The sequence below is a fragment of the Rhinopithecus roxellana genome, chromosome 9 (assembly GCF_007565055.1).
Source record: "Rhinopithecus roxellana isolate Shanxi Qingling chromosome 9, ASM756505v1, whole genome shotgun sequence".
NCBI lineage: Eukaryota > Metazoa > Chordata > Mammalia > Primates > Cercopithecidae > Rhinopithecus > Rhinopithecus roxellana.
Window position 1 is genome coordinate 98,245,954 of NC_044557.1, and position 138,727 is coordinate 98,384,680.

Consider the following 138,727-nt stretch of genomic DNA (forward strand, 5'->3'; position numbering starts at 1 on the left):
CAAAAACACTGCCCAAAACAAACTCAGTTATTTTTATTTTACCTTTCAATACTCACACATTATACCAACAGTCAAAATGGCTGGCGGCTTTCCTTACACACTTACCTCGTACTGGCTGTGAGTTCCATTGAACTTCTGGGCTCTGTGGGTCCACCAGAATTCTTTCCTCATGGGGCATGGCAAGGACGATATGTGATAAACAAGAAATGTGATACAGTGCTTATCTCCTCTCATCACTTACATGTTGCATTACCCCATCAGACTTTACTTATAAAACTCAAATTCAAAGATAAAATCTGTGAGAGTTTCAAGCTAGAGAAAGCAGAGCATTAAACCAAGCCTGGGGCTCTTCTGAGCAAGGTGCCATGTGTGCCTGCCCTTGCCACACCCACATGAAACCTGCAAGTAGTAGGGGAAGTAATTCTGGGTAGTAATTCTGACTATATGTGCTTCGTGTTGCCAACTATGTTTTGACCCTCATAAACTGTTTCAGCTTTCTGAATCCAATTTCACCTTCCTAGAGGCTTTTGCCCTGTACATGCAGATATATTTTGTTCCGCAGATATATTTTGTTTTGGCAGATAAAGTAGGGTTTATGTGTATAGACTTGAGAACCAGAGGGAAGGTCTCTTAAAAGAGTCCACACTGGATTAAGTTCTTGGTGGACCTATATTCAAAGCCCAGCCTCCCCAGTGAGTAGCTTAGTAACATTTAGCAAGTGATTTAGCCATCTGAAGTTTCACTTTCCTATGTTGTAAAATGGGGATAATGGCTGCCCTATTAAAGAAGGGCTGCCAGAACTCAACAAAATCTAGATCAAGTCCCTGAATATAGGAAGCAGAAAATTAACAATTAGTACTATTTTTAAGTTCAGGTCTCTGAACTTCAGGTGTCCTGATCACTCTTAGTGCCCCCAGTCACTCCCCAGAACCCCCTCCTTGTTACCCATAGCCACATGCCTGGTCAAGGATGCAGATTTGTGCCATGGAGTGGAAGGTTAGGGGGGCTTCCAGGTCCACTTATTGGAACACAGTTTCCAATTTCAACACCATGTACTGTGTGACTCTGAGCAAGTGAAGTGACTTCACATCTTAGGGTCTCAGTTATTTGATAGATAACTGGCATAACAGAAACTTTATACCAGTTATCCTCTTACCAAGAAGTATTACATGGTACCTACTTTACAAAGCTGTTGGGAGAATTGCATGGGCTCTATGTGCCACTCAGTATTCTATTTGGCACAAATTAATGCTCACTAAATTACTCCCTGCCTCAATTGCCTATCTGCAAAATGAGGATACTGGTAGTCTCTATAACAGGAGGTTGTTTTCTGAAACAAATGACAATGTCCACGTCATGGGCTCAGCATGGTGCCTGGCATATAGTTTTACCATAATGAATGTGAGAAAATAACAATAATAATGATTGGCAGTTATCACATTCCTGGTGGTAACAGATAACCACCACAACTCTCACTTCTCCCCACTTCCCCTGCCTGGGGCACTCCTGACAGCGCCCAAGGACATCTGTTCATTCAGTATCCATTTTTCGGACTGCACTTCAAAACCCCCACCCTTACCCTGAGAATAGTTTACTCAAGGACTGAGTCTATTTTTGTTTTTGAAGAAGGAAAACAAACTCATGTGCTAAAGAACAAACTTCTTCAAAACAAGGCAAGTTCCAGACAAGGCCATGGCCCTGGCTTTTGGGAGTTGGGAGGAAGGTTTAATTTTGAGTAACCTCTTGACAGAAGATAATAACTGCATCTCTCCCACCTCTGTGGTTGTGAGTCAAGGTCTATTGTCCTCTGGTCTAGCACAAAGGGTCATGTGCTTCCCTATTTGAAGTTATGAAATTATCTCGCTTCAAACAACATCAGAACATCAGTCTTTGTCACTGTCCCCAGGCCCCTTTACCCCTTCTTCTGTAATAAAGAGTCATGTTCCATAAACTCTTAGAGTTTATTACCCTGGCCTTAAGGTGCCCCCATCAACGCACCTTTCTGATAAAACTCTCATTTTCCCCAACACAACTCAGATTCACCTTGTTTAGCTCATTTTTTTTTTTTTTTGCACCCAGTAGACACTTCTTGAACATTCATTATGTACCAAGCATAGTGCTAGATGCCAGGAACAGACCTGTTGAGTATGATACAATCTGTTTTCTGTGTGTAAGCAGACTACAAATATACACCTACATTTCAATATGATTTGTTAAATGCAATAAGAAAGGAAAAAAGACAGCACCATGGAAACCCAGAAGAATAGAAGAGGGGGCTTAGCCCTATGTGAGGGATTTAGTATAAGTTGAAGAAGAGGACGTCTTCAAGAAAGAAAGTCAAGAAAGAAAATGGCTATTTCTCACTCATAACTTCCCTAGTCATTCATCTCACAAACACGGATTAAGCAACGTTTCCCCAACCCACCCATATTCTCTGGCAGCTCCCCTCTCCCATCTCAGCTCTCAGCACACAGTTCTACAAATGCACATTTCATTATCTTACTCCCAGAATAGACTAGGCTCTCGATAAAGGAAGCAAGCAGGTTTGCCATGTTCTCTGCTATAGCCATAGCCCCTGACATTAGTGCCCAGCATATAAAAGGCACACAATCAATATGTATCACATTGAACAAAACAACAAAACATCTTTTGGCAACCTAATGTGAAGGCTCCATGCTAGATAATAGTAATCCTGCTTAGACAAATATGCATAAAGAAGTAATTAACAATAGGCCGGGCGCGGTGGCTCAAGCCTGTAATCCCAGCACTTTGGGAGGCCGAGACGGGTGGATCACGAGGTCAGGAGATCGAGACCATCCTGGCTAACACGGTGAAACCCTGTCTCTACTAAAAAAATACAAAAAACTAGCCGGGCGAGGTGGCGGGCGCCTGTAGTCTCAGCTACTCCGGAGGCTGAGGCAGGAGAATGGCGTAAACCCGGGAGGCGGAGCTTGCAGTGAGCTGAGAACTGGCCACTGCACTCCAGCCTGGGCGACAGAGCGAGACTCCATCTCAAAAAAAAAAAAAAAAAAAAAGAAGTAATTAACAATAGAGGTTGGCAAACATAAATGCTAAATGAATGATACAGACTGTAGATGTTAGGTAGACTGATATATTTAACTCTGTTTCATTAAATTCAGTCCAACGAATATTAATTGTGCCTTCCAGGAACAGTAAAGGAACAGGAGGAGATACAAAAATAAATCAGAAAAAAAAGAAGTCCTTACGCTCAACCTGTTAACGTAAAAGAGCCAATACAAATGCACTAAAAAAAAAAAAAAAAAAAAAAAAAAAAAAAAAAAAAAAAAAAAAAAAAAAAGACTATGAATATTCAAAGGAGGGGCACCAGAAAAGATTTCAGAAAGTGTTTAGAAAACACTGGAGTAAAGCACTTCTGTGTGGGTTCAGATGGAGACAGAGGAAGACATCATTCCAGGAAGAAAAAGCATTTGAAGCAAACAGAAAGAAAGACAGAAAATGGGAGGTGCATTTCAGAAAAGCTTGGTTAGACAGCCATCTAAAGACAGTGCTCAGGAGCAGAAAGAGTCTAACCTCAAGGATTCAGCAAACTCACCAGCTGTTCCAGAAACCTCCTACACCCACAGTGCTAGAGCATCATGGACCTGGCCACGACTTCCACACGGAGGCACTGGCCCTTTCTGCTTCCTTCAGCAAGGAAGTAACACAATCAAAAGTGCTAAGAACATTTATAGGTAACTATGCAGGAGACATGTGTTGCTACTGTCTTCCCAGTCCTTCTACTTCCTTGAAGGAACCACAGCCTTTTCCATTCCAAATGGGTCTAATAAGTCTTCAGTTAGGGTAGTCTCACAGTCTCAGGAGTGGATGCAAGAAGGTCCATCATAAAAACCCATCCAATCCATAATGACCAGTCCAGTGGTGAGCAGATTCCTCAACAAGAGCCACTCAGAATATTTATCTGGATCAATACACAGATATTGGGAAAGAGAAGTCTTTTCTCAGCTGATGTTGCTAAACTAGGAGGAAACAAGTTGGAAATATATACAGAAATGTTCTCTACCCCAGAGAGAAAGTCAGCCAGGTGGCATGAAGCCAGCACGCAGAGGAAGCCAGGCTGAAGGATGGAGAAGGGACCTGACAACATGCTCTGACAGATGATATGTTTTAAACCTTGAATGACTGAAAGGACAGCGGACCCATCAACAGAAACGCAGAAGTCAAGGGAATGATCTGATTTTCAGAGAGAGATAGTATCACCTCAAATCATCAAATCTTAGAATCAGACGTGTTGTAAAGGGATTTGGTTCAGTCACGTATCTGATGCTGGAATTGCTCTATCTTTTGTTTATGTTTTTCCCAGAATGAGTTTTATTCTGCTGGTGGCCTCATTCAGTCAACAAATGTTGATTAAGCAGTTGATTCATTTGGTGAATTAAACATGAAGAGCCCTCTTTTTGAGGGGCTTTCCAGTTAGTTGGGGAGAAGGCAATAAATAAATGAACATACACTGTATCGTCAGGTTTTGCATACAGGGTAGTAAATGGAAACAAGGCCCCATAACAGCTTTGGGGTTTGCTGTGTTTGATCACATAGCCAGGGACGGGATATTGAAGGGGATGACATTTAAATAGAGACCTGAATGGTGGAAGGAAGTGAGTTATACAACTATCAGGACAAAAAGAAGAGCATTCACTGAGGTGGGAGAGTGTTTCACATACAGCCACAAAGCCAGGTACATGTAGAGCTGGGTAAGTGGAGGTGAGGGGGTCTGGTCATAGGGGAGGCTATGGTCACCAGTGGACAGAGCACAGAGGACTTTGCAAGCCATGGTGAGTATGATGGAAAGGTGTTGGAGAGTTTTAGGTAGGCGAGTGTTGTACTAGAATACCTAGGAGAGTATCTAACCCAGATTCCATGGGTGGAATTCAACTTGTCTTGAAAGTAGAGAAAGACAGATTTAGGAACAGGGGGAGGTGTTCCTGGCAGGGAGGCCATGCAGTCCTTGGAACAGCAGTGAAAATGCACTTCAGCTGCCTGGAGGAGAGTGAGTGGGCAAATGGGGACAGGTACAGTGGAAGTTCTGGGGAAAGGCCCAGTGGACCAGAAACTTGAAAAAAGAGATTGGAACTCTGCTTTAGTGAGACTTAGATTCTAGGCTAAGGAAACAACTCCTTATTAAATGGGCAAAGAAAAGCCATTAAAATTGTTTGGAAAGGAAAAATGACTCCACTCTGCCTCAGCAAATACTTGTCTCCCTGGAGATGAAGTGTGACGAAGGAGGAATAAGCATGATCTGGGATTCAGGCAGACCTGGTTCAAATCTAGTCACACCTTTAACTGTGCAATCTTGGGCAACCACACCAAGAGGATAAAACCAAGTAAGAAAATCAGAAATACACTGAGTCACCTCATCATTCACAAGGAATGTTCTAGAACAGACACTGGCAAACTACTTTATCTTTACAAATAAAGTTTTATTGGAAACACAGACACATTGTGTGCTTGCACATTGCCTATGGCTGTTTTGCTCATTGCAATGGCAAAGGTCAGTAATTGCAACAGAGACCTATGTACGACCAACAAAGCCAAAAAGTAATTACTATCTGATCCTTTACAGAAAGAGTTTGCTGACCTTGCTCAGAATAAAACTTTATTTTACAGAATAAAACTTGATATAACCGGATGGCCCTTTTGCAGTAGGAGAGGAAATAAAAACTTGATGCACTTATCACAATTTAGGAGACAAGAAAAGCTAATGAGTTTAGCAATTACCTGTAGACTTGAAAGAAATATTATTTTCTTGCGACAAACAGTCAATGGAAGATGTGTTGTGAGACCTGAGACAGAAACAGAGAAATGCGGATGAGAGAAATTAGTATGGTGAAGAGGCAGAAAGACATCCATGGAGATGGTTGAAAAGAAATAGGGGGTTGGGTGTGGTGGCTCGCACCTGTAATCCCGGCACTTCGGGAGGTCAAGGTGGGTGGATCACCTGAGGTCAGGAGTTCGAGACCAGCCTGGCCAACATGGTGAAACCCTGTCTCTACTAAAAATACAAAAATTAGCAGGACATGGTGGTGCACACCTGTAATCCCAGCTACTCAGGAGGCTGAGCAGGAGAATCGCTCAAACCTTGGAGGTGGAGGTTGCAGTGAGCCGAGATTGTGCCACTGCACACCAGCCTGGGTGACAGAACAAAACTGCATCTCAAAAAAAAAAAAAAAAAAAAAAAAAAAAGGAAAAGAAATAGGGACAAAGAGGAAAGGTACAGGCAGAAAACAGAATAGGGAATCACAAAAAGTACCACACAATGAGGGGAATAGGAGACATTTAAAAATTTTTGTGTATCTTATGTATATGCTGGTATTACCTCTCTAGGGTTGTGACAGTGTTTATGTCCTCAATACACAAAAAATGTCTTGACTGGAAATGTCAAAAAGTTGTTTCTTCATTCCAGCCTGTGCTGGGATGGAAAATCAGGACATATTGACCCAAGGGATACCTGTGTTGACAGAGACCAAGACAAGATCAATACAACGCTTCGATAGCAAAGTTTGTAGAACACTGAAGAATATGTTTCCCACTTGCTTTTATCAGAAATATCTGTAAAAGTTTATGGGCCCGCCTTTCTAGTCTGTCTTTCTAAGCTTATAAAAGTTCTTTTAGGGGATGTCTTACTGATTGCAAATATGACAAATAGAAGTAATGAGTTTTTTAAAGTTTCCCTCCCCTCACCCCAAAAAACAAAGCTATTTCCTGATTTTAAAGACAGGAGGAGGAGTCTGTTACTGTAGCGAAGAAAACTCGGCAGGCCTTAAGTAAAGCTAACACTTCTGTTCAGAGTGTGGGCCATCCCCTGCAACCACAGTGTGATGACTGAACTTGGTCAAAAGCCCTGAAAGCTAGGGGAGAGGGCTCAGGATAAAGAATAGGATGGAGGGATGGAGAGAGGGGCCTTCCATGTCATTCACTATTTTTGCTCTGGAATAAGTCATTGTGCCTATTATGGATACAAGCAAACCAGAATTTGAATTCTAAATCTGACACATAGATGGGGAGGAGAACAGGGAAATAGGGAGAGGTTGGTCAACAGGCACAAAGGTACAGTTAGACCGACAGTAGGAATAATTTCTAGTGTTCCATTGCACAGTTGGGTGACTATAGTTAACATATTGTCTATTTCAAAATTGCTAGAAGAGAGGCTTTTGAATGTTCTCACCACAAAAAAATCATAAATATTTTTGGTGAGAGATATGGTAATTATCCTGATTTAATCATCACGCATTTTATACATGTGTTGAAACATCACCATGTACCCTACAAATATAAATAATTGTTATGTGTCAACTAAAGTTGAAAATTTTTTTAAATTTCAAAATAAAAGGTAAATTAAAAAGAAATAATATGACACATGGGAGCCAGTTGATCCTGAGCAAGAAGTTCTCTCAAGTTCCTTGGTCTAAGTTCTGTTTGAGGAACTACAAACAATTTACTATAGTTGGAGCAGGCAGCATTTGTGGGGCTCTGGCAGGAGAGAGTGAGGATGATAATGATAATAAGTGATAACAATAGCTATTTACTAAGTGTTTCACGTGTGCCAAAGCCTGTTTTAAGTGCTTTAACATATAAACTCATTTTGTTCTCACAACGACCTTATTAAGAAGTGAGTTATTACTCTTATTAACTCCATTAGGTAACTGAGACCCAGGACGTGATAGTTAATTTCATGTCTCCATTTGACTGGGACTTGGGGTACCTAGATGTTTGATTAAACATTATTCTGATTGTGTCTTGAGGATGTTTCTAGGTGAGATTATCATGAAATGGTAGACTGAGAAAAGCAGATTGCCTGCTCCAATGCAAGTGAACCCCATTCAGTTCATTGAAGGGCTGAAGAGAACGAGACTGAATGAGAGAGAATTCATTCTCTGCCTGACTGCTGCTGACCTGGGACATGGATCTTCTCCTCAGGCCTTTGTACCTGAACAGAACTATACTATCAGCTCTCCTGGGTCTTGCTGACTTTGGATCTTGGAATTTCTCAGCTTGCATACCCATGCAAACCAAATCCTTATAATGAATCTCTTTTTAATATATCTATCTCCTATAAATCCTGCTTCTCTGGAAAACCTGGACTACTACAGAGATTTAAGTAAAATGGTCAAAATTTGAATTCAGAGAGTCCAGTTCCATGGTCTGTACCATTATCCACTGTGCTCTCTGTTGCCTCTACAATGAGGCTGGAAAGATAAGTGGGAATTACAGTATTAGTCTCCTAGAGGTATCATAACAAACTACCACAAAGTGGGTGGCTTATAACAATAGAAATTTATTCTATCTCAGTCTGAAGTCTAGGATTCTGAAATCAAAGTGTGGGCAGAACCATGCTGTCTTTGAAGGCTACAGGAGAGAATCCTTCCTTGACTTTTCCAACCTCTGGTGACTCCTGGTAACCCTTCACATTCCTTGTCTTGTAGATGAATCACTCTAATCACTGCTTTCATCTTTGCACCACCTTCTTCTTTGTGTCTCTGTGTATTCTCTCCTCTTCTTACAACCACAACAGCCATTAGATTTAGGATCCGCATTCACCCTGTATGACAGCATCTCAATTTTCAACATCTGCAAAGACCCTATTTCAAAATAAGATTATATTCTGAAGCTCCATGAGGTCATGAACTCTGGGGAGATATTATTTAACCCGCTACAGTTATGTAGGGTCTTGTGTGATTCTAATGCATCTGTGAGGTCTGAAGAGACAATTAATTACTTTTTAGTCAGGATTCCTTGGGTTGCAAGTGACAGAAACCTAACTACCCCATACTGGCTTTGGCATAAAAGAAATTTATGAGCTCAGATTACTAAAAAATTTAAATGTAAACTTTAGGTATAAAAGTTTCAGAGATGGCTGCTTCCAGAAACACAAACAAATGCCATCTTTTAAGTATAATTTCTCCTGTTTTAATTTCAGCGAGGTAGACTCTTCCTAGGAGATGTCAAGGTGGCTTCCATCTCTCCAGAAATGGGACTAAAAGAACCAATGACCAAATCCACATTGCTTTTCTTTTTCTTTGAAGTTATTAATAGTGAGAAGTCAAAAAAGTTTCATTCTCTATCTTCTTAGCAATCTCAGGTGAAGGAGAATTTCTTTCTCTCCAAAGTTCAAAAAAAAAAAAAAAAAATCTCGGGAATAAATTCCAGTGGACCAACCTGGATCATATTACATCTTCAATTACATCTTCAATCCCCAGCCAAGGACAGAAACATTCTAATTAGCCTGGACATAGACCCATTGCACTTAGTCCCACTCATCTGGAAGAGTCAGGGATGGGTTCAGAAGAAGAAATTAAGACATTGGACCAAAAGGGAGAATGGCTGCAGGGCAGGCAAAACCAATACATGCCAACCTTAGATTCAAAAGAGGTGAATGACAAAGTTGAATAAACCTTGGGTGTTCAAGCTGGGCGTGGTGGCTCAAGCCTGTAATCCCAGCACTTTGGGAGGCTGAGACGGGCGGATCACGAGGTCAGGAGATCGAGACCATCCTGGCTAACACGGTGAAACCCCGTCTCTACTAAAAATACAAAAAACTAGCTGGGCAAGGTGGCGGGCGCCTGTAGTCCCAGCTACTCAGGAGGCTGAGGCAGGAGAATGGCGTAAACCCGGGAGGCGGAGCTTGCAGTGAGCTGAGATCCGGCCACTGCACTCCAGCCCGGGCGACAGAGCAAGACTCCGTCTCAAAAAAAAAAAAAAAAAAAACACCTTGGGTGTTCAGAAGAAAGCATCCAGGTGATTGCCATTACATTCAGTCTTCCATCTCTAAATCAATGTAGTGCAAAGCAAATACAGTGTAGAATCCATAGTAAGTGCTTATTCCTCTAGTAGGAATGCATCAAGAGGACCAATTGCTTTTATTTTCACCATAGTTATTGTTATTGATGAAGCTGTATAATTTACTGAAGATTTTCAGCATACCTAGTTCTTCTATTTCATGAAAAGCTCTAGTCTCAAGAGCTTACATTTTATTTGAAGACATAGCCTCTAGGAATTTCACAGGAGACAAAGAGGAATGAAAGGAGACCAAATGCCAAAAAATGGACTCAGTTTAATAAGGTCTCTGAAGTAGAAAAACCTTTCACCCCACCCTGCGTGTCTTAGAGTCTTTTCACAGGGTCAAATGTAATTAGGAGCAATGGCTCAGGAGTAGAGTGGTTACATAAGTCCTCCTGCAGATAACTATTATAAAAACTGGATTTAAGAAACTTTAAACAGTTTAAAAACACTGGAAAGCATCCCAAACCAGACAGTAGCCAGAGGAGAGTTTAATCCTGAAAAACCACAACTGTGAGAAGGATTGGTAATTTGCACCTTTCTGAATTGAGGGTGCTCTGTGATCCCCATGGCTGCAACTGTGAAAACCCACCATCTTACTGGCCTAAGGTGCCAGAATATAGGGATAGAAGACGAGGTAACATTTTAAAGGATGATTCCTGGCAATGAGAATCACAAACGTAGTGAGATATAAACACCAGTTATAAATTCTGCCAAATTCTTCAGCTGGCAACTAAACTGTACATGCACAGGAGCATCCCAAAGGGACCAGTAAAGGGCATAAGTAGACCAGCTGGACATTTACTCTATAAAGATAGAACTACGAAGGGTAAGATCTGTGAGATATATATATATATATTTAAATTATGTGTCTTTCCCGTTTTGCACACCTTGGGCAGCAGAAAAAGGAAGTCTTATAGGCCTGAAATGTCAGGATAGAAAACCTGAGGTAGGTATACAAACTAGAAATTAGGGGAAAAACCTAGAAGAAAACAAAACTGAGAGGGTGAACCTCACATCGCCCAAAATCTTGACAAATAACCAAGTTTTGTAGGCACCTAGGAGATCCCCAGAGAGTCAGGCTAAAAATGCAACACTGGAAGCCATAAGAAGAGAGTAAGGCTATCAGGTGCTACACAGTATAAGAGAGAGAACGTTTGAGCTTTGAATCCTATTAAGTTAACTACTCACTATAACAAAAATGCAATACTCCTCAAAAGTACACAACATAATCCAGAGTCACTATAATGTGTTATCTATAATGTCGACTTTTCAACCATAAATTACTGCACATGCAAAGAAACAGAAAAGAGTGACCCATACTCAGGAAAAAAAGGCAATAAAAAATAACGTGGCATGGCAAAGATACTGTAGTTAGCAGAAAAGTGTTTCAAAATGTGACATGAATGAATTATCTAATAAGGAATTCAAATGGGGAGTTAGAAATTATTAAAATGGAAATTATAGCTCTGAAAGAAAAGTTCAATTTTTAGAGATATCAGAAGAAAAAAAATCAGTGAGTATGAAGATAGAGCAATAGAAATGATTCAATTCAAATAACAGAAATTTAAAATATTCAAGGAAAATAGACAGAAGTTCAGAGACCTGTGAGACAATATCAAGCATGATCCAACATGTGTATAATAAGAATCAAAGAAGTAAAGTGGTAGAAAGGAATATAAATGTTGTTTGAATATATAATGGTCCAAACGTCCCCAAAGTGGGTGTGAATGATTAATTTAAAGGCCCCCAAAGCTTAACAAACCCATAGCATAATAAGCACAAAGATCTATATTCCTGAACACATCACAGTAAAACTATAACTGTCCTTGGTCAGAAGCCAAGCATAAAGCAACCTTGGAAGCAACCAGGAGAAATAACACATCCCAATAGGGAACTAACAATAAAATCTATGGCACACATCTCATCAGAAACCCTGTAGATTGGAAGATATTGAAACAGCAAAGAGCAGTTAAAACAAAACAAATTATTGGCCGGGCGCGGTGGCTCATGCCTGTAATCCCAGCACTTTGGGAGGCCGAGGCGGGCAGATCATGAGGTCAGGAGATCAAGACCATCCTGGCTAACATGGTGAAACCCCGTCTCTACTAAAAATACAAAAAACATTAGCCCGGTGTGGTGGCAGGTGCCTATAGTTCCAGGTACTCGGGAGGCTGAGGCAGGAGAATGGCATGAACCTGGGAGGCGGAGCTTGCAGTGAATGGAGATCGGGCCACTGCACTCCAGCCTGGGCGACACAGCCAGACTCCATCTCAAAACAAAACAAAACAAAACAAAACAAACAAACAAATTATCCGTCAAGAATTGTGTTTCCAATTATTTTGCTTAAAAAATGAAGGTGGAAGATACATTTTCAGATAAATCAGAATTAGTTTAATATTAACTCAAAGATCCATAGAGAAATCACGCACAAAAAAAATCAGAGTAATATAGATAGAAAACAAGGAATTAAAACAAAATATTTTAAAAATTGATAAGAAGGCAGGAAAAGAGAGAAAAATAAAAAACAAATGAGATAAATAATAAAGACAAAAATAGATGACCTCAATACAAATTTACCAATAATTATAATAACCTCAAATAAAAGGGAGAAAGTCCACAAGAATAACTTGAGCCCAGGAGGCAGAGGTTCCAGTGAGCTAAGACCATGTCACTGCACTCCGGCCTGGGCAACAGAGTGAGACTCTGTCTCCAAAAAAAAGAGACGGTCTCAAACTGAATAAAAAATTAAGAACCAACTATATGCTGCCAACAAGGGACATATTTTAAAATTAAGAACCAAACAGATTAAAGGTAAAATAATTAAAAAGATACCATGCAAACAATAAGCATAAGAAAGCTCGAGTGGCTATATTAATGCCAGACAAAATAAACTGCAGGATTACTAAAGACATTGAGAGATACTATAATAATAAAGAGGTCAATAATTGATTAGATATAGATAGATATAGATATAGACATAGATATAGAAATAGCAATAATAAATGGTATTTCATGTCTCTGATTCTGTAATGTGAGGATATCACATATACCACAGCAGCATATGTAAGCATATATATTTTACTAATATATTTTGTACTAAATTTTACTAGCACATTTTTTTCTCCCCCACCAGAACATAAGCTTACAGAATGTGATTTTATTTTTTTGTCTGATTGTTAATTTCTATATCCCCAGCACCTAAAATGGTGGCCAATGGATGATAGTTACCCCAAAATTTTGGTTGAAAATAGACCTACGTGACTAAATAAATGAATAAAATGCCATTGAAGAGCTTGGGATAGTGTAGGGCCTCAATGAATGTTATTTTCCTGCTCTGTTTTTCTTTCCTCCCCCATTCAAAGAAATACATCCGCAAGTTATTGTAAGACTAAGTTCACAGCTCAGGACTCATTCTCATCCCAGTCAAAATAATATGATTATTTGCTGAGTGAGACAGGAAATGACCAATAGCCACAACTAATGACACAGTCCCTAGCTGAGGAGATGAATGAACAACTTCTATGCAGAGTAAGCAATACGGAACCACAGGAATGTAAGGCAGAAACATTTGTTAATGATTTTTAAATGAAATGATACAGCTTGCCTTCCAGTTACGCTTTGATGACTCTGACACTCACCCTACAAAATTTAACTGCGATGTTTTTCAGACTAAATTCTTTTTGTCTGCACACCCAATTCTGAGGAAACTGATAAATCAATTCAACAAATCAGAGAATTAGAGTTCCTCATTTCTTCAAGTAACAGGCCCCTTCCAAGACCGGATGAATAGTATAGATCCTCCAATGGAAGGATTTTGAAAACAATGCAAAACAATGTTTTATATACACTTTTAGGAGATTGAAGGACTCTGTTGGCCAGATCCATACACTAAGTTTTCTGAGGCAAAGTTCTTCCCTTTACAGAGGAAAATACCAGGATACAGAGAGGAAAATCATCTAACTCAAGGTCACTGGACTTACTAGAAACAGCTGTGAACCAACTCCACATCTCCTAATATCAAGTCTAATGTTATTTTCATTATAATTATTTTGCTTTTCATAGCAGACAAAATCTTTGCAGCCGTCTCCGGCAAATGAGGTGTGTGACTCTGCTAGTTAATGTCCATTTTGGAGGGGGAAAATATGAGTAGAAAGTAATGAGATTAGGGCTTGCGCCTGAGAGGAATGCTGATTTCAATCTTGAGTCTCTACTTAGCTGTGTGATCTTGAATGCACTGCTGAATATTTCTGAGCTTCTGTTTTTCTTGTTTGGAAAATGAAAATTAAGAACACCTATCTCACATAGCTTTTGTGAAGATTAAATAAGAAAATCTTAAAAAGCATTGACTGTTAGCAGGAGTAGTAATGTTATCAGGAGTTTAGTACTTTTATAATGTAAAGCAGTTTTTTGAATAGAAGTGGAAAATATTTTGAGTAATGACAATATCATTGGGAGAACTGTCCAGCCATCCACAGAAACAAGTACAGCCAATTCACAGGGGGCTCGAATAATGTGTCTCTGCAATTTAGGAGAAAGGCCATCCTGTGAGAGCTAATCTCCTAATATTCTAATAGACAGTGAACGTTTTAGTCGGAATATGCTAGTTCGCGCTCCTGTAACAAATCATGAAGGCTTACAATTACAACAAATGTTTATGTCTTATTCACATGACTTGTTCATCACCAGTTGCCTTTGAAACTCCTGGACCCGCTGGGAAGCAGACTCCATCTGCAATATCGCCTATCATCAGAGTAGAAGAGTAAGACAACTATGATAAACCGCATGCTGCCTTCTGCCTGGTAATGACACGTCTCACTTCCGCACACCTTTCAGTGGCCAGAGCAAGCTTCATAACCATGCTGTACACCATGGGGCAGGACAATATTTTCCTCCCTCTATGAAGCCCAGCAAATATCTGTGAACAATAATTCAATCTACTTTGCTTGATTGGTGCTACCCTTATAGAACGGACCACTTTAAGTAATGAAACACAGAGCCAAAGTATTTAAGCCCAACCAAAATGACCAATTGAGAGGAAGGAGTCCTCAGATGACACAGAACAAAACCCAAGGCCAAATCAAAATTATCACAACTAGGCAATGTGAAAAAAAGAAGCCGATTAACGGAAAGGCCATAGTCTCCATAGGAGCTGGAAAAGGGAGACGGTGACACAAAATATGAATTCCCAATCATTTGGCAAGAGTGCCCTGGTGCAAGCATTTTTTGCCTTAGTAATATCTGTAAGATGGGGTCTTAATAATAAACAGATCTTACAGTGGTCATGGGAATCACTAAACGAAATGATTGATATGTGCACAAGCACAGCACAGTATGTGGTCCATATTAGATGATCATTAAATGCTAGCATGTGTGTGTGTTTACACAGATATACATATATATACATATGCACATACACACACGCTATATCATCCATATGTTATAATATATCCACATATTGTGGATCACATCCAGGGTCTGGACCTTGAGAGGAGGCTGAGTCTGCAGACCCCACCTGGCTCTGGTGCTGCCCTCCGTGGTCATATGGCATGTCTTGGAGCTCTCACATCTGTATTGTACGTTACCATTTGGAAAGCACATGTCCACCCACTTTTTCCCATGTAATCCCTGCAAGCCCACGAAGTGCAAGGTCCCACAGTTTGTAAGTGGCAAAGCCAAACTCCAAGCCGGACTTTACCTGAGGCCTTTGGTATCCAAATCCTGTGCTCTTTCTCCAACAAAATCCTGCCTGCGGCAAAGTTCTGGCCACCTTCTGTGATCCCTCCATTCTCCTCCCCACCTACTCCCCACCGTCATTTTCTTTCTCTCACCCTCCCTCTCTGCAATAGCTACTTCAAAGGAACAATATTTGAAGAATAATGGTGCTCAGTTACCCTAGTTTTCATTCAGGGTGTGTGCCTCCCCTTCAAGTCTCCCGGTGTGTCCAACCCAGTACGTGACTGACTTTGGGTTGGTTCAGTCCCTGTTCTGGGTTCCATCTGCCCTGGCACTGAACACTGGGCCTGCTTCTCATTGTAACAGGGTTGCACTAATTAGCTGTGTTGGATTTTGCATATGGAGAGAGAATGCAAATAAATGCAAAGCAGCATGCAAATTAGCATCATCCTGGCTCTCCCAAAGAACCAGTCTGCAATACTGATGTCAGCGACAAAGTGTATTAATAGCCCATCTCACTAAGGCATGCTATCTTTTCAAAGGAGGCAGCCATCAGGGTTTTTCTTTTTTTGTTTGTTTCTGGAATAATAGTGACTTTATATTGAATTCCAAGTTTATGATCCTTGACAAGAAGTTCATTGACCACAATGCTATGTTCTCTATAGAAGGTTCTTGTGGGCAATAGGGTTTGATGGAAAGAGAGCACAGACTCAGGAACTGAGCCACAGAGATCGTAGTTTAAAATCCTGCTCTTTGCTTGGACAGTTACTTAGTCTGAGCCTCAGTCTCCTCAACTGTAAAATGGGGTTAATCAATCTACTACAGAATTGCTGACGAGGACTAAATGAGATCATGTTTAAAGTAGGCTGAAATACAATGGGTGAGCGGTAAGTGTTCATATCCTCCTCTCCTATTCCTTCCCGCTTTGAGGAGCTAAGTTGGTAATCCATGGAGACCGGAGGGTGCTTATCTCCCCTTCCTTGTTTTCCCTGTATTGCTTGCCATTCCATTAAATGTGTTTAAATGTGTCTTTCTAGTACAAAGCTGTGACAGTAACACACAGGCCCAGTCATTTTTTGCAAGAAACTATAAGACCTCTTACATCTTCCAGAAATGAGACAATGACTCTCTCCTGCTCCCAACAGCCCACCCCTGTAACACAGCAGCTATTCTTGCAAAGCCTCTTCTATCATCCTCCCAACCCTAACACCTTTCTCGGGTTCCCTGGGAGGTTAGGGGCTCTCCTCTGCACTCCCAGAACACCTGCTCCGTGGTCTCTTCAGGACTGTACACTGTTGCCATAGCCTGGTTTATCTTCCCCCCAAACAGATTGGAAGTTTCTTACAGGCAGGAACTAGTTCTGAATCATCTGTGTGTGCTGAGCACACAAGGAAGACATCCCGGCACAGAAAAGGTGCTGGGTATATGTGGGAGTTAGAGAGATGAGGGAGGATAAAAGGAAAGAAGCATCACTATATATTTAGCAGGGGCCACATAAAAATCTGCATAATTATTCATAACAAAACACAGACAAAAGTGATACTTATATTCTGGAAACGTATGAAAACCTGAGCTTGGGTGCCTGACACCAAGCCCCACCTTGAGCAGAAAGAGGCCACATGGACACGGATCTTCTCTAACACAGAGACGGTGCCCTGAGGTGGGCATGTGGGGAGAGTGGGGCTCCTGGTTTGGGCTCAGGGTTTCCCAGGCCAGGCTCATCCACTCAGAGTTGAACATCCCAATGTTCTGTCCAGATGTCCAAGATTCACATTCTGTCACTGGAGTCTTGCATCTGATGCAAAATAAATGGCTGTTGTTCAAACTTTCTGTTCACACACTGGTGGGGAGAGCACACACACACATACACACTAAGGGGCACACATTTGGAGCTGCTCACAGCCAACAGACACACACTCTGAGATCAGCTTTATCTTCTTATGTGTTCCAAATACCCAGACCCTGCTCTCGGTGGTTACGGGCATTTCTGAATCTCCATAGATGCCAAGCATGAAGATAGCCCCAGAGTCCCCAGCTGCTCCGCATGCCCAGGGCCCCCGCAGGGCCTCAGCTCTGGATGAAGACGGCACTCCTAGGATCCCACTCAACCAGCAGTCTCCAGAGGATCCCTTGCCATTGGGCCTGAGGAGTGTCCTGGGTTCTCCTTTTTGGGCTGTTAACTTCAAGGCCAAAAGGCAGAGGTATCAGCTGAGTGAGCCAGAGGACCTACGGAAAGGAAACTCTCCAGCCCCTGGCCCCCAGCTCTTTCTCATGGCAGCTGCTGGGAGAGTTGTTCTCACTTTGCCGGTGAAGAAACTGAGAGATGAGGTGGCACAAACACCTGCACTTGGCCCCTGGACTGGATCCAAGACTACCATGCAGCCTCCCGGGGCCTGGCCTGGGGACCCAGGTAGATGGTTCCTGGGTCCTGCGTAGATGGTTCTCAAAGAGCTCTGAGCTCCTTGAGAAAACAAGTTGTTAAGAAGAAAACAGTCCAAAGAGTCAGGGTGAAAATTCTAAGTCCCCAGAAGGTCTCACCTCTCCATAGGGGCAGGAAGGAGGGACGGCATGGCCCTCCCTGGGGACAAAGCTGAAGGGTAGCATTTGGCCCTCCTGGGGTGGAAGCCTCCATGGGAGGAGGAAAAGGCTGGAGAGACAGGAGTAAAGCAGGAGAGAGAGAGAAAGGAGATAGGGAATAGGAAGGGAGAGAGGGAGGAGGAAGGAAAGGGGAGAGGGAGAGTAGGAACGAGGCGGGGAGGACCATCTACCTTAGAGGGAAGAGTGGGTTCTCCATGGAAACAAAAGTGCCTGTTTGCCTTAGGATGCCACCAAGGAGGAAAATTGTAAATCACTTTCCAGGCAGGAGGCAGGATGATTGCCCTGTCTTTGACAGCTGAATTTGAAAAACACTCCTATCAATCATCATAGATCCTGTGGCACCCACCTATGCCAGGTGCTATGGGGGCTATTAAAAAAAAAAAAAAAAAGACAGGCCTCACACACACGATTTTATCTTACACATTCCTTTTAGACAAATATTATGCAGGAATTATTTTTTCTCTTCCCCCATCCTCAACTGCAAAGAGAGCAAGGGAGAGAAAGAGGGAGGGAGGTAGGAACAAACGTATTTACCTGCCCACCACAACAAGAAGGATCTTTCATCCAGACACAGGTGCTGGAGGTGGAGAGACTTAAGTCTGAAACTCAGCAGCCCCTGTGCCATTTATTGAGCGCTTACTGTGTGCCAGGCCTGGTGCCGAGTCACCCACATTCTCCTATTCTCACTACTCCCATTTTTCTGAAGAAGAAGCTGGTTTTCAAGAGATGTCACACAAGTGGTCCAAGTCACAGCACTATCAGGAGGCAGGTGGCAGGACTTCAACAGACTGAAATAAAAGGTGCTTATTCTAAACCCCCATAAAATGGTGCTTTCTCTTTTTCACTGGAGACGAGTTTGGCTCTGTCACTCAGGCTGGAGTGCAGTGGTGTGATCTCAGCTCATTGCAACATCTGCCTCTCCAGTTCAAGCAATTCCCATGCCTCAGCCTCCCAATTAACTGGGATTACAAGTGTGTGCCACCACACCCGACTATTTTTTGTATTTTTAGTAGAAACAGGGTTTCACCATATTGGCTGGTCTCAAACTCCTGACCTCAAGTGATCCACCCGCCTCGGCCTACCAAAGTGCTGAGATTCCAGGCATGAGCCTACTTTCCTATTCGTATGTCCTAATTCCATGTCAGCAAATGCCATAGCACTGGGTTGGAGGAAGCCAGGCCTGCAGGAAAAATGACAAGCTGAAGGAAGGAGGTTGACTCCTGCTTGTCTTAACAGGCACTTTGGTGGGCGTTGAGATGGCTATGCATGTGTGCCTGCATGTGTCTGTGCGTATGTATGTGTTTATGTGTACGTGTTTAAATGCATACATGTGCAAGCATGAATGTGTATTTATGTGCCGCTCTGTGTACCTGCATGTGTGTTTGTGCATGTGTGTAAGTGTGAGTGTGTGTGCATAAGTGTGTGTGAGAGAGCGTTAGTGTGCATGTGTATGTGTAGTATGCGTGTGTGTAGTAGGTGTATGATGCTTGGTGGGGAGGAGAATTGGGCATGACAGGGTAGCAGGAAAGGCATTAAGAGTTCCCTTACTTTACATGCAGATAATGGTTTCCACCAAAGTGGAATATTCTCTCTCTCTTTCTATTTGTCTGCCTTTCTTTCTTTCTTTCTTTCTTTTCTTTCTTTTTTCTTAGGGCAGGGAGGGTGCGGGGGGGGGGAGGGGCGTGAGGGAGGGCTTGGTGCTGGCTGTGCGGTGGGGGGGGGGTCTGGGCGGGGGGTCGTTTAGGCGTATGTCTGGAGGGATGGTGAGTGAGGGGGTCGTGTATGGTCTTTCTTTCTTCTTTCTTTTGTCTTTTCGGCCTACTTCCTTCCGTCCTTCCTTCCTTCCTTCCTTCCTTCCTTCCTTCCTTCCTTCTCTCTCCTCTCTCTCTCTCTCTCTCTCTCTTCTCACACACACATCCTTGTATGTGATTTCTTCTTATGTGTGACAGAGCTAACTGCTTAAAAATTACCTGGCTGGCAGCCACTGTGCTTGTCCATTCACAAGTTTTACCCCATGTGGATTCCATGAGGGAAGTGTTGTTCCCCTCGTTCACAGAGAAAATGAGGCTTGCAGAAGTCAGGTGATGTTTCCAAGGCTGTGACTCCATGGTGGCTTAATTTCCCCTTAAATGTGACTGATTTCAGACATACCAAAAAAAAAAAAAAAAAAAAAAAAAAGTATATATGGGAGCATAATGCCTGCTGTTTTATTTAAGGTAAACATCCTTCTTTCCCAAAAGTAACTTTGAGGTTTCTCATTCCCTTAAATGTGTGTATAGTCTGCTGTTAGTGAACAACATACATCCTGGTTATTCTCTGTTTACCACTGTCCTGCCCAGATCTATCTCTGTGCCCCAGAGACTGCTCCCAGTAGAGGGCATCTCCCAGATGCCCTGGTTTTCTGGTTCTTATTGGGTTCAGCCAAAGAGCCTGGCAAGAGATTGCAGCTAGGGCAGGAGGAGGGAGAGACTGGGGTATTTCTTACCGCACTTCATCCTTACTATGGTGTGATCCTGGGGCCTGCCTGACAGCCTCTCCTCCGACCTTCAGGCCCCCACTGGGTTCCTATAACACTGCCTCCTATACTTGCCCCTTCTCTGGGTATAAGGAGTAGCAAATAGGGAATAAATAATGGAATGAGAGCCACAGCAAATAGGAATTTGCTATTCCTTATACCAAGAGAATAAATAAGCCCATTATTTATTCCCATGGGTTTCACCATGTTGCCCAGGCTGGTCTCAAACTCCTGACCTCAAGTGATCCACCTGCCTCAGCTTCCCAAGGTGCTGGGATTACAGGCATGAGACACCACGCCCGGCCATATACCGATTCTCCAGACTGCTTTTTATGCTTTACATCACGTGTTTGAGATTCACCTAGATTTACTATGTGTAGCTCTAGTTCTTTGATTTTCACTTCTCTGTGATACTCGTTGTATGAGTTTATTTGTCCATTTCCTGTTGAATGGACATTTAATTTAATGTTTTTTTTAAATTTTTTGTATGTTTTGGTGTTGCAAATACTACATTTCTGCTTTGCACATGACCCTTCTCTAGGGAGTATAATTAGGAGTAAAGTTGCTGTAGCGTAATACTGCCAAATTACTTTCCAAAGTCAATATAGTCTTTAATAAAACAAATAGAATTTGAGAGCTGAACAAAGCTGGAAAACCAGGTTCCCCTTACATTATGTAATGATCTGTTTTGAAGAACTATAGCAATATCTGGTTGGAATGAGCCACCCACCCAATGTAAGAATTCTTTCAACAGCATTCCCAGGGGATGGTCAAACAATCCTTTCTTGAACTCTTGGAAATCCACATGGGAAGCCTGATACTTTAACTGTGATCCATCTGCAGAGCAAGAATAATTTTGGGGAAAAAATAGTCCTCTTTTGTTGCTGTGCTGCTGAAGCCTGCACTGACCGCTGGAACGTGTGGCAAAAGGAAAAAGGAACAAAGGATGAAGGCAGCTGGGTAGGCTGGGTAGATGCAGAAGGACCATTCTTCCCTGCTAAGAAGTGTGTGCTTTATCCTGGAAGCAATAAAAAGTCACTGAAGGAAGCTGGGCAGGAAAGAAGCATGTTCAGATTGGTTTTCAAAAAGTCATTCAATCTGGAGTATCCACAGTGGTGGCAGAGGAACCAAAGAGGGAACAGTTACAGTGACCCTGAAGAAAGATGCTAATGCCTAAATGAAGAGATACTAAGGCTGGAGAAAGGAACCTGCTTCAGTGGTTGAGACTAGAACCTGGAAGAGAACTAACTGGCTTATGGCATTTACTTGCCCTATTAACCTCCTTGAGCATTTGTTTCTTTATCTGTAAAACGAGGATAATAATGGTACTGATTCCAAAGAGTCTGTATGAAGATAAAATAAAATCTCACATGTGAAAAGTTTTATGCCTGGTTCATGGTGTGTGCTCACAGTGTGTTAACTGTTGTTATTGTTGAAGAACTGTTAAGAACACTTAGGAAAAACAGTAGTCAGGGTAGACCAAAGTGCTATAGCTGAAACCCTCAAATTCGTAGTGGTTAAAACACAACAGGATTTGATTTTCTCATATACAAGGGAGTCCAAGGTGAGAGTCTCAGATTTACAGATAGTGTCCTCCACGTGGTGACTCAGGGCCCCTGGCGGAACCTGGAACTTTGTTGTTCTCTTCATCCAGCCTGAGGAAAGGAAAAGGCACACCCACCTTTTTTTTTTTTTTTAAGAGGGAGTCTCACTCTGTCACCAAGGCTGGAGTGCAGTGGCACAATCTCAGCTCACTGCCAGCTCTGCCTCCCAGGTTCACACCATTCTCCTGCCTCAGCCTCCCGAGTAGCTGGGACTACAGATGCCCACTACCATGCCCGGCTACTTTTTTGTATTTTCAGTAGAGACGGGGTTTCACAGTGTCAGCCAGGATGGCCTCAATCTCCTCACGTTGTGATCCAGCCGCCTAGGCCTCCCAAAGTGCTGGGATTACAGGTGTGAGCCACCGCGCCTGGCCTAGTACATCCACATCTTAAAAGCCCTCCTCCTGGATGTGGGCACAGTATTCCCACTCATGGTCCCTTGGTGAAAACCAGTCACGTGGCCACAGCTAGCTGCAAGGGAAGCTGGGAAATGTAGTCATGGACCAAGCAGCCACTTCTGTCTCCACCAGGGCTTCCCAACCTCAGCACTACTGGCATTGCAGGGTGGATAATTCTTTGTTGTCAGGCTGTCCTGTGCACATGGTAGGATGTTTGGTAGCCTCCCTGGCCTCCACTTACTAGATACTAGTAGTGTGAGCACAGGCACCAGTACACACACACACACACACACACACACAGAGGATATAACTCCTACTAAGCTGTGACAACCAAAAATGTCTGTAGACATGTCTTTGGGGGGGAAAAATTGCTCCTAGTTAAGAAATACTGCTTTACACTAAAGAAGCGGAGAAGAGATACTGTGAAGCACCTGGCAACCTCTTTTGGAGAGAGAAAATTCAAGCTACTAGCTCAGCTGAATTCCTAGTCCCTACTAGAATGCGAACTCCCTGAATGCATGGGTTTTGTATTCTTTGTTTCCTGCAGAATCTCCACCTCCATACCTGCAGTACCACCTGACTCCAAAAAGGTGCTCAATAAATAGTTGTTAACTAACCGAATGTGTTAGACTAGACCAACATGTACTAGTCAAACATACCTGGGGCGCTTGCCATAAACCGAGCACTGTGCTTATAAAAGATGCCCTCTCTCCTCGCCGCAGGTAATAATTAACAATAACAATAATAATAAAAGCCCAGATCCACTGGAAGAAGGAAATCACATGAGATCTGCCAACCCCACCCCTGGAGGCGATGAGCATTGGTACCTAAAGGACAAATACAAAATTCCGGTCCATCAGCTGCTTCCCACCACTGCTAAAAGACCTCATGATACTCGAATGCTGGAGATCCCTCTGCCATGCCTGACATCAAGCCATTACATTCTTTGAAAGAAGACCTGGCCGGGCGCGGTGGCTCAAGCCTGTAATCCCAGCACCTTGGGAGGCCGAGACGGGCGGATCACGAGGGCAGGAGATCGAGACCATCCTGGCTAACACGGTGAAACCCCGTCTCTACTAAAAAATACAAAAAAATTAGCCGGGCGAGGTGGTGGGCGCCTGTAGTCCCAGCTACTGGGGAGGCTGAGGCAGGAGAATGGCGTGAACCCGGGAGGCGGAGCTTGCAGTGAGCTGAGATCGGGCCACAGCACTCCAGCCTGGGTGGCAGAGCGAGACTCCGTCTCAAAAAAAAAAAAAAAAAAAAAAAAGAAAGAAGAAAGAAGACCTGATTATGCCGTAGGCAACAACCTACAATTTCTCATCTGCTAAGTGAGGTTCTGTGGGGTTTTAATTCTCCCCTTCAGTTTAAAGGCTTCCATCCCATCTTTTAAGTATTTCCCATCCTCCTGGCTCTGACACCTCTGTCAACATTACAAGGCAGGAGACGTTATGACATTATGGTTGCCATGGATGAATCTAATGGTTATATTGATTTCTTGGTTACATCTGCTCCAAAAGAGCCACAGAGAATCAGGCCCCGAGGGTCTGAAAGATAAAAGGAGAAAAAAATAAATGGACTTTTTTTTTCCTTCAGGGAAATAATTACTACAAACAAATTAACCTGTGAGCCCGTGTTTAGAAGCACTTATTACAAGAGACTGTGAAATACAAGCACAGCAGTACAGGGCACACATTGTGCAACACGGGAAGACTCAAACACCAAAATTGCCTGAAAAAGAACCTCAAAGTTAGCTTCGAGGCAGGATGATTAAAAAGCCAGACAGATTATACCTGTCATGAAAAAAAGATGTTTACTAGCTTTGTGAAATTAAAATCCCTAAGCTGCAATCTCCTCGCTTGTAACGTGGAACTAATAATATTAATACCTTCCTTGCAGAATGATCATGAAAAACACATGAAATAACAAGTGTGAAAATATCAAGCAAAGTCTCTGCCACACATTACAGTTTCAATTAATATTATTTTTGCTTCACAGGGAAAAGAAAAGTGGATAGTCAGAAAATATGCACGGCTTTAAGCGTGACAATTGATAAGAAGGAGTAAAAACTGGGACAACCTCAGAACAACCTCCTATAAATAGAAACAAAACCAAAATGTCCACAAAACCACACGCAGTTCCTCCATGACACGAGCAGGCAATAACCGAGAGGGTCCCTCTCAGGAGGCTGTATGACATGGAACCCAGACAATGACTTTCCAAACCTCAACATCTGCACATCTTCCCACAGTCAGACCAGCACCAGCACAGAAGGTTCTATCCTGGCCAGCCTTGGGGAGAGCAAACTTCCCACCTTGCTACCCTCAAGAGACAGACAAATCAGGCAATTAAGAAGGGTGAGAAAGAAAGGGGACAGATTAATTTCTAGAGCCAGTTTGCACATCAAAACCAGACCTCAGCGACCAAAGAAATCAGACAAATTCATGAAATAAGAGCCTGAGGGTCTGTTTTAGCCCAATGTTACCATCCACACCGTTAGGCTAGTAGGGCAAACATTTTGACTCCAAATCCACATATCTAAGACATTGGCCAGTGGGGGAAAGGCCCCTTCTTTCTTTTTGCCTTGGTTACTAGGCACCAATCTAGGTACCGTGGTATCAGAAGATGATGAGACACATACTCTGCAGTGTGTCTTCAAATGTGGCAACTATTGAGAAGTCTTGGATAATGTTAGGGATTGTCTAAGAAACAGATAAAATGGTGCCTCTTGCACTGTTCAGAGAGCCCCCCAACCCCCAGACATTTTAGACTTGGTCAGGCTAGACCACAGAGAGTCTTCTGGTTCTGAAGGTGGCAAAATCTAGATATGCTATTTATTTATTTATTTATTTATTTATTTTATTTTATTTTTTTGAGACAGAGTCTCTCTCTGTCACCCAGGCTGGAGTGCACTGGCATGATCTCAACTCACCACAAGCTTTGCCTCCCGGGTTCATGCCATTCTCCTGCCTCAGCCTCCCAAATAGCTGGTATTACAGGCGCCCACCACCAGGCCGGGCTAATTTTTTGTATTTTTAGTAGAGACAGGATTTCACCATGTTAGCCAGGATGGTCTCTATCTCCTGACCTCAGGATCCGCTCACCTCGGCCTCCCAAAGTGCTGGAGTTATAGGCATGAGCCACTGCACCAGGCCTGTAACGCTGATTAAAAGTAGCCCTCCCACAACTAGAGCCTTTAGATGATAAGCATCCAGAATCATCTGCTTTCCTGCAAGAAAAGAGTCCTGGGTAAGCATCTACAATGCACTAAGCATTGGGAACAGACTCAGAGGTGAGAAATGTTCATATATTCATTCAGCAAACGTTCATTAAGTTCCCACTATGCGACAATCATGATATTAGGAACTGGGTTCAGAGCAGTAAATCCAGTAGGAAATGAGCATCGTTTTTCCTGCTTTCAAGTTGTTCACGGAGATATGGAAAAGTAAACAGAAGTCAAAACAGGAGTGGTAAATCCAACAGGAAGGGCCAAGACGAGTCTACAGGATGAGCAGGAATGAGTTAAGCAAAAAGTTTGTTAAATAAATGAATGAATAAGTATGAATTAATTAATTAATAGGTGAGAAACAGGGACCTCTGTGCGGAAGAGATTAAGTGCAAAAGCAAAGGAGCATGCAAGAATATCTAAATTGTCAGCGAGTAAGTGATCTGGTGTGGCTGGTGTGTGCTAAAGTGGCAAGGTATTAACAAGAACAATGATAAGAACATGATGGCTGGCATTTCCTGAGTTTTTTCCATGCACTGTTCAAAGGGATTTAGGTGCATTATTTCATTGAATATACACAACATTACTAGCTCCATTTTACAGATGAGAAAACTGAGGCATTCATGAGACTAATGAGAATTTCCCCTTGGTCACACAGCCTACAAGTGGCTCAGCTGGGATTCAGACTAATGCCAGAGACTTCCTTCTTACCTGTGGATCTTGAGGAGGGATTTGCTGGTCACAGGAAGGCTTCTAGACTCAGTCTTGTCAGAAATTAAGAGGTCAAGAGAAGATGCTACACAGTTTTGGCTCATGAACATCTCACATTCTCTAAGGAAAGTCAGGCAAGGGCAAAGTCTACACAGGCCTTGAAAAGTCTAGACCACAGGTTGGACAAAGAGACATGCCTGTGCCTCTGACCCAGAATGAGGGTAAGTTGAATATTTCTTTGACAGATTGATGGCTTCGTAGGGCTGGTATCATCTGAGTCAAGTCTGGAGGGTAGAGAAAGATATCAGGCAGCTGTCACAGTATATGCAAAGGAAGGGAAGCTAGAAACTGTACCATGTGTTGGAGGCAGGTAGGTTTGGAGCAATCTGAAGCATACGGGAGGAGCAGCAAGAAGGACTCGTTTTTTACTCAGAGCTTGTCTGTGGCCAGGATTCCATAGTTCAGGTCCTGGAGAACCAGTAGCTTGAGGGTTCTTCAAATTCAGAGATGGTGGCCCTGAATCACTTAACATGGTACAGATGAAACTTATGCAAGAATGCCCTGCACACACATGGGGGGCTTTCAAGGTATTTATCAGCTGTCACCTGCACCTCTAAGAGGGTAAAGGCTGCTGGCAAGAGAGCGGGCTGAAGGACCCCAAAAATGTCTCTTTCCTCTTCTCTTTTTTCAATTTCACACACATACGTACAGAAGTTCCTTACCACTGACAAAGCTCACCAAAAACACCCGGACCCGGAAAAAGGCAAGAGAAGAAGGAGGGAAAGCACCTGAGCACCAATCCCAGCCCTGCACTGACAAGCTGTGCGCTCATCTTAACCATTTGCTCCTCCTGGGGAAGACCATATTTCCCAGCCTCTTTTGCAGTTAGTTTGAGGCCATGGGGCTGAGTCTTGGCTCATGGAGACTGAGCAAAAGGAACAAAAGCCTCCACTTCCAGGCCTAGCCTTTTTGAACATCCTAAGTGACCCTCTGCCCTCTCTTTTTCCTTCCATGGTGACTTTGGGGACCATATGCTCCAAATGATAGGGGTTATAGCATGAAGGAGGGCTGCCCTATCCCAATAAGACTGCAACTTAAGCAAGAAATGCATTCGATATGTTAATCCATTGAAACTTTAGGTTTGTTGCTGTAAAAGATATTGATTCTCCAGTGGTTCTAAAAGCTTGATCCACAAACCCACAGCCTCAGCCTCAACTTGGAACTTATCCAAAATACATATTCTCTGTCCAGGTGAGGTGACTTACGCCTGTAATACCAACACTTTGGAAGGCCGAGGGAGGTGGGTCACCTAAGGTCAGGAGTTTGAGACCGGCCTGGCCAACATGGTGAAACCCCGTCTCTACTAAAAATACAAAAATTAGCCGGGTGTAGTCGTGGGCACCTGTAATCCCAGCTCCTAGGGAGGAGGCAGGAGAATCACTTGAACCTGGAGGGCAGAGTGAGCCAATATCGTGCCACTTCACTCCAGCCTGGGAGACAGAGAGAGACTCTGTCTCAAAAAAAGCAAAAGGAAAAAGAAACACAGATTCTCAAGTCCCACCCTAAAGCTGCAAAATCAGACAGAAACTCTGTGCTCAGGGATTAGAAATTCTTTTCAAGTGATTCTGATGCAGCTACAGTTTGAGAACCACTGGCTTCCTCTGAGAGGCTACTGTGTGGCCTTCATCTTTTTGAGCCTTGGTTTCCTCCTCTGTCAAATGGAGATAAGAACACGCCCCTCTGCAGAGTTCATAAGAGGGTCAAGTGATACTGCATGAAACGATGTGTTTAAGGAGCCTGGCATGGTAGTTGATACACAGTCAATGCACAATAAATGTTATTTCTTAATAAACAAAAATGTTAAATGTTAGTTCTTTTTCTTTCAGCTAGGGGACAGGGACTGCCAGAAAAATAGAAGGTGGGGATGGGGATTGCCGGAGACATAGAAGGTGGGGTCAGACTCATACCTCTAATCCCAGCACTCTGGGAGGCCAAAGTAGGAGGATGATTTGAGGTCGGGAGTTCAAGACCAACCTGGCCAGCATGGTGAAACCCCCGTCTGTACTAAAAAATACAAAAATTAGCTGGGTGTGGTGGTGGGTGCCTGTAATCTCAGCTGCTCGGGAGGCTGAGGCCAGAGAATCGCTTGAACCCAGGAGGCAGAGGTTGCAGTGAGCCAAGATCACGCCACTGCACTCCAGACTGGGTGACAGAGCAAGACACCTTCTCAAAAAAATTTAAAATTTTTTTTAAAAAAGCAATAGAAGGTGTGATTCCTGCCTTTTGGCACTGTGCTGGACAGCTTGTGAGCCCCCAGTGATTCCTGCTTCCCAGTATTCAAGCCCTTGTGTAACGCACTCCACTTGCAGGTGGGCTGGACCTAGAGACTCACTTCTAATGAATGTAATATATTAAGCTAAGCTCCTTTTAAATGTCCGAGGGGAGGATTATTTGCCTCTCCCAGCTTCTGGAGGCCCAGGTGTTCCTTGGCTTGTGGCTACATCACTCCAATCTCTGCTTCCTTTTTCAAATGGCCTTCTCCTCTTCTGTCTCTTATAAAAATACTTGTCACTAGATTTAGGGTCACCCAAAGAATCCAGGATGATTCCATCTCAGGATCCTCATATGCATAATATATTTTTTTCCAAGTGAGATGATATTCACAGGTCCTGAGACATAGACATTTCTTTTGGGGGTCCACCATCCAACCCACTACAGTGCCCAAAGAAGAGTCAGGTCTTATTCAATCTTATATTCCACTGACCAAGACACCTCATGTGTAATGTATAATATAAACTTGAAATTTGACAACGTTTTTAACAGAATGGCAGAAATGCATAACAGTAAAGCTATTGGACTTTAGAATTAGCTAAACCCCTATTCAAACTTCAACCACTTACAAATAAGTGATGTTAGGCAAATTACTTCACCTCTCTGGACCTCAGTTTCCTCCTGTGGGCATTTTAATAACGCATATCTCATGGGGGTGTGATGAGGATTGAGGTAGTAAATGCAAAGCCACTACACAGTGTCTTGCATCAAGCAGGGCTGCAAAGTGTGAACATGGTGCCTGGTACACAACAAGTGCTCAGAAAGGCTCGCTATTCCAACTAGAATTTTGAGGGTTAGAGTTGTTGTTCTTCCTCTCACAAAACCTCCTAGCCTTTTGCTCTGACTGCCACAGCGACCGTTTTGCCTGCTCAGAAAGGAGAAAGGAAGAGGGAAGTCCCTGAGGCACCCAACACTTCTGTTTTGAGACAGCTGTGGACAAAATATCCCAGCCCCACCCTCCCATCTCCTGGCTGGTTTCCTCCAGCAACACCTCCCAGAGAAGGGCTGGCGGTGAGCTCCCCTGGGCCCCTCATTGTTATTCCTGGCATGAGGTAATACTGCCCGTGTCCTCGGAGGCCCATAAGAATCCCCGTAGTTTGTCTTTCATCAGAGCAACTCAAAGCTGTGTGGCATCCTCCCCAGAAGACCACGCTCCCAACCCGGTTGTGGGAGCCGCCTACTTCCCAGGATGGTCTGGTATGTGCAAGGCAGAGGGAGAGAGTGTGAACCGAAATAACCAGCCCAGCACTGGCTTGAGGGCCGCATGCCTCCAGACTGCCAGGGAGATACATGGCTTCAAGTGTAAAAAGAAGCTTCCTGGGATTTTCTGAACGTCGATGCTCTGAGTCACACTGCGGTGGGCCCACATTCTCACTGCCGTACCGAGTAGCTGTGTGAGTCTGAACATTTCACTTAACCTTTCTGTGCTTCAGCTTTGGCTTCTAGGAAATAAAGTAGAGGATAGTAACATCTACTTCACTGAGTTGCTGGGAGGATTAAAAAAGACAGCTGAGTAGAGACTGGAAGAAAATATTTGCAGCACCTGAATCTGACCAGGGATTTGTATCAAGGATACATAAATCACCCTTGTGACTCGATAATAAAAAGACAGACAACCCAGCTTCCCAAATACAGAAGAGACCTAGACACTTCACAAAGAAGATACATGCAGTAAGTGCATGAAACAATACCCAATGCCATTAGTAATTAGGAAAATGTAAATAACAACCACGGCAAGTCAGCACTCCACACCCACTAAGATGGCCCAAATCAAAAAGACTGTCAATACCAAATGTTGGTGAGGATGTGGAACAATTGGAGTTCTCCTCTGCTCCTGGCAAGAGTTAAAAAATAATACTGGCCAGGTGCGGTGGCTCACGCCTGTAATTTCAGCATTTTGGGAGGCTGAGGCAGTCAGGAGTTTGAGACCAGCCTGGCTGACATGGTGAAACTCTGCCTCTACTAAAAATACAAAAATTAGGCAGGCGTGGTGGCAGGTGCCTGCAATCCCAGCTACTCGGGAGGCTGAGGCAGGAGAATTGTTTGAGCCTGGGAGGCGTAGGCTGCAGTGAGCTGAGAACATGCCATTGTGCTCCAGCCTGGGTGACAGGGCAAGACTTTGTCTCAAAAAAAAAAAAAAAAAAACAAACAAAAAAAATCCACCACTTGGAAAAACAGTTTGGCAATTGCTTAGAAAGCTAAAAATACACTTAGCATATGATCTAACAATTCCTCTTCTAGGTATTTCCCCAAGACATATGTCCATAAAAAAGCTTGTCCATGAAATCTCATAGCAGCCTTATTCGTCATCAATGCACACTGAAAACATCCCAAATGTCCATCAAATAAATGAAATAATTAACAGTGTGGAGTATCCAGACAATGGAATAGTAAATGGCGATAAAAAGGAAGTGTTTTTTATCTGTGCAACAACCTGGATGAATCTCATAAACAGGGTGCTGAAGAAAAGCTAGACATGAGGAAAGTGAAGATGATTCTAAGAAGTTCTAGAACAGAGAAAATGCATGGGTAGGACAGAAATTAGAACAGTGGTCACCTTCACGTGGGGTGAGCAGGATAGAAAATAGAAAGAGACACAAGGAAACTCCCGGGGTGATAGAAATGTCCTGTGTTCTTGTTTGGGGGTGAGGGGTAGTAGGATGTATACATTTGCAAAACACACCAAATTCTAACTTAAGATCTTTGCATTTTGTCATCTGTAAACTATATAGCGATAAAAAAAGATTTAAAAGGGATATTGTATGTAGTAGAGAGATTAGCAAGGGGGCCAAGCTCATAGACGGAACTCAGTAAAGGCCAGCTACTATTAACAAATTGGAGAAACAAGTAAAAACGACTCAATTGTATGCTGGGAATTTAGAGCACCGATCTGAACCATGAGCCTCTCTAGTCAGGTCCCCTCTTGGAGAAGGGGCAAAACTTACCCAATGGAACCCGAGGCGAAGACTGTTGTGCCCTGCCTCCCATGCTTCCTATTTTTTCTCCCATAAACAGAGAAACAGAAAAGGTGCATTTAGTGATGCAAAAATGAAAGATGCAGCTCTAGGAGGAGTGGAGCAAATGCCGAGGGTGGTGCTGGGGGTGATGAGAACAGGCTCACTAAGCAACAAGCAGGCATGGATGCCTCAGAATGTCCACAGCCTGGGCTGCTCCATCTGGGGGTTTCAGAGATGCCTGAAGCAGCTGTGGAAATGAGATTGGGCCTAGCCACTGGGACAGTGGTCTCTCTTTTTTTTTTTCTTTTTCTTTTTTTTGAGACGGAGTCTCTCTCTGTTGCCCAGGCTGGAGTGCAGTGGTGCAATCTCGGTTCATTACAACCTCCGCCTCTTGGGTTCAAGCGATTATCCTGCTTCAAGGGATTCTCCTGCCTCAGCCTCCCAAGTACCTGGGGCTACAGGCACGCACCACCGTGCCCAGCTAATTTTTGTATTTTTAGTAGAGATGGGATTTCACCATGTTGGCCAGGATGGTCTCCAACTCTTGACCTCGTGATCCGCTCGCCTCGGCCTCCCAAAGTGCTGGGATTACAGGTGCGAGCTGCCGTGCCCTGCTGGCAGTGACCTCTTGAAGACTGCATAGGCTCCGAGGGTAAGAAAAGGGGCTGGAGCCTAGCTGCCTCTCCCCCACCATATAATCCCAGGCCACCTTTTCCCATACTGGCCTCCCCTACCCCCCTAAAGGGGGCTCCTCCTGCATCCTTCACTCTTTCCTGGATTGTTCCACCCTCTGCTGTGTTGTGGCCTACACTGAAGCAGGAGAAGTCACTCCCAGCCTTGTGTGGTCTATTCTACCTTAACTGAGATCTCTCATTGGACACAGGTCTGCAGCGGTGCCCAGGATTGGCTTCGAGTGGCTCAAGGAGCCTCATCTATTTCACATGAGATAAACCAGATGAGGTGTCCCCTGGTTCTGCCCTGGGCGGCTGTGATCTTCCCATTACTCTGGCTGTGGCTGCTGCTCTCCCAGAGGTCCAGGGGGCAGCAGAAGAAAGTTGCTGATACCGGCAAGCAGGGCCTCCCTCCTGGTCCCCTGCACAGCCTGCACAGTCCACTTTCCAGGCTTCCATGGCCTGACTCCAGCCTTGCCAGCCATCCAGAGATGCCTACATTTGCATAAAGTCATTGCCCTTTAAATGCGTCTTTTAAAGCGAACACTCTGCATCTGAGGATTATAATAACAGAAGAAGAAAAAAAATAAGATTTCCCTCTCATCCACTACCAAACAGGAATGTCAGAGTGGCAAAGGGCCCATATGTTGGATGCAAATCTTACAAAGGCCTTAGGAAGCTTTAGGGAAAAAATATATCTATATTTGTAGAAGGTGGCAAAACTCTTACCTTTCAGCTAAAGACTTCGTCTCTACCTGTGAATCAAAAGTCAGAACAAACTGCTCTGAATTACTAAACTTGCAACAAGTATTTTGAGGGTTTCTTTTGAAGCGAAAGAGTGCTATCGTTTCATTCCCACCCATGACATGCTATGCACCAAGATCTGGCTACCTTATTAGCAAGACCTGGTGCAGAATGAAAATGCTTGTTCAAACAGGAAGAAGAAAAAAGCTTTTTTCTTTATTCCGAGATCTCCGTCCTGGTGTGTTTTGTTTTGTTTTGCTTTTATCTGCTATTTAATGTCATACTCTCTTGCGCACAGGAATACTTGCAGGGTGAATACAGCCCCTTGAAGACCTCCACAGCCCTGCCCCATGGCACAGTGATGGGATTGATTCTGACCCTCTTCAGTCTTGGGCACATCTGGGCAGACAGGGAGGTGGCAGAAGCAGAACTTCACTTACAAAACACAAACTCAAAGACAAAGTGATTAAGATTTTCAAGAATTTCAAGGTGACTATTGCAAACCTTTAAGCCCCAAGTAGGGAGGCCTCTTATGTCTGGCAGTCAGCGTAACTGAAGGTGAAGTGCCTCCCCCTAGAATGTCTTATCAATCTGGGCTCAAGGCCTGCCCCTCTGCCCTTGGCCAAGTTACTGATCTTTCCTGTTTATTAAATGGGGCTAATAACAGTTCCTCCTTTGGCAGGCTGATTGAATAATTAGTTGACCTAAGAATAATGGCTAACTCTCCTGCAGCACTTGTTGGCATGAATGGCGTTAGGGGATACCTAATGCCCCACACTGTTTGATGTGTTTTAGAAATACCAACTCACTTAACTCTCATAACAGGCGTGGGGGGATGTCGGTACTGTTTCTGCCTGACAAGACAGCATGTGGAGGTGTAGAGCAACACGCAACTGGCCCAGGCCCAAAGGGTCTGGGCGGGGAGGAGCAGCAAGGCCAAGATTTGCACCCATCCACTCAGCTCCAGAGCGTGCACTTCTGCCAGGGCCTGAAAGGTAAACAGTGGTTATTGTTTCATTTCATCTCGCCCTCATAATGAGCCCATGAGGTGGGGTTGTTACATTCATTTGAGATCATTAAACAGAAGGACATGAAAGCTCAGAGAGGTGAAGGGACTTGCCCAAGGTCCTCCAGCAGGACTAACTCCAGGAGAGGAGGGGATGTCGACTGAGGGGAGGAAAAGGGATAGAGAAGCTGGGGCCTCTGATAGAAGGGACCTGCATGGATGCCTTGGGAGTTTTTAATGTAAGCCATGGCTCCAGATAGGATAGAAAGGCAGGAGTTTGAGGGGTATAGAAGTATGGGTCATTATAGCTCTGGGATGATAAAATCCCCAATTATCACGACAGGATGGCAGCGTGGAAAGCATATCTATGTCTTAATTTTATAGCTGGGGAAACTGAAGCTGGATGTGGGAAGTGGGTAGCCTAATGTCCCTTAATCAGAAAACACAGCCCCAAGAGCGGATGACCTCCAGGTCAGCATGCTTGCCAGGTCTGTGGCATGTGCTGAGCACATACCAATGGTCCCAAGTCCATAAATCCAAGAGTTAAACTCCTCCTATGAGGCTGCTGGATAACCACCAGGCAGTCCCAGGCACAGCCCAAATCCTTACAATAAAGCTCCTTGCCATTTCTAGCTAGGGTGGGTTTTTAGTTGTAAAAGTTAGGAAAGAAGAACCACCAACTTTGGAGTCAAGCAGATGTAGAATTGAAAACGGCTTTACCATTTAGTAACTGTGTGACCTTAGGCAAATTACTTGACCTCTCTGAGCTTCAATTTCCTCATCAGTAAAATGGATCAAAAGCGAGTATAGTGAACATAAGTTTCTGGAACAGAGTAAATGAAAAAGAAGTTACAGAGTGTCAAACTGCCTAGTGTAAAAGTTAGCACTTAGCAGGTGCTCAATAAAGACCATTCTGAATCCATCAGAGGCCAAACCTACATAGCATGTAAGAGAAGGGCCTCACAGGAGATGTCAGTTCTAGACGCACTTACCACACATCTCTGTCTAAAACCCAAAGAGGGGAAGTTCAGCAGAATTCGGGGAGGTCTGAAATAGGGGCCACCATTCATCATAACCGAGGAAATAAGATCTGGAGGTTCTAGTGATGGGAAGCAGGAAAGGGAAGTTGAAAAGGAGGCTGAAGTGTGAGAGAAGTTACATTTTTTGGAGTTTCCTTTCTATTTAAGGTCTTGCTAACCACTTGGTAAAACTCATTTCTGGTTCATGTTCTTAGCAGGAAAACACATTTCATGCTAAACAGTAAGAACAGACCCCAGCTTGGAAAGTCCTCAGAGGTTCTCATGTTTCGTGTGTCATCTGTAACCATAGGGTACCATGGGCTGAGTGACTCAATTTGAATAATTGTACTTTGAGGATTTCTAGGGGAAGCACCCAGGGCAACCTTCTGACTGGGATCTTATAATACACAGACAGAATCAAATCAAGGTGCTTCTGAGGCCCAGAAGGCTCACTCCAGATTGCAATGCATTCATTCAACAAAAATTGATTGCTCACACAATGTGTGCTGAAGACGCCCTCAGAGACTAAGGACCCATAGTGAGCAACCTGAACACAAAGGGGCTTACACTCTGTCGGGGGAGGCTACCAAAAGAGAATCTCCCATGGGAATAGGCTGCAGGGCAAAAGGTGTAGAACTTGGGAACCTAGTAATGACTGGGAGTTAAAGAATGTCTCTTCAAGGAGATGGCACTAGAGGTGTGAACTGAAGGAGGAGAAAGGAATGTATTCGTCTCCTGGGGCTGCCATGACAGAATATTATAAATTGGGGAGCTTGAAATAACAGAAAAGTGTTTTTCCACAGCTCTGAAGACTAGCAGTCTGAAATCAAGGTGTCAGCAGGGCCATGTTCCCTCTGAAGGCTGTAGGGAAGAACCTTTCTCTGCCTCTTCCTGGCGTCTGGTGGTTGCCAGTGATCCCTGGTGCTCCTTGGCTTGGAGATGCATCATTCCCACCTTTACCTCCATCTTCCCAAGGCCTCCCCACTGTGCATCTCTGTCCTCAGGACACCAGCCAGTGGCTTAGGGGCCACCCTCATCCAGAGTGACCTTATCTGAACTTGATTGCATCTGTGAAGACCCTATTTCTATTACACATAAGGTCCCATTCACAGGTTCTGAAAGTTCAAACTTCAGCATATCTTTTGGGAGACACAATTCAGCACACTGCAGGAAGCAGCACAGGCAGGGTGAGCGTCTAACGAAGCCCTGAGCTCGGCAGCAGATGGAGGCTTCAGGAAGGAAGGAAGCCAGTGTGTCTGCAGCCCAGTGAGGAAAAGGGATAGTGGGTGGCAGTCAGATCATACGGACCCAGGAGATGCTGAAGAGCAACGGGGGAATTCACCAGTTTTTAACTCTGAGATAGACACACTTTTTCCAGCTCATGCTGTTTGCCTCAAAGAGGTCAGCATCCTGGCACAGAGTTGTGGCCACCCAGCCTCTTCATAGTCTGATGCACCACACCTGTGACTGGCCTGCCACTCCAGAGCACCAGAGGTGAGGCAAAAATAGCTTATGGTGTTGACAGCTCTCTGCTCTGGGAAACCAGAGGCTAAAGGTGTCCCATTTACTGCACAGTTGCTGCCTGAGTGCATCCTGATGGGCAGCAGGGGAAACCAGAAAGGGCACTTCTCTGCAACAAAACAAAACAAAACAAAACAAAACAAAAAAAAAGGAAACCTTGGACATATATATGTATATCAAAAGGTTTGTGCTTGAAGTCAAGATTTGTTTTCTGTGCAGACTGCCTTTGGTATATCTTTGGTATAAGGGAGTCCAATCATTTGTTTTACAAATACTTACAGAGTGCCTACCATGTCACAAATATTTTTCTTGGAAAGAGATAAGACAAAACTCCCTGCCTTCCTGAAGTTTCTATTCCAGGGGAGTAGGAGAAACTAATAAATCAACTCAGACAATTAACTGTAGGACCCATTAGGAGACACCAAGAACAATGGAGGAAAATAGAACCAGCAAAGAGCATAGTGAGCTTCATGGGATGTGGGGAAGTTTGAGTGTTAAATTTGGTGGCCAGGGAAGGCCTCATGGAAATGAAGATACCTGAGCAAAGACTGAGAAGGGATGAGGGAGTGGACAGACAGGCTAGAGAGGAAAGAGCAGGTGCAGAGAACTTGAGGCAGAATTATGGCTGGAGGGTCTGAGTTATGACAAAGGGGCCAGGATGCCAGGGTGAAATGAGATGGAAAGGAAGAGGACGTGATCAGAGACGTCACAGGGCTGCATCCCATGGGCCTCGCAGGCCACGGTGAGGCCTGTGGCTTTTACTCCAAATTAGATGGAACCCTGTGAGGGTTTTGAAGCAAATGGGCTTATGTGCTCTGGCTGCCGTTTCAAAGGATCACCCTGGCTGCTGTTTTGAGGACAGATTCAGAGGCAAAGGCAGAAGCTGGGAGACCCACCCAGGGGCTGTTGCAAAAATTCCAGACAGGAATGATGGTGGCTTTGACCAGGAAATGAGAGGAGGTCATAGTCTGGATACATTTGACAGATGGACTGGATAGATAGCGTTACTGCCCAGGGATTCTTCCTGCCCACTGCATCCATGCACCATAGTCAGCAGTGTCCTGCCGCTAGAGATGGTGCCAGAGTCAGCCCCCATCTCTGCCAAGAGAATTAGGCAGCCGCTTGGGCTGGTCTCCAGGTCCGTTGCCAGCGAGGGGCTACCGAACCATGCACAGGTAGCCAAGAGCACAATCCCACATGAGATCCCAAATTTGTTACCACCCAAGGGGTTATTCCTGTCCACTGCATAAAGAAAGACCATGGCATTGTAGTAGAGAAAGAATTTAATAGACACGAGGCCAGCCATGCCACGCGGGAGATGGAGTTCATACTCATATCATCTTGTTCAAAGCTCATAGGTTAGCGATTTTTCAAAGGCAGTTTGGGGGAAGGGGTGGGGGTGGACAGGTAACAGGTGCTTGCTGCTGACTGGTTGGGGCAGAGAGGAAATGGTAATAGGTTGAAGCTGTCTTCCTGTGGGGCTGAATTGCTTCTGGGTGGAGCCATCAGATCCAGGTGGAGCCACGGGAGTCAAATATGCAAAAAACCTGGAAAGATATCTCAAAAGGCCAATCTATAACAGTAGTGTTATATTGGGAAAGTTGCATATCTTATAAACTCTGGAATAATGTCTGCACCTTAGTAGGATTCAGGCTCTTCTCCCCACACCCTGATGGTCCCCTATTAGCTTTACAAAAGTGGTTGAGTTTTGGGCAAGGCTTATTATCATTTAAACCGTAGCCTAAATATCTTCCAAAGTTAGCTTGACCCAATAGCCCAGGAATAATTAAGGGAAAGGCAAGATGGAGGCTGGGTTAGCTTAGCTTACTGTTGTAATTTTCTCACTGATAAACCTTTTGAAAATTTTTTGCAAATAATTTTCTCACTGATACACTTTTTGCAAAGGTGGTTTCAATAGGATGGATGAGAGAGGGGATGACCAACTGAAGTTCCTCATCTAAGCCAAAGCCTTCCCGATCTCAAGGGCTTTGTCAGAATGTCTTTTCCATCCTCCCTGCAGCAGGCTTCTTTAGGTCTGGGCTTGACTGTCACCTCCCCAGAGAGGGCTTTGCTGGACCCCAGTTCAAGTGTGGTCCCCTGTAATTCTCATTCCCGTCCATGTGGATGTTGTACTTAAACACAAGTTAGTGGCCTGCTTAGGTTTTGTCTGTTGGCTTGATTTGGGTCTGTGCCCCCAACTGGATGCATCAAGCTCCATGAGAGCAGAGACCTGGTTTCCCTTGTGCAGTGCCACATCCCCAGAACCAAGCTCAGGGCCACTCAGAGGAGGTGCCCACATGATATTTAAATGAGTGCATATTTACATTAGTATATAAAATATCTAACAAGTCATTTGTTTCAGCAAGGAGGGAAGGAAAGGAGGGAGGAATGGAGGGAGGGAGGAAGGAAAGATGGAAGAAAGAAGGAAGGAAGGGAGGGAGGGAGGGAGGGAGGGAAGCAGAATTTATGGAATTTGCAAACTCAGCATTTAAACCCAGGTTTGCTTACCCAAATCTCACTCACTTTCTACTTCCCTCCTCCACCCCACACAGCCATCAATCAATGAACAAATCCACCCAGAGGCTGGCTGGGGAAACTGAGTGCTTAAAATGCTTACAATGTAACTGAGGATGCTAAACTAAGATGTACATAACACAACAGTGACCGTGATAAAAAAAAAAATTCATTAGCAAATTTTGTTGTAGAAGACTAATTATAAGGAAAGTTGTTTATGACACAGTTTTAAAAGAACGTTTTAGAAAACAGCATGTAAAATATAATCTCCTTCCTAAAAATATATGTACATAGGAAACGTACTGGAAGATTTTACATCAAAATGTGAGCTGGGTATATTTGACTGGGGTGATTACTTGTAATAATTTGGCTATTTTGTTTATTTAAATTTTCTGTTGTGATTCGGTATCACTCTTGGAGCAATACAAAAGTAATTAAAATTATATTTCTGCATACATATAAGTCTACAGTGAGCTGCAAGGTCAGCAGTGATTCCCATAGAAGGGGCAGGCCAGTGGTCAGGCAAGGCTTCCAGAAGGAGGGAAGGTGTGGACAGAGGTGGAGCACGCGGGTGAGAGGACATTTCCTGCTGCCGTTTTCCCACAGTGACGCTGGGTGGTGGCCCCGGACTCCTCTTGGGTGTTCTGCCTCTTCAAGCCTCTGAGGGAGAAATGCAACTTGTTGGCTGGGTCCCTGAGAGGACCCTCCTGCCTGGCTTTGACCTAGAGGTCTCTTAGCCTCCACTGCCTTTATTCCAAAACACCCCTGCAAACATCCTTCCTCGGAAGACCCAGGAGAAGCTCACCATTCCATATCAACTAGGGATGTGTGAAAACGTGACCCACATGTCGCCATATGCAATGACGCGGAGAACAGGAGTCAGAGTGAGAGGGCCGGGTGGGAGACCCACTCTCCACTGCTTAGCTAGGCGACCCGGGGGAGTCACTTCATCTCGGAGCATTAATTGTTTGTAAAATGGGGTAATGAAACTCTCACAGGACTGTAGTAAGGGCAAAGGAAGATAACTTTCATGAAATTAATGGGAAAAGGCCAGAAAAGCTGCTTTCTAGACAGTAACTCATGCACAAATGTTAGCAAACAATGATCCCATGGAAATTCAGTGCAGGACTCACTCTCGCTGGTAACAGTGAAGGAGAGCACAAAAGTCCCTGTCCACAGGGGCCAGGATCCCTGGGGGTCCCGAGGTCTGGGCAGAAGGCACTAGGGATGCGCCCAGCAGGGCCTTAGTTACTGCCAGCTTGCTCAGCATGGAGGAAACCTCTGCAGAGGAGGGGTGGACTGATGAAGGGGAGCAGCAGAAGACAATTTCACACCGAGTGCTTACAGAGTGCCGGGAACCGTATTATCTCTAATATAAGACCCTGCCAGGTAGTTATCATCTTCATCATTTTAAAAATGAGTAAAGTGAGGCACAGAGTGTTATGTAACCTGTGCAAGGTCACACAGCCAGAACATGGCCTCTGTACCTTCATTCTACGCACACTAATCTCCATCCCCAGGGCTGAGGGGCTATAACCGGATGGTGAGGTTTAGTCTTAGCCCTGATGGTGAGGTGGGGAGGGGACAAGGGTGACTTGAAAAGCTCTCTGTTCCCCTTGGTAGCTGTCTTTCCACTCTCACCCCCTCCTGCACCCCTCTGCCAGGCCTGTTGACCACAGAGGCACCATCCCATCTGCTCAGCCTAGAAGTTCAGAATCTCCCGTGGTTTCTGAAGCCTTCAACACTGTTCTTTGTGACACTCTAAATACAGCAGCTTCTCCTCCTGGGGATGAGAGAGGGTCAGCCAGAGCCCTGGGCCTCTGTTCCCAACCCCTGAGCCCAACTCTGTTCCCAAGGCTGCATACTACAAATCCAGCCCCTTATTGGAAGGACATGGTGGGAAGGGGGGAAGGCAAAGAGGAGAGGGCACACAGGAATTGCTCCTAGGAAGGGAGGTCCTGAGGTCCAGAGAGGGGAACAACTTCAGGCCTGGCTCATGGAGATGTGTCCAGCCTTAGAGGGAGCAGGATCAAGCAGAGTTCCAGGTGCCGGGTGGGGCAGAAAAGGAGGGTGGTCCCAGAGCCCCGTCTAAGTCCCTGCAGGAAATCTCTGAGGAGGAGCTGGCTGGGGGCAGGCTGGGGTGCAAAATGCCTGTCCACTGGCTGTGGGGCAGGAGAGGGCAGAAACTAAGAGGGGAGTTCTTGTCTGAAGCTCATTCCTGTGCTGATGACCCAGAGTGCAGCTAGGAAGTATGGACTCTGAAGCTGGACTGCCTAGGTTGGAACCCTGGCTCTGTTACTTAATAGATTCTCAGGTAAATGAGTTAAACCTCTCCATGCCTTAGTTTCTCCATGTTTACAAGGAATGATAATCTCACCTGCCTCAGTGTTGATAAGAGAAAGGAAATGAGTCTGTGTGGTTGAAATTTTCACAGGGAGCCCGGGGTGCGGTCGGCACTGGCTAATCCAGCAACCGGCACACCTTTTCTGTAAAGGACCAGAGGGTCAGTCTTTTAGGCTTTGCTAGCCAGATGGTCTCTGTTGAATATTCTTTTTGTATTCTTCAACCCTTTAGAGACATAAAAATTGTTCTTAACTCAGAGTTCTTACAAGCACAGAACACTGACCAGATTTAGCCCAAAGGCTGTAGTGTTTGTTTGTTTGTTTGTTTGTTTTGAGAGGGAGTCTCACTCTGTGGCCCAGGCTGGAGTTCAGTGGTGTGATCTCAGCTCCCTGCAAACTCCACCTCCTAGGTTCAAGCGATTCTCTTGCCTCAGCCTTCCAAGTAGGTGGGATTACAGGTGTGTGCTACCATGTCTGGCTAAGTTTTGTATTTTTAGTAGAGACAGGGTTTCACCATGTTGGCCAGGCTGGTCTTGAACTTTCTACCTCAAGTAATCCACCCGCCTCGGCCTCCCAAAGTTCTGGGATTACAGGCATGAGCCGCCGTGCCAGGCAAAGGCTATAGTTTAAGGACCCCTGATCTAGACTAACGGTGACCCTAGAGTTGCAGGTGTGGTTAGGGGCAGGCATGTTGGCTGGCTTCAGTTGGAAGCAGTTTCTAGGCCAGCCTGGTGAGGCAGAAGAAACATGGCAAGACTGGGGGCCTGCGTGGGGTGGAGCACAGCCTGCTGTGAGCTCTCATGCTGAGCCCTGGACCCACCTGCTGCCATCATTCCCATCGCAGTTTAAGAAGCACCTGAGACTGGAGCCTCTGAGGACAACGATAATGGACAGTGTGCCATTCCGAAGGGATGACCCCCCCATACATCCTCTCATAAACATTTACAAGTTGTTTACTATAGGCTAAGCACTGGCCTAAGCCATGAACAAGGCAAAGGGTCCCGGGCTTGACCCCTGGAGGTCTCAGCTGGCAGGTTGCACCTTTGACAGCCCCAAGTTGGGTCTTCATCCTGAGTCTCAAGATGCACTAGCTTCAGTGAACTCCTCAGCCTCCAAGCGTTCCTGGGGTGATCCTCTTGGTGGGGCTTGTGAATCTGGAGCCCATTATTCTGTCCTTCTGGAGAGAAAGAGAAAAAAAAAATCCACTGACTATGAAATGGTAGCAGGATGGTGGCCCACCCACCTTGCTCAGCTGGTACAGGGGACAGGGCATCCTTCTAATGAGGACCTTAGAGCATCTGACACATGTTCACTCATTCCAGAAAGCTCTCCTTCACCACTCTAGACACCAAGGTCTCGAGAGGCTCCTAACTGTGGGCCCTGCCCATCAAAGAGAATGACAACATATAGTGAACGTTGCCATTTTACAGGGAAACTGAGTTTGAATAAAACTAACTAAGGTGTCTAAGATCATGCCATTCACCATGATGGAAAAGTAAATCAGAATCTTATGTACCCTGTGCCCCACAAACACAGTGGACTCCTTCCTGTACCCCACCAGCATTCTATTCTATAATATTACAAAGCACAGTTGCACCTGGTTGGTTTTCTTTTTTATCTTAACTCATGTCCTCTGTGCCCTAAGCCTACTTGTTGCAAGACCCATGGTTAATCCCTAATGAATATACCAGCAATTGACAGGTGGGTTGAGTTTCTTTTTACATAGAAATGAAAGTAACACCATCTTACATATGAGATTTGGAGGGCACAAAGAAGCCAGTTCTGACCATGCCGAAAGAGTGTGGTGGAATTGGAGTGGAAAAGAAAAGCCTCCATAAATATCTTAGAAAGGGTATCAGGAATGCGTACCTCAAGCTGGTTCCTTGTTTTCAACTGTGACTGACCGCAACACTAACAAGGGAAAATGAAATCCGTGATCATCCTCAAACAGGGTCACCCTGACATTCAGAGCAGAAACCACAAAGTCTTGCTGTAAAGAGCCAGACAGTATATATTTTAGGCTTGGCAGGGCATAGGTCTGCCTCACGATTCCACTCCCCCACTATAGCAGGAAAGCAGCCACAGATAATAGGTAAAGAAATGGACACCCCTATGTTCCAATAAAACTTTATTTACAAAAACAAGCTGTGGGTCCTAGTGTGCCAATTCCTGATCGAGTACAGACAATGGCAATGTGACCACTTAATGAGATTCTATCATGTGCCAGGAACTCTACATCTTTTAATCTCCTTTCTAAGGCAGGTATTTGCTGAGTGCTCACTCCACGCCAGGCACTGTTCTAGAAGCTGGGCTTCAGTACAGAAAAAGACAAAACCCTGCTCCCTCAAGCTTACATGGTGGAGAACCCTGCCAACACCCCACCCACACCCCAGGAAAAAGCATCACCTCCACTTTTCAGAAAAAGGTATGAATCCTAGAACTTGTAAGGGGCACAGCTGGGATTCCAGCCCAGATTCCAAATCTCAGTTCTTTTCAGGATGCCATACCATCTCTCAAAGCAGAATCAGGACCCTCAATTTCAGCTCAGAGGCTGCATCTCATTTTCAGCCAAGTCAAACTGCAGCTGCAATCTTTTACGCAACAGCAACCCAAGTTTTAATGCCCAAAGCAAGAAAAGATGCAGTGGAAGCTGTCCAGCCTCAGATAAACCTAATAAAAGTGCTCTCCGGGGCAGGCCATGCAGGGCTGGTCCCATCCACATCTGGAACCAAGAGATGCAAGACGCAATGGATTTAAACTCTACCTGTCCACCAACAGTCCCATAGACTGAGAGGTCTGGGGGAGGCTCTGGAGCAGGAAGGTGGAGCTGACAAACACAGCTCTGCTGTTTTGAGGCTGGGTATGGGCATGGCAGTGGTTCAGAGTCTCCCTGCTATCCTTTTTCTCATGGTTTTACATAGCTTGGACCCTGAAATAAAAGAGCGCTCTGTGAAAGGGAATGAAGACAGGCAGGAATGGAGAGTAGAAGAAAAAACCTTTCTTGAGTGCCCACTAGGTATCAAGCATGTTAACATTTTACCCACACACGATGGGCAGGTATTCGTCATTGCACCTGTTTCATAGACCAAGGATGAGCACAAAATGTTTTTGTAATGGGCCAACTAGTAAATATTTTGGTTTTGTGGGCCATCCTATCTCTGTTGAAACTACTCAACTGTGCCATCATTGAGTGAAAGCTCTGCATGCACCAACTATAGCTTGTGTAGATAATACATAAATGAATGAGCATAGTTGTGTGCCAATAAAACTTTATTTATAAATGCTAATGTTAGATTTTCCTATAATTTTCATGCTATAAAATTATACTTCCTCTGATTTTTTAATTTAAACATGTAAAAATGTAAATGTTTCTATTTGCATTTAATTTACATTTACATTGAAAAATGTAACATTTTCTATGTAAAAACCATTTTAAAATGTAGCAACCATCTAAGGATGGTTAGTGTGCAAGCTGTACAAAAACAGGCAGTAGACTGGATTTAACTTGTGGATCATTGTTTGCTGACCCCTGTGTTAGAAGAATTCACAGCTGTCATTTAGGTGACCTGGCAACCTGATGCAAAGCCTGGGTTTGCAGGTGCATATGCCATGCTGCTGATGTGGCATTAGGAGGGGTGGTGAGGGCTATAGCAAAAACCTATCCATTTTGACAACTTCAAGTAGAACAGTAAAGGCCTTTATCCATTCAATCATTCAATCATTTATTCATTGGTTCCTCAAAATGTGCAGAGCTGGCAGGGCGCAGTGGCTCACACCTGTAATCCCAGCACTTTGGGAGGCCAAGGCGGGCAGATCACCTGAGGTCAGGAGTTTGAGACCACCATGGTCAACATGGTGAAATCCCGTCCCTACTAAAAACACAAAAATTAACTGGGCATGGTGGTGCGCGACTGTAATCCCAGTTACTTAGGAGGCTGAGGCAGGAGAATCACTTGAACCTGGGAGGCAGAGGTTGCAGTGAGCTGAGACGACGCCGTAGCACTCCAGCCTGGGTTACAGGGCTAGACTCTGTCTCAAAAAAAGAAAAAAGTGTGCAGAGCCCTGAGGCAGGTGATATTCATGCCAAAGGCCTCCTTCAAGCCGTACAACAACTGGTTTTTTTTGAGTTGAAGTCTTGCTCTTGTCCCACAGGCTGGAGTTCAATGGCGCCATCTCAGCTCACTGCAACCTCCGCCTGCTGGATTCAAGTGATTCTCCTGTCTCAGCCTCTGGAGTAGCTGGGATTACAGGCGCCTGCCACCATGTCTGGCTAATTTTTGTATTTTTAGTAGAGATGGGGTTTCATCATGTTGGCCAGGCTGGTCTTGAACTCCTGACCTCAGGTGATCCACCCGCCTTGGCCTCCCAAAGTGCTGGGATTACAGGCATGAGCCACTGTGCCTGGCCAAGCCTTACAGAAACTCTTAAGAGGGCTGGTTATTTACAATGCTTATCCCCATTTTACTGATGGGAGAACAGAAGTGTGGAGAGAAGCCCAAGCTCTTTCCATGATCCAAGCTGCTTAGGCATTGTGAGGGCAGAATCTTTTCCTTAAGGAACATGGCAGCAAATAACCAAAACAGAAAAAAAAAAAAAAAAAAATGAAAAGATCAAAAAAGAGAGATCTTAAAGTTGCATACAAGTATTATTCCAGATGTGGCAGTCAGAAAAGCTTGGTGGAAGAGGCATCTGGGCAGGATAGGAGAGGGCAGAATTTCAGCCACAGGAGGTGGGGGCACCGCGGGCAGCAAGAAACAGAAAGAACAGAAAAAATAAAGCCTCAGAGAGCAGGAGGGAAGACTGAGTAGATGGCAGGAGATCTCTTGGCTGTGCAAAAGTTATTAGGTTGCGATCTGCAATTACTTTTGCACTAACCTAATAGTATGGACACTATTATGGAGGTGAGCTGGATCAGTCAGAGGAAGGCCTGAGGCCCCTGCCCAGGGGAGGGGAAGAGAAGAGCTTCAGGGAGCTGGAGACACCTGGGCCATCTGTCTGATGTGACAATTAAGCAAAGGTTGGTGTGTTGGTAGTACAAGACTAGAGAGTTTCAGAAGGTGCTGGAAGGGGAGATGGAAAAGGAGATAGAGAAAAATAAATGAGACACGGCAGGGGGACTTGCTGACAGCTGGAAATTCTGAGCTTAAGGGTTCTTTGCAGCTTCCCAGCCCCTGCACTGGGAGGGTCAGCTGGGTCCACCAGTGGGATGGAGGGGTAGGTGTCACCACCAGGCCCAAAGCTTGCACACAGCCCAGGGAACAAGGGGAGAGCTCAGTCCAGTTGTTGACCTGGTGGGCTTTAGCTTTCTCAAACTCCTCTCATATTCCCACCCTCACAACCTTATGAGGACAGCTCTCAGCAACCCCACAGGACAACGGGGACACTGAGACCCACAGGCCACAAAGCCTGGAATGGAGACATACCCTGAGTTTTCCTATGACTGCTAATGATGCCAGCTGGCACCTGTGGGTGCCAGGCACAGGGCTAAGCTTTTACCATCCTCACAACTTTACAAAAATTTATTACTTATTATTAATGTATGTATATATAAACGAAATACTGTATATTATCCTGATACGTAACTTTAAAGGTAGAGCAGTTGTTCCGTCCCACACTGAGTATGCAGCCAGGATTGAACCCAGCTGTTTTGTCACCTTACCGCCCTTTCATGTATTCCTCTAGAGTCTAGGCAGCACCTCTGGAGAACAGAGAGTTATCAAGAATGAAGAAGAAGGGAAAAGCAGCTGTCTTGGGGACACTGGAGCCCCATTATGTCCCCAGATGAGAATGTAAAGGACATTTTGGGGGAGCGGCGGGTGAGCCAGGGTGCTATGTGATGCAGGCGCTGGAGGATGATTCTGAATAAAGGTCAGGCTTCTCCAGTGTGAGAAAGCCAGCTGGAGAGGAGTGATTCCCTCACCCACAGCAGCACAGGCTTAGCCAACAGCCAGGACCAGTGCCGGACTTGGCCCAGAGTGCAGGTTGTATAATCATCTCAGCCCTGCCGGTCACTGCAGAGCACCAGGGCAACCTTGGGACAGGAAAAACAAACTCATGGATGCCTGCCAGGCCGGGACAATCTGAGGAGTAAACAGAGGAGTGATTGCCCCCCAGGGACCTAACACTCCTCCCTGTCCTGCTGGGCTAATAATAATCACAGTAACTAACATTTAAGGAGCACTCACATGCCAGGCACGTGTGCTCAGAGTTTTAGACACATTCTCCCTTTAATCCTCCAGGAAAGTCTGTGGGAAAGGTGAAAAAATTATTCCCATTTTACAGAGGAGGATCAGGAACTGACCTGGGATCATCGAGCTATTTAAGTAGAGGAGCTGGAATAGAAACCTGGCAACTTGACCCCACAAGCTGCACCCACGACCTCCATGACACAGGGAGGCTGCTGGGCATGTGGCAATAGAAAAAAACATATATATACACATATATACATATGTGTGTGTATATATATATATATATATATATATATTTTTTTTTTTTAGGAGCCTAGATTATGTGGAATCAGATTTTAGCTCCACTGCTGCTCGCTGGATGATCTTGGATTAACTATACTCAGCAACTGTTATCTCGGTGGTATAGTGGGGACCCCAGGTCCTAGGGTGGTAATGAGCATGGGGGTGACATTAATGGGCAAAGTGTCTACCAGTAGTTCCTTCATAACTGGTGTCTGATCTCATGGGACTCACAGCCCCTGCTACCTCCCAGAATATGACATAGGTCCTCCCTGAACCTCTGACTTCTCCTCAGCTCCCCATCCTCCTGGGCAGCACTCTCTGTTTGGTGAACTCCCAAAGAGGATTCCAAAGCCTAACAAGAGACCGATGGCTCTGTAAGAAATACATTCTCTGATGACTCAGCCCCCCATCAAAGTCAGGCTTTAACTTTTCTCTTCCCTTAATTGCCAATTCATTATACTCCATCCATGGAACAACAAGGGAAGTGTGAAAGGTGGGCAATTCGACTGCATCAACATGTCTGCTCTCTGAAAGTCTGGACACATAGTCTTTTCAGAAAAGAAACAGAAACCATAAGTTCCCCAAAGGCAGGTAAAGACAGTCTTCTGTGGAGTTACCCAAACCTATTTGAAAGTAAAACCTCCAGTCAGGCCCTCCTTGGAGGTAATGAATTCCATAAATAGAGAAAACTGCTGGCCCTGGGAAAGACTTTTTTCTTTATCTGCAAAATATCTCCCTACTACTCCATAAGCATCCAGGTCCCTGTCCCATAGACGGCATGAGGTGGAGGGGAAGGCCCATGCATAGAACTGAATTCAACATAATTGGTTTTCTCTGCAATCTTTTGAAATAAAATCCTAGGATTTTGTTATATGCATTTTAAAAGCATTATTCTGAAAAGGTGTCCGTAGCTTCTCTAGTCTGCCGAAAGGGTTTATGGTACAAAAAAATGTTCCAAGCATTTCTGGTCCTAGTGGTTGAGGCCCTAGCGAACTCACATGTTCCTTACTCTTCATGAAATCATTCTCTAACGGTTTCTAATAGGCTTATAGATAGGATCCTGTTGTTTTCCCCTTTCAGCTTCCCTGTGGAAATCCTCCTGGTTTGTCTGCAAATATGTGTAATAGAGAAAGAGAGAGGGAGAAACAAAGAAAGAACGATTTTCTTCTAATCTCGACATACTTTTCCAATTATGACCTCCCCACCCTGCTCTGCATAATTGTGTGTTTAATCATCTGTACACCCTCACGGCCTGCAAAGTCCAGAAGGGCAGGGGTAATGTTGAATCTTTGCGTCCCAGTTATAGACTGAACATTTGTGTCCTCCCAAAATTCATACGCTGAAGTTCTAACCTCCAGGGTAATGGTATTGGGAGGTGGGGCCTTTGGGGGGGTGATGGTCTCGACAGTGGAGTCCTCCTCATGATTGGGATTGGCACCATTATAAAAGCGACCTCAGAGAGCTCTCCTGCCCTTTCCTTCACATGAGGACACTGCAAAAAAGCAATCATTTATGAATGAGGAAATGGTCCTTCACCAAACACAGAATCTGTCAGTACCTTGATCTTGGACTTCCAAGCCTCCAGAATTGAGAGAAGTTAACTTAGTCTTACAGTCTTCTGTTGTAGCAGCCAAAATGGACTAAGACAGTAGGTCTCTGATCAGATCAGTTTTGGCTGAGTGCTTGAAGAGGAGGGGTCTTACCGCGTATAGCTTCTCTCGTTTCCAAGGGTAAATTTCCCTCCCTCCAGCAAACCTCAAGCTATTTTCCCTTGGTGGTATGTTTAGAGTTCTTGGCCTTTTCTTCTTATTTGGGCCACATGGAGGACAAGCTGGCACAGTACCTGCCTCCTGGGGTCAGGGCCTGGCAGTGCCTTCTCACCCACGTGGACTTTTTCCTTCTCTCCTCCTCTGAACTCACCACAGAATGAAGACTACATTCTCTCCAGAAACCACTGGCCTACACAACTAGCAAAATAGCCTCTTGCTTGTGGGTTTATCTGGTAATCATGGCAATAAATGAAAGTTCAAGCTTTCTTGAACAGTGAGTCTATACCAGGCTGAGTACTGGACCTTTCACAGTTAATATTTTTGGAACACTCCATCCCCAAACTGCAGAGGACACATTCTTTTCAGGTGCATGTGCAACATTCGTCACAGGACACTGAGCCATAAAATAACCTCAATAATTTTCAAAGGACTGAAGTCATGCACAGCATCTTCTCTGCGGACAATGGAAAGAAACTAGAAGTTGACAATAGTAAGTAGGTAGACAATCCCCAAATACCTGCAAATGGGGAACCTCGCTCAGTGCTTGGCACAAAGTAGCCTTTCAATAATATGAGCTCCATCCCCCAACCCCTGCACCGACATCTTTCTCCACCTCAGGTAAGACAACTCCTCTGCTGCTGCTGAAGGCGAAGGCAAACCAGCAAGGACATTGCTGAAGCCCTGAGTGTGTCTCTCACTGGCAGTCTGCACCGTGAGCTGGGACCGTGAATTAACCTTGGCCCCTGGCTGAGCCCATGGGCTTTCACCAGATCCACACTTAGACAGGAAGATTTCCACCATTCTGCCAAACAGAGCACTTACCTTGCTGAGGCGGCTGCTCATGTGTGGGGTGAGGCTTGATTTAGTAATGGATCTTGTTCGGCTTACTCAGAATATTCTCTGGCAAATAACATCAAACTTGTTTTGTTTTGTTTGCAGAATTTAACTGTTACATCTTGAGGAAAAAAAACAAGTAGCTGCTGGGCACGGTGGCTTACACCTGTAATCCCAGCACTTTAGGAGGCCAAGGTGGGCAGATCACTTGAGGTCAGGAGTTCGAGACCACCCTGGACAACATGGTGAAACTCCGTCTCTACTAAAAATACAAAAATTAGCCAGGCATGGTGGCACGTGTCTGTCATCCCAGTTACTCGGGAGGCTGAGGCAGGAGAATGCTTGAACCTGAGAGGCAGAAGGCGGAGGTTGCAGTGAGCCGAGATCTCTCCACTGCTCTCCAGCCTGGGAGACAGAGAGAGACTCCATATCAAAAAAAAAAATAGCACATCAGGAATATCAGTGGAGTTAGAGGGTTTCCATGAGTGCAGCAACACAGAAAACCAGCAAAAATCTTGGTGAGTCAATCATTCAAAGTAAATGGCAGGAGTGGCCCTGCCATTCTTTGGGTTGGAGAATGAGGTGGGCCCTTAGTTTTACTTAAGAGTTTGCTTGAGCTTTTCAAGGCCAATAATGAGAGTGATCCATGTTTTTGATTCATTAACTAAACGGGCAGTTGTGGTGTTAATAATCTGCCATCCATAAGAGCCAGGTGGAGGGACACATCATTGCCAGATGCTAGAAATGTGTAAACAACTACAGTTTATAGACACAAAGCTGGTTGCAGCATCATTTTCCTACAAACTAGGATAATGTCACCTAGACACAAATGAGTGGAAAATTAAGATCTGAAGGAAAACACATCTAAAGAGACTGATACATGACAAAACATCCTTGGAAATCAGTTCATGGAGGCTTTCACTAGGATTCCATCGAGGGAAGGGAGTTTAAAAAGGTACGGTTACAGCCCAATTTTGTCACATCTGAGCTGTGGAATCATGGGCAAGAGGTTTCACCTCAGTTTCCTCATCTGTGAAAAGAGGGTGGCAGTGGAAGAACCTACCTCAGAGGGCTGTTGAAGACTGAGATAATGCACAAAAATGCTCCACAAGTGCCAATCACATAACAGTAAACAATATTGAGCACTGACCGTGCAATCTAAGCAAGGACGCTGCATTATGACATTTCTGGGAAGTCGATAGGAAACTTAAAGCTCAGGAAAGCTGAGACATTTGTCCAAGGACACAGCTGTAAGTCATAGAGATGGAATTCAAACTCGGTCTAACTCTAGAACCTCAAGCAACTTCCAGTCCAATAGGAGTAATTAACAGAAACCACACCCAACAATTCCAGGACAGCCAGCCTTGCAGCCCCGGGGACAATATGCTGGAGCCAAATGCAGCCAGGGGCCAACCTGTAGGAATAAGGAGTTAAGCTATCCCATTTGAGCTGGGTCTTGAAGGATGTTTTGGTTTTCACCAGAAAGAGGAGGTCGGAACGGCCTTATCGTTAAACCCATACTGAACAAAGTAAGATGGTATGGATTAAAAGAAATTCTGTTTACATAAAGCTGACAAGACAGCTGTTGTGGTGTGAGCTTTGGGCTCGTTGGAGCCTCTTATGAACTATTTCTGTGTCTTTGCAAACATTCTGGTTAGTATAGCGCTGTGGGTATTAGTACAGGCTCTGGTGTCTGATGGTCTAAGTTGACATAATCAGTTGTGTGACTTTGGGGAAGAGACTTAACTCTCTGGTCCTGAAGTGGGTTTTCCTTTCACATGAGGATTAGCATAGCAGCACTTTGGGCAGCTGTACTAACTGCAGAGCTCCATGTGAACACTTAGCATCAAGCCTGCTAGGAAGCTGATGCTTATGTTTCTGTCCCACTAGATGTGGCTCTGGGTCTCCCTGTGTCATCCTTTTGCCCACTGCCTAGACCCCTTCTGCCCATTGGCTGGAATACTCAAGGAACTACTAGTTCATGTCCTAAAAAAAGGAAATTCTCAAGAACCAAAGAGAAACGGGGCTTGGGATGAGTTACTGCTGAAAACAACTTATCGACTCACAGCCAGATTCAGGGATCTGCCTTCATCCCTTTTGCAAAATAGATTTTGGTTAAATAACTGTGACATGATGTCATTTGAATTCTAACCATTTGACAGCTGACAAGGAAGGCATCTTCTGTCTGGACCACAAGGATGTCTGTACTAATCTTTGTGTTTTATTGTATAAAACGGAATGGCAGATTGGAGACGTTCATACAAAGGTACCTTTGCTTTAACGTCTCCTCTTACACTTCACAAACTCGAATCTTGGGGATCTTGTATTTTGCCTGGGCTTAGCTAGGTGCTTATGTTAATCAGTCTTTAAATCAAAGATGCTAAGACATATATTTTTTCAAATTTCAACATCTCCAAAATAGGTATGTGTCCTACCACCAGTGGCATACACTAATGAGTAGTTTAATTGGAAGCATTTGTTTCTTTCTCAGTGCACATGAATTAAGTGTGAGTCATACAAATGAAGGCATCTTAAATTTGAGAAAATATTGTTTGTGTGGAGAAGCATGCTAGGTTTTGGACAAAACTTGCTTTTGCTAGAAACAACAACCACATCAATATATGTTATCACTCTTAACTTATAGATGAGAAATCTGATGCCCAGAGTGTTAAGAAAAGGTTTCGCTCATGATTACCTAGTACGTAGGAGGAAGAGTTAGGGTGGGGTTCTCATTACTATTGCAGATTACGTATTTACTGCAAAACAGTGTTGTAAAACAATAATTGTTTTATGTTGCATGATTTTTTTTGGTCAAGAATTTGGGATGGGCTTGGCTGGGTGGTTCTCACTTGAAGCTTCCCATGCCCTTGTGGTCAGATGTCAGCTGGGTCATGGACTTTTGAAAGTACACAGGGCCTACATGTGCATCCAAGATGGCGGCTCTCAGGGTTTTTGGCTGATGCCGGGAGCTCAGCTGAGGCTACAGACAAGAGCACCCACCAGGGACTTCTTTGGCTTGACAGTCTCTGTGCTTTCCCTGGAATAAGTATGCTCAGGAAACCAGGCAGGAGCTGCATAAAGCAGTCACAAGCCTGCACAGACTCAAGGAAAAGTCATATATCCCATCTTTCATTGGAAAGAATACCAAGGAACAAGACCATTTCGTTTTTAAACAAATGGGAACAGATGGGAACCTCATTCTGACTGGTACCAAGACCCCATATTTGGAATGACTTGTCTGGTGCCTAGGAGCAAAGCAAGAAAAACAGAGTGTGAACTCATTATGATGAAGAGGATTTTTAAACAAATGCAAGACGGTTCATCAGGTCACATGTAGCTTCATTTTCAATGTATTCACTTTGGAACCTCAAACACTGGTCCAGCATTGCTCTCATTGTTCAGAACATATCTAGAGCTTTCTGGGAAGTGATTTCAGGGCCAATTTAGCAGGTTCACAAGAAACATCAGGCTTAGAATTGTGTCAGCTATACCTTATTTCTAACCTAAAATGGCTTTTTGTAGTGTAACAAATATTTAGTGATCACCGGCTACAGAATGTTCTGGTTTCTGTGGATTCCTTGATGAACAAAACAATACCTCATTCTTCACTCGGCTTACATTTCGCTGGAGGATGCAAAAAATAACCAAATTTGTAATAACATCCGCAAGTCATCAGTACCACAGATGATGATAGGCAATGAGGGGCGGGGGAAACTCTTTTAAAGGGAGTGGTCAGAAAAGGCCTCTCTGAGAGTTGACATCTGAACAGAGAGCCAGGCAGATGTGCAAGGAAGAGAGAGTGTTCCAGAAAGGGAAAATGGTATGTCCAAAAGCCCTGAAGCCACACTGGTCTCAGATATGTCTGGCCCACAGCAAGGAGGCCAGTGTGGAAAGTAGGAAAAACAACAGGGGAAAGTGGAAGAGGAAAGGTGCACCTGGGGTTCACTGAGGACACAGAAGGCACTTAGGATTTTAATCTGAGATGAGATCCATGGGAAGATTTTGAGTGGTTTAGTCCCATGCTTTGGTTCACATTTTTAAAGGATCCAAGTAGGGGATGAAGGATAGAGTAGAAACAGGAAGATAGATTAGGAGTCTCCTGTAGTAAATCAGGCTAAAGGTGGTGACAACTTTGTTTGAACTGTCCTTGGTGGTGAAGGTAAGTAGGGAGTAAAAAGAGCAGATATTTTGAAGGAAGGTTCCATGGGATTTGCTAATGGACACACCTACCAGTTGATCCTTTAAACCCATGAACAAGGTATATTTCAATATGTTGCTCAGTGGCTGCCCAAATTAGAGTGGGACCTCGACAGAGGTGGCAACTTGGGTGGTAGAAAATGAGAGACCCAGGCTACACCGGTTCCCTCAAACAAGCTGAGGATCTTGACCCTCACTGCATAGAAAGGGCAGAAGCTCAGGCAATAGCCCTTCCTTCTCACTCTCACTCTCTGGCAAGAAAGGTATGAGGAGAGTCAAAGAACAAACCACTAGTTGGAAAGACCCTCTCAAAAAAGGAGTTCACAGATAAGTCTAGAGCCTTCAAAGGGGGCTGCCAGGAGACACGCGAGCCCATTTGCATGAGCAAGTTGGGTATTTCGGCCATTCAGTTGTTGACACGACTTGGTGGTCACAGCCCCTCCTTTGCAAGCCAGCGTTCTCTAAGGAGCCTTTTTTTGTCAAAAAGAAACCACCATTGTGTCTGCTTTGAGACAGATTTTAGGGGGAGTTTCATGCTCCATGAGCCTCAGTAGTAAAAGGGTCAAGGTGCTGCTTAAATACCACAAGTGGCCCAGTGATGGGATCAAGATGCAAACCCAAGCCTTATAATAGTGACTACTTTTCTTTTAATTTTACTTTGACAAGCACATCTGCAGCCAATTACAATGTGTCAAGCAATGTTCTAATATTTTTATAAAATGTTTAGGCATTTAATGATCCTAACAATCCTATGAATTCAGTATCACTATTATCCTTTATTTAATAGTCAATACACAGTTACTGAGCATTTTATACATGAGAAAAGTGAGTCACAGAGAAGCTAAGTGACTTGTCTAAAGTCACGTCACAGAGTCAAGATTAGATCCCAGGAATTCTTGCTGTGGAACTTTGGCACATAGGTAACACGTTAAGCTGCTCTACACTGTGCTTTGTTGGAAATCTCTATGTCTATTAGAAATAATTTCAGCTGTAAATAAGAGACAATCCGAATTAGAGTGACTTAAACAATAGGACATGTTGTACATAACAAGAAGTCTGAAGATAGCCGTCTGTCTTAGGCTGATGGAACAGTTCAACAACGCTATAAAAAATCCAGACCTTTTCTATCTTTGCTCCTCCACTATCTCAGTCTATTGACTTGTCACCTCATAATTACAAGATGGCTGCTTCACATCCAGGTATCACATCCAAGATCCAGGGAGGAAGAAAGGAAAAGAGTAATAAGCTTCCTTCGCAATGGGCTTTGCCTTTTTCTTTAGAAAGAGACTCCCTCCTCAGCATACTGTTCCTAACAAGACTTGGTAACTTCCCTGCCATTACCATATCTAGTTTAAACCAGTCATGATTCATCTCACCAGGCTGGGATAAGAGTCTGACTTCCCTGAGACCTGAGGCCTCCTGCCAACCCTTTGAACATATTGAGGCTCCGTACACTGGGAGGCAATGGTTTTGAGGTAACAAGAGACAGCATCTGCCATGGGTGTTACAACCCCATGATGGGAACATTGCAGCTAGAAGGCACAAGGTTAAGATGGCATGACTGACAATATGGCAGCTCCAGAATACTAATGCAGGCCCATCTAGCTCTAAATCTCATTATTTTAAATGTAAAGTAGTACATTGCTAAGTGGAGTCGAGAACGGATGGACACACATTTGGCTTTACCAGTGAAAGTTGTAGCACCCCGAACAAGTTACTTAACCTCCCTAAAGCTCAATCTACTTATCTCTAAATTGTGGCTAGTAATGATGTGAACCAAGGGGCAGCTGTGAATGTAAAATGAAATAATATATGCAAAGACCCTGACAATACTAAGCAATGGATAATTCTTGGCTATTTTTATTATTGTTGTCACTGCTATTATTACTCGTTACCCTACTAGACTTTGTAGCTACAGTGGCCTTGTACTCAGGTTAGAACACCATTTTGGGCGTCTTTGGGCAATCTGGTAATGGCAGTCAGTAGTGGGTTGGCCTGAAAGTGAGGGGAGGTGTTCCATACAATACTAACTACAGATTTAAGAAGCCTCCAGCTTGTCTTGCTTGAATGTCATGAGTCAAGGATTGATGCTTCAAAATCCAGGACTGCAGATCTACAAGGCACAATAGTTTGGTTTTAGCATTGGTTCTGTTACTAGTAAAATGCTGTTTGGTCAGAAGTATCTCATTTTTCGTTTTGGGACCTTTGTGTTTTCATCTGTATGGTGAAGTGGTTTTTCCATTATTGGTATTCAGTGTGTAGTGGACACTAATTGAGCAACTATTATACTCACAGTGCCATGGAAGCCATAGAGGAGCAGTGATAGGGGATGTGGATCTCACACTCATAAAGTTTAGAGGCTTAGGAATCTTCAGTTCAGTGATAACATTTAATAACATTAGCCAGAAGGCAAGGCTAATAACCCCTGACCCAAAGATTTATTCTGCTATTCTGCAGGTTAATCATGTTAGTGACATTGTAACAAAAAATCTCTGAATAAATACAAAAAGCATATAGCTATGGCAGTTTCCCAAGGAGCTAAACATAGTCTTACCATGTGATCCAATAATTGTGCTCCTTGGTGTCTACCCAAATGAGTAGGGTTCCTGTTCCCACAAAAACCTATGTAGCAATGTCTGTAGCACCTTTATTTGTAGTTGCCAAAAATTGGAGGCAACTAAGATGTCCTTCAGTAAGTGAATAGATAAACAATCGTAGTATGTCAAAATCCCAGCAGGTTATTTTGTAGATATCTACAAGCTGATTCTTTTATAGCAAGGCAGAAGACCCACAATAGCTGACACAATACTGCGGGAAAAGAACACACAAGCTGGAAGACTGACACTACCCAACTCCAGTACTTCCTATAAAGCTACGGTCATCAAGATGGCGTGGTATTGGCAAAAGAATAAACAAGCAGATCAATGGAACAGAACACAGAACCTGGAAACAGACCCACATATATATAGTCAATTGACCTTTGACAAAGGAGCAAAGAGACTACAACAAGGAAAGATATTTTTTTTCAACAAATGGTGCCGAAACAATGGACATTCATTTGCAAAAAAAGAATCTAAACATAGATCTTAAACCCTTCACAAAAATTACCTCAACATGCATCATAGACCTAAAAGTAAATTAAAAACGATAAAACTCTCAGAAGATAACAAAGGAGAGAATCCTAGATAACCTTGAGTATGGCAATAACTTTTTAGATACAACACCAAAGGCACAATCTATGAAAAAACTAAATGATGAGTTGGACTCCATTAAAATTAAAAATTTCTGATATGCAAAGACACTATAAAGAGAATGAAAAGACAAGCCATTGACTGGGAGAAAATATTTGCACAAGACATGTCACTTAAAGGAATGTTATACGAAGTGTACAAAGAACTCTTAAAACTCAAGAATAGGGAAATGAGCAACTCAATTAAAACATGAGCAAAAGACCTGAGCAGGCATCTCATCAAAGAAGGCATACAGATGGCAAATAAACATATGTCATCAGGGAAATGCAAATTGAAACAACAATTAGATACGGCTACACACCTATTAGAATGCTGAAATCCAAAACATGAGTACCAGATTCTGGTGGAGGATTTGCAGCAACAGGGACTCTCATTGTTGGTGGGAATGCAAAATGATATAGCCACTTTGGAAGACAATTCGGCAGTTTCCTACAAAACAAAACATATTCTTACCATAAGATCTAGCAACAGAATGCCTTGATATTTACCCAAATAAGTTGAAAACTTACATCCACACAGAAACCTACACACAAATGTTTATAGCAGCTCTATGCATAATTGCCAAAAACCTGGAAGCAACCAAGAGGCCTTTCAGTAAGTGACAGGGTAAATAAACTGTGGTACATCCAGACAAAGAAATATTATTCAGCACTAAAAACGAATGAGGTGTTAAGCTATGAAAAGACATGGAGGGACCTTAAATGCATATTACTAAGTGAAAGAATCAGTCTGAAAAGGCCACGTCCTTGGGAGGCCAAGGCGGGCGGATCGTGAGGTCAGGAGATCGAGACCATCCTGGCTACTATGGTGAAACCCTGTCTCTACTAAAAATACAAAAAATTAGCCAGGCATGGTGGTGGGCACCTGTAGTCCTAGCTACTCGGAGGCTGAGGCAGGAGAATTGTTTGAACCCAGGAGGCGGAGCTTGCAGTGAGCCAAGATCGCACCATTGCACTCCAGTCTGGGCGACAGAGCGAGACTCTGTCTCAAAAAAAAAAAAAGAAAAGGCTGCATCCTGTGTGATTCCAACTGTGTGATTCTGAAAAAGACAAAACTGTGGAGATTAGTGAGTTGACAGGGGTTGGGGGAGAGAGAGAGTAATGAGGAGAGATAGGGGAAGCACAGGGGAATTTTAGGACAGTGAAACTACTTTGTATGATATTATAATGGTAGGTACATAACACTATGCATTTATCAAAACCCACAGAACTATACAACATGAAGAGTGAAGCCCAATGTAAACTATGGACTCCAGTAACTCTTAGTGTATCAATATTGGTTCATAAATTGTAACAAATGTACCATATTAATTCAAGATGAGAACAATAGGGGATATGGAGGGAGAAGAGGAGACTATATGGGAACTCTATATTTTTGACTCAAATAAACAGCCTATTAATTTACATACACACAGATAGCTGAGCAACAGTCATATCCTTTGATCGAATGATTCCACTGCTGGGATCTTCTTGAAATACAGGACATAGTAGGAGGAAAACTTTATTTACAGAAGGGGAAGAAAGTCAACAACCTGCAGTTCATCACAAACAATCACATGGATAAAAGCAAATTTCAAAATGGTAGTTGAAAAGGTTATGGAGTAACGTGGACAATGCTTGTGGAAAAATGCAAATGGAAAAAAAAATTGGAAATCACCTTAAGATAACATGTGAAAAAAAAAAAAAAGAAAAAAAGAAAAGAAAAAACCCCAAAAACAAAACAAAACAAAAAAACTCTAATTAGCCAAGCTTGGTGACCGGTGCCTCTAGTCCCAGCTACTCAGGGGGTGCTGAGGTGGGAGAATTGCTTGAGCCCAGGACGTCGAGGCTGCAGTGAGCCACGTTTGCGCCACTGCACTGCAGCCTTTGCAACAAAGCGAGACCCTGTCAACACTTGTATAAACGGACATAAATGGGGTATAGCACACTGGTAATGATAATTGATAGTATGTTACCAGGGGCATGAAAAATTAGGATAACTATTTTATTCATTTTTTCAATTTCTTATAATATGTTTGATTTATCTTCTAAAAATATGTATGAGGTCTCAAATATATATATAGTCTACGAATCCTACAGTTAGGGGAAAAAAGACAAAAACCGGTAGTAAAGCCAGATGGCTAATAACAATAGCAGCACGTCCACCTCCTCTATGATCATTTCTTAGGAACTCACTACGTGGAAGCCACTGTTCTTAGTACTAAGTTCTAACTAACCTGGGCTAACCCACTCAAAGCCCAGAGCTAGATAGCATGGGGTTGCTTACAAGCAAGGAAGAAACTGACCTCTGAACCTCTGGCTTATTCAAAATATACTTATTGAGAACCCAGTAGAGTCACTAGGTGCTTCAAACATGCAAAGAAAAATGAGAAATAGACATTTAGAGAACAAGGATGGGAGGTTAAGAAACTACTTACTCACTCACCCGCCTACTCAGCAAGCATTTATTTATTAATTCCTTACAAGAGGCTAGGCACTGAAGATACACATGATTAAATGTTATCTCTGGCCTTTAAGAACTACCACTCTACTCTCCTCAGAATCCTACATCTTCCCAACCTGGGACATTCCTAATCGTGGACAGGCACGCTGACCATTTAAGAGACTCGGACCACAGGCATAAACTGAAGCTCCACCAGCAACCCTGGACGTGTGATCACCCTAAGTCAGACTTGGAAGTACAGCTCCTGGAGGGCGGGAACCATCCCCACGACCCCCCTCTGCTCATTCTAGTTCACTTGAACTGACTTTTGGGGTCAGGAAATTTATTTTTGTCTCCACCCCATCCACCAACCCCACACCACCAAGCATTTCAGATCAAGTATCTGTGAATCATAGGCCAGGTTGACTCATTTCTTAAAGTTTCCGGGCTGTGAATGAAAATGGTATTGATGGCTGGGAGGATGATACACGCAGGGAACATCAATGCGACTTGTTCTGCATTTATCTACCAAAATGCAAACCAGATCTGCCAGCATTTTATTAAAATGAGGAAGGCAGCTGCTGAAAAATTTGCAGTCAGAGAGGCTTGATAAATGGAAACAATCACCATTCTTTTGATTAAACAAACTAATTTCTCATGTACACCTTCCTAATGACATTTTCTCTATTCGTAGTACTGCCTTTTTGGTTTATCTTGGTTAATGTGAAAAAATGCCCAGCGTGGGTTTTTGGAAGCTCCGTTACAGATTCAGTGCTTATAAAATTATGGGTTATTTTTTCCATATGAAACAGGAAAAGGGAAATAAAAGAAATGTGGATTGGGCACCTATTGTAGAGTCTCATTTCACCCCCTTAAAGGGGTGAAAGGACTTAAGCCCCTTAAAAGGACTTAAGCCCGAGCAGGTTAGAAAGCAGAGGCTAGGAGAGGGTTAGTCACCTACCCCAGCAAGCGCAGCAGCGGAAAAGCACCACAGGCTTTGGTCTCCTTTGGTAGAAACCTGCTCAACCAGGGAACGCTTAACTAAAGGGGTGTTCAGGAACAGAAACTCACAGTAGGGGGAAAAAACAAAATTCTGGGACTAGGGGAACCAAAACCCCAGACACTTAGCTGGGCTATGCCTCCCATGTGGCTTCACACCCACTTACACTGACCTTTCACCTTCAGAACCGCATTGAGTCTGCTGATCTGTGTGAAACACCCAGCAGGGAGCCATAACTCTTGCACTACATGGAAAGCCTGATTGGGCCCCCTAGGGAAACCCGCTGGCATCTGAATCAGATCCTGTGACCTCTGTGGTCCTGAGCCTCAAAGCAGGGGAATACCCTTTGCCGTGGATCCACCGCAAAGCCTCAGGGCCTAGGTGAGAAAATTTCACCTGTGAATCATGGTAGCTCAGCACCTTCTCTGGGCCTCTCTCAGAAGCCCCTGAAGGGCTTAGCATGTGTCACCAAGAGCCAGGACAGCTGCAAATTCCCCTGTGAAACAAGATTTCATGGGCTCTGTTGGTCTCTGAGGATGCCTCATCAATTCATGAGATGGCCTATTTGCAGGCGACAAGGCTCACAAATGCCAAATGAAACACTCATAAGTGAGTGTGGTTTTCAACTTTTCAGTGTCATTTTAGTGGATACCTGACTCATTGGGAATTGTGGTGTCAATAGACGGAAGCCCAGAGAAGGTAAGTGACTTGCCTAAGAACACACAGGTAGAATTAAACAAGTTTGGAAGTAGAATTCAGGGAACCACAACCTTTTTTCCCATCATCATACCACCTTGCTTAGAACAGAGACACACCTAAGCAAAAGAAAAATATATATATTCATTTTAACTGGATGGCAAAATAGCAGGAAAGAAGAGGAAAATCTAAAGACAATACATTCCTTGCCACTCATGGGCTCTTTGAGACATTGTCTCAGCTCAGAGCTCTGGGGTGGAGCTTGGAGCTTTACCAGGAATTACCCTTCCCCACCCCAACACGTAGTGAAGGGCGAGCTAACAGGACATTCTTTATGTCAATCCTGGTGGCAGTGTGTAGACCCAGTTACTCAGTCTAAGAGCTTCAGGCTGTTCACTGAGTCCATTGTGCAGGTAAGAGAAGTAACGTTCCGGGAGAAGAAATGATCTGCTCAAGGAAAGCCAGCTGGCTTTGGGCAGAGCAGACACCAGATCACTGTGTCACAACACAGAGTGAGTGGTGGTCAACATCACTCATCATCCAACCCTGTGGGGTTCCCAGAGCACAGGGCACTTCTCTAGACTGTGAGGACAAAGGAAACTCTGGTCCCTCTGGCAACCCTTTGAATTTTACACAATCTGTCTACTGGTTTGATATAATTTCTAAGGCAAGTGGCTCATTTTGATAAAATGAGTTGTAGCTATGAAAAGATAGCAGTGAACCTGGCTGGGTTTGTCAACTTACACATGAGAAGGGATCTGGAAGTATAATGAATGGGAAAGCAGATAAATAATTTGTGTATTTGGTCCAAATAAAAGGTGGTTACATCCATATGATGCAATAAAACAATGTAGCAGTTAAAAAGAATAGAGTGGCTACCATGGATAGCACTCCTCAATATATTGCTGAGTGAAAAGGGGTAAACTGCAAAATACTCTACCAGAGGTGTACACAATAGTACTCAGTGTGTATATGTGCATGCGTGTACACTTAAATGAATTAGAGCAGTCTGCAAGAATGTGCTATAAAATATAACAAACGTGACCTACACAGAACTAATGAAGAGACAAGGATTGAGGATGGGTGAGCTAAAAGGACTTTGGCTTTACGTGGAAAGTTTTTAATTTTTCCGAAATGAATGCAATCATTTAAAATTTATGTAATAAAAGTTTAATTTGTTTTAAAAAAGGAGAAAATAGAAATATAATTTTAATGATTCATCTATCTATTCACTCACTATTTGAGCATCTATTATGTGCCAGGCATGAAAGAAGGTAAAAAAAATCCAGGGCCTGCCCACAAGAGTATGTTCTAACATAGAAGGAGGAGATTTCCTGCTTATAAGCATGATGAGATGTATTACAAGTGCTCTGGTGAATGAAGAAGTCAGAGCAGAGTAGGAAAATAAAGAAAGGGATCTCCATGTTTCACAGGAAATCCAAAGGCCAAAAACAGAGTCCCCAGTCAATTCTGCCAAGGCCTGCCATCTTGGAAAAAAATGAGTATTATGACAACAGTTTGCAGAAGGACACATCTTTTGTAATTTTAAAGTAATATCCATGATCCCTCATTTCAGCTAGAGTTCACAAATGAATATAATAGTACAGCAGATAGTTTGCAGTTTGTAAACATTTAACCCCCATGAACGGAGAGAGATGGTTTTGTTGCTTTTTAAAGAAACTGACTCTTTGGCTGCATTTATCAGTACATATGGTTTACTCCACTAGACTAGAAATGGCTCTGCCAAAATTGCTGCTTAAATTTGGGTTTCTAAAAATAACTCATGGGAAGCCTGCAGTGTGAGAGGAAGATGGTTGCACACAGCTCCAGGGAGGAAAATCTCAAGCATTTGATTTGAATTACCTAAGAGCTGAAATTGAGTGCAAATATCTCCTTGTAGCAACTGCTATATAATTAGCCATCCTAATGGAATCCTTTCAAAACCAAGGCAGTTCAACAAGTTATTTTAATTGAAAATAAAATTTCCCAACCAACTATTCTGTCAAAACCACCTTAAGTGAAGATAGTTAAGCAGTGACCAAATCACTAGAAAAAGCATTATGTTATGGGAGAAATGAGCGGGGTGATAGGCTTTTTTTTTTTTTTTTTTTTTTTTTTGGAGACAGTCTCGCTCTGTCACCCAGGCTGGAGTGCCGTGGCACAATCTCGGCTCACTGCAACCTCCGCCTCCCGGATTCAAGCAATTCTCCTCTCTCAGCCTTCCGAGTAGCTAGGATTACAGGCATGCACCACCACATCCAGCTTATTCTTTTTTAAATTTTTTTATTTTTAGTAGAGACGGGGTTTTACCATATTGGCCAGGCTGGTCTCGAACTCCTGACCTTGTGATCCGCCCACCTTGGCCTTCCAAAGTGCTGGGATTATAGGCGTGAGCCACTGCGCCCGGCCAGGATATGCTTTTCTATATGGGTAAAATGTGGCAGTTTTCTGGGCTCCTTTTTCTAGCTTCATGTGTCTTCTGGTCTCTTGGAAAAGTATTCAGTTTTCTCTGCATCGATGTTACTGCTGGGGCTATCACCTGAGTCCGGTGCGTCACTGTTTTCTGAAAAGAAGCAGCCAAGTGAAGATCTCAGAGATAAAGAGGGGAAGAGAAGAGAAAATGGCACTTGCTTTTTGTCTCGTTCATGACTAGCACAAGGACACCTTCCATCCCAGGAGGGCCACATTCTCAGAACTTCTCTGCACCTGGACTTTCATCTTTGCTACTTATCAGCTGTGCCGAGTTATGTTCAGCATCTCTGAGTAGCAGTTTTCTCATCTTAAAAAGAAAAAGAAAAAAAAAATTGGTATTCTCACACCCCCCAGGATGGTCAGGAAGGTCAAATGTTTGCACAAACAATCTGGTATTCTAGACAGTATCTGCAACTGCCTGTATGAGGAGGGCTAGGGGACCCTTCCTCACGAGTTGAAATGGGTTGGTGCATGAGAAGGACTAGGGAGGGTAGTAGACCCCTCCTCACGAGTTAAAATGGGTTGATGCATGGACCAGCGGCATCAGTACTGCCTGAGAGCTCATTACTAGAGCAGACCCACACCGAAAAATTGGTCAAAAATCTGTATTTAACAAGTACCCCTGGAGATTTGTGTGTGGTTCACATTTGAGCCTCACTGGCTGGCTCCATCTCCCAGGTGTGAGATTCTATATCAGGTGACCTGTGTCAAAAGGAAGGGAGGGAGGAATGAAGGGATGGAGGGAGAAAAGGAGGGAGAATGGGGTCAATTAAATGAAAAAACAACAAAATTAAAAGATCTCCGAGTTACTAGTTATGTGGGTTTAGGTTAAAACGTCCTCTCAAGGAAATCTAGACCTTGAAGCTACCCTTTTTGCTTAAAGCCACATCATTGAGCTTGCGATCCCCATTCAGACCGAACATGTGGCCCCTCAGACTCATCACCAGGTCTACATCTAAAAATGCTCAGGTGGGCCGGGTGTGGTGGTTCACACCTGTAATCCAGCACTTTGGGAGGCCGAGGTGGGTGGATCACTTGAGGTCAGGAATTCGAGACCAGCCTGGCCAACATGCTGAAACCCCATCTCTACTAAAAATACAAAAATTAGCTAGCCATGATGGTGTACAACTGTAATCCCAGCTACTTAGGAGGCTAAGGCAGAAGAATTGCTGGAACCCAGGAGGTGGAGGTTTCAGTGAGTCAAGATCACACCACTGTACTCCAACCTGGGCAACAGTGAGATTCTGTCAAAAAAATAAAAATAATAAAAATAAAAATAAAATAAAAGTGCTCAAGTGGACAAATGTGGTAAGGGAATGTCTCATGCTACAGAAAGCTACCTGATTTATTTTTCCCCAAACAGCTAGGTACTGTGGTTAACCAACCTTCTAAAAACCCCAGCAGTGGCTGCCTCCAGCCCATTTCGCTTGATTAGGAAAGGAAACATCTCTTCCAGAAGATTCTGAAATTCTAGTTTCCTGAGCTTCGTGGTGACTAAAATGGAGTTGAGGGGAAATGACTCTTAGACTTTCTGTCAGTGTAAGTGGAAATTGAGAATGAGACACAAAATATGAAGAGACATATAAAATCCTAATTTTGGAATAAGGAGCCCTGGCGATGCTCAGCTTATAAGGCACTTTTAAAATCCTTACTGGGAGGAACTATAATGAAAACTTGATTTTAAAAACAGGGAGGTGGAGGCTCTGCAAGGTTGAGTGGCCAAATTAGGAATTGAGTGCTGTGTTTTCCATCCCAGGCACGCCTGTTCTATGGCCCAGTATCCATGTCCCCAGCCACCTTCCAGAAATGATCCAGCAGTGTGTTAGAAGAATTACACTATGTCTTTGTGGTCTTTGTCACTGAGTCTTCACCTGAAAATTGATTCTACTGATGAGGGGAGTAATGGTGATGTTCCCTTGGATAAAAAAGCCCAGCTTCGGAGCCAGAAACTTTTGGATTCAAATCATGGCCCTGCTACTTATAACTAACTTTTGGTAAATTGACCCCTCTGAACCTCTCAGTTTCTTCATTTTAAAAAATGGCAACAATAATAGCTAATAAGTATCAAGTGCCATTCTAGGCACTTTATGTTTATTAACTATGTGAGCAGGTGCAATATACTATTATCATTCTTCATGTAGAAATGAGAAAGCCAAGCTACAAAAAATCAAGTGACTTTCCCAAGGCCACATGGCTGATAATCGTCAGAACCAGGATTCTATAGGAGCCTGTGATGGAGCAATATCAGTGCTCTCAGAGGGCTGCCAAGAGATATCTATGAGATCGTGGAAATAAAATGCTTCCCAGGCCACCTGGCAAAGATAAGTGCTCAACAAATTATAACTATAAGGTTTCCATTTATTTTGTTTTTATTTATTTATTTATTTATTTATTTATTTATTTATTTATTTATTTATTTATTTGAGACAGAGTCTCAAATCTATCTCTCAGGCTGGAGAGCAATGGCATGATCATAGCTCACTATAGCCTTGACCTCCTGGGCTCAAGCGATCCTCCCACCTCAGCCTTCTAACTAGCTGGGACCACAGGCATGTGCCACCAAACCTGTTTTTTTTTTTTAATTATTATTATTATTTTGACTTTTATAGAGACGGGGGTCGCCTTAGTTGCCCAGGGTGGTATTAATCTCCTGGCCTCAAGTGATCCTCCCGCCTCAGCCTCCAAAATTTCTGGGATTACAGGCATGACCTGTTGCACCCATCCTAAAAATTAATTTCTTGAGCTAGCCAGAAAGACAAGGTTACTATGGCATCCATGTGGCTGATACGAAGGGGAAGTTGCTGCTTGCAGAAGTGGTACTCTCTGACAGGTTTTCATCCCCACCTGTCCTCAGCAGGCATTCTGCTTTGACATCATGGTGCAGGGCAGGAACTTGGGTGCTCTGCCCTTTGAATCTTTCTATTGATTTCTCTCACGCAGAACCTACATGGGAACCTCAGCTGGAGTAGCTGGCGCGGAAATGGGTCTCATGTCTGCCTGGCAAAAAGAATTGCCGTTTCCAAAATGAGCTGGCCGGATCTAATCCCCAAAGCAATGGACATGTATGAGTGACTCACCGCTTCTGAAATTCTCTGCAAATCCAACAGATGTGGGGGAAGATCCCCGGTATAGAAGAGGCAGCGTACATGCCAAAAACTGGCAAATGTAGAACTCTGACATAGAAGACTCTGTTGGCTGCCAAGTTACTGATCAGCCACTGCTCTCTTCTTCTTTATTAAAATATTACCAGTTCTGTTCAGGGATAAGGCAGATAGCAATGTGCTCAAAAGAAGTCCATGGCAGGGGGAAGAATTGGCCCTGGCTTGAAACAGCCATGGCAATCTTGTTATCTCTGTCAGGGACTGTCTGGGAGCTTACCTGGCCCAGTTTGGTCAGTGAGACATAGGGGAAGTCTACTAGGGATACTGGGGATTTCTGGGGAAAATTTTCTTCCCTAATAGAAGACAGGGAGTCACAGTAAAAAGACCCCTTTTTCCCTGCCTGAGGCTTTTTCCTGCTCAAAATGCTGTTATGACAAAGTGATGTCTGCAGCAGAAAGGGCCATCACAGGGATGCTAATCAAGTGCCCTGATGCGGTTGAGCTGTCAAATGCGTCCTTTTTGATGCATCTGCCAATACCAGGTGCTGGCGAGGACAGAGGGAAACAGAAACCCCTGAGCACTGCCTGTGGAAGTGTAAATTAGTACAGTCATTCTGGAACGCAATCTGGCAGTACTTGCGAAATTAAGTGTGAGTGTGCACTATGACTCACCCGCATCATGGTCCATATCAGAGAAACTCTCCCACAGTCCATATGGGCACAGGTGTGAAGAGCTCATCACAGAACTAGGCTGTGGTTACCTAATGTCCACTAGCAGCAACAGGAGAAGCAAACAGGGCAGGAACTATGGCAAGGGCAGGGTAGATGCAGTCCCTCAGATGAACCAGGTGAACACAGAGCACCAACACTGGCTCTGAAAAAGAGGGTTGAGTAAGCAAAAAAACCAGATTGAGATCTATAGCAGAATCCCATTTGTCTAAATTAAAAACAGATACCCAATCAGAACAAGACAGGGAGGATCCTCACGCAGGGCCTGCAGCAAGCACACCGGAGTGGCTGCCTATGGAGGAGGGAAGGGAATGGGAATTAAAATTCCACACTGGTCTCATCTCCTCTTGCAACAGAGGAAGCAAGTGGCTGGGGGTAAAGGGCCTGGTAGAGATCAGTGATGATGATAATGACAATGAACAAAGAAGGCATTCATAATAAAATTCAAAAGAAAACAACACAGCCAGATTTAGAGTCAGAGAATCCAGGTATGAATGCTGCCTTGATCCTTCCTGGCTACGACTCTTTGGCAAATCACAGTGCCTCAGTTTCCCCATCATGAAGAGCCAGGTTTGAAGAGTGACTCTGCAGAGCTATTATGTGAGCATCCAAGGAGATAGTGTGGGGAGATTCTGAGCTTGGAACATAGCAGGGGCTTCCTGGATGGCAACTGCCAGGAGCCCTAAGGATTCAGCTCTCTCCTCTATAAAATGGGGATTATTACATTACCCACCCAGCGTGATTATGGTGCAGTTGAAATGAAACATGATAATGAGGGACAAAAAGCAAGATCATGACACCCAGGAGCACCTCCTGTCCTGACCCCTGAGTGCAGCAGTCTGCGCTGTGCTCATGCCTGATACAGCAGTGGGGGTCAGGCTGGCCTTTCGTGATGTCATTCCTGGTGGAATATGGGCCTTACACATTCAACATATATATTCCCTTTTACTTTATTCTATGGTAATGACTGGAGTTTAACTGAATAAGACAAGCTATAAGAAAGAGAAGAGATGAGAAGAAAGAAGAGAAAAAAGAAGCTGTCGTGCTCTTATTATTCCAAGTAGGCAAAACCTTCATTTTTCCAGTGAACAGCCAGCCTCTCTCTAGACAGGTTTTCTGTAATCTCAGGAAGGACGCAACGCCTTACGTAATTATCACATCACAGGTTGTCACTGCTCTCCTTAAGGTGCTACCTCTTCTCCACCAGGACCCTTCAGATGTCTGGGAAAGCTTCCGTGAAACAGAAGGACCGTGTGTCCCTGGAGTCCGCTTTGTTTCTAATTTTGCCCTTAAGTGCAATAGGCTGCAAGAACCCCCTTTGGCACACAGCTTTCTCGTTTTCTGGAAACTCTCTTCCAGATAAACTTCCCAAATAGGGTTACAAGGTCAAAGTAAGGCTTTGATGCCTCTTGACAAATTGTTACTCCAAAAGAACAAATTATGCTGCCATTGGCAATGGAGGCATATGCCAGGCTCTGACACATTCTTAAAATAAACCCCAAAACCGGCTGGGCGCGGTGGCTCACTTCTGTAATCCCAACGCTTTGAGAGGCCAAGATGGGCGAATCACGAGGTCAGGAGATCAAGACCATCCTGGCCAACATGGTGAAACCCCGTCTCTACTAAAAATACAAAAATTAGCTGGGCGTGGTGGCGCGTGCCTGTAATCTCAGTTTCTCAGGAGGCTGAGGCAGGAGAATCATTTGAACCAGGAAGTCAGAGGTTGCAGTGAGCCGAGATCATGCCACTGCACTCCAGCCGAGTGACAGAGCAAGACTCCGTCTCAGAACAACAACAACAACCAAAACACAAAACCTATTCTAATTTTTGGCAACCTGATGGGAGAGGTACATTACCATTGTCCAGTTCTGGTGAACATCGCTGTGACTCCCGGGGACCCCAAGTTCACTGATGTGCTATCTTCCTCTTATGAGGTCTGTGTAAGGGCACCCACATCTTGCTAAAGTGGATTTTCTGCATAGAAAGAGACCTCTTTCACATAGGCAGGCCTGAGGGGTGGAGGGGTGGATGGGACAGTGAGAAAGTCAGGGAGAGAAGAGTGGGAGCCTAAAGCCTCCTGGGAAAGAAGGAAAAACAGGAACAACAAATGAAAACGTGTGTGTAAAAAACTGCAAAAGAGAAAAAAAAAGTCCCAATGTCCACTGAGGACACATCTCTATAAAATGTATGCATGCACAGCAGGAAGAGGCAGCAAGAGGCCAAGCAGACATGAAGGCAAGAGTTGTAATTGGGTGAGATGATGGTTCTGGGGTTTGGGCATTCTTTAAAATTGTTTTTATAGATGTGGTTATATTGATTTTCAAATAAGATAACCAAAAAAAACACAAAGTATGTTAGTCCAAGAATAGAAAAATAAGAGCAGAGTCAGGAGAGGAAAGGCAGAAAATGAAATGAAGTAAGGGCATGAAGACAGCAGGATCAGTCTCTTCCATCCTTAAAACCCCTCTGGGGCATCCCTCAGGGCTAAGGATAAGGTCAAGCTCCTTCCTGCAAGCAGGGAGGTCCCACATCACTCTTCCAGCCCCATCCCTGGTCGCTGGTCACAGGTTGCTCCAGCTCGCCCCTAACTCCAGTTCTCCAGCCCAGGCCTAGGTTGGGATCTCCACAGAGCATTCCTCTGGCCCCTCTGTTGGGTTAATCCCCACACCTCCTTCTGGGAAGAGCCTAAACATCTGTTCCCCTGGGAAGCCTCCCCTTTCCCCTAAAGTCGAATCGCTGCCTAGTCTCATCCTGCCAAGATATCCTGTGTGTTCCTTTTCTGAGTTTGCCACTGCAATGGTTTGTACTGAGCTGCTCCAATATAGACCTTTTGATTAGAAGTCTAACCGTTTTAGGAAGGGGACATCACATAGGGACTGTGCCAGCCATGGAAGGAAGGACTGGCCTGAGAGACGGGATAGGAAGAATGAGCTGGACAGTGCCCATTAGACAACTCCATGTCAGTTTTCCCCTTCTACTCTCTAGCCCCACACAGCCAATCCAATCAACTCTTCAAAAACTTATTTCTCAAGTGCCTGTTATCACCAAGACATTGTGGTGAGAAATTACAAAACCCAGACCATTCCTTGAGTGTATAACCTAGTTAGGGAGTTGAGACTTCAACATGAGGATTGTTAGATAACCATGCAGCAATGAAGTGTAAGATAGAACAAGATTGTCAAAGATTAATTGAGTGTGGGCACTGTGTGGTCTGAGTTCAGGAGAGCAGGGTCACTGTGGCTGCAAAGGAAAGTCCTCTGAGAGCCAGATTTAAAGGATACCCACAGGACAGGTAGGTGTGCAAGGGGTGGGGTGAGAGGATAGCATTCAGTGATCAAGGCCTAGAGTAGGGAAGGGGTACTGCATGCTCAGTGGCCAGCAAGAAGTCCCCTGAGGAAGGGTGTGTTAGGGTCAGAATTTTGAGACCCTTAAAACCCAAGCAGAAGAATCTGCCCTAGAAAGAGATGAGTGAAGACCCCATAAAGCAGTGCAGCTGATGAGAATCATTTGTGAGGATAGATGCTCAGAACAGACTAGAAAAAGATCCAGTTAAGAACCTCCTATGAAAGTGAAAGCAGGAAGACAGGCATGTGGTACCAGAGCTGCCACCTCCTACCTACAGGCATGGTGGTCAACACCAATTCATTACAGCCCAATTTCCTACAGGGCCCAGTTGGGACCTCAGAGTTGTTTCCCATTCAGGGCCAAGAAAACCCCTACCAGTGGATCCAGAGTGACAGTTCAAACTTATTTTGCCTTGCAGGTTGTATCAGTATTAATCAGAAGTGACGCTGTTACACTGCACTAACATGTCTTTCCAAATTTTAGTGGTTTAAAGCAACAAAGATTAATTTCTTTTTTCAGCTGCATGTTCATCACAGGTCAACCTGACATCATGCTCAATCTCAGCATCATCCGGACCAGGCCAATGTGGCAGCCTCTACACACAGCACTGCTCAGCAGCAGGCCAGAAGAGAGAGTGACCTCTGGAGGGTTTCTCACTAGAATTCCAACATGAAGGAAAGAAATGACATGTCAATTCTGCTCACTACTCCTTGGCCAGAATTGCTCACCATGGGCAAGAAAGTTCAGTCTTACTCTGTGGAAGGCAGAGCCAGAAACAATAAATGGCCTAAGCATATCCCCTTTCAGGTCACATGGAATTTACTATTCATCCACTCAAATAGCAAGAACTTATTTTAAAATGGCATGCTCTGCATCCAGTCACTTTCTTTCTCATTATCTTGTTCTATTTTCTTCATAGTAACTGTCACTATCTGAAATATCTTAACTGAAATGCCTTAATTGTTTAAGGATCTGTCATCTGTTGTTGCCTGTCTCACAGACCAGGTTCTAAGCTCCATATCTGCTTCGTTGGCAGTGTGGGGCACACAGTAGGACGCTCAGCAAGTATCTGTGAAATGAGTAGGTGAATGAACGAAGAGGTTCCACAGGGAAGGGACTCTGTCAGCTTAATTTAGTGTGCACAATGTCCAGCACATAGTTGGAACTCAGTGGGCTGCTGAGAAGTTAGCCAGCTTTTCATGTGTCTACTTGAAGTGACATGACTCAGCACTTCTTCCCCTCTAGGTGCATTTCCTCTCCCTTTCCCCCTGTAGGGACTTAAGCTGAACATTGGTCTTGACAGATACTATGCCTATTAATTTCAACCCTGAGACCTCCCAACTAACCTTTCTCTTTACCCTCAGGGATCACGGCCAGGTTTCACACTGGCCTGAGAACATAGGGGCCAAAGGGAAAAAACAGCCAAAGTGAAAGAGAAACAAAGAAGAGACTTCTGGCTGGGCGTGGTGGTTCACACCTGCAACCCCAGTACTTTGGGAGATTGAGGGGGGTGGATAGCTTGCGGTCAGGAGTTCGAGACCAGCCTGGCCAACATGATAAAACCCTGTCTCTACCAATAACACAAAAATTAGCCAGGCGTGGTGGCTTGTGCCTGTAATCCCAGCTACTCTGGAGGCTGAGGCATGAGAATCACTTGAATCCGGGAGGAGCAGATTGCAGTGAGCTGAGATCGCACCACTGCACTCCAGCCTGGGAGACAGAGTGAAATTGTGTCTCGAAAAAATGAAAATAAAAAAGAAGAGACTTCTGAGGGGAATGTAACCAGCCCTTGCACATGCATGCACATGCACGTAAATTGCGAATGCTTCACTCTAGTCTGGCCTCTTCAGGAACTTTCTGTGCAAACTTGGGCAAGTCATTCCCCCTGTAGGCCTCTGTTTCTCTGATAGCAAAATCTGGGTATTGAAGAAGGACATTTCTAAGGGGCCTTCCAGATCTAAAATGCTACAAGCAAGAAATCATCTAGGGGCATATTTCTCAGAGCAGGGTGGGTGGGGTTACAGCTTTTATAAGGCTTTTGTAGGCCTCACACACATTGTATCAAATACATTAATTGCACTCATATCCCTCATTAACAAATAATTCCTATGTAACTGTGAAAGTTGAGGCAAACTTGACAAATTGACATAAAGTTCTACAAAACATACACTATAACTATTTCTAGTTTGCAGTTTGTTTTCATGTTTTTAAGCTAAGAATTTTGCGTGTTTGTTCTCAAGGTTGTTTGTGGGTCTTTGAAGTATCGATAAGTCCCAGACATTCTGTTTATAGCACTTAACTGGTCAAATGGGACTATCTCAAATGTTCGGGGAAAATGTCATTTGCAGGCAGGGCCCCACCCTAGACCCACTGAATTAGAAAATCTGTTGGGGGAACCTAGATATCTCCATTATAGCATGTTTCCCAGATGATCATTTGCAAACTGAGGTTTGAAAACCACTGCCATAAAAAGATGCCGAGGAAATGGGCTGGGGGAGGCAATTAGGGAGGAGGAAGGAAGGTTACAAAGGTGACCAAACAAGGGTGAAAAGATGACAGTGCACGGCTTACGTTTTGCATGTGTGCAAATGTGCTTCTGCCCACGTGAGCCTACACGTTCCACCAGAGTAAACACATTTTGCAAAACCATGAATCACTCTGCTGAGCCCCTCCTCCAGACCCGGAAAACAGTGCTCAAACACTCTGGGATTGCATCCCCTCTGGTGATTTGCAGGACTTAATATTCCTAGCATATCATTGGGCACCCAGCCTGAAGACTGAAGGTGTTTCTGCCACGGACGGGTACTGCAGGAAGGACTATCAATAGCGCTGTCACCCAGATGTTTGTGGCAATGAGTTCTAGCTTTGGTTAGTAATATATACTAGCTCCATCAGTGAGCGGTCTTAACTCATCCACGGGGGTGGAGGTTTTGTTTAATGTTTTTTTTTTTTTAATTCACAGATAAAATTGTATGTATTTACTATTTACAACATGATGTTTTGAAAGACACAGTGTATACATTATGGAATTACTAAATCTAGCTAATTAACATATACATTACCTCATGTGGTCATCCTTTTTGTGGTAAGAACACTTTACATCCACTCTCTTAGCATTGTTCATGAATACAACACATTATTAACTACAGTCAAAATCGACTTCTTGAACTTATTCCTCCTGTCTAACTGAAATTTTATATCCTTTGGCCAATATCTCCCCAACCCCCTCCCCAGACCCTGATAACCACCAGGCTCCTTTCTACTTCTTTGAGATCAGCTATTTTAGATTTCACATATGAGTGAGATCATCTACTATCTGTCTTTCTCTGCCTGGCTTGAGCCACACACACAAAAGTTGCATGTGTACATATATGTGTGTGTCGGGTACACACACACATATGCACACAAATGCACACACATACCAAATGTTATATGCATATGTATTTACTTTATTTTTTGAAACAGAATCTCAAAATTTATTTATTTATTTTTTGACACAGAGTCTCACTCTGTTGCCCAGGCTGGAGTGTAGTGGTGCAATCTCAGCTCACTGCAATCTCCGCTTGCCGAGTTCAAGCAATTCTTGTGTCTCAGAATAGCTAGGATTATAGGCGTCCTCCACCACACCTGGCTAATTTTTGTAGTTTTGGTAGAGATGGGGTTTTAAGATGTTGGTCAAGATGATCTCGAACTTCTGACCTCAAGTGATCCTCCCACCTCAGACTCCCAAAGTGCTGGGATTACAGGCTTGGGCCACTGTGCCTGGCCTGCGTGTGTATTTAAGCATCTGCAATGATTAGAGATGAAACCTAGCAATAAGAAGTCATCAAACTATACTGCTGAGTGCTGGTTTTCATGGTGCCAGGAAAGCCTAGGATAAAGGGGTAGGTTGGAAAGAAAGGGTAAACTAATTCAAAAGGCCAAGTACTGTGCTAGGGGTTCCTACGTATGTCTCACATCAGTCCAGTGGGGAGAGCCTTATCTGTCCCTTTCTTCCAGTGAGGAAACCAAGACACAGAAAAGATTTGTGACTTGCCCCAGATACTGCAAGATCAAACCCTGACCCAGCTAACCACAAAGTTCATGTTCAGTGCCCCATGCAGTGTTGCCTGAAAGGTCCCTAGCTTTAAACATAGGAGGGTTGGGAGAAGGAAGCCTGTTCTAGAAAGGGGGAACCTGAGGAAACTGATCTCTCAAATCAGAGAGAACAACCCAAGTAATTTCTCAACAATTTAATTCACAAGCAACCAGTGGTTATTGGAAAAAAATAAATCACAGATTAGCAACAAGAAAAAAAATACACGTATAACCGCATCCTCCCTCAAGTAATAGTGTTTTCATACGTCTATATTTTTACTAGCAAATACATACTTTTTCTAGCCTACAAATGACATATTTTTGAAATTTTATCAAAACGTATAGAATTTTGCCTTTTTAAGAACATGGATAATGCATTTGCTTGCCCAGTTCTCACCTTCTGTGAATTTATGTCAATCCATACATTTATTTCCACATTCTAAGGGGGAAAGAGGAAATCCTTCACTTATTTTTTATTTGTTTGTTTCCTGTTGTCTGCTCCTCCGAACAGATGCATTTAGGAAGGGTTAAAGAGTATCCCTACTAAATGTTGTGTTCTGGCAGATAACGTGGCCTTCAGAAACACACTAAACAAAAATTAAGTTGGTTTCCTCCTCCTCATAGATGAAAATGAAGAATAGGTTTTGTAGCAATTGAGAGAAAAATTTTTTTTCTAATTATCTTAATGCCAAAGGAAAAACCAGCTGTCCTGTCTCCCCCTGCACCGTGGGGAGCAGCCCTCCAAGTGCCCCCATCACCCCTTCCAGGCATCCACTAGTTGGGAGAGTGAAAAATAGCCTCCTTTTCACTCCCCTGTTGTTAACGAGGCTCCCTATTGAGATGTAGTTAATCACATCAATTAAGAGCTTTTCTTGCACTTGGCCTTGCCCGCCAGGCACTGGCCCTGTGTCCATGGAAAGGTGGGTAAGATAAGCAGCCAGTCAGGTCATGTGATAATTAAAATACAGATATTCTGCTTTTTCCTCTCTTTCTATGTTTTTTCATTTGTACTTTTTTTTTTTTAATCGGGCATAAGTCACAGGCAGTGAAATGCTCAATTCGTAAATAAACAGTTGGATGAGTTTGACAAATGCAAGTATTCAAATGCACCAAACCAGCAAGACACAGAACATTTCCTTCTCCCAAGTGTTCCTGTGTCTTTCGAAGTTGCCTCTGCCATCATCCCAGAGAAAACCACTGTAGTGACTTCTAGCACAGTCATATGAATGGAGTCACGTTCTGTGTTTAAAGATAAACATGAATAATGAGCGAGAACAAGCAGCTTCTAGCAGGAATGTAAAACAGGGTAGACAACTTTGGAAAAGAGTTTAATAGGTGCTCAAAAGGTTATACATAGACTACCATATGACCCAGCAATTCCACTCCTAGGTATATACATGCCCAAGACAAACGAAAACATACACCCATACGAAGACTTGTATGAACCTTCAGAGCAGAATTGATCATAACAGCCCCACCACCAAAGAAACAACCCAGTGTCCATCAACTAATGAATGAATAAATAAAATGGGGCATATATTCATACAATGGAATGTATTTGGCCATAGAAAAGAATGAAGTAACTTAGATGAAACTTGAAAACATTATGCTAAGTGAAAGAAGTTGCTCACAAAAGACCATATATTCTGTGATTCCATTTACATGAAATGTCTACAATAGGGGAATCCACGGCCAGGCGTGGTGGCTCACACCTGTAATCCCAGCATTTGGAGGCAGATCACTTGAGGTCAGGAGTTCGAGACCAGCCTAGCCAACATGGTAAAACCCCGTCTCTACTAAAAATACAAAAATTAGCCAGGTGTGGCAGCGTGCGCCTGTAGTCCCAGCTACTTGGAAGGCTGAGGCAGGAGAATCACTTGAACCTGGGAGGTGGAGGTTACAGTGAGCCAAGATCATGCCACTGCACTCCAGCCTGGGTGACAGAGAGAGATTCCATCTCAAAAAAAAAAAAAAAAAAAAAAAAAAATTTCAGTGGTTGCCTAGGACTGGAGATAGAAGGGAGACTGGGAGGTGATATGTAAAGGGTACAGACTTTCTTTTGAGATGAGGAAAATATTCTAAACTTGGTAAATTGTATGGTATGTACATTATATCTTAACAAAGCTGTTTAAAGAAAAAACAAATTTAGAATCACAAAAAGTAAAGACAATTGTTAACGGGCGGAGAAGACAGACCAGTTTTCCTTCATGAGAAGTTTAACTGCAAAAGTGTTTGGCACTGTGGCCCAAGGACCCCATGCCACCTGGGAAGCATAATTGGTGTTCAGGAAAGAAGGTCTCCTTCCCTCCCACGAGAAGGTTGAGGAGTTGGCTGCTTTCCTCAGGAATCCCTCCTCATCTCTGCCATTGTAGCGTAATGCAGCCATAGGCGATATGTTAAGAAAAAGGGTCTGCTATGTTTAATAAAATGTTATTTATAGGCACTGAAATTTCCTTTTTCATTTCATGTAATTTTCATGTACCACAAAATATTCTTCTTCTCTCGATTTCCTTCACTACCATTAAAACATGTAAAAACCGTTCTTCACACTTGGATTGTACAAATACAGTGATGGGGACAGATTTGGCCCATGAGGCATAGTTTGCCCATCCCTGACATAAAACATATAAATAGTGTCCAGCACATAGTCAACTGCCCTGCTTAGCCATTGAGCCTGGGCAACAACGGCTGAGAGTTCACCTGTGTTAAGCTGTGTACTGAGCCTTTCCCTGCCATATCTCATTCAAACCTTATCATAATCGTACAAAGGGGGTTCTCACATGAGAAAGCCAGGACTTAGGTGAGAAAAGAAGCATTGTAAATCCAGGTCTTTCTGACGTGAGCCATTGCTTCTATTCATGATAAAATATGTGCTGGCCACCAGGACACAACAGGGAACTGACTCACTTGGGCTCAGCTCCAAACAATACAAATCATGATTTAATTAATCTGAGATGTGTGTTGCACAAAGCAAGGGCTAGAAGGAGGAATGAAAGGGCACTCACTACACAGTAAGTAGTGAGGGAGAGCCCCTAAAGAAGGGATGATGGCCTGAGAACAGCCATGCGTCTGGTGCAATACCGAGTGCCAAACAGATGAGGCTGGAAAGGTAAATCCACCCTGAAGCCCTGCTGTGCAGAGCTCGGGGACGTGGTTGTCTCTTATGCTGGGGGTGGAAGGAGACACTGGTCCCCACTTTTTGAAAGGGAACTCCGCAACCTCAATAGCCTAACCAGCCCTTATTTCAGCCATTCTAGTTTATGGGAATATGTCCTAACAAAGTAGGAAAACATAGTCACAAAGATTTTGCTTTAGGAATATTCATGGCAACACTGTTGATAATAGTGCCAAAGTTGAATTCATTTTCTAAGTGTCTGCCCTAGACACTTAGAAAAATTCAAAGGGTTTTGCCACTTAGGTCTGAACAACGGTGACAGCTGGTGTCCAAGCAATCAAATGGTGATGTAGTAGAAGTGCACGTGTTGATGTCAAAGTATATTTGTCATGTATTTAGTAAAAGAGCTATTTACAAACTAATGTATATACCACCATACAACTACACACATACATAGACACACATACACACACACACATACATAGACACACATACACACACACACGCATCAGTTTGTTTAATTAGTTACATCTAAGTGATATAAGGGTTTTTCCCTTTTTCTGGAAGAGGTATGTACTGCTTTATAGTAAGATGAGAAATAAAACTGATGCTGGACAAGAGTTCAAAACTCCCAGTGATTTAATTGGTTAGGTAGAATCACTATTCATTAATTTATCCAATACAGCCTTAGGAAGGATCCATCACAAGCTAGGAACTGGGTTATGCACTGAAGAATCGAGAGAGATGAGACAGACAGAGCTCCATGTTGAGTAGGAAAGCTGGTCAGGTAACTGCGTCCGTTCATTCAGTGGCACTGATGTTCTATAGCATTTTCAGACAGGAGCCCCAGCTCCCGATGAAGGGTCCAGCCTCTTCTGCTAATTTGATTTCAGGATTGGCTGACACCCCACAAAATCAGCTTTGGATCAATTTAACGGAAGACCTTCTGGTATCCACGATGAGACTAGTGTTTGGATTGAAAGTTAGGCCAATGATACCACCATGTGAGTCTTTCTTTTCCTCACTCACAAACAGGGTAACCTCTTGCAGCTGTCAGGATAAGCAAAGGCCTTGGAAGTGTTCTGCAAATGGCAAGGCCCTACACACACTGTGGGAGAGATTTAATGCCGAGATCCCAACTTCATTCTACAAGGATGACGACCTGGAATTTAAATGACGATGGATGCCAAAATGCAGGGAGGAAAGCATGTTTATGAACTGAAAGGCTGAACAGAGACAGGCAGTGAGCAGTGGGATTCTAGGTCACCACACCTTGGAGGGACGGACACCTCATTCTGTGCCTCCCACCTCAGCCAGCGCCAGGGTGACTCCTGACTTTCTGGTGCTTGTTTGTAACCCCAAAGACAATCTGTACATTTGAAATTGGATAAAATTTCCCTGCAGGTTTTTGTTCACATATATTAAAGAGAAGTATTTAGGAAGCATTTAGTACCTAGGGCCATGAAAACAAATCTTAACATATCTCACTGCTGGTAGAGTAGAAAGAGAAAGGTTTTTCCAGTTAGGTATAAGGGTTTGAATCCTTGTTCTGTGCCCTTTTGTAAGCTATTATCCCCTAGCTTCGGGGCAATAATACCTTTTCTACATGGTAAATAATAAGAAAAGCAACACTTTTATACAGTATTGATGCTCAATAAAGAACAGTTGTAATTTTCTTAGTGGGAAGGCCTCAGGGAACTTACAAAGCAATGAGGTCATATCACCCAGAAGCTGGATGTGGGGTAAATCAGCTCATTCTGAATGGGAGGGAGGCCCAGGGTGGTCTGGTCATCTCACAGCTAAACTTGACGTCAGCTCAGCCTGGAAGCGGTGAGGTGAGAATACCCTGTCTCTCTCAATGATGCAGGAAGCTAAACTAAACTAAAACTCCAAATGTGAAACTGGCCCTGTGTTCTGCACTCCTCTGAGATCATGGTTGTGCATGAATAGAATGCATTCAATTTTTCTGGGGAGGGAAAGGAAAATGAATTAACCAGAGAGTAAAGAAGGTACTGCTGGGGCAAGCACGGGCTGCCAGAGACCCGCCATGATCAGAAGTACCTGTGATGCTTCATCAGAGTAACTGGGGTGATTCTAGGTCAATCTCTTAGAGTCAGCAGGCCTGGGGTGGGGCCCAGGATTCTGTATTTTACCAAGACCCACTGATACACTTCTGATGCATCCCAAAGGCAGTCTTGGGAACCATTCGTGTGGTGGAGAAGACACTGGGCATTGGCCTCGGGAGGCCCCAGTTCAACATCCAGCTGAAGACCAGCTCTCAAGCCCAGTGGTAAAATTTTCTCAAATACACTGGGGCAGGGCCCAGGGTAAAGTAGCCTGGGACTTGTGTACAGGCTGCAAACATATGTATAAACAGGGAAACATCTTTGCGAGCTATGCATGCAATTTTATGTATACACGCAATGAATATATATTGTACATATAAATATATACATATGCACGTGTGTACACAGACACATATGCATGCATATATGAGTATACATACACGCACATTCAAATGTAAATACATGAACGCATGTATACAGGCATGCATATGCATGTAGGCATGAATACACACACACTCCTATTTCAATTAATCCTCACACAAGTTCCACTTTAGTACCAACATTATCCCCATTTCCTTTATAAGGAACCTGAGGCATGAAAGAAATAAAAAACTCACCTAAGGTCTCATAGCTAGTCAGTGGCAGAGGCAGGATTTGAAAAGGACAGGCTGGCTCCAGAGTTTCTGTTCAGAGGTCACTACATTATTATAAACCAACCCAAGAGGTTAAGCAGAGTAGAAGCTGAGAGTCATAAATTTGAAAAGCAACTTGTGCCCGGGTTGGGCTGTGCCCAGTAATGAGTGATATGAGTCCTCCCATTTCTGTACATGCATGTGCATATTGTTTCTTCCATCAAGAGTTGGAGTTGGTTTCCCTGCCTTGAGTCTGGGCTGGTCTGTGGCTGCTTTATCAGGGGAAGGTGATGGAAATGATGCTGTCCTAGTTCTATAGCCCTTAGGAAACTTTCACATCTACCCACTTGGGATTCAGTACCCAACCTACCATAAAAAAGGTTGAGCTAGACTGCTCATGATGAGAGACCTCATGGCAAGAGAGAGGCCGCCAGCCACTCCATTCACCCCAGCTGAAGCACCAGACTCCTAGTTTAATGCAGCCACACACGGATTCCAAATGCTCCCATGTGGAACAGAAGAACCACCAGCAGAGCTCAGTCAACCTATAGAACTGTGAGAAAAATAAGTTGTTTTAAGCTACTACATTTTGTTATGGTTTGATGTGCAGCAAATAGAGAACTGATTCATGCACCTACATGGCTTGCAGTAAAGTATAAATTTTAGAATAACCAGCATTATGTGTTGAGCACTGGGCCAGGCAGTGTATTCAGTGCATTACATTCATTGCCTTGTTTAGTCTTTATTGGCATTAAGGCAGGAGGTGTTAATATTATTTCCATTTTATTGACAAAGAGACTTAAGCACAGAAAAGTTAAGTAACTTACCCTCGGCATTGGCAGTTCTTGGAGTTGTACCTAAATCTGTCTCATTCTGAAGTCTGCATATTATGATGTGCAGGGTTTTTAAAATAAAAATAAAACAAATAAACACAAAGCTTGTATGTAACATTAACTAGTGTTCTCCAGAAAAACAGAACCAATAGAATATGTGTGTGTATGTGTGTCTGTGTGTGTGTGTGTCTGTAGGGACATAGATTATAAGGAATTGACTTACACAATTCTGAGGACTGTTAAGTGTAAACTCTACATGGCAGGTTGGCAAGATGGAGATCCAGAGAAGCCTTGATGTTGTAGTTTTAATCCAAAGGCATCCTGGAGGCAGAATTTCTACTTCGTTAGGGAACCTCATCTGTTTTCTCTTAAGGCTTTCCACTGACTGGATGAGGTCCACCCACGTTATGGAAGATAATGTGCTCTACTCAACGTCTGCTGATTCAAATGTTAATCTCATCTGAAAAATACCTTCAGTGACCTCTGGACTGGTGTGTAACCAAAACCCGAGTAACTACCCAAGGTGACAGATGAAATTAACCATCACATGGCATTTCTCTCACTCTATGATCTATGTCCCTGAAAACCTGGGCCCAGCATTCCCAGTCACAGTCATGATTCACACAAGCAGCAAAATAAATGAAAACTGCAGTCAAAATCTATCAAATTAAACATGGAGTGCCCAGATTATGTGGCAAGAGGCACCAGCCACATTGAACCCATCAAGGAATGAGCCCAGAAGACAAGGTGAACTGGCACAGCTGAAGCGGGCCATCAGTGTTTCAATCAACAGGTGCAAGGAACTGAGGATGGCAACAATTAGGAAGCCATGGTTGGTTCCAGGAGCCAGCTTTACCCTCAACTTGCTGTGAGACCTTGGGCCATACCTCACCTCTCTGAGCCTCAGTTCTCCACATAAGCTTGCTGTTCTGCAAAGAACTGTCAAGTTCTTTCCATACTTCTCTTTGACTTCATCTTAGGCACAGGTCATTGCCATAGCAACCTACTTTCAACTGTGGAAGAAGTCTAACAAATACCATTTTGCCACTACAAAGAAAGTGGGGTACAGAGCACATCATGCATTTCCTGGTGGCAATAAAGTAAGTCACTGGTGAAACCTCAAAAACTTGGGAACCCCCAAAACCCAGGTTCTTCTCTTTCTATTTGTTAGGAGAACCAATAGGAGGTTCTCACCCTGTTGTCACACAATGGATGCTAACTTAGCATTTGTAGGAATTCACATCCTCCCACCACCTCCTACAGTCACCAGCAGATATGCAACCCAGAACCCAGACTGGCAAGAGGTTATCACTCACACTGAATTTTGCTTTTTTGTCCCCATTAAAGGCAGCTGTTTCCTACAAATTTGTGTCAATCAGGCCAGGAAGTTTCTTTTTCCCTGCAATCCATTGTATGCAGGAAGATCAGAGGGCCCTGTCAGATACAAGGACGGAACCAGCTGGGCACTTGGAGATACAGGCTGGCTGCCCTGGCCTGGCCTTGCCCCAGACTCCTGGTTGCTCAGCCAGTCCACTGTGCTAGTGCAGCTGTACCTACTGACAGACGCTGAGAACAGGAGACTTGTTACGATAATTAATTAGGAGCACTGGCATCATCGTAAAGAGCCTCTGTTCTGTTCCAAAACCAGCTAAGAAACTCACATCAGTCACATCCTTTCCTGTCTCATAAACATGCTGCCTCTAGTCTATTTAGGGGCAAGGGATTGAACTCGTTTCCTAGGGGTAACCTCTCTAGTAAAACAAAGCCATTCTGAGGAGCCTGTGTGGACATCAGGCAGGACTGCATCACATTCTCATCTCATGGATGAAAAAGCTAAAGCTGATAATAATACACACACACACACACATATATATATATAAAATACTCACATATATAAAATATATGGGTATTTTATATATGTAGGTGTGCATATATATGGGTCTATATACATATATAGGTATATATAGGTATTTTATATATATACCTTTATATATAGGTATTACATATATATCTATATACAGGTATTATATATATACACACACACACACAGACACACACACACATATATATAGACCCCTCCAAGATGGCAGTTGACTGAGCACTCACTATAATCTATTCGCTCATCTTTTTTTTTTTTTTTACTATTAAGGTAAGATTAATAGGAAATTATTAATGCATTGCTTCCATGTTGATCTAAGAAAACCAAGACTTAATGAAGTTAAACAGTCTGCTCATAGTCACTTAATGAATGGGTAAGCTCAGATCTCAACCTAGCTGTGCTAAATTCCTAGATCCAGGTCCTTTCCTCTTTACTATGCTGTTAACTCTGTGTCCAGTGCATAAACTGCGGTGAGAACTTACCCAAGAAATAGGATAATGACCCTTTGTTTCATGCACCACCCATTTGCTGAGCATCTTTGCTGGGGTGGTTACTAGAAGAAAGCACTAGAAGGGTCTGGCAGAGTGGTAGATAAACAAATCCTGGAGCCACTGTGAGGTTTAAAATCCTGGTTTTACCATCTACTGTCTTCATGGGAGAGCTAGACTACATTACTTAGCCTTTGTGTGCCTTGGTTTCTTCATCTGTAAAATGAAGTTAGTGACAGTATCTCTACCTCAGTTGGGTCTTATGAGGATAAAAAAATTTGGTAAACATAAAGAACTTAAAACAGTGCCCTACACACAGTGTGACAACAGCACTAGTTTTTATTGTTATGACTGTTGTAAACACAATTGACCTCATCCTTTCCCTTACAGGATCCTAATCTAGTGAAGGAACACAGACGTGAAATAAACAAAACTAAATGTATCATTTTAAATAATACTGTGAAGAGAAAAGTAATGTGAGCAAGATGGCAGAATAGTAGTTTCCAGTGTTCATCCCTTCACAGAAACAGCAATTTGAACAACCATCCATGAAAAACATACCTTCACAAGAGCTAAGAAATCCATATGAGCAGTTACAGCACCTGGGTGGAGCATAGAAATAATAAAAGATGCATTGAAAAGGGTAGGAATAACAGTTTCACATCACTCACATCACCCTTCCCCCAAGGCAGCACAGTGCAGCATGAAGAGAGATACCCTTCATGTGGAGGAAGGAGAGTGAAGTAAGCACTCAACATCAGTGCAGATCCTAGTACCAGGTTGGCCTTCACAGACCCATACTACAGGCATGAACACAGTCAACAAAGTCATCCCAGTGTATCTCAGTGCCAGTCTCACCCCCAGGGACCCAGAATCTAGGCCTGTACCCATGGACTCACGCACCAGGCCAACCTGCTTAAGAATTCCCGCAGTAAACTTGCCCTCAGACCCTGCCAGTCAGTCCACCCAAAATATCTTGACTGGTGAACAGCTTTCTTGGCCTAAACTAATTTGTAAAGAATAAAAGAGATCTCTACTTCTTAAAATATGTAGACATCAATACAAGACCACAAGGGTTACAAATAGACAAGTAAACATGAATAAAAAACAAACTAAAGCACCAGTTACCAATCCTAAAGACATTGAGTTGAGACCTATGCATTGCCTGACAAAGAATTCAAAATAATTGTCTTGAAGAAACTCAACTAAAAGAAAACACAAATAACAAAATCAGAAAAAGAATACATGAACAAAGCAGAAGTTCAACAAAGAGATATAAACTATAAAAAAACACCCAAATAGAAATTCTGGTGGTAAAGCAAAATGACTGAACTGAAAAACTCCATAAGGAACTTCGGCAGCAGACTTAATCAACCAGAAGATGGAATCAATGAGGTCAAAGACAGGCCATTTGAAATGAGTCAGAGGAATAAACAGAAGAAAAGAATGAAAAAGAAAACCTATGGGACTTATGGGACACCATCAAGTGAACCAAAATACACATTATGGGAACTCAAGAGGAGGAATAAAAGCAGAGGAGAAGGTGATAGAAAGTTTATTTAAAGAAAAAAATACATAGAACTCTCCAGATCTGGAGAGGAAAATAAACATCCAGATCCACGAAGCCCAAATAATTTGTAATTGATTAAACACAAGGAGATCTTCATTGAGACACATTAAAATCAAATTCTTAAAAGTTAAAGATAAAATTACGGGCATCCATCTGAAGGGAAGAGTACTCTTCTCCTTGGGCACGGAACTTTCCCCAGTCCCCAGTCAGCACCAGGTTCTCAGCTACCTATGTCTTATGCAATCCAGGCTTGGCACAGATTCCCAATAATGCAACTTCCTCACTGGATGATAGGCTATGTGAAGACAGAGTTTTCATTTTATGCATCCTTACAACTCCAGTGCGAAGCACAGACATAACATATCATGTGCACTCAATTAAATTTTGTTCAATTAAAGAACAAGTGACTCTCTTTCATTCTCTTGGAGTTGAATACTCAATCGTCCCATCAATGGTTCCAGTGCTCAAGCTGAGAATCTTACACCACAGCCAATGCCCTGAAGAAATTGAGATTGTGCTGGGAAGTCAGACACAAAAAGAAAGAGATGAGGTCCACTCTTGCTGTCAGACTTGAGGAACTAAGAGTCTTTCAAACAGAGGAAGATGACTTTGTGGCAGAAAAACCCACAGAGGAAGTGAATGATGGAATGGAACTTGAGGACAGGTGGAGTTTGAATAATCAGTGGGGTAGTCAATTAGAAGGTTAGGGAAAGCCCCACTCATTTATTTGACAAATCAAGTCCCAGTAGGAGCCTTTAGCCTTCTTGTGAGAGGAACTCTGCAGGCAGGAACTATCAGCCCAGGTTAATGTCAAGGATACAGAGGCTTGGAGTGGTGAGGTGACACACTAGGGTCACAGAGCCAGCAACTGTTGCAGCTGAGGTCTGAACCCAGCACTCTCTGAAGCCAGAACCCATGGATCTTTCAGGCATCCAAGGGAGAAGAAACGATGGGATCAAAGCACAGACGTCAAGGAAAGAAAGTAGTGTTTAAAAGACAAGAAACGAGACCTGTTTACCAGAACTGATTCCCCACATAAGAGGCTCGGAGGCATTCACGCTTTATTCACGGGCTGGAGTGATGTTGCGGTGGATTTAAATGTCCCCTGAGAGGTCTGACCTCAAGCCTGTGGGTGACATGGAGCTACTGTTTTTCAGCTGGACAGGGACATGGTCAGAACTGTGCTTTCAGAATTTGGACTTGGCCACTGGAAGAAGAGACAGTTATACTCAAGTTGCCCAACATGAGGTCTGGGATGGGAGAGGTTAGGGGAGGGATGGAAGGAAACAGAGTGGGCACCAACAGGAAGGAAGCAAAGTCGGGAACTTCTGGCTGGAATGGGTCCAGGGAGAAGGAAAACCACTTCTCCTTCCCTTTCTTATGATTGCAAGATTAGTACTTGAGAATTAGGCTGCACAGGCCAGGACTTCCCAAAACTCAGGAGAGAAAGAGCCCAGAGCATGTGTCCCCAATGGAGGCTATAGCTCCAAATCACGTGATCATCAGTCATCTTCTTGCCCACCCTGGAGCCCTTGTTCCCCGTGTACTTTGGGCTCAGACAGGCCCTCAGGGGATACAGCAGTGTCCTTTCCTTCAACATTCAGGGCAAATGAAAGGCAAAGAGATCAATGGAATGCAAAAGCGTTACCATAGATAAGGAGTCAGACGCACAGAGAGGTTCAGCCACTTGCCTAATATCACACAGCAAGTGCATACCAGAATCAAAATTTAAACCTAGATCCCTCTGTGTAAACCTTACCTGAATCAGTCAGGGAGCAGCAGGGAGGCAGTGGAAGAATAGGTCCCCCGACCTCATTCCCCCGCCTGCCTTCCCATCCTGCCAGTGCCTTGCAAACAGATAACAGAGATCACGGGAACCCTGTGTTGCATCCACCCTGCTAATGCATCCACACAAGTCAGCTTTCTGGGCACAAAACAAGGCAGCGAAGAGCAAGGAGTGGGCCTGGAGGGGCCCATGGAAGCTCCCCAGCACCCGCCACTCCAACGGCCCAGCCCCTGGTAGGTCTCCAGTGCCCTTCACCCTATAGAGACACAGAATCTCCAGGCCTTGACTCTGCAGCAAAGGGCTGCCTGCCTCTCAAGAGAAGGGCAGGGCCCCACACAGGCAAGTGCTCTGCCTCCTCCCAAAGCTGGGCAGGCATCATCATACTCCCGCCTTCCTTCCTCATTCACTCTCCCTTGCCCTGCCTCTATCAGTGGCTCCAAGATGCAAACATCTCAAAATGACCTACTTCTGTGCAGGTCAGCTAACAGGAGTGCTGTCTTAAGAAAAGAGGACCAGCTGATGCCCACTACAGGCCCAGCCAGCCCCTCCCAGCCTCCCCGCCAGCCCTGCACATGGAGGACTGGCGGCCAGGAAAAAGAAAGGGCTCCTATCTCTGATTCCTCAGGGCCTCTGATAAGAAATGTCATCCCTTGCTGGGTAATATTACCCAGTCAGATAAAAATCTCTATCAAGCTTAAACATATGGCTGGCTACAGAACACAGAGCCCAGTGGAGAAGGGTAATTTATTTGCTTAAGCTGAAAACCCTGGGCAGCCGAGAGAAGTGCCTGGATAAAAAAGAGTCAAATTATAACCTCTCCTAACTTGGCATGGGGATTTTTCCCTGAGAAGGATGAGACACCTGAGAACAACAGGGGGCCCTCCACACATTTCTCCTGACACAATAAGCACTTTCACCTTCCTCTTGCTTCAAAGGGCACTTTCACTTATGTTATCACATTTAATCCTCACTACAACCTCAAGAGAAGCATTTTTAGCTTCCTTTTACAGATCAGGAAATTGAGATTCAGCAAGGTTAAGTAAAGTGGCCAAGGTCACACAGGCAGCCATGCTGGAGCGAGGACCCAAACCCCAGCAAGTCTGACACCAGCCCACCATTAGACGGGTAGGCTGATCCCAGCTTCCGGGGAGGATCGGCTCATACATTAACTTAATCAGCAAAGTCAGATCTGCCTGACTTCACTGACAATGTCAGCTACACATTGTAATCTTGAAGGTCCATTTCAAGGCTCTCCTCTGTCTCCTTGTTTCTCTGTAGCCTAGAGGATAATGAGAAAGTCTTGCAGAGCATAGAAGTTCAAGGAAAAGGCCGGGAGGCCGGGAACAGTACCCAGGAGAGCAGTGAGTGACCTCAGGGCTTAGATTCCAGCCTCATATGCTCAAGGAGTAGCAGCAGGTAGAAGGAAACTGTGGAAAGAAAACTCCTCTCTCTGTTCCTTCATTCATTCATTCACAAATATTAGTGGAAAGCCTATTGTGTGCCTTCTCTAAGGTTGGCCTTGGAGATACCAATGCAAATGGGCAGGCTAGGACCTGCCTTCACGGAGCATCTGTCCTCTAGAATTGACTTTCAGGTCAGTAAAGAGGCAGTAGCCACAGAGTGTGTTAAACGTGTTTGTGAATGCAGAAGTTCACGTAACTGATCTGGGGTTGGTGGCTGTGCATTAGTGTGTAGCTGTTAGCATATTCCACACACTGTTCTAGGCCCTATTCTTTAAAAAGTCAGTGTTGTTAAGGTTGACATTGCTCTTTGGTAGTTAATATAGCTTCAAGATGGTTACCGATTACTTCATACAGCCACTAATGTTTTTAGATTAATTTTTAATTCACAAATAAAAATTGTACATATTTATAATGTACGACATAAAGTTTTGAATTATGTATATATTGTGGAATGGCTAAGTTGAGTTAATTAACAGATGCATCATCTCACATACTGATTTTTTTTTTACTAATTTTTTAAACAGCTGTATTGGTGTTCCATTTGATCACAATTTAATCAACCAATCACTAACTAATGAGCATTTAAGCTGAGTCTCATTTTTCTATGTCAAACAATGTTGTAATGAAGATTGTATTCTCATCATGCATGGGTTTCTGCATGAAAAATTCTTAGAATTCATCCAAAAGCTTGGCTTTTCCTGTGCTCTTCACTGTAGCAGTAGCAAGGTCTCAACAGTGTCCTTTACAAGACAATGGCTCCCATGCGCTCATCCTCTTCAGACCCTGGTGGGGCTCTAGTAAAAGAGTTTTCGTTCTCTTTGGTGAGCAACTGCCACCATTTCCACAAAAGTACACAAGCAAACAAAAATATTTCCCATCTAGTGGCCAAGATACCATCTCATCTCTCTTGTCCCTGCCTCCTCTGGCCCATGGTGACTTAGTCCGGAACCAAGCTGAACTTAGTAGCAAGACAACAACCTCTCTTCTCACAGGTCATTCCTAGGAAGTGTCAGCTTTCCTTTTCTTCTGGACTCTGAGGAACTCAAGAACACAGAAAGCCCAAGGCTAACACATCTCCACTGAAGCTCAGGATTCATCAAAAACCAAAGCCTGGCCTCAGAAAGCACAGCAGATGTCAACTGCCCACTTTGGAGCCCAAAGTACCTTGGAGGAAGGCATCAGTCCTAAACAGAACACCTTTGGATAGTCAAAAGATAAAGAGAGTATGACCCCATGGCTGGAACAAGGTAGAACCTCAGACAAGAGGACATCCTGTTCATGAGAGGCTGGCCATCCACTGAAGACACTGTGGGGGGCCGTGAAGGGAGAGCAGACATGAGAAAGGCAGAGCCCCACTCCTTGGTCCCCTGGAGAAAACTAAAGAAAGGGCTGTGATCTATGTGATCAGAGATGGAGAAACTAAGAGCCTGGGGAACAAAGAAAGGGCCTCACTCACTCTTCCTGAACAAGTTAGAGAAGAGGATATTTGAGTTAGATATTGAAGAGTGAGCATTTAGAGGACAGAGAAAAGGGAGAAGACCTTCAGATGGTACTAACAGAGCAGTGTGGCATAGAGAGTGAAAGAAATGTTCAGCCAGTGGCCAGGCTGTAAAGGGTATTTCTCAGGTGCTGTGCTAAGGAGCTTGGCTTCTCCCTCCAGTTGCAATGGGGGGCTGTGTAGGCTCCTGAGCAACAGAATGACAGATTAGAACTATGCTTCTGCATCACCATGTAGCATGAACTAGCAAGAGAAGATTCTCGGCCATGTGGGAACCAGTATCCTACAGTTCTAAGAACATCCCACAAGGCAACAGATGCAGTCACTTAAACAGAAGCCTACAGAGCCAGGCTCCCGGTCTTCAGATCCCAGCTGTGCCACTCCCAGGTTGAACAAGTGACTGACCAACCCCATGGACAGTTTTCTCATTTGGAAAATGGGGATGACACCAACAGAGACTTCTTAGGGCCATTTTATTGGTCGTGAGCTGGATGAGTTAATATAAGTAAAGTGCTTAGGACAGTGTCTGGCACACAGTAGGGGCACAACACAAGACAGCTGCTGGGATGACTGCCATCTCTCTTGTCCCCTTGGTTTCCTCTTTCAGCATTGTCATTTCTTCTGAAAGGTGAGCAGTTATGAATCTGAGCAAGAGTGAGCAGGTTTGACCCAAGACTTGCTTAGGAGGGCTGGAACTACATCTGAAATAGTTTGGGGTCGGCAGCTTCTTGTTAGTCCCCAGAATCCCTATAACAGGGATGCCCTAAGACCGTGGTCCTCAAACTCCACTGCGTAATAGAATCATCTGGGGAGATGTTATCAATCCCAATGCCCTGCTCCCATTTCAGACAAAATCTGAATCTTTGCAGCTGGGGTACTAGCAGCAGGATTTTAAAAAATCCTCTAGGCAATTCCAACCTTCAACCCAGTCTTAGAACAACTGATCTAAGAGTCAAATCCAACAGGAAAGGAAAACATGGCAGAAGGGAAAGCATCCTCACCCTTGAGTGGTGTCATCTGCAGAAACCACTTCAGCTTATTATGAAGCCTCTCCTCATGACACCGTACAGGGCAACTCGGTGTCACACGGAGCTAACAGACTTGAAAGTTGCCCTGGATCATTAAATATGTAACACACCCTTCCAAAGTCTTCTGGAAGCAGGTAAGGGTGGAAAATACAAACAAATACAGCCGTGTGGGTGACTCTTGTGGAAAAAGCATTGGGGTTGTGTGCAGACAGCTGGTTCTGGCCTTAGGCTTTTTCATTAATACTATGTGACTTAAAAAGCATGCAACACTTAAGCATCAGTTTCTTCAGTAGTAAAATAAAGATAAAAACTGACTTACCCATTAGATAAGGTGTTTGTGGGGTACAAGCCAGAAGACATAGGTTAGCTGTTGCAAAGCACTTTTATTTAACATATTTTCTAGGTCTTCAATGGAACATAAAAAGTTTAGGAGAGAGAAATGTCCCCTTAAACATTTTTTTTCAATCAGAGAAGGGAGGAGTCAAGGAGTAGGGTCAGCTGGTCACATGAAAGCTCTTTTCAGAGCAGGCTGCAGTGGTGCCTGCCCACAAGGGGTCCAAGTGGGGCCAGTGATAGGGCAGGAGCTCAGGGTGTGTCCAAGGGCTGCCCCAGCAAAGACGTTAAGATAGGATATGTTATCTGGGAACAATGGAACAACTGTACCGTTGTCCTAAACCTGAATCTGACAAGAGGGGATAAGACTCCAGGAAGCATGTCCCCAAACCACTGGCCAGAGTCGCCCCAACAAACCACTGGCCCATTTGTTCGTTCCTTTATCTACTTACTCATTCATGTACCTTACAGTAGTGTATGTCAACCACATACCAAGAATTGTATGGATGTACAAGATTGTAGGAATGCTGGAATGAATAAGGCTCACTCTGCACCCTCAGGAGGGACAAAGATAAGTAGGGCAAACAAGTGGCATTTAAGTACAACACAATGTGCTAAAGTATAATAAAACAACAAGCATAATAGTAGATAGCCACCACTCATTGATGGCCAACTATGCACAGGCACCATACTTGGTATTTTATATTGAACATCTCAAATCCTTGCTATCTCTTCAAGGTAAGGATCTTTCTGGGGGCAAAGATTGTTGTTGTAAGCATTATTACCTTTATTTAACATTTACTGAGTCCTTATTGTGTTGCAGGCACTGTGCTGAGGTTTTGTTTGTTACCAGTAGGCAGGTAGTAATGATTTAGATTAGAGCATGGGCTCTGGGCCCAGATTTGCCTGTCAGTTTTGATTAAGTTACTTTACCTCTCTGTGCCTGAGGCTGGGCCTGGAGGTCATCTCCAAAATAGAGACTTATGCATTTAACAAACATTTAGTAGGCACCAACCATTTTCCAGGGAATAAAGCACTTAATAAAATTAACAGAAGTCTCTGCATTCCTGGGGTTCATGAGGGGTTGGGGGTGTCAGACTGTCAACAAACAAATAAGCAAATAACTATATGGTGGGTCAGATGATGATAAGTGCTATGGTGATCAATTAAGACAGAAAAAAAAAAAAAGGGAAGATGGAGGTGCGAGATGGGGCCTGTCTGCATAGAGTGGCCAAGAAAGGCTTATCCAGTAAGATGTTTGGGGCTAGGTGCGGTGACTCATGCCTGTAGTCTCAGCACTTTGGGAGGCTGGTTAGCAGGATCACTCGAGCCCAGGAGGTTGACACCAGCCTGAGCAACATAGTGAGACCCCTTCTCTACAAAAAAAAGTCAAATAATTAACCAGGTGTGATGGAAAATGTCTGTAGTCCCAGCTACTTGGGAGGCTGAGGCGGGAGGATCATTTGAGCCCAGGAGGTCAAGCCTGCAGTGAAACATGATTGCCCCACCGCCCTCCAGCCTGGATGACAGAGCAAGACCCTGTCTTTAAAAAAAAAAAAAAAAAAAAAAGACAAGATGTTTGGCCTCCGTGTGTGTGTGTGTGTGTGTGTGTGTCTGTGTGTGTGTGTAAGAAATAGTTTGGGAAAATACTTCAGTAATACTATACAGCAGTTAAAAAAGAATAATGTATGTGTACACACACATGTGCACACACAAAGATCTCCAAAATGTAATTATTAACTGAAAAAAATAAGATGTTGAAATAATTGATTTTCCCTAGCTCTGAATGCCATGGAGTCCACAGAGCCAGAGACAGTGGGTGGAGGACCCAGGGATCAATCTTAAGGGGCTGGGCTGCTGAGGCTCCTGCCGTCGGCCGTCTCCCTCTATGAGGGAGCGAATGTCATGCCCTCTGTCTAAGTCTCTAGGCAACAGCATCTTGTGACCCAGCTTCCAGTCTGGTTTTGCTCTCTTAGTTCCTGAAGATACTTATACTAATTTCAAAACAAAACAAATCACAAGAGCTTCCCTCACCTCCTGGCCCCCAGCCTATAAGAAGCCACGGAGAGCAATGCATGAATGCTGAGTTGCAAAGTGAAGTCCTAGGGGCTTTATCCAACTACAGATTTCACCCACAGGGTGTTTCAAATATTTTGGAAGTTATTGCCTACATCCCAAATTCAGAAATTTTCATTATATTCAAAGTCCAAAAATTAATTTGGCAGCACTGAACCCACCCTCCCACAATACAACAAGTGGATGCTAAGGGAGGGCTGGCCCCTTTATTTAGGGAAGGCACCCTCCCATTGACCCATCCCCACTCCTTAGAAAGCACCTAGTCCAAGGCTGAGTACAGTGGTTCATGCCTGTGATCCCAGCACTTTGGGAGGCTGAGGCAGGCAGATCCCCTGAGGTCAGGAGTTCAAGACCAGCCTGGCCAACATGGTGAAACCCCATCTCTTCTGAAAATACAAAAATTAGCCAGGCGTGGTGGTGCAAGTCTGTAATTCCAGCTACTTGAGAGGCTGAGGCATGAGAATTGCTTGAACCCGGGAGACAGAGGTTGCAGTGAGCCAAGATTGCACCACTGCACTTCAGCCTGGGTGACAGAGCAAGATCTTCTCTCAAAATAAAATAAACCACCTAGTCCAATCTCCTCAAAGATGGTGATCCCACTGCTCAGACAGGTGAGAAGACTCGCACAGCAAGCCAGGGCAGTACCAGAACTACCATTACCACTCAGTATTCCTCACACAAATACCTGTGTCCCTTGCTCCTGCCAGGCTCCACTTCTTCTTTAGGACCAATTACAGCCTTAGAAAGTAGATGATCCACTTGACATTGGGTGACACGGGGCTAGAGCAAGGCCCTGAGGATTACCTTGTGTCCAGGGCATCTTGGGGGGAAGTGGTGTTCTTATACTGCATAATGGCCCAAACACATTGCAACACTATTGCCATAATTAGCCCAGGCCTGGTCATCAGGAGGACTGTTGCTCAATATTATTCTTTGCTTCTTGGTTTCCACATCCAAAGAAACATCACTTCTCTAAAAATCAATTGTCCCCAGCAACCCACCTACACAGTTCTTGGAAAATATGGGTTAAACATTCTGCCTTACAAAGAAAACAAGGAACAAAGAGGGTGAGGAAAATTCATCACCATGATCCTGCACTTCACATTATTCACACCGACCGTTTTTCCAGTCACCAAGTTCAAAAGACCCTGTCCGTTGGGGCTGCAAAACTATTTGTGCCAACACTTGTCATTAAGGAAGCTTCACATGCTTTAATAAACGGGATTACTCAGTACCAAGAGACGCTAAATGGCTTCAAGAGACTGGAGGTTAGGGGAACTGAAAATGGCATGGAAGGAAGATGCCAGAATAGTCCATTTCTGACAGAGGAGAAGGAAAGGCTGGATGCCAGTCTGCTGCCCAGAACACTGGAGGGACTGTGACACGGGAACTGCAAAGCCTCAGTCAAATACATAGGTGGCCCAATGAGAATCCCTTCCCAAACTTCCAGAAAAAGTAAGGAGATACATGGCTCTCCATGATGACATCCAAACTGTTTTAAGAAGAGCTCCATCTAGTAATAGGGGATGCCGGACACACACCAAGTGCTTAGCAACCAATACAAACACACACACACTAAACACATGCACATACGAACAACACACACACAAATACACACAGAAAATACACACACATTCACCACACATGCACACAACACACATGCACACACACACACCAAACATACGTACACACACACAAACACACACATTCATCAAACACACACACACAACACACAGGCACATAAACACAACACACCAAACACATACACACCAGACACACACACCAAACACACACACATACACGCCAAACACACACCACACACATGCACACAAACAACACACACACCAGCACAAACACACATGCATACAAACAACACACACATATGCACACACACAACACACGAGCACAACACACAAACACACAAGCATAAATACACAAACACATGCACACACATGCACAAACACATGCATACGAACACAAACACACACATGCACATAAACATACAGATAAACACACATGCAAACAACACACACAAGCACAAGCATGAAACACACAAACACAAGCAGAAACACACACATACAAGCAGAAACACACATGCACAAACTTATACACACAATCACACACAAGCACACAAACATATGCACACACACAAGCACAAAACACACACATATGCAAGCACAAACACACACATATGCACACACACATGCACAAACATATACACACAAACACAAGCACAAAACACAAACATATGCACACAAACAATACACATACAAATACACAAGCACAAATGTACATACACAAACACAAGCACAAACAACACACACACAAGAACTCACACACAAGCACACACACACAAAAGCACAAAAACACATACAAACACACAAGCACTCACACACAAACACACATAACACACACAAACATACATAATTTCTGAATCTCAACCTGTGCTGTGCGGCCCTGTGGACTGGCTCCTCTCTGCCCACAATTTTCTCTTGATGATCACACTCATATTTAAGTCGTAAATAACTTAAGTCCCAAATACAAATCCAAATATCCATTTTTGCATAAATTTTGGATATCCAAATTTATCCCTTTGTTCCATGTATTAGGATTTTCCAGAAAAACAGAATCAGTAGGATGTGTGTATGTTGACGAGAGAGACAGAAAGAGATTTTAAGGAATTGGTTCATGTGATTATGGGGGCTGGCAAGTCCAAACTCTGCAGGGCAGACCAGCAAGCTGGAGCCCCCAGGAAGATCTGATAACTGTAGCTTGAGTCCAAAGGCAGTGTGGAGTCAGAATTCCCACTTGCCATTTCCTCAGTCTTTTTACTCTTAAAGCCTTCAACTATCGGATGAGGCCCATTCACATTGTGGAGGGTAATGTCCTTTCCTCAAAGTCTACTGATTTAAATGTTAACCTCATTCAAAACATACTCCATGTGACATCTAAAGTGGTATTTGATCACATGTCTGAGTACCAGGGACTGGCCAAGTGAACACTCTGGATCTGTACATGCAGCTGCCTCCTTACTGTCTCCACTTGGATGTCTGACCAACATCTCTAATGTAACAATTCCACCTCTATCCACAAAAAAACCAAATAGGCACTCCTTCTCACCCTGAGGATTCGCCCATATCAATAAATGGAAACTTCATTCTGTAGTTGCACAAGATAAAGAACAATCAGGATCATATTTTTTATGGCACCCCATAGCCAATCCAGCAGCAAATCCTACCTTTGAGATATATTCTGAATCTGATCATGTTTTACAGTCTCCTCTGCTTCCACCAGGCCAGGATTACTGTAATACCCTGGATTACCACAATAGTCTCCTGATTGGTCTGTCTTTCCACCCCTTTTTTTTTTTTTTTTTTTTTTTGAGACAGAGTCTCGCTCTGTCACCCAGGCTAGAGTGCAGTGGTGCGATCTCGGCTCACTGCAAGCTCCACCTCCCGGGTTCACGCCATTCTCCTGCCTCAGCCTCCCGAGTAGCTAGGACTACAGGCGCCTGCCACCACGCGTGGCTAATTTTCTTGTATTTTTTTTTTTTTTTTTTTTTTTTTTGAGACGGAGTTTTGCTCTGTCGCCCAGGCTGGAGTGCAGTGGCCGGATCTCAGCTCACTGCAAGCTCCGCCTCCCGGGTTTACGCCATACTCCTGCCTCAGCCTCCCGAGTAGCTGGGACTACAGGCGCCCGCCACCTCGCCCGTCTAGTTTTCTGTATTTTTTAGTAGAGACGGGGTTTCACCATGTTAGCCAGGATGGTCTTGATCTCCTGACCCCGTGATCCGCCCGTCTCGGCCTCCCAAAGTGCTGGGATTACAGGCTTGAGCCACCGCGCCCGGCCATTTTCTTGTATTTTTAATAGAGACAGGGTTTCACTGTGTTTGCCAGGATGGTCTCAATCTCCTGACCTCGTGATCCACCCGCCTCGGCCTCCCAAAGTGCTGGGATTACAGGCATTAGCCACCGCACCCGGCCTGTCTTTCCACCTTTGCCACTTCCAGTCCACTTTCAACACAGCAGCCAGAAGGATCTCATTAAAATGCAAATCAGAACCTGCTAAAAAGTTTCCAATGGTACCATCTCAACAGAGAAAGAGCCAAAGCCTTTACCAAGGCTCCCTCTGAGCCATCTCATCCCTGTCTTTTTTGCTCTTTGTGGCTAGACTGTCTCCCCTGCCACCGTCTCCCCTGAAGTATGGCTGCCTATCTCTCATGACCAGATGGGGCATTTCCTGAAACCCACCCAGCTACAAGGGGAAGGAGCACCCACCAGAGCCTTAGAGGCTGAGCAAGGGCCGTGACTTTAAGACATTAACTCAAGGACAACAGGAGGGGAGGGAACACTGAAAGGTGTTAACTAGAGGAGAGGTGGGCACAGGGTAGAATTTGTCTCTTTGGAGGATTCCCCAAGGCAGCTGGTGTGGATTGTTCACTGAACTGTATTTTAAAAGAGAAGAATTAGGTAGCTACCAGGCAAGGAAAAGTGGGAGGAGGGAGGAAGGGGGAAAGGAGGAGAGGCAGGAACCTGAGCAGGTGCTCTGCAACCTTCATGAACTCCCCTGCCAAGCGGCTACTATTTCGCACAGCAACGGTCGTTGACGTACAGGGAACAAACGCAGAAAGAAGAAATGGTGTTTGATTGTGGCCAAAAGAAAGAAAGCCTTCCAGTGGCCAAGAGGAGGGGCACCCTGTGCTGAGCAGGTTGGCTTGACAAATGGAGCTGATCCATCTCTCCCCTCCCTTCTGCCTCCCTTCCCTCCCTCAGACAGGACCTGAGCACAAAGACACAATGGCTGCAAGGTCCCTTCTGTGTTCTGATGACTTGGTTGCAGACTTTTGGAGACAGAGAGAGGAACTACCATCTTTCCTACTGAAGAACATTAAATCTCCTTCCGAAGACCTGCCCAGCTCTCAGCAGGGAGCTTTGTCCACCAGGCCAGGTTCAACGTACCTATAAGGCCTCCTCTTACTGAATCTAATGAGGCAGGGGTGCTCCACTTCTCAGAATGCCTCTCAATTAGCAAGACACAGTCTACTGCAGAGCATATTTTTGCGAGCAATAAAGGATTCCGTCCCCAAGGAGTCAACTAACAAACTGGGCCCTGTCAAATCTGTGAAATGATCCTAAACAGGCCAAGTGAAGACTGTGCATCAGGGCAGGGGTGGGAAATGGGTGACTTGATTATTTACAGAGGCTTGTTACTCCAGAGACCAGCACCCTCAAGCCCATTCACGTGCCGCACCTCCCTCTTAGGACTTATCACTGCTGGAAATGACATTCTTTCTTTCTTAGCCTCCCTCACTTGGCTACAGACCCCATTAGTACCATGGCTGCATCTGCCGTTCACCGCGGCAACCTCACACCCAGGGACGTGCCAGGCATGTGGTGATCACTGAATAAATACATGCTGAATAATGACACTGCTCATGCCAAAAGGGGACAAGAGACAGGATGGAGGCTCCCGGGGAAACGTGGAGTTCAAAGGAAACTTCCATCAACATTTGATCGAAATTCTTAATTCCGAACAGCAAAATAAAAGTTTATACCAGTGATTCCAATCTCAGGACTCTTCCATGGGGGTCCTCAGTCTATTTTTCGAAGGGTCAAGAAGTCTACCGGAAATTGCACCTTCCTTTCCAATAAGGCCACAGTTGTCACCTAAAATATCAAGCTTCTTTGCTCGATACTGGCCAGAATTATATCAACTCAGCCTGGTGACCCAGATCAGGAACTCCCACTGGCAGATATTTTTAGATAAGAAAGTGGAGGAATAAATACTTAACTGTGAAGTTTGTTCGGTTGATAAACTCCCTCACAGAGAAGGAGAACCAGTAAAAGGGATTTGTGGTATTGCAAATGTTGGGAACCACTAGTTTACACCAGTGGTTCTTCATCAGGGGTGATTTTGCACCTTCACCTGCCCACCAACCCCAGGAATGGTACTGAGCTAAATGCACTGCTGGGCTCTAAGCCACCAACGCGAGCAGCATTTGTGTTGAACTGGAAGGCAGGGGCAGAGGCTGAGCTTTGTGTGCTCCTGAGCAGCTCTGTGTCCCACTGAGGCACGGGGTTCAGAACCCAGGCTTCTCAGCAAGGGCAGAGAAACTGGGAGGGTTGGGTACCCCCTCTGTCTGTGGGCACAGCTAGCCTAGCATGTATTTATGTTAAAAAATGCATTGAGATCCTCCCTCCAAATGGACTCTTCTTACAGGCCAGATGCTTCAAGGCTGTCACCCACTTCCCTTTCCAAGCCTTTTGCTGACATGGTCTCAGGAATGCAAACAAACTGCAACAACACAGTAACAATGACAATTGCATTTCCAGGTAGGGAAAAGAACATTCTCTATAGCGAATCAAAGCAAGCTCCCTCAAACCCACAGCTGAAAAATCCATTAAAAGTATAAATTATAGAATCTCATCTGGGATCACCTCTTACTCATTGTGTGACCATGAGTCAGCCAGCCTCTCTGTTCCTCAGTTTCCCCAGTGGGAAGCAGTGATAATGATTACTCCCCTCTGAACGTATGTGCAAAATGAAAACAAATGGGCGTATGTCCCATAACCAACTGAAAGATAGGTGAGGAGACTGTAAAATGGACCCAGTGGCTCCTGCCCCTCAGAGGTGTGGTGACTGCAGGGCCTAAGGCCCCAGCATAGTGTCCAACCCCCACAGAAGCGCTGGATCTCGGGCACCCCTGCCTCCTCCCACTGCCTGGGGGAGCCTCCATCTGTGGACCTCTGGCAGTGGCAGTGGTGGTGGCTGACTGGTCAAGAGGAGAGCGGCCCAGGCAGCTATTTGGTGAGAATCTCAACAGCAAGTATGCATCAAAACCATCCCAAATGTCCCAGGGAAGGAGCCCAAACCCATGGTGGGCCTGGAGGCTGCATCCTCAATGCAGCAGAGGCAGGCAGGAACGGAAGAGCACCCTGTGGCCAAGTCCTGGCCCTAACGAAGCCTCAGGTTTCTCTAACAGTCACTTGCTCAACTGTCCTCCAGGAGCTGCTTTGACGGCCTTCTAGTACCTTTCTGACAAAGCCCAGGTGCGGTAACCCTGCAGCAGCTTCCATTCACTCCTACAATGCCTGGCAGGTACATGGCAGGGGTGAGATTCCTGTTTACTAAATAAAAGAATGATGTATGTTCATGAGTAGTTTACAGAGGTAAAACTAGGGCTGCCTGTGAACGGCAGTGCCTGGGAGGATCAGGAGTGAGTGACTGTTTCAGAATAGCCACTAAACTACTGAGGCCTCAACACAGTGCCCAGCCCTGCAGAAGTGCTGGGTCTCGGGGACCCCTGCCTCCTCCCACTGCTAACTACTAAATGTCCTATCAATCCTATTCACAAGCCTCAGCCCAGAACACCTCTCCAGACATTGCCCTGCATTGCGACATCCCTATGGAGAGGTTCTCCAGCATCCAGTGCCTTCTTGTCGATGAGGAGGTGTAAGAGTCAAGGCACAGGAGGAAGGTGCTGGGGTACATACTGTGTTCCAGACAGCCAACTTTATGTGCGTTTCACAGCTCAATCCTCGCCACCATGCATGAGATGGAAATGACTATTACCCTTATTTTACATCATGATGTTACAGCAGATGACAGACAAACCTGGGGCTTTGAGAAGTAACATGGCAAACGGCCCCTTAACCAACAAAAGGCAGACGTGAACTTGAACCAAAGCACTGGGACTTTAGGGATCTACCTTGGAACCACTGGGCTGTTCAGTCTCCTTCATCACTAGGGAAGTGGTGTTAACACTTATAACATTGCAAGGACACATTGTATTAGTTCCTCTTGCTGCTGTAACAAATCATCGCAAACTTGGCAGCTGATAACAACACAAATTTATTCTCTTAGCCTTCTGGAGGTTAGAGGGTGAACTAAGTCATAAGGAACTAAAAGCAAGGTAACAACAGGGCCGGGTCCTTCCAGAGCTCCAAAGGAAAATCAGTTTCTTGTCTTCCACTTCCAGAGGCGGCCAGCATTTCTTGGCTTCCGGCTGCATCACTACAATCTCTGTTTCCATGGTCACATCACCTTCTCATCTACGGTAGTCAGTCTCCCTCTGCCTCCCTCTAATAAGGAACCACTAATAAGTAACTATTTGTGATTGCTTTGGGTCCACCTGAGTAATCCAGCATACTCTTCCTATCTCAAGATCCTTAACTTAATCACATCCTTAACTTAATCACATCTGCAAAGTCCTTTTTGCTACGTGATGTAACAGTCAAAGATCCCAGGGATTATGGTCATCTTTGGGGGCTGCTTTCCAGCAGACCGCATGTGTTGACTTGTCTGTAGCCTGCCTGCACTGTCTTACTTGTCATCACATTCCCAGCACCTAGCAAGGCTCAATAAATGCAGAAGGAGGAAAGAAGGGTAGGAACACAAGTATTCCATCCCCTAGCCCCCCACAGAGTGTGAGAGCAGAGAGAGATGGGCTCAGGTCCAAGGAAGGCTGAGCAGACACATGCATATCTACTGGGAACCCTCAGAAATTGCAAGGTGTCAGCACCTCATTGGCTTGAGGTCGGAAGTCCCCAATGAGTCATGTGTTTGTTTTCCTAACCCTGTGTGTTCCCACAGTGATTGCAGCCTAAACTGCAGGCCCACAAGCAGCAGGCAGCTCCTCTCCTGCCAATTTCCTGGGAATCCAGGCAGGGCTAGAGTAGCCAACAGGTTTACTGCTGTGCCCTGGTGAAGGCACGTCTCCTGCATGACAGTAAACAAAACCAGACAGAAGAGAAGGCTGCAAATAACTGGATCCTTGCCACAAACGCTTTTATTGCCCCCTACCCCTGCCCACCATGTGATACTATGAACAGTTGCTTTGCAGGATAAATAAAAGAGCCATAATAGATACTGCACATGCCAGGACTTTGCAAACATCATCTCTATTCTTTTCAACAAATCAGGCAAAGCAAGTGTTTCTATGTGTATTTTACAGATGGGGAAACTGTGGCAAAGGCAGCAGTAAAGTAACTTACTCAAAGTCCCCTGCTTGGGAAAAGGCAGAGCAAGGATGCCAACCTGAACCTGTCAAACTCTATAAGGTTGAACTCTTTCAGCTTTGGCACACATTTGCCAAGTGTGAGGAATAAATTGTGTATATGGAGACACAGGTCTTGCCTGTGCAACACAGCCAGGTGTTCCAGCTTCCAAGTTAGAGCTGAGTGATCTGGAGCCCAAGGTCCCTGCTGAACTAAGGGTGTCCCTGCTTGTACCTACATTTGCCCATTTTGCACGTGTATATTTAGCTTCCATGTTGTGTTTGACACTGTAGTGGGCACAGAGGACACAGAGATAAATAAAGGAGCCACAGTCATCCCCTTCAAACGGTTCAGTTGACACACACACCAAGAGATGAGCCAGAACAGCAGAGTAAGTATGTTCTGGACCAGAGCAAAGCCCTCAAAGTGTGATGTTCCAAAATGGAGAGGCAGCAACTCCACCCAGGTGGTGAGAACAGTCTTGTGGGAAATGGGTTTCTTCCCCCAGGTCCAGAAGGATGAACAGGAGTTTTCCAAGAGGAAGAGAATACTAGCCCTTGCAGAGAAAAGGGCATCCTCCTTATAAACCCTCAGTTCACTGGGAAAAATAAATACATCCCTGGATTGATGTTTGGCACAGAGTAAGTGTAGAGAGGGAAAGAGGAAGAAGAGGAGGAGGAGAAGGAGGAGAGAAAAGAGGGGCTGGAGGAGGAAGAGAACATCTTGTTTGTATCTCCCTCATTCAAAGCTCTGCACTTTGCTTTTATTAGGCCAAAGGTCAGGGCTAAAAAAAAAAAAAAAAAGTGCAGCAGTGCAGATGGTACCACCTGTAAGCTCACAGCTCGGTAGGGTTGGGGAGGTAGCCGGCAAGGCAGATGGCTACCCAGCCTTCTGACTTTGGCCACCCAGGAATCACTTTCAAATATGTCTTCTTAACATGGGAAAGCAAGCAAAAGTGTGGAGAGGGGCCTCAGGCAGGAAAGTGAAGAAAAGTATTCCTAAGGGAATGGATTTCAGGATACAGGCCAAAGACTTAATTTGGCATCTGGACTCCCTGGGGCTATGCCATGGTGAAGCGGGACAAAGGAGAAGGGGAAGCAGCTCTAACTACACAAGGAGGAGTGCCTTACTTCAAGGCCATTGTCAAAATCAGAGCCCCAAGTCAGTTTCAGTTCTCAAGGCTGGAGATTTCGCTGAACTGGTGAGGCCCCAGCCTGCACACTATGGCTAATTTATGGCTCAAAGGCCTCATTTCTCCATGACCTATCTCAAAAAACCTTCTTCTGAAGACTCCAAAGATTTTATGAAAAGTCCTCTGCTATGTTCTAGCCTCTGGGGTGGCCACCCAGGGAGAAGCTTGTGGAAAACCTGGGGTGATAGCAACCTGTGGAAAGGAGGTCACAATTGCTCTCTCCTAAAGCTTCTTTTCCTTCCAGCCTCCAGGACCCAAGTAACATTGTGAGGGAGAACTGACTGCAAGCGTCACATAAGTCTGACTGGGGCACAGGTTTGGGTTCACACACACACATGCACACACAAATGGGAACCAGGCAACTGACATTCCAATGCTGGTTGAGCCACTGCTCTGTGTGGCAACCTTGATAAAGCCCCCTGGTCCCACAGAGCCTCGGAGAGTCACAGCAGTGATCTCCTTAAGTGGATTTTTAGGTATTCAGTCACTGCTAGGTGCCTGTTAGTCTTTCCTTCTTTCTAACAATGCAAATAGTTTTAAGTAAGGATGACAGCAAAGCTCAGAGAAGCCTGAGGGACAGTTGAGATGACATCACCTGTTGTGATCAAGTGCAAACAGGTCTTGACTCTTCACCCTATCTGCACCCTCACCCTCCACCAGGTACCTCTGCAGCGCCTTCCCACTCTGACACTCAGCGTGGTGAGGTCACTCACCTCAGCCAATGGGGTGCTAGCAAAAGAGAGGCCAGCAGAAGCTTGGAAAGGGCTTGTTCACCTGGGAATGGTCTTGCTCTTGCTCTGTGCTTTTCACCATAAGAAGGACACTCCCCAAGCTAGTCTGCTGGTTTCAGAAGGAGACGAAAGACCCAGAGGGCAGAGTGGAGACACCCCAGCGACTCCAGCAAAATGACATCAGCCAGCAGGCAGTCAGCTAAGCTCAGCACAGCTGCTTGGCCAGTCTCCCCACATGTGCAGATAATAAATGCTTAACATTGAAAGCCACTCAGATTCTGTAGTTGTTACTCCACATTGCCGTGGCAAAAATTAATTGATGCAATTATGGTACACCGTGATGGAAATATGATATGCATCTCCCAGGGCTACTGATGAGTTTAAATGAAATAAATGAAGGTCTTACCTCAATCAACAGTAGCTATGATCCACCATCTCATAAGAGGACTTGAAGTCACCACTAACTGTCTGGAGAGGTCAAGGGAACAGCCTCAATTTCCTGTCCTGAGGGAACAACCAATGTTCATGAAGGCAGCAGGAGTGGGGCAACTTCCTCACCCTTCTTGCTATAGCCCCAGAGGTTCCAGCAGCCTTGGGCCCACTCACACAGTCAGGATCCAGAGCTGTAGGCACAGCAGTGTGGGCTGCTACACCCATGTCCTCCTCTTCCGCTCTGGGCCTCGCAGACTCCACCGCATGACTGCATGGGTCTTCAGCCGCCTCTTAAGACCCAGTTTCCTGGGATTTCAAAATGACTCCCCCTCCAAGGCTTGCTCTCAGGATCAACAATGAAAATGGATTTGAAATCCCAGCAAGAAGCAGATTGCTATACGAAATGAGGGCATGTCTTCCTCCTTCACCACCGCCATCACTGTCATCGTCGTCATCCTCATCTTCATCATGATCACCTGGTTGTCCTCACTACCATAATAATTAGGGGAACACAATATTCCAAAGGCTAGGAGGAAGAAATGGGTAGCAACGTGGCTATAGACCAGTGTTTCACAACCAGAGTGCCAGGTTCAAATGCCAGATTGTCTTTTCATGTGCTGTGCCATCTTAAGGAAATTACTTAACATCTCTGAGCTTTGGCGAAATTTCTCATCTATAAAATGAAGACAACAGTACTACCTACCTCTTAGTGTCATTATGAAGATTAAATGAATTAATATAAAAATCAGTTAAAATAGTGTTTGGCATATATGAAATGCTCAGAAAGTATTAGCTGCTATCGTTATTACCACTGCAGCTGTTATCATTATTAGATGCACACACACAGAGTAGGCACTTTAACTTATCAACCTATCTAACCCTCACAAAAACTCTAAGAGTTTGGACTCATTCAGTCAGTTTTGCAAGGTGAAGAGCCTTGCTTAGCTTTCAGGTTAATGCTTTGTACACAATACCAGGGGCCCTGGCAACGTGCAGGCGATCACAAGGCCCAGAAATGCTCCCCGTGCCTCTCTACACTCCATACCTGTGACCAGGAAACAGGCTGATAAGCTCCCTGGCAGTTCCTGGGTCGTTTTTACTTTATTTGTGCTGCTTTCTGCAGCTTTTGTGTTCTACAATACCTTTGGCTGGGTGAGCAGCCCCTGGGGCATCAAAGGCCCCGCTGGCAGCAAATGCAAAGCCACAGCAGTGCCAAGGGTCCTCCCCTGCCAGCCACCCGCCACCCGCCACGCAGCCCGGGAGATTCACAAGAAGGAGGTGCCCAGCCTCCTAACCACTCCAGGTGTTACTTAACCCTCAGCCTTGCGATCTGTCCCGGAACAGGCCAGGTGCACCAACCCCAGTGTGACAGGTAGGGCTGATGTCCAAGTTGCTCCCGGACTGAGGGCAGCAGGCAGATAGTGTCAACACGAAGGTTTGGAGAACTTCAGTGTGAAAGGGCTCAGAAAAGCTTCACAGGAAGGGCGCTGTTTTGAATCCAGAATGGAGAGATCCCTGTTTTCCACAATTCGATATTCATTTGCTGAACACCTGCTCTCGTGCAGGTCTGGGACTGGGGCTGAGGGATTCAAAGACAATCTGACATGGTCCTGGACTTGGGGGATGCACAGGTTAGTGAGGAGGCCACATGTTGAATGCTGTGATGAGCTTTGAGCAAGAAATTAGATCAAAAAAGGCTGAACTTCCTGCGTCTATTCACTCAGTAACTATTAACAGAATGTCCACTTTGCAGCAGGTGGTGGGGAGATGACAGTGAGTGAGGCACACAGTCCCTCTTCTCAAGGAACTTACGTTCTTGTTGACTCTGCCTTGGGGAACTCCAAAAGCCTTCCCGGAGAAGCTTCTGGATGTCAGCTGTGCCTCAAGTAGCTGAGTAATTTGGGGGAACTTATGTTGCATCTCAGCACTTCCACGTCCTCAACTGTAAAATGGAGATAATATGTTTGTGTTGTAAACATACCAGGTGGCCTTGAAATATTTTCCTGCAGAAAAATTCCCTAACAGAAAAAAAAATTCAGCTTACATTAAATGACAAAAACTGGTCACAAAACCAGAGGAGCCTATTCTTTAGTTTTTCAAATATATGTACATGCAAGAATCTGTATTTAATATGAAATGAAATATGTATGAAAAGTATATAAAATGCATTACATATGTACATAATATAATAGGTATGCACTGTTATGTCCATATAAACTATTATTACATATGGTTATAAACTAGCAATTCTAGTGTGTGTAGGGGTATGCATACGTGTGTGTACATGTGCACACATAAGTATATACGTTGGTAGGATAAAAAGGTTTTTTTAATTTTTCTTTTTCTTAAGATGGCATCTTATTCTGTCACCCAAGCTGGAGTGCACTGGCACAGTCACAACTCACTGCAGCCTCTAACTCCCAGGCTCAAGTGATCCTTCCTCTTCAGCCACCAAGTAGCTGAAACTGCAGGCCCACCACCATGTCCAGCTAATTTTTTAAAAAATTTTTTGTGAAGACAGGATGTCACTCTGTTGCTCAGGCTGGTCTCAAGCTGCTGGGCTCAAGCCATCCTCCCATCTCAGCCTCCCAAAGTGCTGGGATTACAGGCGCAAGCCACAGCACCCAGCAACAGTGTTTGTTTGTTTGTCTCGCTCTGTTGACCAGGCTGGAGTGCAGTGGTGCGATCTCAGCTCACTGCAACCTCCGCCTCCTGGGTTCAAGTGATTCTTCTGCCTCAGCCTCCCGAGTAGCTGGAACTACAGGTGAGCGCCACCACGCTCAGTTAATTTTTGTATTTTTAGTAGAGATGGGGTTTCACCGTGTTGGTCAGGCTGGTCTCGAACTCCTGACCTTGTGAAGCACCCACCTTGGCCTCCCAAAGTGCTGGGATTACAGACGTGAGCCACCGCACCTGATCACAACGAGTATTTTTTAAGTTTTCTTTCATTTATCTGAATTTCTTAAATTGTGCAGTAAGCATGCACTACTTTTGAAATTTAGAAAACAGGAGGCCAGGTACAATGACTCACACCTGTAATCCCAGCACTTTGGGAGGATGAGGTAGGCAGGTTACTTGAGCCCAGGAGTTCGAGACCAGCCTGGGCAACATAGTGAGACCTCGTTTCCAGCAAAAAAAAAAAAAAAAAAAAAAAAAGTCAAAAAATTAACTGAGGGTGGTGCTGGGCACCTGTGGTCCCAGCTATTTGGGAGGCTGAGGTGGGAGGATTGCTTGAGTTTGGGAAGTCAAGGCTGCAGCAAGCAGCGATAAAGCCACTGCACTCTACAAAAAATAAAATAAAATAAAAAATTAGCCAGCCATGGTGGTGGTGCTATATTCCCAAGAGCTGCTTGGGAGGCTGAGGTGGGAGGATTACCTGAGTCCAGGAGTTTGAGACCAGCCTGGGCAACATAGTAAGACTCCATCTCTATAAAAAATAAAAAAATTAGCCAGGTGCAGTGTTGTGTGCCCATAGTCCCAACTGCTCGGGAGGCTGAGATGGGAGGATTGCTTGAGCCCAGGAGGTCAAGGCTGCAGTGAGCTGAGGTCACATCACTGCAATCCAGCCTGGGTGACAGAGCAAGTCCCTGTTCCCAAAATAATAATAATAAATAACATTTAAAAATTTAAAAATAGGAACAGGAGACCCCTCTTTCACACATGAGTCTTTTAGGCTCTGATGCTCCTCAGCTACTAGAATGATGATCCTCACATGTTAACAGTGCTTCCAATTCCTGTTGAAGGCTTAGCTTGCAATGTGCTAACCTACAGTATTCATCACCCTTTACTGTGCTGGTGAACTGGGTGCTCTATGCTCCCCACTTACAGAAGAGAAAACTGAGGCACGAAGCAGATAGGCCCCTAGCTAGAGATGTCAGAGTGAAGTGCTTGACACTCATCTGAAGCCAAAGCCAGTGCTCCTACCCTCTGCCCACTCCTGCCTCTTCTCAGAGAGCTCAGAACCCAGCCAGGCTATTCCTGCTGCCAGTTCTCCTTTATGGAGACACAGGCTGTGGGAGGTACTGCCTGAGACAAACCAGAGGGTTTCACTATGGAGAACAGGGAGCCTGGGAAAGGACTCTGGGCTGTGGGAACAGCCCCAGCCGGCGGCCCTGGATGCAATGCCCATGCCAGCCAAGGAGAACGTCCAGGCATTTCTGTCCCCAAGTGAATGGGCCTGGGAGCAGCCAGGTCCCAGGAGCCAGAAAGGCGGGAAGCAGCTGCCAGCGCGCCGGCACCAGCACCCTGCCTTGCGCGCTTGGGCTAGCTTGGTTGGCTGCCTGTCAAGGCTTCAAAGGAGTGTGCAAAGCAGGCTGGGGGACCTGGCTGGACTGGTTTGCCTGAAACTGAGGTGGTTGAACAAAAGGAGGCCGTGTGGGCTGGTTTGGCGGGATCCCGTGGCGGGACGGAGGGCAGGAAGCAGGAGACAGCAGTGAGAGGGCTGGGGAGAGACACAAGGTGCACTTGGCACTGGGCAGCCTATGCCCGCAGGAGGGGACTGAACACTAACCGGGGGGCCTCCTTCCCTTTCCTGTTCCTTAAGGGACTAAACTGAATGCCTAGCTGAAAGTTGTATATACTGTCCTTTAGCAATTCAGAAGAGTGTTTCATTCAACTATCAATAAATACTTATATATATATATGTAAATATATAAGGTAGGGCCCACATACAACGGAAACAGGCTCAGGGAAGGCTTTGCCTTGGCATGGGATGGCCAGCAAAGTGCAAACTTTTGTGCTGGTTAAACTCCAAGGGATTAGGTGCAGCATCTGTGCATTCTGGGAAATTCATTCAGTCATTTCTCCATTCATCCAACAATGGTTGAACACTCACCATGAGCCAGCACTCAGCAGTGCTGAGAACCTAGCTGGGGGCCGGAATACCAGGGCCCCTACCTTGCCCACCTTGCATGGTGCCAACAGCCCAGGGAAGTGAGAACCCAGGGTCTATCCAGGATGAAGAGAGGGCAGAGACTTGTCACGTGGCACAGAGCATAGACACAATGCCTGGGCTCCCTGGTGATTCCATCACTGACTCTGGGACTCAAAGCCTATGACTTCATCCCCTGAGCCTCAGTGCCCATCATATACTATATGCTCAGTAAGTGTTGGCCAGGCAGTCAAGCACATCAGTGCATGGGTAAGAGCAGGTAAACCCAGGATATAGGATGCTTGTCCCCACTCAGGTTCTCTTCTGACTGCATCCTGCGCATTCCCAAGGGAATCACCACTTTGTGGATGAGAGATTCCACTCTCCAGGGACCTCGAACAGCGAAGTCCTGAGCACAGGGCCTGACACTCTAGGTGTCCAGCCAGCTGGAGCCACTGTTAGTGCTGCCGGGGAACGCAACAAGGGGAGAAGGAGTCACTTGACTTCAGAGCCACATAGGCAGGTTGGAACCCAGATCCAAGGGACTCAGAGCCTGGCTCTTTCCTCAACTTCAAGCCAGCACCAAAGAGAAGGTCACAACCTGGCCTCTGTCTCTGAGAGCCTTATGTAAGAACAGAGAGAGATCCACGCATAAATGGAAGTGGGGGGACTGTGCATGGTGTCTTGTAATCAGTGGTCACGACAGATGACCCATTAGAGAACTCAAGATCAAGGAAGGCAAAGAGAGGGGCTGGGAGATGGCAGACAAGAACGTCTCAGTGCACAAGCCTGGGAGTCAGGGGTCCCGGATTCTGCTCCAGACTCTGCCAACTCTTCTATGGAATGAGGCCAGTCATGTTCCCCACAGAGCGTCTTCTCATTTGGTAAATGAGAGGGCAAGAGCAGAGGATCCACAAGGTCTTTCTTTGCACACTATAGTTCTGTGCTTCCAGAGGGAGGGTAGGTGGGATACTATAAGGAGAAGGCCAATATTTGAACATTTCTGGCCTCTTGAACAGGACCAGTAGAGCTGGAACAGCTTTGGGTGCTGCCTGCCTTCCCAGGGGTCCAGTCAGCCTCCTCACCCTCCAGCCTGCCCTGGCGCGGCTGATCTCGGTAGTAAGCCAATGTGGCATGCAGAGAGCCAGGTTGCAGAGATGGAGACAGAGGGATCTGGGCTCATTTTCTATCCACTGCTCGATGTGGGGCTTGGGGAAAGATATTTCTCCTCTGTGATCCTCAGCTTCCTAGGGTATAAATATGGACTAGAATAACACCTGCTGCAAAAGGTTGTCAGAGAGATTAAATGAGAGCCCAAACAAAAAGCAGCTCAGAGAAACATGAATTCCTCTCTCCCTACTCTCACTTTATTCGAGTGCAAGCCCTTTGAATAAAAATAAATAAATAAATAAATAAATATATAAGTCTTCTTAAATATCCACTACTACAAAACAAGAGTGAATCAGAAAGAAGGCTGGGGCTGGGTACAGTGGCTCACACCTGTAATCCCAGCACTTTGGGAGGCCGAGGCAGGTGGATCACTTGAGGTCAGGAGTATGAGACCAGCTTGGCCAACATGGTGAAACTTCATCTCTACTAAAATTGCAAAAATTAGCTGGGTGTGGTGGTGCACATCTGTAATCCCAGCTACTCTGGCAGGAGAATCGCTTGAACCCTGGAGGCAGAGGTTGCAGTGAGCTGAGATCACGACATTGCACTCCAGCCTGGACAATAGAGCAAGACTGTCCCAAAAGCAAAAAACAAGGCGGCTGGATTTTCATAAGGAAGATCTGGGCTCCAGTCTCTGCTTTGATACTTATTCTACATTAAGGCACTGGGGAAGCTACTCAAGCTCTCTTGGCCTCAGTTGCCTTACCTGTAAAATGGGGCTAAAAAGAAAGCTCTATTCACAGGGTTTGGGAGACATTAAGTGAGCTAACGTATGTGAAAATGCTTTGCAAATTAGGAAGCTTTCAACTCGTTAATTATTGCAGTGCTGTCTTAGTAAGGCAGGTCCTCTTGTAAGAAACAGCCTTGGAAATAGTCTCTCACATGGTTCCAAAAGGAAGGAGCTGTATTGAGATTCTGCATGAATTTAAATCTTCCTTAACATCTAATCAAAGGCAGGCAGTATGACAAATTCTTTCTGATGTGGCCCAAATGGTCTGGGAATGGTGCAAGACTGGGCATTTGGAGAAGGGTGCCTGCGGTGAGCTGGACAGGAGACTCTCTCCTCTGAGGGCTGAAGGTGCCTGGTGCAGGGCTGTCAGGCACCTTGCCAGTGTTTGTTCTGTGCACATTGCAGGGACCTCCTGCCTTCTCCTCTGGGTACATTAGGTGACAATGGGATTATTACCTGCCTGACAGGTAGTTGAGAGAGAGGGGTACAAACAGGGCAAGAAACAGCTCCTCAGAGAAGCTGCCAGCCTAGCAGCTGGCCCCCGAGGCCCGGAACACCCAGGGTGCAATGACGGAAGGCATCCTGCTTCCGTACCCCGAACCACTGAGCAAACACACAAGTGTGGCAGGTGCCTGGGGCTGCCAGCCAAGTAGGGCTCCTGCTTGGCCAGCACCAGTCCAACCAGCTCCCTGGCACTGCTCCCACTCTCTGATCTGGCAGGCGGAACAAAGGATAGGTAGATACTGGCGCAGCCAGCAAGAGGGGCTTCTCTCCTCAGCTCCTTGGAGGTGTCGTCTGGAAATGGCACATCTGGGGCCAGGCACAGTGGTTCACCCCTGTCATTCTAACACTTTGAGAGGCCAAGATGGGATTGCTTGAGGCCAGGAGTTTGAGACCAGCCTGGTCAACATAGCGAGACCCCACCTCTATAAAAGTGAATGAATGAATGAATGAATGGATTAGAAATGGAACACATGCAGCTAGCCAGCCCTCAGGCCTCCTCCCAAAAGGCACCCTCCTCATTATGCTAACTTGCTTCCCTGAAGAGAGCACAAGAGCGCAGGAGCAGCTCAGGTGTTCCACAGTGCGTCTTTTGTTGTTAAACTATACTGCGTCTTTTAAGGTGCTCACCTGGAGACCTAGAAACTGATAATGCCTCCACGGGAAACTTTTGTGTTTTTTTTTTTTTTTTTTTTGAGACAGGGTCTTACTCTGTCACCCAGGAAGGAGTGCAGTGACACAATCACAGCTCGCTGCAGCCTGGACTTTCCTGGGCCCAGGTGATCCTCCTACCTTAACCTCTTGAGCAGCTGGAACTACAGGCAGCACCAGCACACCAGGCTACTTTCTGTTATTTTTTGTAGAAACGGGGTCTCGCCATGTTGCCCAGGCTGATCTGGAATTCCTGGGCTCAAACCATCCACCTGCCTTGGCCTCCCAAATTGCTCCCCAAGGTGCTGGGATTACAGGCATGAGCCACTGTGCCAGCCGTCCATAAGCAACTTTTATCCAGGAATTTCAGTGACACCCACTGGCCCATGAGATCTCAGCAAGTCACACCAAGGGCCCTGGAAGGGGTATCAGGTAATTTGGTTACACTGACTGCCGTGTAGCCGTGGGCAGGCCACTTCCATTCACAGATGCAATTCCTTCATTGATAAACCGAGGAGCTTCGCCTGGATGCCTGCTATGCGCTCTGCAGACTGCGGTGGGGTGTAAGAGGCTGTCCTTTGCTGTCAGGTAGCTCTGGATCTAGAAGTTTGTGCTGTTACCTCCTTAGCTGTGTGCTTTCTGATCATCTATTTGATGTCTCTGAGCTGTTGTGTCCCCTTTAAAAACCAGGAGAGCAATTCCTCCATGCAGAATAGATAAGAAGTGCCTGGTGTAGAGCAAATGCCCAAAATAGGGGGACTGCTATTTCTTTTGTTCACTCATGCTATGTTCTCAAACTGATACCAATGTCAAGCTGTTTTCTCCTTGAAGAATGTAACAGGCTTGACTTGAAGCCAGAGACCCAAATTACTCCATGGATCAATCGACATCTCACATAAAACTAGGGACCTGGCTACTTCACACCACTCTCTCTGAACGTACAGCAAACGGCATTTCCACTCTTAAAGAATATCAAGGAATGGCAGTGATCGCAGCCTGTTAGAGATGTTCTGAATAGAGAAATCAGGCACAAAGGGGTTACATAATTTATCCTTATAAGACCATTCAATCATTCCAAAAGTAGTTGATGCACCAAGCAATGCATGTGGCACTAAGCAACCCATGTCCTGGTTGGATTTGAATCCAATACTTATTACTATTGTAATAAGCCATCCAATAGTTATCACTGATGCTCCCACTGTATCTATCACCAAAACAATGCTTCACAACAAGCTTGGTGGCATAAGCTCTGAGTGTCCACATATCTGTGTGGTCAAGCAGGTAGCTTTGGTGATCTTGGCTGGGCTCACATGGAGGTCTAGGAGTTGGCTGGCTGTCAACTGATCTAGGTTGGTGTCAACTAGGACCATTAGAGCACCTGAGTTATGTCCTATGTGTCACTCTTTTTTCTTCTGGAACCAGTGACTAGCCCTGAAACCCCTTTTCATGGTGATAAAAGAGATTCAACAGTGGACATGGAAACAGTTTTTCAAAGCTCAGCTTGCAGCCGGACACAGTGGCTCATGCCTGTAATCCCAGCACTTTGGGAAGCCAATGTGGGCAGATCACCTGAGGTCAGGAGTTCAAGATCAGCCTGGCCAACATGGTGAAACTCTGTCTCTACTAAAAATAACAAAAAATTAGCCAGGTGTGGTGGCGCACTCCTATAATCCTAGCTACATGGGAGGCTGAGGCATGAGAATGGCTTGAACCCAGGAGGTGAAGTTTGCGGTGAGCCAAGACCATGCCACTGCACTCCAGCCTGGGCCACAGTGCAGGACTCTGTCTCAAAAAAAAAAAAAAGCTCAGCTTGCATCATGTCTGCTAACAGCTCATGAGACACAGTCAGTCCAAAATGAGATACAGGGAATGAGTGAAGAGTTAGGGTCATTCCTGTAATCAATTCACCATTTCATTTTATAGATGAAGAAGGGAAAGTCCTTATAATTATGGTACTTACATAAAGTTACTGGGCTCAGTGTCTGAATCAGGATTTGAACTTGGGCTATTTCAACTGTACCAAGTCCCATGCTGCTGCCATCAGATATCGTGGGCACAAAGGAGAGGCAGCAAGAACTTGGAAGGCCAAGAGTGAACCTGACATCAGATTTGGCCCTGCCAGGAATTCTTCGGTGCATCTTATGTGTGGAAGGCCTTTGTGAGTGCAGGGAAATGCCTTCCTGGCCCGGGTGGAGATCTAGCACAAGCTCTGGTCAACAAAAGCTATCCTCACCCTGCACAGAATGAAAGCAAATAGCATTGAATTAAATAGCTGCAATCAACCAGCAGCTTTATTTGGGAGAGTGGATATGAATTAAGCAGTTCCTCAGAGAAGAATGCAACTTTCCCTTTATTTCTAAGCCCCATAACTCCAGGGTAAAGGTCAAGCTTAGACTCCAAGTTAATTGATCCACTCCCACCCCCTCCCTACCTTAAAATGTCCTGGTTTTACTAGGGATAAGGAGAGCACATTGTAACCCACCTCCACACAGGGCCTGCAGCTCTGCTGGGTTGACATAGGAAAGAAAAGGCCAAACAGGGTCCAGAGCTGACACCCAGCATCTGATTCAGTGGTTCTGGGCAGAAGCACAGAAGCTTACTTTTTTTTTTTTTTTTTTTTTTTTGAGACAGAGTCTTGCTCTGTGGCCCAGGCTGGGGTGCAGTGGCATGATCTCGGCTCACTGCAACCTCTGCCTCCCGAGTTCAAGCGATTCTCATGCCTCAGCATCCCCAAGAGCTGGGATTACAGGCACGTAATGCTTCCCCACCCTTGCACTCTCCCTCACTCCCAGAACCTTTTGTAATGCCACAAACATAATGATGCATGCCATCTGAGCTCAGACGCTAAACAGGAATGAAGGAGAAAGGACACCGAAGACCTCTCTGCCATATTAGGCATATTGCCTACAGTTGCTCATTAAAATAGCACATAAATGAGTATTTATTTGGTTCTTTTTGCACTATTTTAAGATGAATGTCTCCAAGGACTTGAAAAATCCCAGGAGTATTTTTAGCACACTCACCCTGCAACAGCATTTCTGTTTGTGGGGACTGCTTACACTGAGTATAAAGATGGCCGAGACACTGGCAAACAATATTTTATTCTATTAGAGAATTGCTATCACGATTTTGTGATTATAGCTAACACATATTAAACATGTTATTATCGTGGATTAGCTCATTTAATCCATACAATAATGCTATGAGTTTGGGATTATTAGTGTATATATTTTACCGATGAGGAAACGGGGGCATAGAGAAGTTAAGTGAGTTACCCAAGCTTGCGAAGCTAGTGAGTACTAGAACCCAATTTTAAATCCAGGCAGTTTGGCTGTAAATCCTGCAGCCTTATGGCCTCTGAGCTATAATACCTTCCTCTACTGCTCCCATTTTGGTCCACTCATGAGAGAGACAAAATCCCTTTGTCACTGGGTCAACGTCATTATCATTGACGTTCTTGCTACAGTTCATCATTTGTGACTATTTTTAACACTTCACACGCGTGCAGGGCTTTAAAATTTTAAAGACTTTTCTCTTCATTCTCACATTGGATAGCTGCATGGATGTGAGGTCGGTGAATGAGGCAAGGATGATTCTGTCTCATGGACGGTCCCCAGTGAAATGACGAAGTCCAAAGTCACAATCCCACTGAACCTTCTGGCCCCAAATCTCCTTCTCCCCAGGCTGGTGTGCCCTCCTTCCACAAGGACCGACCCCATCCGAGCCCCTCCCACCTCAACTCCAAATGCTGCTGTTCCCACCTGGAGATACTCACACAGGCCTGAATTGGAAATTGTGGTATTTGCTTTAGTGTTTCATTTTTGGTCTGTGAGTTTCCTATTTGTGGGTGTTTAGCCTCTGTTTTGATAGGTAGGCCCATTTTCTTCCTTTTTTTTTTTTTTTTTTTCTATTTTCCCCAACCTGGGAAACACGGGGTAGGGAGGTAGAAAAAATCTTTCCATCTTACATCCTAGGAAAGTTTGCCAAGGAGTCCGTCCTGACAGCTGCTGGCTGGAGGCCCATCCCCAGCCTCAGAAGCCACGTCTGTAGTGAGCATTCTGCAGGGTGAGCCAGTGGTCAGCCCAGGGTTCTCTGTGGTAGACCTGGGCACTGACGGACACAGGCAGGCCTGGCCTGGAGTGTGTCTTAGAAAATACACTGTCTCTTTGGTTCTCAACTCTGTCCCCACTGCTGGGAAGCTGAGTCTTTCCCATTCCCAATCCTGTCCCCTCCTCCATCTTCATTACTTTCAATAGTTACACAGGAAATTCTTTTCCCTCCGGTAAAGATAGTCATCACATTTTTTTTTTTTTAAGCCTGGATGTCGACATTTTCTTTAAATCCCCGAGAGCTTTGACACAAGCCTATGAATCACACTGGAGAGGGGGGCGAGAGGTTGGGCTCCAGATTAGACAGGGCAGAAGTTCAAATACAGGACTGGATCTCAGGCTGGCTCTGTGACTGAGGGCACTTAGAGTCAGATAGACAGATGAGCCTTGGGCATGGTACCAGTGGTACCTCTGGGGATCCCATGAGGCTGCAGGGATGAGATGGCCCAAGAGCAGGGCACTACAGGACTGGAGGAACGGAGAGACCTGGGGCTGGGGAAGCTTGGGCATGCAAGGGGACAAGAGTAGAACAAAAGTACAAGAGGGAGTCCTGGGGAATCGGACTGGAGAGGCAATGCCCCGTCCCCAGTAGAGACTGTGAAACCGAGGCTGGGATGTGCCCTGGATTCAGTAGCACCGGGAAGCCCATAGGCTGTCTGTAGCTAGGGAGCGATGGAAGCAAAGCCACACTTCAGGAAGATGCATCTGGAGGCAGTGTGAAGGATGGTTGGGCAGAGGGAGGGCTGGGAGTTGAGAAGACCCCTAAGGAAGCTACCAAAACATCCCAGGGGGTCTGAAATAGGAAGCCAAGGCCTACATTGTAGTGGTAAAAATCCACCAAGCGGTGATTATGGGCAGGTCGGGGAGATGAAGTATTTGGAAGATGGTAGAACCTGCTCATTCAGGAGCAGGAGGGCAAGTGGGTTGAGACACGTGAAAGTGAGCTACCGGGACTTGAGGGTCCCCTGCGAAGGTGCAAACATGCTTTGGAAGTGAGAAAACAGGGGTCTGGAGCCTGCATTCCCAAACACTAGGATTCTGTATTAATTTTCTACAGCCACTATAACAGATTACTACAAACTCAGTGGCTTAAAACAACACATATAATTACCTCAGTGCTCCTTAGGTCAGAGTGTGGGTTGGCTCAGCTGGTTTCCCTGCTCCTGGTTCACGAAGCTGAATTCAAGGTGACAGCAGACTGGGCTCCTATCAGGAGGTTCTGGAAGGATCCTCTTCCAAACTTATTCATGTTCTGAAGTCAGTTCCCTGCAGCTGTAGGATGGGGAGGGGTCCCCATTTCTCTGTTGGCTATCAGCTAGGGGCCACCCTTAGCAACCAGTCTCTCCCTCCAGTTCCTACAAGTGGACCCCACATTTCAGAGCCAGCAGTGGCACATCAAATCCTTCTCACACTTAGAATCTTTCACGGCATCTTCCTGAGCACAATCAGAGAAAATCTCTGCTTTCAAGGGCCCATGTGATTGGATTGGGCCTGCCTGGATAACCGAGGATAATCTCCCTATTAGAAGTCAATTGATTAGTAACCTTAAGTACATCTGCAAAGTCCCCTTTGCTGTATAAAGTAATATATTCATTCATAGGCATAACATCAGAGACTAGGGCGTGGGCATCTTTAGAGGGCCATTCTGTTTACCAGAGCTTCTCTGCTTCTCCGCAGAAAACATACTGAGACATCACACAATAAATCATAAGGTGCAGAGAGCCCTGTCACAGGAGGCCTGGGTTCTAAGCATCATGCAGAAGAAGCACTTTACCCAGCCTCAGGGAGGGGTGGTGGAAAAGAAGAAAATCAGGAAACATTTCCCAAAAGAAAAATAAGATTCTCTGATGGAAACTGGAATTGAATAGAGCATTTTCAGAATTCTTTTCCTTGGAGGCAGCAGCAGCATCCTGGGCACCGTGGCTGCCTTCAGCTGGTCCAGACACAGTGGCTCTGATGTTCTCTGGCAGGTGGGAAATGCTGCCTGATGGTCAGGGGCTGCTGATCACTGACACACTGCTAAGAACTGGGCAGCCCAGGCCAGATAGACAGCTGAGGTCTTCCCGAGAAGCTGGACACACCTCCCCAGGGAAGAGCCTTCCTCAGCTGCAGACTGAGCCACGGACCTCAGGGCTCATCTGCTGCAACCATTATGAACCATACTAGGATTATCAAGGAGCAGTCGTCTCCAGGATCAGCCCTTTCCCTACCACTGTCAGATTCAGGGAATTTTAAGTAGTGGAGGGAGGAGGGATGTAGCCGATGGATTCCAGACAGCAACACTAACCGCCTGTCCTGAGGATGCAAGATTTTCCTATTTGTAAGGCTCTGCGTAACACACTCATCCTAGCACACAGGGTTTCAATGTCAGGAAGCTTCCTTTCCAGGAAGCTGGCTGAACACTAGGTCACAGACGAGCTGACGCTCTCCCAAGAACACACCCCCTGTTTGACCCTGACATTCATTGCTACGTTCACCTGAAGCCGAGACTTTCCATCTGGAACATTTCCGTACCGATATCCCTGGCATTTCTCCAGCACTCTTTTCCTCTGTGATGGTTTAGCCCAATAAGCACACAGAATACATTACACATGGTTGTAAAGAAGCTGTTACATGTGGTGATGAAGATGTCATTACATGCAGCAATGAAAGGGGCTTCCAGGAGCCTAACAGAGGCAACAGAGGCACAGAGGGGCAGCTGCCCACTTCCTGGGGTGAGCACCTACCAATTTCCAGCCTGTGTGTCTGGCACAGAGCAGCTAATCATGGCATGACTGCTGATCTGTGGGTGACTTTATGTGACCTTTTACAACATCTTTTTCTTTCCTTATCATACATCATGCCATCATATCATCAAGCCATTTGAACAATTTGCATCCTGTCCCTTTTCCCCATAATGGAGTCATTTTTAACCATCATTTTCATGTTTCAATGGCTGAAGAAAGAATTCTGTGCACGTGCTGGAGGGCCTTCAACCACTCCCCTTTCACAGGAGATTGAAGCTATTTTGGAGTTTTCATGGTTATAAACACACTGCAGCCAATATTTTTGTGCACATGTGCGACAAGATTCTGAAAATGTTCTCTGAAATAAACCTATGTATTCATACATTATTACAAACTCCCAGGGCACACGAGGGTAAGATGTGCTGGTATTACATCTGATCCTGGAGAACGCAGGAGATGAATGTGACCTACAGCTGGGCCACATGTGGCATCAGCCCCAGTGCAAGAAGTGAGAGCCCCAGAGACCTCATCTGACACGTGGCAGGCTGTGATGGCTGCTCATATAAATGAGGCTGTGTGTGTCCAGGTCCTATTAATTCATGTTAAAAAATTAAGGAGGGCTGGGCATGATGGCTCATGCCTATAATCCCAGCACTTTGGGAGGCCGAGGCAGGAGGATAACTTGAGCCCAGGAGTTCGAGACCAGTCCTGGCAATGTAGCAAGACCCCTGCCTCTACAAAAAAATTAAAAAAAAAAAAAAATAGCACTTGGTGGCATGCACTTGTAGTCCCAGCTGCTTGGGAGGCTGAGGTGGGAGGATCACTTGAACGAAGGAGATTGAGGCTGCAGTGAGCTGTGGTCATGCCACTGCACTCCAGCCTGGGATACAGAGCAAGACTCTGTCTCAGAAACAAACAAACAAAACAAAACAAAAAAATTAAGGAGGAGGCAGCTGGCCATGTAGTTGTGTAGACAACACACTCTTAATATCTCAGGAACTGGGCAGCAGAATCTTTGCTGTCGCAGGAACCTTCCCACCTATTCTGCTGTGGTCACTTCTGCTCCATTCTCCATTGCCCAAGGGCGAGAGAATTTAATTCAGGTTAGAAACGCCTGGATTTGAGGTCCACTGGATTTGTACAGCTGCCCATATGTCCCCCGACCTCTCTGAGTCTATGCGTTTCCATCTATAAGCAGGTGGGGTGACAATGGCCAAATAATCTCGAAGGGCTCCTCTCTGATGTTCTATACCATCTTGGAATCTTTTTTTTTCTTTTGAGACAGGGTCTTGCTGTGTTGTCCAGTCTTGCCTTGAATGCCTGGGCTCAAGCCATACTCCTGCCTTGGTCTCCCAAACTGCTGGGATTACAGGTATGAGCCACCATGTCCAGCCACCATCCTGGAATATAAGAGGATGGGAGCTGCTGACCCAGGAATGGCAGGGAACTGGTCCTCATCCAGATGGAGACATCAGACCCTCCAAACTTCAAGTTTCCATAGCACTGAAGCTCTGATGAGGAAAAGCCATGGCTTCTGGTCAGGATAACCATTCAATTGTGAGTGTTTAAAGAGAAGTACAGGCACGACTCATCTTCGTCTCTCTCACAGCACCAGTTGTGTGGTGAGCATGTAGGAGAATTCGTGCTGTCTCCTTTGTAGTGAAAACAAAACCAAAGACAATCTATAAGATACCAGCGAGGGAGGAGTTAATGTAAATCATGATCCAGCTGTAAGTGCTAGCCATTACATTCATGGTGGAGATCTATCCTTAATAACATAGAGAGATGTCCATCACATATTTCCAAAGGGATACATTAATTTCAGGACCACACGAATGGTCCTGTGAGGCCATGTGTACCTACAAACAATCCACAAATAAGTAAGGCCATAGTTGGTGACACATGTTATGCAAGGGTAGGTTCACAAACCCAACCTCACTTATTCTTAAGCAACACTAAGGTATTTATGGCAGAGAATGGTTACCATCCCCCACCGTTTTTTAAGACAGGGTCTTGGTCTGTTGCCCAGGCTGGAGTGCAATGGTGTAATCTTGGTTCACCGCAATCTCCACCTCCCAGATTCAGGTGATCTTCTCATTCAGTCTCTTAACTAGCTGAGACCACAGGCTTGTGCCACCACACCTGGCTAATTTTTGTATTTTTTGTAGAGACGGGGTTTCACTACGTTGCCCAGGCTGATCTCCAACCCCTGAGATTAAGCAATCCTCCCACCTTGGCTTCCCAAAGACCATTCCCCTTCTAAAGCTTGTCTAGAACTTACCCCTGGCAAGTGAAATGATTGTATACTACTTCCAGGAAGACATGTTTAAAAGTGGTGTGCCTTCTTTCCTGTCTTTCATCCCCACTGCCAACTGGAGGGACTTCGAGGTCCCAGGGATGGCAGAATAACAACATGGACGAGATCTGGGTCTCCGGGTCATAGAATCAAGAAAAGCCACCTAATGACCAGGAAAACCTTTCTGAATATATATATATGTGTGTGTGTGTGTGTGTGTGTGTGTGTGTGTGTGTGTGTGTGTGTATATATATATATATATATTTTTTTTTTTTTTTTATGAGACGAAGTGTTGCTCATTCACCAGACTGGAATGCAGTGGCGCGATCTTGGCTCACTGCAACCTCCGCCTCCCAGGTTCAAGTGATTTCAAGTGATTCTCCTGCCTCAGCCTCCCAAATAGCTGGATCTACAGGTGTGCACCACCACGCCCAGCTAATTTTTGTATTTTTAATAGAGACAGGGTTTCACCATGTTGGCCAGGATGGTCTCGAGTTCTTGACCTTGTGATCCACCCCCTTGGCCTCCCAAAGTGCTGGGATTACAGACGTGAGCCACTGTGCCCGGCCTCAAACTATTATCTGAGTTAGAAAGAGTCATCTTTTGAGCTACTAAAATATTGAGGTTAATTTGTTATGTCACCTAGAGTTACTCTAACTAAACAATCACTTCTCCGACAGGCACAGTGGCTCACACTTATAATTCCAGCATTTTGGGAGGCTGAGATGGGCAGATCACATGAGGCCAGGAGTTTGAGACCAGCCTGGTCAATATAGTGAAAATCAGTCTCTACTAAAAATACAAAAATTAGCTGGGTGTGTTGGTACACACCTGCGATCTCATCTACTCAGGAGGCTGAGGCATGAGAATCGCTTGAACCCAGATAGCAGAGGTTGCCATTAGCTGAGATCGCACCACTGCACTCCAGCCTGGGCAACAGAGTGAAATCCTGTTTCAAAAAAAAAAAAAAAAAAAAAAAAAAGGAAATCTATGTCCCTTTTCTTTCTCTTAGGTGAGGAAACTGAGGCCCAACGTGGTAAATTAAACTTGACAAGGCTACACTGCTCATAAGGTGTTGATTCCCACTAGTTTCTTGGACAGTTTCTAAAGTCTATGATCTTTCCACAGCACCCAGCTGGTGGCATGCTAATTGCTTAAGTGCTCGTAGAGTCCAGATGAAGACAGTTCAGGGCACAAGACACTGAGAGTATAAAGCACTCCAGAAATAACCCACTTGCATTTGTCATTAGCTTTCCTGTCCACGTTCCCTTTGCTTAGTCAGGTTCAGTCCATCTAGAACTTCAATTTCAATGGAAATAGAGGAAGTGAATGTGGTAAGCCTTCTTGTTACTTTGAAATGGTCTAAAAAGCCCATTCTTTCTACCCACTGCGTCCCCACCTTCCCCGCCAAGTCTGTGTTCTCTGTTCGGTTCATTATCAGCACCGCCCACGGCCAGACATGGCCAGGCGGCTTCACAGAAGCCAAAGAGCTTATCAAAAATAAGTACTTTATTTGACAGTGAGACCAGATGTGCAGAGAGAGGCATTTCAAGGCCCTCACTTCTCATAATTAGTCAGCTTCTAGCAATGATGAGAGTCTGAAGATGTCACAAAATAATGAATGACCTTCTCAAGCAGCTCCAATGAGGGAGCATTGTTTCAGCACCTGTCACAGGATTCTAGAATGTGAGCATTGAGGGAGACTCTCAAAATACTGGCTAACCCCCCCTTGTAGAGATGAGGATAAATTCCCAGAGAAAAGCTATGTCGTCTGTCCGGCCACTCTCTCTGTATCCACTGTGCACCTGCCATGTGTCAGGCAGTGATCTAAACCCTGGGAGGGAATAAACGCAAAAAAGACACTTTCCCTCACCTTGACAAAACAGAGCTTCACAAGAGACACTGACTCATTTATCTCAGGCCCATACATGTTTATTGCAAGGCCCACTCATGCTTGGGTCCCCACTGCTCACCAGAACAACAGCTATTACAGCAGTTACAATGGTCCAAACCTATCCTCATATTCGTATCTGTAGTTCCCAGAAGACTGTAAAGATTTCTGTAAAGGTCTTTTGTGACTCCGGGATTTTACACAGCATCTCAGGATGTGCGGTTTAAGCTAAATTGAGTCAAATGAATTAATGAATGAATCACACTGGAACAAAATGAACAAAAAGTTATTTTGTTCCAGTGCGATTCATTCATTAATTCATTTGACAAAGCACATTTCCTAGCCCCGATGATTAGGACTTACTGTTGAGGGATAGAGAAGTAAGTAATCACAGTAAGTCCCAGGACACTACATGTGGAAGGTAAAGAAAGAATGCAGGTGACACAACTAACACTGTCAGGAGAGTCTCCCCCACAGCAAGGTACGAATAAGGACCATTTGTTCTAGTCTCCGTAGCATCCTAGTCTGTTTCCCTCTAGGATCCACTTCCTCTTGTTCATCATGTATCCTCTTCAAAGTCAAATGGCTCAAGAGGCAGAGGTTGTGTCTCTCTTGTCTATTCCTCAGCATTCAGCAAGTATTCATTAAACATTTGTGGAATTAATATATAAGGCTAGGGCCACAAAAACACATTACAAGTCCATAATAGAAACAGAAAGTGATGATATGCTTACACACAGGAAGAAGTGGCTAACTCTGCCAGGGGGAAGAAAAAGAAAAATAAGAAAACCAAGAACAATATCTTGTATACATTTCTACACTCACACACATGCAGCTATTGCAATGATAACAATACCATTAAGCAAGACTTATTTGTGGAACCCTAACTATTCACCAGGCATAGTCCCAAGAGTTAATGGTCACAACAGACTTATAAGGAAACTAGCATTATTATCCCCATGTTACAGAGTAGATGGAAACATGGGAAGTAGGGGGTGGCCTTTCTGAGGTCACAGAGCTAGTAAAAACAAGAGTTGCAGTATAAATCCACATGGCATCCCACTAGACCATGACCTCAAATCAGGACGGTTTCAGGAAAGGAGGAATGAAATCATTTCTACAAAACCAAAAGCAGTCAGCACAGAGCTAGCAGGCCCTGGGTACATAGAAGGCCCCTTCATGTCTCATTCCAATAACCCATGAACCTGAATGTGCAAACCCGCCCTACACCAACAAAAATTTGGTGATTCTCAACCATCTAAAGAGAATTTTAAAACACCAAAGCCCAGATCCCTCTCTAGATCAATTAAATCTTAATCTCTGGAGTACGGTGTGAGTGGGGTGGATACTAGTAGATTTTGCAAGCCCCTAGGTGACTATGGTATACAGCCAGGACTAGGAACTCCTAGAGTGATTTGTTTACAAGGTACAAAACAGGACTCTGGCAGGAGGAACGGCCGAGAAATTGCTGAGGATCGGCAAGAGTGCAAGAAAGAAGGAGTCAACTGTTTGACTACTGTTTCCTTAGACTAATTATTCATGTAACTCAAAACAGGGTGTCCATCAACTCTCCAAGAACTCCTTGCACACCCAACAGGGCCAACATTGGCTCACATTCATTTGAAGAGAGTGCCCAACTGTCTGCAACCCTAATGCTCTGCCCAAGAGGAGCTGAAGACCTTGCTAAACTCACTCAACTCTTGAAGTCTCCATTTTCTCCTTTGCAAAATGTGAACAATAAAAGCTGATTCAAAGAGCATTTGTGAGTATTAAAGGGGATCTTGATGTTGATGAATTTACAAAAATGCAAAACAAACAAACAGAAAAGCATCAGCCTCAGAGAAAATGTTATTATTTCCACCTTGGAAAAGGCTGAGTAGAGTGAAGAGTACAGTGGAGACCCAGGTCCAAACCTGGCTTGGCCTTTCCTAGCAAGTCCAGAAATCACTCTGCCCACGTATTCCTCTTCTGCCAACCAAGGTACCACAATAGCTCCTTCATGCATTCCCTCATTCAGCAAATGTGTATTGAATGTCAACTCTAATGTTTTGATATAAATCATGGGAAATAATGTACTTACAAAAATGCTCTGGAAATTTTAATGTGCTCTACAAATAAGAAGGAATTGTTTCTGTTTGTAATGATTCACTGTGAGCTCACAAGTCCCAAAGTCTATAGGGACCTTATGGGGTCACACCACAGTGCAATGCTTGGATTCTTTCAGCCCCACCCCCTCTCAGTAGTAATATGGTCCCTGTGTGGATCTCTCCAGTGATGAGACACCAATCACTGTCAGAGACACAGCATTCTCTCAGGTTCCTTTTCCTTGTATTAGGTTGTTTTCTGTTTGCCTGCTGTTTCTACTTTTCCATTTTGGTTCTGACCTTTGGGGCCACAAGAAGTATATTTGACCTCTTCTCAGCCTTTCACTAATTGAATATCACCATCATGAAAGTCCAGCCTCTACCTCCTAACTCCTCTCCACATCTTCTCTCTGCAAAGCTAACACGGCCCTAGTTTCCTTGTATTTCTCAGTTTGGAAGGCCATAATAGACTGCCCCAGACTGGGTGGCTTAAATAATAGAAAATTCATTTTCTTACAGTTCTGAAGACTGTAAGTGCAAGATCAAGGTGCCAGTATGGTCTGTTCTGATGAGGGCCCTCTCCTTGCATTGTGGACGGCTCCCTTCTCATTGTGTCCTCACATAGCAGAGAGAGAAGAGAGACAGTAAGCTCTCTGGGGTCTCTTATTTTGAGGGCACTAATTTCATCATGAGGGTCCCACCCTCATAATCTCATTTAACCTTAATTATGTCCCAAAGGTCCACCTCTTAATACTGAATACATGGGGGTGGGTTTCATCATATACATTTGGGAAGAAGAAAACAATTCAGTCCATAACACTCCCCCACAAAAGATTATCTTGCTAAACAGAAGCAAATCTGATTGAGACATTGACTAAGTCCCCACCATGCCTACAAAACATGACTTGCATATGCTGAGGAAATCAATTTGATGGCCCTACCATCAAGACACATGTAGTCTGGAGATTGTTACCATCTACATTTTAGAGGTCCTTGCACCTTAAGACAGAATGAGCCAGAGGCCTGGGTCAGGGAATTTACAAATAGAGTCAAAGAAGCCAAGGCAAGAGAAAAACATAGCCCCACCCTTTGATTATATTTTATTCTAGAGATTGAGACTCCTGAACCAAAATCACAAAAATCTCAACCCATTCACTGTTGACTGACTGCCTTCTCTGGACCATGCTGCAGAGATCACAGCAGCACTAAACATGGCAGGCAAACGTATCAAGCCTTGGGGAACTTTAACTTGTTTTCTGCTATTGGAGTGAGACCAAGTGTGTGTGATTCAAGGTCATGTGAAACTTCCCTGTACCCCTCAAGCCCAGCACAGAGCTTGATCCAGAGTAGCTGCTCAAAGATGACACCTTATAAAACAACAAATAATAGCCAAGACCTCTCCTAAGTCTGCTGAGGGGTAGCCACATGGCTTCCTAAAAGTCAGAGGCCATTTGCTATTAAAGAAAGCCATGAGCTTTGCACAGTGGCAGTATTGTACCCAATGACGGTTATCCAAGGCACGATTATTGCTAATAGAAAGCCATGGATGGTCCCGGAGACCAGAGCCATCAAAACCCTTGTTCTTGTGCAGAAAGGAAGGCAAACCAGGGACTGAACTTGGCTTTTGATGATGACTCTCCACCAAAATCCCAGGTCTCGATGACAGGTTAAATCTTGTAAAACTTTAATTTGGCAAAGAAGTTGGGTGCCATATTACTCTGTCATGTGTCTTGTGAGAAGTCCAGTTTCTGTCACCCTAGCATTAACTGAAAAGTGGGATGAAATATGAAGACATTTTGCAGTTTATAAGAGAAAAGCACCAGGGAGTTTTAATAATTTGGAGAAGTATCATCCTAAAATTGGACTCTAATGGTCACTGAAACCATTGCTGCATTCAGTAAAACTGGGTTGCCTAAAGCTACTGCCATGGAGAATCTAAGACAAGACATAGTTTAAGAGGCACAAATCAGTCACATAGAGGCTTGATGCACAATATGTCCAGTGAAGCTTCCACCAGAGAACTGAAAAGCAGTAGCTCAGCAGAATTGCAACTCTGATTTTAGGTTCTTGTCAATCTATTCTAACTCTTAGCAAAAGATTCTTGCTGTTCAGCCTCAGAAACACTTTTATCTTATCAGTTGGCTTTCCTGAAATCATGCCGTATTGAGCTATGATTCTTACTCAAATGTAGTTCCCATGTCAGAATCTTATCAATGAGAAATTTCGCAAGATGGCATGTCAAAATATCCAGTACCATGCTTGCATATTTTTAATTCAAGCAGAATTAGCATTGCATCTTAGACACAGTGTGGTTTACCCTGCTAGTCATCTCAAATGCTGAAGACGGTGACTGCACTGCATGATTCTTTACTTGCTTAGCTCAGGTTCCCACTGTTCACATTCACATCAAGACAGATCAGGACTGGCACAACCACTGCTTTTATTGGATTTACCAAGTGTTAACAGATCCTTCAATGTGTTTCTCAAAATCTTTGTTGGCCTATGGTAAAGAAAAAATCTATTTTGAAAACTCACAGAGCTCTAGCTAAAGGTTCATTTAACACCACCTATATGTCTTTAATGTCTTTAGACAGAAAAAAAGAGAAAAGCTTTAAAAGTTCAATTAATGTTTCCCCTTTGGGTGCAATTTAACAGAGAGGGCTTGAGAAAAAGAATGAAAGAGGGCTATTAAACACATTTCTTATATAAAGATACTTGTTCTTATGTAGGACATATAGAATAGGCCTTTTTTGTAGCAAATATTTTAAACAAGAGATATTTTGTTATGTGATGCTTTTTTAACTGTAGCTAAAATAATTTTTAGTCATGGAAATTCTGAAAAGCTTGTCGTTTCTTTTATTATACTTACTGGAATATGATTATTTTTGTTGAAGGACAATATTTTTCCCTTTTTCCCTTACCATTTGGCCCCAAAAAATGTTTCTGTTAATGATATAAGCAGATTTCTAATACTTCATCTGCTTTTAGTCTGTGCAAATTAATACTTGGATACTTCATAATTAGCTTATGTCACTTGATAAAATAGTGATGTGTATTAATGTTAGTTCAACCATATATTTATACTGCCTGGGAATAGGTGGCTGCAATTGTGTGGCGAGCGTAATTTGGCAGTGTTCACTAGCTTGCAAAAACCTATTGTAAGAACTTAAACATCTACATGAACACTGATATGAAAAAAGCATGTAAGCCTGACCATAGCTTCTGGTTCCTAGATGGACCTGGCTGTGGTTTTCAGGCCCCAACCTGCAGGGAGCCCCTACAATCTCATCAACTAAGTGGGCAGAGTAAAGACATCATGCCTGCACATGCTCAGCATTGTGCCCAGCATGGTCAGGGGTTGATAAAGACACCTGTGTATTCTATTTTTATTACTATCACCACCTTTATAATCATTACTGGGAGATGCATCCACAGAGACATCATGTCAGAGAAAAGCAGAGGAAGCCAGAAGGCAGCAATGAAACTGACATTTAGAAGCAACACAGGTGATGGGGCAGCCCAGAAAGCTGAAGACAATGGCAGAAACCATTTCAGAGAATTAGCTGCAAAAGAAGTAGGGAACAGGCATGAGAAGGGGACAGTTCTTTCTGGAGCTAACTCAGCGAACATGCCAGAGCCTGTGAGAGCATACCTTTTTGCATCGGTTTCCTCACTGATAAACTGGAGAAAGGTACATGGTAGGGAAGGTTACCTTAGTCAATATTTGTAACAAGTCAGGGCACATAATAGGCCCTCACTCAAGAGAAGACACTTTTGTTTTCACATATCCCTTCTTAAATTAAGGAGCATCTGCCTTGAATACAATCCTGAACAAAAATAAATCCACTTAAACAAAATTTCACAGGAACTACAAAAGCCTAATGATCATTAAAAACTCCTGGGAGAAACAGATGACTGTTCACTAATTAATTGGGTTTAGATAAATCAAGCAACACTTAAAGAATCACTGCTCCTTAAAGAGGTAAATGCAATGATTGTCACGTGGCAAATTTCTAATTTTCCATTCCTTTGAAGAGACCAAAATGATACAATCTTAGTAATAAATTTATCCCTAAAGTTTCTGAGGGTGAATAATTTCCAGCCTCCTCAGACAAAAATAAGATGAGTCAACTGGCATTACTGTCAACCAGTATGAAATGTAGGCCACCTTTGTGTCTACAACTAACATACTTTGTTAAGGATCAGATGTAGGACAGTGGTTTGTGGAGTGAAAACTAAGTGGGTGTCCACTGGGCAAGACATTGCACAGCACTGCCCGTGCAGGAAAATGCAAAAGAGAATAAGCTGGATGGGAAGACATCAAACCTAAACCTACACATGTAGAAGTACACTCATGCATACAACCCACATTCTTACTGTTTTCCCATTATCATATTAAAACATGCTCTTCGTTTTAAAAGACATCAAAAAGTAAAAGGTGTCTCACACCTTCCAAACACATTTCCCAGAAATGTCTGTTAACAGGAAGTATGTACCCTTCTCAGAATTTCTCCCATGTGTAGATAAATACGCATATGCACTATACTGTTCTGTCTGGCTTCTACAAAAAGGGCCAATTCTATACAAACACTACTACGACTGATCTTTTCCAATTGATTGTGGACATCATCCCATATTAGTACAGACAAATCTATCTCCTGGTTTGTATTTAGGTTTTGCTTTTTTTTTTTTTTTTTTAGTTTTTCTTTTAAAATAATTTCAGATATATGACGATAGATAAAGAGTTTTAAAAACAAAGAAATTCCATTTAGCCTTGCAACTTCTCAATTTTGACATCTTATATACAGAGTGCAATTATTTAATTGTGTCAGGAAATTAATTTTAGCACAACACTATTGCCTAATCTAGCAATTTAGTACAATACCATTGCTTAGTTGCTTAATCTAGAGACAATATTCAAATTTCATCAGTAACACTTTTTTCCAGTGCAGAACGCAGCCCCGCAGTCACGTGTTGCAGTTACGGTTGGAGCGTGTCCCTTTGCCTCTTTTAATCTGAACTCATTCCTCAGTCATTCTTTGTCTTTCATTTTTAAAGAGTGCTGATCAGTTATTCAGTAGAATGTCACCCCATTTGTGTTTCTCTAGTATTTCCTCCTTGTTAAATTCAGGTTATACTTCTGGCAAGGATAGCACAGGAGCAATGGCTGATTCCAGGCCTGGAGCAGACAAAGTATATACTGAGCCTAGAATATCTTGTGGCGCCAAAAGGTAAGGCAGTGCTCAAAAAACAACAGTAAAATGGCAAAAATACATAGAACCCAACTTGAGGGGCATCCCAATGTAAAATCTAGAAAAATCTGAGCACAAAATGTATTATATTCATGCGTTATAACCAATATAATGAGACTCCATGAGTCCATACTGATACCAAAAAAAAAATGATTTTTTTAATATAAAAGAAAATATCTGCCTTATAGTAAAATTTTAATTGACAAATGTAGAAGTAATGATGGAAGTAGAAAACCATTGTTTGACACACACTGTAGTAATAACTGTTTCAGACAAGAATTATCCATGAATGCTAAAATTAGTTTGGTGGAAGTATGACGAGAAACAAGATACTCACATAGTTCCAAAGTATCTCCTGACAAGACACTTATTCATTACAGAGAGAAAAATAGAAACTTTACAGTAGAGAAATCTGGCAGACATCACCCTAATCAAGTGATGGAAGTAAACATCATTAGTAATGTGACAAACCAATAGCAGGTGCCTCCTGATCTGAGGCACTGAGAAGGACACAGCATCTCATTCTTTTTAGTGGCAGCTGAGCATTGTACTGTTGGCCAGCTAGGCTGTCTTCAGAGTTCTGATACACTATTAACGCTGTTGAATAGTTTTTGAAACTTCCCTCACTATTTCTAGGGGACAGACTCCGAGAAGTGGGATTGCTGGGCCAAAGGGTGCATATACTCTAAACTTTGAGAAGTCCTGCCCAACCTTCCCTTATTTTCTTATTTATTTTGATTTTTTTAATTAAAAATAAAAAGGTCTCACTCTGTCACCCAGGCTGGAGTGCAGGGGCGCGATCTCAGCTCACTGCAACCTCTGCCTCCCAGGTTCAAGTGATTCTCCTCCCTGAGCCGGCTCCCTGAGTAGCTGGGCCTACAGGCGCGCACTACCACATCTGGCTAATTTTTGTATTTTTTGGTAGAGACGGGATTTCACCTTGTTGGCAGCTTGGTCTCAAACTCCTGACCTCAAGTGATCTGCCTGCCTTGGCCTCCCAAAGTGCTGGGATTGCGGGTGTGAGCCACCACACCTGGCCTCGAAACTTCATTTAGAGAGGTTGGTCCTGTTCATCACCCTCCACCCTTCAGCAGCAGTGTATGAGAGTAGCCACTTTCTTTGCTAACACTCAGCACTACAAGCCACCAGAATGCTGAAAGCTGGGGCGAAGGAAGCCATATGTGGCTGTGTCAGCAGCTGAGCAGACGCAGGGAGTACAGCAGGAGTCAGACAAACCGAGAGTATTGGATGCATCTGGATGCAGAGGGATGTTCCGAGGTTTAACTAAGTCAGGGCTCCAGGACAGGCTACAGACAGCAGCAGGTACATGTACATGTACAAAAGATACCAGGGGAAAGATGACAAGACTAACATATCTGTTGGATGCTATTTGAGAGGTTTGCTGTTTAGAAATGACCTAAGAGCTTAAACTTGCACCAAGCCCCACCTGGCCCAGTCTCCATCCTTCAATCACAGCTCCTTAAAAGTCTAAGACAGGGGTGTCCAATCTTTTGGCTTCCCTGGGCCACATTGGAAGAAGAAAAATTGTCTTGGGCCACACATAAAATACACTAACACTAACGATAGCTGATGAGCTTTAAAAACAAATCACAAAAAATTCTCACAAGCTTGGTCTAAGACAATACAAATGTAGTAGTGAGGTTTCATAGTCCAACTTATTATTGATAGTTGCCAACCTTTGTGTTGTAATTTTTTTTTTTTCTTTTTTTTTTTTTTGAGACGGAGTTTTGTTCTTGTTGTCCAGGCTGGAGTGCAATGGTGTGATCTCTGCTCACCGTAACCTCCGCCTCCCAGATTCGTGGGATTCTCCTGCCTCAGCCTCTGGAGTAGTAGCTGGGATTACAGGCATGCGCCACCACGCCTGGCTAATTTTGTATTTTCAGTAGAGACAGGCTTTCTCCATGTTGGTCAGGCTGGTCTTGAACTCCTGACCTCAGCCTCCCAGCCTCCTCAGCCTCCCAAAGTGTTGAGATTACAGGCGTGAGTCACTGTGCCCAGCCCGTTTTGTATTTTACAATCAATTTCACGTCACTTTATGTGGACTTCCCAACAACATAGAGAAAGGTGTTGTTACATTTACAGGTAACAAAGAGTGGAAAATCAGAGAGGGAAAGTAACTTGTTCAGGACTGCACAGCTGGAAAGTGAGGCAGGTAATTCGTATTTGAAAGGCTGCTTCAGTGGTATCTGGAAACATCTATCTCCTGGCCCAGGCTTCTCCCTGTAGCAGGAACACCGTTGTCCTAAGGCCACAAATACTTTATCTCATTTCATCTCTAGAGCCACCTGATGAGATGGGTACTATTGTTAGCTCCATTTTACAAATAGGAAAACGGAGATTGTGCCCAGGGCTTTGCTACCAGTAATGGGTGGGCTCAGGACTCTCTCGGCAGAGAGGGAAGTGAGGGGGCAAGGCAGAGCCAGCTAAATCCCACCTCCGGGATGAGCAAATGTAGAGAAAGGTGAAGAAGTGCTGGCACCTGGATAAAGCCCTCCCTTCTCCCCAACCCAATAAACCCAGTAAATCCATAGTTCTTGATTGCCTACTGTATACAAACTGGCTGGATTACACAGACCTGCTTTACAGACTAATGTTCATTAAAATTCACCAGAGTCAAGGGGATCTTATTGTACAATGAAATCCAGCAGTCGGGGCCTACTGTGGACTGAAAGGTGCCACCATCCATGCTGCATTCATATGTTGAAGTCCCACCCCCCAAGGTGACTGTATTGGAGTCAGAAACTTGATGGAGGTTAGTAAGGTTAAACAAGGTCCTAAGGGTGAAGCCCTAATCTGAAAGGACATGTGTCCTTATAAGAAGAAACACCAGGCTGGGCGCAGTGGCTCACGCCTGTAGTCTCAGCACTTTGGGAGGCCGAGACGGGTGGATCACGAGGTCAGGAGATCGAGACCATCCTGGCTAACGTGGTGAAACCCCGTCTCTACTAAAAAAATACAAAAAAATTAGCCGGGCATGGTGGTGGGCGCCTGTAGTCCCAGCTAGTCGGGAGGCTGAGGCAGGAGAATGGCATGAACCCAGGAGGCGGAGCTTGCAGTGAGCCGAGATCGTGCCACTGCACTCCAGTCTGGGCAACAGAGCAAGACTCTGTCTCAAAAAAAAAAAAAAAAAAAAAAAAAAGAAGAAGAAGAAGAAACACCAGAGAACCTTCTCTGCTCTTACAACCATGTAAGGACACTGAAGAAGGTAGCCATCTGCAAGCCAAGAGGAGAGCCCCCACCAGAAACCTAGTCAGTTCAAACTTTGACCTTGGACTTCCCAACCTCCAGCACTGTGAGAATATAAACGTCTACTGTTTAAGCTCTTCAGTCTATGATATTTTGTTATAGCAGCCCAAATAGACTAAGACAGGGACCCTTCATAAATCAGACTGGTGGCCTGATTAATTTGTCTTTTGATTATGCCCTCATCAGTCATGTTGGAGAACAGTACCCCAAATCTATATAAGAGCTCACTTATAATTTACACATATGAATGCCTATATTATTATTATTATAACAGAGATAAAAACAAAGACATTTTACAAAAAAGAAATAAACAGGCCAGGCACAATTGTGCATGCCTGTAATCCCAGTACTTTGGGAGGCAGAGGCAAGTGGATCTCTTTAAGACCAGCCTGAGCAACATGATGAAATCCTGTCTCTACAAAAAATACAACAACTAGTCAGGCATGGGAACACACACCTGTAGTCCCAGGTACTTGGGAGGCTGAGGAGAGAGGATCTTTTCATCCTGGGACGTCTAGGCTACAGTGGGCCATGATCCTGCCACTGTACTCCAGACTGGACAACAGAGAGAAGAAGAAGAAGAAGAAGAAGGAGGAGAAGGAGAAGGAGAGAAGGAGAAGGAGAAGGAGGGGAAGGGGAAAGGGAAGGGGAGAAGAGGAAGAGGAAGAAGGAAGGAGAGGAGAGGGGAGGGCAGGGGAGCAGAGGAGACAGAAGGGGAGGGGAGGGGAGGACAGAGGAGGGGAGGAGGGTAAGAGAGGAGAGGAGAGAAGAGAAAGAAGGAGGGAAGGAAGGAAGGAAGAGAGGGAGGGAGGGAAGGAAGGAAGGAAGAAGGAAATGAGAGAGAAAAAGAAAGAAAGAGAGAAGAAAGAAAGGAAGAAAGAAAAAAAGAAAGAAAGAAGAAAGAAAGCAGATCACAAAGTCAGGAGATCAAGATCATCCTGGCTAACATGGTGAAATACCGTCTCTACTAAAAATAAAAAAAATAAAAAAATAAAATAGGCGTGGTAGCAGGCGCCTGTAGTCCCAGCTACTTGGGAGGCTGAGGCAGGAGAATCCCTTGAACCTGGGAGACGGAGGTTGCAGCGAGCCGAGATCACGCCACTGCACTCCAGCCTGGGTGGAAGAGTAGGACTCTGTCAAAAAAAAAAAAAAAGAAAGTAAAAAGAAAGAGGAAGGAAGGAAGGAAGGAAGGAAGGAAGCAGGGAGGGAGGGAGGGAGGGAGGGAGGTGTGAGAGGGAGGGAAGGAGGAAGGAAGGAAGGGAAAAGAAAGACAAGAAAGAAAAAAAGAAAAGAGAAAAGAAGAGAAAGAAAGTTGTAACATTTTCTCCTTATATTCTGTTGTGGTTTTAACTGTGTCCCCAAAAATGGTATGTTGAAGTCCTAACTCCCAGTACCTGTGAATGTGCCTTACTTGGAAATTGGGTCTTTGCAGATGTAATCGACTTATGATGAGGTCATGCTGGATTACAGAAGATATAATTCTAAGAAGAGTGAAATTTGGACACAAAAACACAGGAGAGGACACAGGAGGATGGAGGCAGAGACTTGGATGATGCAATGAGAAGCCAAAGAGCACCAAGGATGGCCAGCCACCAGCAGAGGCCAGGAGAAAGAAAGACAAGATTTTTCTGGGCATCTGCAGGGAGAACACAGCCCTCATAACTCTTTGATTTCAGACTTCTGGCTTCCACAACTATGAGAGAATACATTTCTGTTGTTTTGAGCAGCCTAGTTTGTGGTACTTTGTTACAGCAGCTGTAGGAAACTAATATACACCCTGACCAATCTGCACATCCTACTGAATAAGAAAGAGTAACATGTAAAGCAATGGGAGGAAAATGTCATACAGGTGCAGAGGCCAGATTGGATAGTAGTGGCTCATCATAATGATCATGCCCACGGGTCCCTGGGAACTGAGGTGGCCCCCTGGCCATGGGGAATCACCCAGGGCTGATGTGAGTCTCAGGCACCTGTTAGGGATTATCCAGGTCTTTCACTCATTTATGCAGTCAACAATCACAGAGAAATCCCAAGGAATATTGTGAATTAATCGCTCAGGTTTCACCCTCCGAAACATAAAGTTCTGGCATCAGAGGGACAGAAAGATTGTTGACGTGCCTGGTCAGGAAGGTGAGTTCGGTCGAGCAGGATTGTGCCGGGGAACTGCCACAGTCTGAATGTAGGTGTCTCCCCAAAATTCACAGTTGAAATTCTAACCCTCAAGGTGATGGGATTTGGAGGTAGGGCCTTTGGGAGGCATGAGCGTGGAGTCCTCATGAATGGGGTTAGTGCATTGACAAAAGAGGCTCCAGAAAGCTTTCTCGCCCCTTCCTCCATGTGAGGACGCAGTAAGAAGACACTGAACCAGGAAGCAGGTTCTCACCACAACCAAATCTCCCAGCGCACTGATCTTGGACTTTTAGCCTTAAGAACTGTGAGAAATAAATTTGTGTTGTCTGTAAACCACCCAGTTTATGGTATTTTGTTACAGCAGCCCAAATGGACGAACACAGGAGCAAAGGGGAAATGATGGAAGGAGGATTGTTTTCATTCTATAGGCAAACCTTTCCCACTCTGTGAGTGGCTCAAGGTGAACAAGGGAAAACAGATTCCTGATCTGGTGGGGGCTAATGGCGAGTCTGAAAGGGTTACAGGAAGTGTGTCAGCCTCTGACTTCTGGGACCCTTGAGCGGCCGGGCACCGGTGCAGAGGAAACCCCCCAAGCAGCACTCAGCCCACATTTCCCCCCAGCCAGCCTCACTTCCCCCCTCAGCACTGCCCTGGTTTATTTTGACAAGGTTGTTTCCACCCTGCACGGTCACACACCCTTGCAGACACCAGGGAGTCCTGCCCACTCTGGGAACCATTGTTCACTGTGGAAAACCCGAAGCGTCACCTTACGCACAGCAGGCTGGGAAACAGGGCTGCTGGCGAGCCCCTCAGGAGCAGTCATGGTTGACTGTTGTGGACAAGCAGCAAAATGGAGTGCAGACAGCACACAGGGCTTCCTGGCACAGGCCTGCAGGTGGGCGGAGGGCGGTGGGGTGGGGGGCAGTGG

General features: G+C 44.7%; 1 long non-coding RNA gene across 1 annotated transcript; it reads right to left on the reverse strand.

Moving 5' to 3' along the window:
* Nucleotides 1-38,063: 38,063 nt before the first annotated feature.
* LOC115899695 lies at nucleotides 38,064-121,583 on the reverse strand. Its single transcript, XR_004059329.1, has 7 exons — nucleotides 119,265-121,583; nucleotides 106,097-108,064; nucleotides 68,526-68,727; nucleotides 64,592-64,844; nucleotides 58,466-58,593; nucleotides 42,685-42,820; nucleotides 38,064-39,961 (listed from the first exon to the last, which is right to left on the reverse strand). It is a non-coding gene; the product is annotated as an uncharacterized LOC115899695 (long non-coding RNA).
* Nucleotides 121,584-138,727: the final 17,144 nt, after the last annotated feature.